The sequence below is a fragment of the Crinia signifera genome, chromosome 6 (assembly GCF_055691185.1).
Source record: "Crinia signifera chromosome 6, ASM5569118v1, whole genome shotgun sequence".
NCBI lineage: Eukaryota > Metazoa > Chordata > Amphibia > Anura > Myobatrachidae > Crinia > Crinia signifera.
This window is the reverse complement of record NC_139222.1, coordinates 283,202,357-283,346,535: the sequence shown is the minus strand read 5'-3', so window position 1 is coordinate 283,346,535 and position 144,179 is coordinate 283,202,357. Positions and strand designations below refer to the sequence as shown.

The following is a 144,179-nucleotide window of genomic DNA, read 5'->3' as shown; positions in this document are numbered from 1 at the left end:
AGGAGCAAGCTAACCCCTTGCTTCCCCCCTCCCCAAACACTGCTGTCACTGTGATTGTGGAGTAGGGTGATATAAGATTGCAGCAACAGGGGTAGGACCCCAAACACATCTGACTGTGGTGGCCGGCACCTCCTCACTGCAGCAGACAGCAAGGTAAAGATGCGCTTGCCGGGGCCCCACCTTTAGTGTCCCGTGCTTCCCACATCTGAGGCTCTGCCCGCTTCCAGCTGGAGGCTGCGGGCCGCTTGAAATTACAGCACGGGCCGCAATTGGCCCCCGGGCCTGACTTTGGACATGCCTGATGTAAGGACTATGTGCTGAATAAAGACCACCAGCGAGATTACTGTGTTACTCTGTTTGTGAGACCTCTGTTACAGGATCATCTATGGGCATTTGTACCTAGCGTGCCAAGCACTATAGTGAGTGTTTTGGGTGATTAGGATCGGGTTGGCACTACTGTACGGAAGGTTATATAATATGATGGGAAAATGGCTTCTCTCTGTATTCCCAGAGGCGCAGTCACGAGAGCTACACTTGATTAGTATGAGACGTCCTGATATCCCACCTCCCGAAATGTTGTTCCCCATTAAATCTATAAACCCAGTGCGAGTGAGGCTGCGGACAGATGCTTTCACTTACAAGCTTTAAGTGGCTGACACTGGCTGGGCTTTGCCCCAGGATGGGACGTTACAAGGCAGTTGGTGCACTTGTCATTTTTAATAGGTCTGTGCGCTGTCATTATTCCTTGGGTAAATACAAGGCTTAAGGGCTGCAGACAACAGCAGCAGCCAACATCTAAACTGGGCAGACATATATCACGGTTACATCAGAGGTCTGGCTGTTCCCCCGACACGCCCATCGTGTCATCCGTGTGGCATTACACCATTCGGAGGGAGACGTGATCTGCTGACCTTTTTAGTAACACACGGAAGTCGGCAAGTCAGACTCTGTACACACAATGTACTATTATACACACACTCTGTACACACAATATACTGTAAACACACACTCGGTACGCACAACATACTGTATACACACACTCTGTACACACAATATACTGTATGCACACACTCTGTACGCACAATATACTGTATACACACACTCGGTACGCACAATATACTGTATACACACACTCGGTACACAATATATACTGTATACACACACTCGGTACACAATATATACTGTATGCACACACTCGGTACACACAATATACTGTAAACACACACTCGGTACACACAATATACTGTATACACACACTCTGTACACACAATATACTGTATGCACACACTCGGTACGCACAATATACTGTAAACACACACTCGGTACACACAATATACTGTAAACACACACTCGGTACACACAATATACTGTAAACACACACTCAGTACACGCTAAATACTGTATACACACACTCGGTACACACAATATACTGTAAACACACACTCGGTACACACAATATACTGTAAACACACACTCAGTACACACAATATACTGTAAACACACACTCGGTACACACAATATACTGTAAACACACACTCAGTACACGCTAAATACTGTATACACACACTCGGTACACACAATATACTGTAAACACACAGTTAGCGTAGTCAGTCAGCATCTCTGTCAGTATCAGCGTTGTGTTCCCACCCGTTCGCTGCCAGCCGTAGCTTACGTAATAAACGTAGTCAGTCAGCGTTACGTAGAAAAGACAAAAAGTCCGTCTCCTTGCGCTGTGAGTGTTCCAATGTGATTTCCAAACTTTTTTTCTCTCTCAAACTCCCAAATGCAGATATGTGAAACAAGAAAAAAGTTGACAAATTTTGTAATCAAACAATATTATCAGTAATTCTTCCTCCAGAATGTGTTGGGAAATGGATGGAAAAGGTGCTCCCAGAGTTTCCAGAAGGTCCCCTAGAGATTTTTATAGGGTCACCTCACACGTGTATACGGATAGATGACGACTCCTATAAAGGTATCTTTAACCAGGTACAGACTCCAACAATAATTCTTTTCCAAATAAAAACCTTTTATTCCAATAAAAAACGTGCACTACCCACAATCCTCAACAGCAATAATGTCACACACTAGATGGAACCCGGGTAAGGTGTGGACATTTCAATGCTGTATGGCAGTGGTATGGCACCTCTAAAAATAGACACTTAGATCGACGCGTTTCTGCACACTGCGGTGCCTTTATCAAGATGTGTGTCTATAAGAAAAACATTTAACCATAAGACTGTTTAGGGTCTTAGATAAAAATAGTGACAATGACATAAGAAAAAATGCGCTAAGACAGCGCTAAAACATATCCCAATATACAGCCAGAAAACGTACCATATTGGGATATGTTTTAGCGCTGTCTTAGCGCATTTTTTATTATGTCATTGTCACTATTTTTATCTAAGACCCTAAACAGTCTTATGGTTAAATGTTAGCGTAGTCAGTCAGCGTTACGCAGTTAGCGTAGTCAGTCAGCCTTACGCAGTTAGCGCAGTCAGTCAGCGTTACGCAGTTAGCGTAGTCAGTCAGCGTTACGCAGTTAGCGTAGTCAGTCAGCATTACGCAGTTAGCGTAGTCAGTCAGTGTTACGCAGTTAGTGTAGTCAGTCAGCATTACGCAGTTAGTGTAGTCAGTCAGCGTTACGCAGTTAGCGTAGTCAGTCAGCGTTACGCAGTTAGCGTAGTCAGTCAGCGTTACGCAGTTAGCGTAGTCAGTCAGCGTTACGCAGTTAGCGTAGTCAGTCAGCGTTACGTAGTTAGCGTAGTCAGTCAGCGTTACGTAGTTAGCGTAGTCAGTCAGCGTTACGCAGTTAGCGTAGTCAGTCAGCGTTACATAGTTAGCGTAGTCAGTCAGCGTTACGTAGTTAGTGTAGTCAGTCAGCGTTACGTAGTTAGCGTAGTCAGTCAGCGTTACGTAGTTAGTGTAGTCAGTCAGCGTTACGCAGTTAGCGTAGTCAGTCAGCGTTACGCAGTTATTGTAGTCAGTCAGCGTTACGTAGTTAGTGTAGTCAGTCAGCGCTTATTACATTGTGTGGGAACCATTGACCATTTTAACCTGCCTGACATGACAGGTGTGAATGTGTTCCTGAAACACCCCCACTATCCACACCAGCCCGAAGCACAGCGAGGGGACGCAGTACGCGTCCCCCCGACCTGTTCATACCCCCACTATCCACGTAGTTAGCGTAGTCAGTCAGCGTTACGTAGTTAGTGTAGTCAGTCAGCGTTATGCAGTTAGCGTAGTCAGTCAGCGTTACGCAGTTAGCGTAGTCAGTCAGCGTTATGCAGTTAGCGTAGTCAGTCAGCGTTACGCAGTTAGTGTAGTCAGTCAGCGTTACGCAGTTAGTGTAGTCAGTCAGCGTTACGTTGTTAGCGTAGTCAGTCAGCGTTACGTAGTTAGCGTAGTCAGTCAGCGTTACGCAGTTAGCGTAGTCAGTCAGCGTTACGCAGTTAGCGTAGTCAGTCAGCGTTACGCAGTTAGCGTAGTCAGTCAGCGTTACGCAGTTAGCGTAGTCAGTCAGCGTTACGCAGTTAGCGTAGTCAGTCAGCGTTATACAGTTAGCGTAGTCAGTCAGCGTTATGCAGTTAGTGTAGTCAGTCAGCGTTACGCAGTTAGTGTAGTCAGTCAGCGTTACGCAGTTAGCGTAGTCAGTCAGCGTTACGCAGTTAGCGTAGTCAGTCAGCGTTACGCAGTTAGCGTAGTCAGTCAGCGTTACGCAGTTAGCGTAGTCAGTCAGCGTTACGTAGTTAGCGTAGTCAGTCAGCGTTACGTAGTTAGCGTAGTCAGTCAGCGTTACGCAGTCAGTCAGCGTTACGTAGTTAGCGTAGTCAGTCAGCGTTACGTAGTTAGTGTAGTCAGTCAGCGTTACGTAGTTAGCGTAGTCAGTCAGCGTTACGTAGTTAGTGTAGTCAGTCAGCGTTACGCAGTTAGCGTAGTCAGTCAGCGTTACGCAGTTATTGTAGTCAGTCAGCGTTACGTAGTTAGTGTAGTCAGTCAGCGCTTATTACATTGTGTGGGAACCATTGACCATTTTAACCTGCCTGACATGACAGGTGTGAATGTGTTCCTGAAACACCCCCACTATTCACACCAGCCCGAAGCATGGCCAGGGGACGCAGTACGCGTCCCCCCGACCTGTTCATACCCCCACTATCCACGTCAGGGTGGAGTTGATTTTATAAAGTGTGGTGAGCGCAGCGAGCAACAAACCCTGAAGCGGGGCGAGGGGACACAGAATACACGTAAAGTAATCCGCGTGCGCTCGACACACTTTATAAAATCAACTCCACCCTGACGTGGATAGTGGGGGTATGAACAAGTCGGGAGGACGCGTACCGCCGCCCCTCGCGAGGCTCGCTACGCTTCGGACTGGCGTGGATAGTGGGGGTTTGAAATGGAGGCATTTGCCAGTATGTAACATGGAGCACTGGCAAATGTGTCCTTTATTGTGCAGCAGAGACATGCACTACCGCACCCCTAACTCTGTCCGTCTCCCTGAAGCGGACACGGGCAGGGTTGCCGTACCCTGCCGCAATAATTACTGAGACGCACAAGTGTCTGAGACGCTCCTGAATCTCAGGCAGATGGAGTGCCTCTCCGTCGGTGCGCGCATGATCCCCTCTCCGCCGGCGTCCGCCAACACAGGGGATCTGGCGGTTACCGGCGCTGTGTGAGAGGCGCTCACTAGGCTTGCCAGGGACGCCGGCGACAGAGCTGCAGCTCCTGGGGACAGTACGGTGAGTAGCTGTCTGACGGGGACACAATACACTGACTACGCTGAAAATGTAGCGTAGCCTGCCGCCATGAAACTACACAAGTACCCAATATAATGTATACACACACACTATGTATACACAATATACTGTATACACACAACATACTCTATACATACACAATGTACTGTATTCACAAAGGTCCATTGTGGGGGTGGTGTTGGGGCAGATAGGGAAGGGTTATGGTCAACCCTGCTACTCAGACGCCTAAATATAGTCGTCATTAACGGAAGTTAGATGCCAGTGTTAGAGTGACGGTTACATGGTTATATTTTCACGGGTTTTTTTTTGGTACCAAATGTCACTGGGATCCTCGTGAACACTGCGAAATGTGAAAAACTCATTTCGACCATTTGATCGTCAACCGCGCTCCCGTCGCTCTAACGCTGGCATCTAACTTCCGCTGTACCATAACCCTTCCCTATACTGCCTATCCGAGATTATAGGGAAGATTAGGGTTAGGACGAGGGGTGGAGGGTTACGCACTAAAAGGGTATGGTTAGGATTAGCCTGTGGTGGGGGGGATTAGGGTTAGGCACTTGGGGGGGGGGGGGGGGGGGAATATTTACCTGGAGCAGTCACTAGAGCAGAGCCACTTGCCTGCTGCTGCCGTCTCAGGTATTGTACTGTACCAGGAACAATTATTACTGGCAGGGACGTTTCAAGGTGAAGTGTGTGTGTGTGTGTGTGTATGTGTGTGTGCGCCAGCCACAAGTCTGTGCCAAACAAATAGGTGAATTAAATTCACAGCCTGCTCTGAAGGTGAGAACAACCAAAACAAATATATTAGGCGTTGGTCCCTTCCAGTGCTGATATATAGTCCTGACTGATGCTCTCAGAAAGAAGTGAATGTAACTTCTCGTTGATATACCGTATAAAGAACGGGAAACGGTCATTGGATCTGCAGCATATTGGTCGACAAGCATTGGGTCGACACTGTTACAGTAGGTTGACATGGTTCTAGGTCAACATGGGTCTAGGTCAACAGGTCATTAGGTCGACACAAACATTAGGTCAACAGAGTCTAGGGCGACAGTCAAAAGGTCGACATGGGGTTTATCACTTTTTTTTTAGCCGAAATGTGCCGACAGCCTGTTTTTCATGCCCTACCATCCACTAGGGTGTGGTGGAAGAATAAAATAGTGTGCGCACTATTTTATTCTCCCACCACACCCTAGTGGATAGTAGGGTGTGGTGGGCGCCGGTAAGTAGCAAATGACCGCTGCTTACTGGGTGGTGTTGAATCACCCTCAATGTTTACAATGCGCGTAGCTGTAATTAATACACTGAGACAGCTTTTACCTTCTCCCCAGAGTTACCTCTCAAGGCTAGCCGAGGCTGGGCCAGGACAGAGCAACCCGGAGACTACGGCTCTGCAGCAAGATGATGTGGGGATCGTTCCCCAGTTTGAGAAGAGCAGACCTTGAAGCTAAAGATTCGCTGTCATCGTCAGTAAGGACAATACAGAACAATCCGGATTGTATAAAGGCTGGAGTCATTCTGGAACAAGAACAGGAGACCTATCGTGCTGCCCACGGTAACATGAAATACAGCATTATCCACAGAGAGAACCAGCTGAGATGCCAGAGCGATATAACCCGGGGTTATGACTCCAATGTGTACAAGCACGAGACACAACCAATATATTTTTTTTTTTTTAAACCAAACTGAAAACAACAAAGCCAAAAAAAAAAATGTTTTTTTTTTTTAAATTTTATTTGAAAAAAAAAAAAAATTCTCCCCGTCTATTGTTAGCTATGTCAAAGTGTGTCGAAACATTTAACGTAGGGAAAAGACTTTATAATCCGGTACGGATGTAAGGAGGGCGTATGCAGAATGTAAAATCAGCGTAGAGTCTGCCTGGAGTCTGGGTGCTCCGACTATTATAAAATGAGGCATATAATCTACAGGCGGATAACCAGGACTGGTTTTCTACAGATAATAATGTCAAGAAAATGTGAAAAAAAAATGTTTTAGTTTGTCACAATAGATGGCGAACAGGAGATATATATACGCAGAGCCGTGCGCCAGCATGCCAGAATGAGTCCCGCTGTGCCTTAGATTTGACATGCACACTGTGCCATGGAAGACATATATATATAGATATATATAGATATATATCTATATATATTAAATAAAATTCAGATTTCTCAGGGATTTATTAAGTGTAACTAATCTAGATTATAATGTTTTATTTATGACCAGTACCTCAGAGTGGAAGTGCACTAGAAGTGATGTAACATTAGCTGCAGTCCTGTATAACTGCAAGAAGGGTAGAACCAGCAGTATTGTGACCAGCTGATAACGGAGTCTGTGAAGAGAATATTGATGTACATTTTCGCTGTAATCTAACAAATCTGTGTATACATTTTGGTATATCTGAAATAAATATTGCAAGTGAGCAGCAGGATGCACTTGTAGCGAACCCGTCAGGCGCAACAGCATGGATGCCATGTACGGGTATTCACATGCGCACAGTCATAGTAACGTAAGACATAATATGTGCCCCTTCTTCTGAAGATTTTGGGACACTTATACCACGTGAGCAATAAAGGGCCTGGAACCCTTCTTAGAATGTGACGATGTCACAGAACGCTGCTTAGCGTTGGTGAGCGTGCTCCTGCCAGTACGTGGGAGGTCTCGCTCATTATTAGTTACACCCTGCCAAAATATGAGGAAGTTCCAGCAGACCTGTAACAAGGCGAAGACAGATTGAACGTATCGTTACAGGTTATTATTCATAGTCTCTGTACTGATGTGTGCTCAGGGGGCCCTTGTGTTGAGGACAGGTCTGCTGCAGGCCCCGGACTGCTGCAAAGGCAGTAGTACAGTATGATTGACCTGACAGCACTAGTAGTACTTAACATTGGCTGGGGGGGGCTTAATTTATTTTGCAAGTAGATATTTTTTCATTTCGAGCATTAAGTGGGATTGTCCTGACATGGGGGGACTCTTCCCCCATCCAGCGATTCTAGGACAGTTAGGGTGCGTGACCTGCATGATAGATACCACGTGAAAAGAAGGGGTGTTTTAGGGGAGGGAACAAAGCTCTTTGGGTACACTAGCCACTCCCCCTGTGGGACATAAAATGGGGGCCCCCTGCGGAACAAAGCTCGATGCCCCGATTTCGAACAATCCAAAGTTGTAGAATGCATTAGTAATAGAGCAGAGAATAATGTATTACTAAAATTGATTATTAAAAAAAGAATGTTGGGTTATCAGCTGTGCTTCTGGGTAATGGTATCGCCTGACCGTATATTTACTTTCGGGGCGACGCATAATAATTTTTTTTTTGTCGTGCACCAATAAGAAATGACAATCCTCAGGACCAAGTCCGGGTATTTGTTAAATATGCTCCTGATTAGCATTAGGGATAAGCCCATCTGGAAGGAACCATTTTGCACCTTGGCACAAGTAAGTTGTTACTCAGCAAAGGGACATATTTGAGATGCGAGGACAGATTTAGATTTGGGAGAGGGACGCTTCCTAGCTTAACTCTAAGGATGCCCGGTCTTTATAACTGCACACAAAGGCAGGCGCCATGTTCCCTGCAAGGAGAAAAAGATCTGAGGGGTAGATGTATGAAGCGGGGATAATGGAGGAGGAGTGGCCCATGGGAACCAATCAGCTGCTCTATAATTTAATATTATGCAAATTATAGATGTGACGTCAGTGCTGATTGGTTGCCGCTTCTCCTCTGGCTCACTTCTCCTCCCATATCACTGCTTCATAATTCTACCCATGAGGGACTAGGGGCCTGATTCAGTAATATCACAGCATCAATGCACGCACCATTTGTGCAATATAGTTATTATATATATATATATATATATATATATATATATATATATATATATATATATAGTAATTCTATAATTCTATATTAGTAATGCAGTACCATCAGTGTTCCGTGTGTTGTTTAATACAGAACACTCAGAGCATCATCAGGAGGTGTGCGATATTAGATTTCACCAGCGCTTCCCATGATATACGAGCCCCATCTACCCCAGACCCACAAAATGTTACAGGATTTATGTTATCTTCAGAAAATCTAACTCCGTAAAGACTGACAGCTGAGGCTAGAGAGGGGCTTTGGAATAGTCATTCTGTCGCCAAGGACGGGATCGTTACGCAGATGTTACTATAGCAACACTGACATCTGTCCAGTGTATAACTAATCGCTATACTTTTCGGGTGCCCTCTAATCTTCAAAAGGGGCCGCTCTTAACCTCAGTAATAAGTTAAATCAATGCATTTCATCAATGAATCTATCTGAAATACTGTTACATTGTTGACGCTGTCTATGTTGACAATATTATGCCGGCATCAAAATGCCGACAAGGTAAAAAATGCTGTTTTGACTGTGTCGGCGGTATAGCTGTTAACAGCATTTTTTACGTTATACCGTAGACACAGTCAAAATGCTGTTCCCATCAGTTTAACCTTGCCAACCTGCTTTTGTCGAGTGACAAACTGTGGTCATGAATGTCACTACCGACAACAACAACAACAACTGCATCCGGTTGTATGATCTTCTAACGGTCTTTTTTTTATTTTTTAAATCTTTTATTTTTTTTATTATTTTAACTGTGAGCAAAGAAATGTTTCGCTTGTTGCTTTTCCACGTACGAAGAGCAGGTCAATACTGCCCTCTGTAGATTGCTTATATTGCTGTAGCGTAGCCACAGGGGCAATATGGTGCGGCACGTTGCGGAGTCTATAGTATAGTGTTTGTATTATTGTTGTGTAAGGGCTACTGCTTACCCAATAAATCTAAATACCCATAGAGCTCGCTGTAAGAATATGTGCATGCTTGAACATCTTCCATTAATCTTACTGGTCAATATGTATATTGTAGCTGTCCAGGTCTGCTAACCTATTTATAATGTGAATTTACATTTTTTACTACTTTCATATAACTGGTTCACCAAGAATCTACATGTAAAAAAAAAACAAAGGGAGTATTTATATAATAGTTTTATATTGTTGCGCCTACATACGTTGCACTCTGACGTCTAGTTTCTCCAGAATTAGTTATAATTATGGGGGTGATTCAGGTTGGTTTGCAAATTTAGATTTTAATTTGAACAAACCGATCCCGAATCTAACTCTATCTGCACATGTTACATCTGCCCCACTTGCAGTGCAGCATGTTTTTTTTTCCATTAAAGAAGGAGTTTGCTTTTGCAAACCCACCTGAATCATCCTCCCTATACGTAGAACAGCACTGAAGTGAGCGACAAAGTTATCACTGCCTGTCCCCTGCACAGAAGGTCGGTAATGAGGTGACCTAAGGCCGTTGCTTCAGGAAGAAGTTGTTTGGGAAGGGAATTAGGGCAGCAAAATAAAGGGGATTTATTTAAAAAAATATATTGATGCAAAATGTGTATGTTAGTGGTATTTCTTGTTGGTATATTTAAAAATGTTTAAATAAAAAAAAAACCTATATTTTATAGTGAAAACCAAATGTTGATGCTGGTTTGGAAGCAGCTGAGAATTTGTCGTTTCAGTCTAGCTTCCGGCAGTGGAGTAAGACGGGCATACTCCTGCCGGGACAGGCCGGAGACAAACCGGTGCAGCCCAACGCAGCCACTTACTGTACAAGTGTCTCTCATTTCTAAACTGCACTAAAGTCACAGAATATCACTGGATTCTATGAACAACAGCTTTTCATTCTGTGGGTTCCAGATGACAAGTCGACGGTCACTAGGTAAACATGTAGTAGGTCGACATTAGGTCAAAAGGTTGACAGTGCTTAATGTTGACATGTACAGAAAGTCAACAGGTTCACACGATCATAGTTGATGCACGTATGGTGGACACAAGGGTTTTTTTTTTTAAACGTTTTAATCAGTTACCGTCCACGTGGACTACAACTGGGAATAGTAAAATTGCCTCGAAGCATAGCGAGCACTAATGACACTAATCACGTGTCAATTAAAATGACAAATAGAACCCGCCTCCAACAAGGAAACGTGTGGCGACTTTTTCTGTTAACCATTTCCATGTCAACTTGTGGACTGTGTTGACCTTTTGTCTACCTTTTCAGGTGTCTACCTTTTAAATGTCGACCTACTCACCCTTTTTAGGCTTGCGACCTAATTATGCTCGACCCAGTGATCCATACCTTTATGCTTTGTTTCCAAAAAGGCCTTTGTTTCTGGTTAGTTCTCATAAGGGGTTGGGATCATTTGGTCTACAGCATGATGGTCGACAGTCATTAGGTCGACACATAGGAAATGGTCGACATGGGTCTAGATCGACATGGTTCTAGGTCGAAAGGTCATTAGTTCGACAGGTCGTTAGTTCGACAGGTCATTAGTTCGACAATGTCTAGGTCAACGGTCAAAAGGTCGACATGGGGTTTTTCACAGTTTTTTTACCCTGATGTCAACACAGTCAAAACGTACACAGTTTAAAGTGCACCGCATCCCCTTGCATCGCTTGCGATGCATCGGGCACGGTGCCTCGCTGTGCTCGCCACACTATTTTATTCTCCCACCACGCCCTAGTGGATGGTAGGGCATGAAATACCGCCTGTCGGCACATGTTGGCTCAAAAAACAGTGAAAAACCCAATGTTGACCTTTTGACTGTCGAACTAATGACCTTTTGACCTAGAAGCATGTCGACCTAGACCCATGCTGACCTAATAGTGTCGACCTAATGACTGTTGACCACCATGCTGTAGATCAAATGACCGCATCCCCTCATACAGAATGTAGGCCAAAGAATTTACATATCAGAACATGAAAGATGGCTACCATGACGGTAATACTTTGTCTCAGTGATAGAGCCAAAGATTACATAGTCTTTACATGTTAAGGACTCCTTTGGCTTGTAGCGCTATGTACCAGTGTACTGTAGTCAGGGGCGCCAAAGAGAGGAGGAGGGGCAGGATGTAATTACCCAGGCCCAGATTTGTTGGAGGAGACAGCAGTAGCCCCACCTCCTATGATTTAGACACGCCCCCTGTACCCTGGCCCCAGTGAGGCGCCGTATCGTAGTGAGAGGAGAAATTAAAAGTTGGCAATTATTGTATGCTGGTATTATTATCAGTGAGTGATATAATGCCACAAGAGGTCCACAGCGCCTTACAAAATACATAAGCCGTTACAATACCCCAATTGATAGCAATGTTTATGCAAGTATATTTATTCCTCTTTCCCCCACTAATTAGGCTCACTGGTACATGAACAGCTTCACTGAATACTGATTAACACTTTAAAACGCTTACAGAATTGCCACAATGAAGTTGTGATGTGTACATACACTAATATGTAAAAAGTACTATAAATGGACACTAGGGGGCACTGTGCTGCTGTATTCTGTACATCAGATTGTATTATAATAATAATAGGTATTTATCTAGCGCTTGCCAGAGGTAAAGATAAGGGAACTGCAATAACAGATTTTAATATCATTCTCCGTAATTACTCATAGAAAATATGTAAGGTAGGCGGTGAAGATAACAGGCAAGTAAACCTTGTATTAGAAAGGGAATAGGTAAACCAGAGGCTTTGTCGCTACAATATGAATGTCTGCATCTAACACAATACTGTACTAGATATTGCTGCTATAGTGACAGCTCCGGATTACTACGTCTAATCTCTTTTGGGACACTGGGAGAAGCGCGACCGCTTTTGTACCTGTGTGACCGCTCCTGCCTTGTTATCGATATTCAGTCCTTGGTTTATTGAGGCGGGGACTGGCACAATGATACTTGAATTGGACCAGAGACACTATTTATTGAGGGGTTATAAAATCACGTTTATTTAAATGATGGCTTGTAAACAAATAGACAATAAAATCTGTCACGAGTGTTCTTCACTTCTGTTTCATCACAATATATTTTACATTTGTTTGATAATGATTGTTTTAATAAAGAGAATTTTCATGCATTGTGACTGTGTGGGTTATTTGTGTGTGTGTGTGTGTGTGTGTGTGTGTGTGTAGTGATAAGGCGTGCCGCAACGCAGCTGATGTCATAAAGGTAAAGTCACCAGCAACCCTGGGAAATGTGGATGGAGATGACGAGAAGTAAGGCTGGGTTATCATGCAAAGTCACAACCGGTGCAGGACCCTTTACCGTTGCCTGTGGGAAACTGGACAGATGCAGGAAGAGCCTTGTAGTAGGTCTTGCTAGGGGTGTATTTACTAAAAAGGTTTTTCTAATGCCAACCAATTACATTACACCTGTAGATCTCAAGACTGCACACAAGATATAATTGTAGGGAAACTAATCCAGGATCCCGGATTTTTTATGAATCCCCCAAATACTAAGGATTATAATGGGGCATTGAACACTAATGATTGGGCAGAAGGATAATACTTCCCGGGCGAAATGTAATAGGGTGGGATTTTTAGACTTTTGCGATATTTGGTCCAAAACGTCCAAAATCGCAATTTTTCTAAAAATCCCACATGTAATAGGGTGCGATTCGCGGGAAAAAGCGAATTTTTTCCCGTGAATTCGCACATTTAAAAGATGCCATTTTCAGTCACACTGAAAATCGCATCCAGATGTTTTCCCATAGGAAACTATAGAACTCGCATATGTAATAGGATGCGAGTTCTATAGTCGCATATGGGACATTACCAAAAAGCGCAAAAAAAATAGACCAGCTTCTTGCTGGCGATTTTTACAGAAACATGCACAGATCATTGAGATCTGTGCATGGTTCTGTTGTAAAAAAAATAGTTAAAACAAAAATTAAATAAAAAAAACGGCGTGCGGTCCCCCCCCTAAGCATAACCAGCCCCGGGCTCAAAAAGCCGGTGCTGGTATCATAAAATCAAAGGAACAATCAAGTTGGGGTTCCCTGGATTTTATAAAACCAGCACCAGGCTCAAGGTCCGGCGCTGGTTCCCAAAATACGGGGGACAAAATGACTAGGGGTCCCCCGTATTTTAAGAACCAGCACCGGACACAACCAGCCAGCAGGGTAATGCCACGCCTGGGGGAAACTTATTATATAAACTCCCGCGGCCAAAGCATTAACCCCCTGGCTGGTCAGCATGGGCAGGGGTCCTGGGGAAGTGGGGACCCCCCCAAATGAAGGGGTCCCCCCCCTCCAGGACTTACCAGCCCATGCTGATAGTCCGGGGCTGTCCCCGATGCCCCTGGGCGGTGGGCATCGGGCTGATGGCTTGTGTAAAAAAATGAATAAAAACTATTGTTTTGTACTGGCGAACTATGAGTCTCAGCAAACCTACCCCGCATGCTGGGACTTGGAGAACCACAAGTCCCAGCATGCGGGGCATTAAAGGGCCCGCTGGCACTTGTAGTTCTGCAGTACAAAAAATAGTTAACAAAAACACACTGACACACTGTAAAATAAAAGTTTAATACACACAAAACACACACACACTGATACTTACCTACCTTGAGCCCGTAGGTCGGTCCCTGGATCCGGGCTCCGGGGCTCCAGGGCAGAAGAGTCCGGTTCCGGGGCCTTGGTCCTGGTTCCGGGGCTGGTCCTGGGGTTCCGGGGCTCCTGGGCTGCAGAATCCGGGATCCGAGGTAGTCCCCAGGGGTACCTAAGGAAGGAAATCCTACTCACCTGGTCCCCGGCGACGACCTCGGCATCCTCTCCGGTGACAGCGCTGCTTCCATCTGGTACCCGGCTCGCAGGACTTTGACAGGCGCAGAGATGTTTCCTCCTCGGCGTCTCTAGTCAGAATGATTTCTGGCCAATCAGGAGCCGAGAAAGTCGGCTCCTGATTGGCCAGAAATCATTCTAACTAGAGACGCCGAGGAAGAAACATCTCTGCGCATCTAAAACAGAGATGTTACTTCCTCGGCGTCTCTAGTTAGAATGATTTCTGGCCAATCAGGAGCCGACTTTTTCAGCTCCTGATTGGCCAGAAATCATTCTGACTAGAGACGCCGAGGAGGAAACATCTCTGCGCCTGTCAAAGTCCTGCGAGCCGGGTACCAGATGGGAGCAGCGCTGTCACCGGAGAGGATGCCGAGGTCGTCGCCGGGGACAAGGTGAGTAGGATTTCCTTCCTTAGGTACCCCTGGGGACTACCTCGGATCCCGGACCCCGGATTCTGCAGCCCAGGAGCCCCGGAACCCCAGGACCAAGGCCCCGGAACCGGACTCTTCTGTCCTGGAGCCCCGGAGCCCGGACCCAGGATCCAGGGACCGACCTACAGGCTCAAGGTAGGTAAGTATCAGTGTGTGTGTGTTTTGTGTGTATTAAACTTTTATTTTACAGTGTGTCAGTGTGTTTTTGTTAACTATTTTTTGTACTGCAGAACTACAAGTGCCAGCGGGCCCTTTAATGCCCCGCATGCTGGGACTTGTGGTTCTCCAAGTCCCAGCATGCGGGGTAGGCTTGCTGTGGGACTCATAGTTCGCCAGTACAAAACAATAGTTTTTATTCTTTTTTTTACACAAGCCATCAGCCCGATGCCCACCGCCCAGGGGCATCGGGGACAGCCCCGGACTATCAGCATGGGCTGGTAAGTCCTGGAGGGGGGGACCCCTTCATTTGGGGGGGTCCCCACTTATATAATAAGTTTCCCCCGGCTGTGGCATTACCCTGCTGGCTGGTTGTGTCCGGTGCTGGTTCTTAAAATACGGGGGACCCCTAGTCATTTTGTCCCCCGTATTTTGGGAACCAGCACCGGACCTTGAGCCTGGTGCTGGTTTTATAAAATCAAGGGAACCACAACTTGATTGTTCCTTTGATTTTATGATACCAGCACCGGCTTTTTGAGCCCGGGGCTGGTTATGCTTAGGGGGGGGACCGCACGCCGTTTTTTTTATTTATTTATTTTTAAACCAAAATCGCATATATGAAAATGCGCACATTTTCAGGACTGAAAATGCGCACATTTTCAGGACTAAAAATCGACCGAAATCGCATTTTTTGCCGCTAATTCGCATCTCATTACATATGCGATTTAGCGTAAAAAAACGCGATTTTTTAAAGGTGCGATTTCTGGCGAGTTTGGAACTCGTCCAAAAATCGCACCCTATTACATTTCGCCCCCAGTGTCTGTTCTGGTTATATTATCTGGTCCGCTCAGGCTCCCCCAGCTGCCTACAGTGGCAAACACATGATTTTTAGAGGGGGGTTTCCAAATGTAATCCAAAATCTCCCACTCTGCAGCGCATTGGAATAATTACAGGAGTCTGGGGGAGTGGTAACAACCCCGATAATTGGTCTTTTTATACACTGGATACTGTATGGAATACAGTATTAATATTTAACAGTACAGATGGTCTATAGTTCAGTCTGTTTCAAACATTTAAATAAGATAATTGCTCAGGAAAAGGTTAAATATTGCATAATAAATATATAAAATTTAAATACACAATAGAACCAGTACTATACTTTCTAAGATCACAATCTCCCACTTCACGGTAAGGCTCCTGTCTCTTCCTCCTGGCAGCTGCTCTCTGGTCAAGTGCACTGATTGAGGGCTCAGATCCACACAAATAGTAATTGTGGCAGAAGAAACTGATACCACTGAGCATGTGCAGCAGCTCTGCAATGTTCCTTACACTGGATGATGTGGCGCCAGTCCTAGTAATCTCTTATATATTTGGCTACATCTGTCACTCAAAGTGTGTCTGAAGCTGTAACGCTGGGTGGAGCCTCTGACTCACACGACAGAGAACCAGCCTTCTCCATGTTACACAGCAAAGACACAGCTACTCACCAGACACACCAGGTGAGCGCCCCTCCATACCTCCCAACATGACCCTCTCCAGGAGGGACAGAATGCTCTGTTTGTGGACTTCCATCTTAATTTATGAATGTCATCACCTGTTTTAAATTGGGTAATTGATAAGAAAGGTGTTTAAGCACAGGTGATGGTAATCCATAAATTAAGAAGAAAGTCCAGAAACAGAGCAATGTGTCCCTCCCCCCCCCCCCCCCATTCACGGCAACCCCACGATTAAATGGCACATGCAAAACACTGACATGGCTATGGTCGACAATGAAAAAGGTTGACATGAGTTTTTGAAGATTTATTTTTCACTTTTTCAATGTTTTCATATTCATTCTCATGTGTCGACATGGACACCAATGAAGTGCCACCCTTATGTCAACATTTACATGTGTTGACCTTTCTGTGTTGATTTTTTCTTGTGGCGATTCGCGGCACCCCCCGGCGACCCCCCCTCCCGCGATTCACAGCACACACCCCCAATTCGCGGCGACTCCCCGTGACACACCCCCTCCTGCAATTCGTGGCACCCCGCGACCCCATCTCCCACGATTTGTGCCAACCCCCCAGGCCCCCCTTTCCTCGCGGTACCCCCCACCCCCCGCGACCCCCCTACCGCGATCCCCCCCCCTGTCATTGCGGCAACCCCCCACCCCTGCGACCCACCCTCCCACGATTCACTGCAACCCCCCGCGTCCCCCCCTCCCACGATTCGCGGCACCCACACCCCCCCGCGACCCCCCCTCCCGCAATTCACGGCATCCACCCACGACCCCTCCTCCCGTGATTCGCAGACACACCTCACCTCCTCCCACCCCCCCCCACCCCCCGCTCGCGATTGAAGATTTATTTTTCACTTTTTCAATGTTTTCATATTCATTCTCATGTGTCGACATGGACACCAATGAAGTGCCACCCTTATGTCAACATTTACATGTGTTGACCTTTCTGTGTTGATTTTTTCTTGTGGCGATTCGCGGCACCCCCCGGCGACGCCCCTCCCGCGATTCACAGCACACCCCCCCAATTCGCGGCGACTCCCCGTGACACACCCCCTCCTGCGATTCGTGGCACCCCGCGACCCCATCTCCCACGATTTGTGCCAACCCCCCAGGCCCCCCCTTCCTCGCGGTACCCCCCACCCCCCGCGACCCCCCCCCTACCGCGATCCCCCCCCTGTCATTGCGGCAACCCCCCACCCCTGCGACCCACCCTCCCACGATTCACTGCAACCCCCCGCGTCCCCCCCTCCCACGATTCGCGGCACCCACACCCCCCCGCGACCCCCCCTCCCGCAATTCACGGCATCCACCCACGACCCCTCCTCCCGTGATTCGCAGACACACCTCACCTCCTCCCACCCCCCCCCCCACCCCCCGCTCGCGATTCACGGCAAGGTGATGGTAATCCATAAATTAAGAAGAAAGTCCAGAAACAGAGCAATGTGTCCCTCCCCCCCCCCCCCATTCACGGCAACCCCAGGATTAAATGGCACATGCAAAACACTGACACGGCTATGGTCGACAATGAAAAAGGTTGACATGAGTTTTTGAAGATTTATTTTTCTTTTTTTAATGTTTTCATATTCATTCTCATGTGTCGACATGGACACCAATGAAGTGCCACACTTATGTCAACATTTACATGTGTTGACCTTTCTGTGTTAATTTTTTCTTGTAGCAATTTTTTTACAGTGACAACTATGTGCGCGTCAACCTACACATCATCAACCAATTCTTTGTATAATATATATAACACCTGTTCTGTTTTACTGTAGGTGTTTTAAGTCAGATCTTTTACTGCTACTATTACTGTTTATGTAAATGCATTCTGAATGACAGCAACATCCTACCATCCTTCTACAAGAATATATAACCAACTAGGTGATTTATCACGCCCCGTGCCCCCCCCTCCCGCAATTCACGGACCCCCCGCACACCCCCCCCCCACGATTCACGCCCCCTCCCACGATTCACGTCACCCCCGCACACCCCCCCTCCCTCAATTCGCAACCTCCCCTCCCGCAATTCACGCCCCTCCCACGCTTTGCGGACCCCCGCCCTCTCCCGCGATTCGCGGACACCTGCGCCCCCTCCCTCCCTTGATTCACGGCACCCCCCACGCCCCTCCCACAATTCACGGCACCCCTAAGCCCCTCTTTAGTCCCCCGTATACTCACACACCCCTATCACTACCCAGCTTCCTGCTCTCCTGAACCGTAATTTCCACCACTGGGGAGTCGCTGATGCTGTTTTGCCCACATGCCCCTATCATGCCTCATAGCCCAGCCTCCTGCTCTCATGCACCCAAACTCCCACCCAGTAGGAGGAGACACTGACTAAGGGCCACCATCCTGTACTCCTGTACTGCCACGCTGGACCCTCACCCACTGGCAGAAGCTGCACAGTATCTCCCACCCTCCTCTTTAGTCCTCCTTATGCCCACACACCCCTATCACTACCCAGCCTCCTGTTTTCCTGTGTCGTGACCTCCGCCAGTGGGGAGCCGCTGACCCAAAAACACCTTACTATACTATTACACACACACACCTAAACAACATGCACACACAGCCCCCCCCCACACCCACAAATGTCACTGTACCATCCACACTATCAATGTACATCTTACTCTGTAACCGCTTTTTAATTAAACAAAACAATGCACACCCCCTTCCAAATCATATGCTCTCTATTTAACACATTTCACCTATAACTCAAGTTGCAATACAGGCCATCTTTCATACAATTCTAACCATCTTTCTCATATACAAATGTTCACAAATTAAGGGGGCGCAGCCCCTTACGACGGTGTGAAGAGCGCCCGTAGGGCGCGATGAATCACCTAGTCATATTATACTTATTTTTAAGTATAGTTAAGCATTAACTTATTTAACAATATGATTAACTTATTAATCATATTGTTGCCATCATTTAAGGCACTTAATGACGCACCCCCCTGCGTTTACCTTAGGCCTGTAGAATAAATGGGAGTACAGACATTCCTCACTTAACGACCGGGTTCCGTTCCTACGACTCGGTTGTACAGAACACTTCTAAATAAAGAAAAGTCATACTCCATCTATCCTCCTATTCTCTGACATGTCGCAGAGACGCTGCAAAATGTGTGCAGCATGGGTCACTAAACAGTCTGGGCAGGTCGTAAGAATGAATGGGTAGGCAGGACGCAATGGCGAAGTCGTAAGTTTGAGCAGTCGCAGTGCGGTCGATAAAAGAAGGCCAGGTTGTAAGTCTGAGTGGTTGTTAAACAGGTAGGTTGTTAAGTGAGGAATATCTGTACCACGATGCAGCTGGTCTCAGTCACTGATAGGATGACATCATCCCTGTGCGACTCACTCCCAGCCAATCAGTGACTGAGCGGCAGCTGAGCCTCGGTGAGGATTGGACAATGTGCCTGCTGACAAGAGATCCCCTTCTGGACATGGCTGGGTTACTAAGGTAAGTGACCCTCCTTAAGGCAAGCTAGCAGGAGACTGGTACCATGCAGTGGGCACCCTCTGATCATTTGCACACTTAGGGGTCCATTAGTGGTAAAACTTGTTGTGAATTATAAAACTTATTGTCGTACGATAGACGGTGCCCCAGCCAATCAGCTCCCAACTGTCATTTTTCAATCACATGACAGTAACTGTACACACAACAGTTGGGGGCTGACTGGCTGGAGCACCATTTAACATCCACAATAAGTTTTATCATTTGATGATAAATAAGCCCCTTAGTTCTTTATTTTCCATCATGGAATCTCAATGGGCTTATTAGGCGCTTTCAAAATCCCAAATAAAACAGTATTTAACCTGATAAACCTCAGTGCAATCATTAGAAGTTGCGCCATTAAAGTTTTAGCTGTAAATTTACTAAGCTGGGAGTTCTAGAGAAGATGGGATATTGTCCATAGCAACCCATCAGCTTCTACTTATGTATGTAGCACCTTTGAGAACATCGCATTTCCACCACTGAGCCGTCGTACACTAGTGTGCCCCCAGAGCTAGAGATGTCCACACCAGTTACAGCCACCAGTTCCACTCTTATCCACTGGTCTCTTCCTGCGTCAGTCCTGTCTCTGTATCCTGGGCATATGGGACCGCCTCTTGCTGATATCAGTGGCTCCAGATCTGGCTGCAGGCCCCTCCTCCCTATCCGCTAATCATCATTGGTTGGTGGCAGCTGTTGCTGCTCCCTCCCTCATATTGCTGGGTTCAGTGTCAGTCCCGGTTTGCTTAAGAAGCTGCAGTGGACATGAATGAGATTTAGAGAAGGCGAGTCAGGTGAGGAGCTGCTCAGGGGTCCCGCTGTTATACTGTCCCCACTAGCCCCCTAGGAGAACACAATGGCAGCTAGGCATTGATTTGTATGGTGTTCACATCAGGCAGGGTTGCCTACCCTCCCGGAATGGCCGGGAGGGTCCTGAAAATCGGGTCCCCCTCCCGGCCCCCCCGGAAAGGTGGGCAACCCTCCTGGAATCCTGGGCACCCCCGCTTAGCCCCCTGATTGCCGCTACCTCCATCCTGCCCTTGGCGTTTAAATAACCCTATGGGTCCTCCTGAATTCTCCTTAACAATGTCTCGACCATATAGGGGAGATTTAGAAGGAAAGATCGTGGTTACTACTGCCCATAATACAATTCTACTATAGTAAGCACATAGAGTGTTTTTTGTAAACAAAAGAAGCGTACCCTACTTACAGTAGGCAGGGCAGCGTAAATACACGTAGCGGTTTCTTTATTCTTCCTTTCCTCCTTCTTGATTTTTTTCTTTCTTTTTTCCTATTTTCTTTCTTTCTGCGGACCAACTTTCACAATATATTCCTCAGTTGTGGTTGAAAGTGATGAATATTGTAGGGAAAATATACAATATGTATGGTTAGTGATTTGTTCACGGTGTAGCAAAAATCAAGAGGTTGCCACAGTAACATCATCTTTAAAAACGGACCTGGAAACAGGAAGTGATGCGCATGGTTGCTATGGTGACCGTTTATATTATCCAGAAGAATGGACGTCTACTAATGTTTATGGACTTTCTATATAAATTTTTGTGAACTGTATTTGGTTTCTTAATGTGTTATGATATAAAGTATATGATCCACATTGTGTACATATGGTTTGAACAATTCAGTGTAATGACAATGATCTCATTTCCTGTGTACCCTGATTGGCTGCTCTCAGTATAAAGGATGGTAGCTCACTATCCACAGATATGTCTTGAAAAAGGTGTGTAGACACCGAAACGCGTTGACAAAATTCTGTGGAAGGTGAGCAGCCATCATTTTTCCCTTGTACACCTTTGCTCTGGACTTTGTATGTATTTTTAAAAGTTTTTTAAGGATTTTTTACCATGTTTTGTATTTTTATACGTTTTTTGTAAATTTTTGGGACTTATTGTGGAAGTCCTCTTGGATAACCATTGGGATCCTTTCATTGTTGGGATGAAGGATATTTTTTGCTATTGTCTTTTATAAATAAAATAAATTTTCTGAAGAGACTATCTCCTTTCTGGAACCATCCGTTTGGAACTACCTATATCAACTACTAAGTTCCCCCAGACCCAGGATTAAAGAAACCGTTATATGTGGTGAAAACGACGTATGACTGTGAGTTTGGGTACGCCAATATAATCTCCTATTGAGACCTCCTTCCCTATCTTGCACCCCCTAATAGAAGAATTACCACTGTGGAAAAATTTCACCTCCAGATAAAGATACCTTGATAAGGGTTTAACTGCACTACCACGTGTGAGTTACGGTACGATATGAGTACCTCTTGGTTATAGTAAATTAAAACACCCCTTAATAGAAGAAATCTCTATGCCTTTATGACATAGAGACCCACATAATCAGATCTAACATATTTTTTTTATTATATTGTGTTGTTTTTGCACCATATCACTTGGAGAGGAAAACTGTCATCTCCGGGCCAAGGTTAAGCCCCCCCATATAAAGAACACGCTACGTGTGTAAAGAAATCTCCTCTGACGTGAGTTGGGGTACGCCATTATTTCTTGGGTATCTAGATGAAATAGAACTTCTCCAAGTGAAAGAAACCTTTATATGTGTACCTTACCTTTATTTCTGGTGAGTAAGGTACGATACAATTACCACCATTCCATTTCATGTGATCACCGGGTGTTCCTCTATATGATTTAGAGACCCACAAATACTAGATTTAACACATCTTTATTATATTGTTTTCGTTTTACACTACATAACTTGGAGAGGAAAATTGTTGTCTTCTGGCCGAAGTCAAGCCCCTCCTTTTAAAGAACACGCTACGTGTGTAAAGAAATCTCCACTGACGTGAGTTGGGGTACGCCATCATCTCTTGGGTTTATTAGAACTTCTCCAAAACAAAGAAACCTTTATATGTGTACCTTACCTTTACTTTGGTGAGTAAGGTACGATTCAATCATCACTACTTCATTTCATTCGATCACTGGGTGTTCCTCTTGATTTTTGCTACACCGTGAACAAATCACTAACCATACATATTGTATATTTTCCCTACAATATTCATCACTTTCAACCACAACTGAGGAATATATTGTGAAAGTTGGTCCGCAGAAAGAAAGAAAATAGGAAAAAAGAAAGAAAAAAATCAAGAAGGAGGAAAGGAAGAATAAAGAAACCGCTACGTGTATTTACGCTGCCCTGCCTACTGTAAGTAGGGTACGCTTCTTTTGTTTACAAAAAACACTCTATGTGCTTACTATAGTAGAATTGTATTATGGGCAGTAGTAACCACGATCTTTACTTCTAAATTTCCCCTATATGGTTGAGACATTGTTAAGGAGAATTCAGAAGGACCCATAAGACTACAAATTCATCTTGCGCCCGTGGTTGGAAATCCCTAATTTTTGTGTATTGTATTGTGTTTTCAGTTATTGGGTGATAACTGGGGGTCTGTACAGTCCATAGGCAGCATAGCGCCATCACAGGTCATTTTCTATATTTCTCGAGAACTGTTTAAATAACCCTATCTGAAGATCTCCACTGAGGGGGCGGGGCTAACGTGTCACAATCGTGTCATTATAGCCCCGCCCCCTCCACGGAGATAGGAACACAGGTTATTTCCCATCCTGGGGGCGGGGCTTAATGATGTCAACTGTCAGGGTTAGTGTTAGCTATAGTTATCATTAGGATTAATGTAAGTGTTAGCGTTCCAGATAGGTTTACCAGTAGTGTTAGGGTTACCATTATAGTTACTGGTAAGATGGCCATACACTATGTCAATTTATCCCATGATAGCCTCACATGCGATACCCCGGCGATTCGAACGCATGTGTTACATCATTTGCAGTAATTTTGCATACGATGCATCACAGTAGCGCACTCAGGGGGGGTTTCTGAGTACCCACCAGGAGTCTAAGAGGGTCCCCTCTTTCCAGGGGTACAAGAATTTTTAAAATCGGCCCTTGGGAACCGGAGATATCTGACTTCAAAGCAGTGGTCCCCATCCAAGCCTGTTAATTGCTCTTCCCAGTCAGATATTTCAGGTTCTTTCTGACTTAGAGTTTTTCTGAGGATATATTCCTAAACCTGGGACTTTCCCCCTTTGATGGACACTAGTAGCTTGTCTCTACAGTTCCCAGAACCAGAGATACAGTATCAGCCTTCCAGCAGCTGGTTACTGCTCCAGCTCCACACACCTGGTATGTAGTTTTATATCCTCGTTGGCAGATTGCTTTGCCTCCTGAATTCTGATCCCCTAGTGCCCAATAGCATTTGGTAGGTGGGATTCTCTAGTTTTTAATTCCATTAAAATTTAAGAAATCTATTTCTGGGAACTGGAGATATCTGCAGTCAAGCAAGCTGTCCTCCCACCAGAAAATTATGAATAATAATCCCACTCCACTATACACCCCTCCTCTGCGTATTAAACATCCTCTACCACCCTGGAAGTTATGTATCAGGGCCCCTTCATTCAGCCCAATACCCCATTCTCCCACCCCATCTCCCACCATATGTGCAGTAAAGGGGTAATTAGTGGAAATTACTGATCCAGGCCCTACATGCTGAGCGGTTGATATAATACCCCCTACCACTTGCAGATTACATTACAGTGTCTTATATAGCGCAGCAGATTCCGTTACAGTGTCTTATATAGCGCAGCAGATTCCGTTATAGCGTCTTATATAGCGCAGCAGATTCCGTTACAGTGTCTTAAATAGCACAGCAGATTCCGTTACAGCGTCTTATATAGCGCAGCAGATTACGTTACAGTGTCTTATATAGCGCAGCAGATTACGTTACAGTGTCTTATATAGCGCAGCAGATTCCGTTGCGCTTTAGACTGATAAAACAAACTGGGTAACAACAGACAGACTTGGAGGTAGGAGGGCCCTGCTGCAAGCTTACAATCTATAGGGATATAGGACGGAAACACAAGGACAGGCACCAGTAATAGCATAGCTTGTAGGTCTAGAAGGCAAGCTACATGATACAAAAGTGCCTCAGAGGGTTATGCGTGTAGAACTTAACTATGATAGGCTTGCCTGAAGAGGTGAGTTTTCAGGGAACGCTTGAAAGTCTGGAGGCTAGTGGAGAGTCTTATTGTGCGTGGAAGGGCATTCCATAGGATGGGAGCAGCCCAATGAAGGTCCTGTAATAGTGAATGGGGACTAGTGATCCGTGCAGAAGAGAGACGCAGATCTTGGGCAGAGCGGAGTGGTCGAGGTGGGAGATATTTTGTGATAAGTAAAGAGATATAGGGGCGCATTTATCAAGATCACATTTACAATGCGATCTGGGCGGAATATTACCGCCCAGGATCGCATTGTAAAATGCGATCACATCACCTGAATGTATCAAGTTTGAGGGTGCAGGGACAGGGCCCGTCCCTGCGAAGCCCTGACCCGGAAGCCGGGGGGGGGGGGGGGGGGCAGCGCATGCCCGGTTATGCGCTGACCCCCGCCGACCCCTCGTGCCGCACTGCCCTGCTCGAGCAGTGCGAAGTGTAGCCACAGGCTACAACGGGCTATCTCCACATTAGAATGGCGATAGCCCAGGGCTGCGATGCCGGGCTGCCCTATGTTGATACATCGGGCAGCTTCGATGCGGCCGGCGGCGCGGCAGGGGGGGATCGCAGCAGGGATACATTTGGGTGATACTTAGTATTTGCGGCTAAACCCCGAAAACATGTGTTTTCGGGGATATAGCCGCAAATATTGCTTGATAAATGGGCCCCATAAGCTGGTGCAGTATGGTTAATAGCTTTATATGCTAGTAGAAATGTTTTATATTGAATACAGTAAGATACCAATGGAGGGACTGGCAGAGCGAATCAGCAGACAATGAGCGTCTAGCAAGGAAGATCAGCCTAGCAGCAGCATTTAGAATGGATTGCAGTGGAGAGAGTCTGTTCTTGGGAAGACCAGTTAGGAGACTATTGCAATAATCAATGCGGGATATAATGAGTGCATGGATAAGAGATTTGGTAGTGTCTTGTGTGAGATAGGGTCGTATATTGGATATGTTTTTTAGATGCATGTAACATAATTTGGAGACAGATTGAATGTGTGGAAGAAAAGACAGTTAAGAGTCAAGGATGACCCCTAGACAACGAGCTTGTGGGGTAGGGTGGATTGTCGATTTGCCAACAGCGATGGAGATATCAGGATGGTAACTGTTCTTAGTTGGTGGGAATATAAGTAATTCAGTTTTGGAAATATTGAGTTTGAGGTGGCTAGAAGACATCCAAGATGAGATGGCAGAGAGACATTCAGAGACTCGGCCCAAAACCACTGGTGACAACTCTGGGGTTGATAGATAGAGTTGAGTATCATCCGCATATAAGTGATACTGAAATCCGAGCTGATGAGTTTGCCAAGCGATGAGGTATAGATGGAGAAAAGCAGAGGACCTAAGACTGAGCCTTGCGGAACTCTGACTGACAGAGGTAGTGAGGAGGAGGTAGAGTCAGAGAAGCGAACACTGAAAGAGCGATCAGAGAGGTAAGATGTGAACCAGGAAAGGGCTGTATCATTAAGACCTAGGGAGTGTAGTGTTTGTAAGAGAAGAGTGCGATCCACAGTGTCAAACGCATAACCAAACCTATGATGGTTAAAATTACCATTAGGGTTAGTATTCACATTAGTAGTAACTTTTGGGTTACCATTTTGGTTATTGTTGGTGTTCCTATTAGGGTGAATATGAGTGTTAGGATTACTATTATGGTTAGTGTAAGAGTTAGGGTTGTCATACGGGTTGGTATTATAGTTAGAGTTGCCGTTAGGGTTCGCAGTAAAGCTGTGTACAGTTTGTATATTCCATTTTGCAATGAGATATTCTGCAACCAATGTTTTTCATTTCTATATGAGCAATGTGTGTATAGACGCTGTGTGTTCTGCAGCCATACGCCAAATATATTTACTAGTATAAAGATGAGAATCAGCAGCTTTATAAACACAGGAATTGGCTGTACAATGGGCGGTAGTAGGTTCTCTAAGTGCTGGACATACTTTGCAGATGTGCAAGGCTGATATGTAGAGGAAGAGGAGGAGAACGCACAGGGACCCCTCTCTACCCTTTACAACATGTGCTGTACTTTTGTATTATTATGATTAATAGTTGTCGGGCGAGCATTTTATAGAGTACGCTTTTATCACGTTTCCCTTTAAACCACATTTATTTTGCAGCATATCAGAATCAGAATCATCTTTATTGGCCAGGTATACTTGCGTATGCTTGGAATTTTTTGTGGTAACAGTGCAGCATCAATCAGGGAACACAAAGGGGGTGGGAAGAGAGGCATAAACATACATCACATACATTTCACATGTATCTAGAAAAGTTCGAATTAGTATTTGGTACGTTCAATACGGTTTAGTTGGTGGACAGCTATTGGGAAGAAGCCTTTTGTAGTTCTTGTCGTCTTTGCTGGGATGGACCTAAAACGTCTGCCTGACGGAAGGGGTTCAAACAGGTTGTGGCCAGGGTGTAGCTTGTCCGCCAAGATCTTTCCTGCACGCTTATTGACCCTGGCTAGGTATAGTTCTTGGACAGTGGGGAGCTCCGCCCCAATAATCTTTTCTGCCATCCTCACCACTCTTTGCAACTTTCGTCTGTCATTCTCGTTTGCAGACGAAAGTTGCAAAGAGTGGTGAGGATGGCAGAAAAGATTATTGGGGCGGAGCTCCCCACTGTCCAAGAACTATACCTAGCCAGGGTCAATAAGCGTGCAGGAAAGATCTTGGCGGACAAGCTACACCCTGGCCACAACCTGTTTGAACCGCTTCCGTCAGGCAGACGTTTTAGGTCCATCCCAGCAAAGACGACAAGAACTACAAAAGGCTTCTTCCCAATAGCTGTCCACCAACTAAACCGTATTGAACATACCAAATACTAACTCGAACTACGAGCATCCGTCTCCTACAGAACTATGGGCCTGATTTGAACTGACTCAGTGAGCTGGAAAGCTCGCTGCTTACAGATTCCTTGTGATGCTGCCCCCCCCCTCGTCTTGCTGAATACATGTCCCCCTCCCCCGTTTCCCCTTGCAGCCACGCAAGGGGATGTATTTCGAAGACACATCCCCTCGCATGTGCCCGCCGAACATTAAATGATTTCTCCTGCCTTCACAAATATATGGTCTATACCCCCCCATTAAGCAGAGCCTAGACCAGTGCCAGGGAATTTGTGCCCTACCTAATGTCCCACAAGTATGGGGTGTGGTCACACAATAGTAACTCCAATTAAAATTACAACACACAGTACCACAATCATATACACATTACACTGTATGTAGTGCCACTGATTCATATTAAGTCACACAGTATTGCCCCTTATGCATATAATGTCCACAGTTGTGCTGCTTATACGCATCTGTCTCTGCCACTCCAGCAGCTCACTGTCCATGTCCCTCAGCAGCTCCATGCCCTGTCTCTCCAGCAGCTTCCCCCCCTCTGTGTTCCTCCAGCAGCTCCATGCCCTGTGTCCCTCCAGCAGCTTCCCCACCTCTGTTTCCCTCCAGCCCCCTCTCACAGAGCCTGCTCCTCTTCGTAGGCTCTTAACTTCAGCGGCGGTGAGGGCATGACATCACATACGTCGTGCAAGAAAAAGAAGCCGCTGGGACAGGTTTTTCTGTTGGAATTACTGTTCAGGGCTTTGGTAGAGGTGGACCTCAGTTTCCCCTACCATTAGAGATGGTGGAACTCAGTTTCCCCTACCATTAGAGATAGTGGAACTCAGTTCCACTCCATTCCTCCTGGGCTTAAGGTTCAGCTATTGAAGATATATATCAGGCTTGTCCAACCTGCGGCCCTCCAGCTGTTGCGAAACTACAAGTCCCATCATGGCTTGCCACAGTTCTGCTATTAGGTAATGCTAAAACTATGGCAAGGCATGCTGGGATCTGTAGTTTCACAACAGCTGGAGGGCCGCAGGTTGGACATGCCTGATATATATACAGCTGGATATTAAATGTGTAACCAGTGTGGATAATTGAGGAAAGTGGTAGATTACACAGAAATATAGAACCACACCCCGACATTTTCCTGAGTGACTCATCACACTGGCTGCCCAGCAAAAAGAAACAGCTTTAGTGCCTGGAGCTGGCTGAATCTTATCCAGGTCACCACTGAACGCTGATAAACACTGTGCACAGTGATCTCTAAGCAATGCGGCTGATTAAACCCTACAGCAAAAACAAGACCTGGAGTTTGTACTTATTACACTCACTCTGCCATAATATTAGGTGCAACCATCTCCAATCCACAGACATTTCAGCTATAAACCCATACCTCCCAACTGTCACGATTTTAGAGGGACAGTCCCGATTTTCGGGTCCTGTCCCGCTGTCCCACCCGCGGCAGGCATTGTCCCGCTGCGGGGGGTGGCAGTTGGGAGACCCCCAATCTAGTAGAATAGACGCTGTGCGCATGCGCACAGCGTCTATTCTCGTATGAAAATGAGGTTGCGGCTAATTAGCATAAGCCACGCCCTCATTTGCATACGCCGCGCGAGTGTCCCTATTTCATACGGACAGAAGTTGGGAGGTATGTAAACCAGTGCCCTAAACAAGGGCATAGCTACCATAGGTGCAGGGGATGCAGCTGCTATGGGGCCCAGGGCTGAGAGGGGCCACCTTCTCTGTCACAGTTACATGTGTTATGTACAGGGGTGTAACTACCATAGGTGCAGGGAGTGCAGCTGCTATGGGTCCAGAGCTGAGAGGGGCCACCTGCCCTGTCACAGTTACATGTGTTATATACAGGGGTGTAACTACCATAGGTGCAGGGGGTGCAGCTGCTATGGGACCAGAGCTGAGAGGGGCCACCTTCCCTGTCACAGTTACATGTGTTATATACAGGGTGTAGCTACCATAGGTGCAGGGAGTGCAGCTGCTATGGGGCCCAGAGCTGAGAGGGGCCACCTTCCCTGTCACAGTTACATGTGTTATATACAGGTGTGTAGCTACCATAGGTGCAGGGGGTGCAGCTGCTATGGGGCCAGAGCTGAGAGGGGCCACCTTCACTGTCACAGTTACAAACTTACATTTGTTATATACAGGGGTTTAGCTACCATAGGTGCAAGGGGTGCAGCTGCTATGGGGTGAGATCTGAGAGGGGTGTTATATACAAGGACCCATCTGAGCAATATGTTTTACTATATCACCAAGTGTGCATGGGGCTTAAGACAGCAGCCTGCAGGTGTGTACAACCCTTTACAATACTGTGATTCTCTGTACAGGAGTACACACAGTTTAATACTGTGTACAAATGGATCCAAAGTGCCCCTTACACATAATGCCAGAGTAGTAGCGCCCCTTACACATATTCCACACTGTAGTAGTAGTAGTAGTAGTTGTGCCCCTTACACATAATGCCAGATTAGTAGCGCCCCTTACACATAATGCCAGAGTAGTAGTGCCAATTACACATAATGCCAGAGTAGTAGCGCCCCTTACACATAATGCCAGATTAGTAGCGCCCCTTACACATAATGCCAGAGTAGTAGTGCCAATTACACATAATGCCAGAGTAGTAGTGCCCCTTACACATAATGCCAGAGTAGTAGTGCCCCTTACACATAATGCCAGAGTAGTAGTGCCCCTTACACACATTCCACACTGTAGTAGTAGTAGTAGTTGTGCCCCTTATACATATGCCACACTATAGTAATAGTTTATAGTGCCCCGTACACAAAGTGCAAGAGTAGTAGTAGTAGTAGTAGTAGTGTCCTTGCACACAAAAATACAAATACAATGCAATTTACAATAAATGAATAAAAAAATGTTGTTGATTAGTTCATAAAAAAAAATTAATTACATTTTTCTTTCTTTCTTTCAGTGTTGGCTACAGAGGTCAATACACAATGAGACCAAGCTAAATATTTATCATTATCCCTAATAGGTGTATCTGTGACTCCTCCCCCTCTAATTGTTATATACAGTAGTCATCATAATACGTCAAAAGAGATGCCCCCTGATTGGTGTACCTGTGACTCCTCCCCCTCTAATTGTTATATACAGTAGTCATCGTCACACTGGCAAAGGAGATGCCCCCTAATAGTGTATCTGTGACTGATCCTCGGTTGCATATTCAATGCAGGCCCCTGTTTCTGAAAATGCTGGCTACTCCTGCCCCGACCCTCCCTGTGAACGCCTCTGACTGTCTATCAGGGAGAGCAGTTTGCTGTTCTGTGCTGTGATTGCAGGACCCAAACATTGGGTCAAGATGTTTTTCAGAACCTGAATTAGCCCCAATATTAGCACACGGGATCACATTGCAATATGCAATTATACCGGACCAATGTATCAATAAGAATCCGCAGGGACAAGAACTACAGAAGGGACCTGTCACTGCGATGTGCTTATTGTGGCAGCGGGACTTCTGCTTACCGCACATGCATTCCTGGGGAGGCTTCCGGGGGAACCCTTTGCTGGCTACATAGACACCGGCTACCACTATCTTGGTGGTAGCTGTGGGGTTCACATTCTGGCGGTTGGTAAATATGGCAGCATCACGCTCCCCATAGAAACCTTTGGGGCAGATTTATTAAGCTCGGTGAAGTGATAAAGTGTCTGTTTTTTATCTGCGGCCAATCAGCTCCTAACTGTGAAGTTACAGGCTTGGTTTGAAAATCGACAGGTAGGAGCTGATTGGCCGGTGATAAAAACCAGACACTTTATCACTTCACCGAGCTTAATAAATCTAGCCCTATGTGAGATGCGGCTGCCGGCAGGAATGGAGGGATAACAGCAGGAATCAGTGGTTATCTGTACAGTACATTCAAGTTTTGATAAATGGTCTCCATAAGGTCTGGAGAGCCTCCTTATTGTGCAATGCTGGCAATCTCCGGGGTATGATGATCTGGCCAATATTTGTATTCTGCGCATGAATGAGCATTTGTGAAGGAAAACACAGACAGTGATAAGACTCATTGGAACAACATGTGAGTACACAGCCGGCTGCCTGATGATTCTGGCTGCCTTACGGCACACCGCCATTGTGCGCCCTTTGCTCTAAGCAGGCACGGGTTACTCAAACCCATCATCACTAACATAAGACAATGGATGCAGTATCCCAGAGAGATTGTGGGAAGAGTTCCAGACTCTACGCAGAATCTATTCCACGTACATATAAAGTCTTCTATTGGATTGTGGTGGGAAAATGCCTCTTACAACTTGTTATGTCAGTGTTTCTCCTAATTTAAGGTTATGATCAGTAGCAGGAGCGGAGAGTGGACCTCCTTACAAAGAAATAAGGATTGAAAAGGGTTGAGATTGTCACGACCTCCCAGACCGCGGGAGTCTCTTTCCGGGTCCGGGGGCGTGTATGGTGCGGGCGGCAGGTCCGGGGGACGGCAGGGCTTTGATCGGGAGTCCAAGGGTCGGCTGGCTGGGCAGTGTATTCCCCATCGGCGGCAGAGGTCCTCCTGCACCGCCGACGGGGACAGTGGGTGTGTGGCTTCCGGGTTGGCGGTTGCATGCTCACTAGGGGCGCGCTCGCCGCCCTAGCTAGAAATTAAAGGTACACGCAGGAAATTAGGTAGCCAGCCTGCAGGGATAAAAGGAAGTCCCTGACAGGCAAGCCTGGCCAGAGTATAGGTTCACCCTTGCCTACTCCAGCGTTTGGTGTGTGTAAAACTAGATACCATAGTTCCTGACCATTCTTACGTTTAATCCCTGTGTACTTCTTCCGTGCTTCCTGGTGTACTGACCCGGCCTGGCTCTGACTATCCGTTTGCTGCATCCTTTGGTACCGTACCTGTTCGACTGCTACCGACCAGGCCTGATTCCGACTACCCGATTGCCTCATTCCGATTGTTACCGACCCGGCTAGACGGCCACTCTCCGTATTCCACAAGCTTCTACCTTCTCATTCAAGAACCTGACCAGGGGGACGCGACCGACAAGTCAGGCGCCGCAAAAGCCCAAATCCCAATTGGATGGGTCACTGGCAGAAAACCCCCGGCACGGTTAGACTCCGTGCCCCTGTGTCAGGTCTAGCCAATTCCTGAGTTGGTAGATCTACCCTTCGGTGTTTGTGACAGAAATTACCTGAAGGGTAAAAAAAGGGGCAGACTAGATGGGCCAAATGGTTCTTATCTGCCGTCAAATTCTATGTTTCTATTGCTGCTTTCAGACCGCAAAACTGGCTTTGACCCTGTATTTGGAAAGGTTTCCAAAAACGGGTCTGCCAGGTAAAATCCCTTTCACACAGCATCTCTTAAACGGTATATTACCGTTTAAGTGCGGTTTTTTTGACACTGGCAGACCCGTTTTTGGAAACTTTCTTATAAGAAAAGTGACTTTCGGAAAATGGCTGCCCCCATACGAAAGACAGTTTTTTAAAACAGGTTTTCCTATGGGGCAGCCATTTTCTGAAAGACGCTTTTTTTTCATAAGTGCTTCCCCGACCATACTTCACTGCCGGGATCCACAACGAAGGTACCGGCTGCACGGCGGGTGTTGACACACGCGCCACGTGGGGGGGGTGTTGACACATGCGCGGGGGGCAACACGCGCGGGGGGAGGGGGGGCGGCGGGGGGCGGCTCCAGTGCTGCAAATATTTAATAAGTGCTCATTAAATATTCGCTGCTCTAAATACCGTTTCAGACCCGATTTTGATCCCAAAATACCGGGTCTGATACGGGTAGGACCCTGCATTTTAACCGGTTTGAAAAAACTGTATTTTCAAACCGGTTAATTGGATCTGCACCTTTCAGACCGCACAGATTACCGTTTTAAAACGGTAAAAAAACGGCAATATACCGTTTACAAAGTGCGGTCTGAAAGGGGCATGTTTCTCTGATTGGCAGCTGGATTATGAAGGTGATCAATTGCTTAGCCAATATCCTGTTACTTTTGTACATGCAATGATAAATCCAATGCTGGCTATATTAATGACACACAAACGGGTGCCAAGCTGCATAAAGTCCATGGCCAACCCTTGGTAGAACTCTTGGACATGGTGTCGTATTATGTCATTTTGACCTGGAATTTGTTACAGGTACAGAGGGCAAACTGGGAAAACAACGCAAAGCATATTCATAGAAAGGGACTTCTGATAATCTTACCCCAAAAAAAAACCCTACACCTGTGTTCAAGTACAATACAATTTCTGTAAAGCTTATAAAAGGCTGAACATTTACTAATATTACTAATTACAGATCATAGTATTTGTATAATTATTAAAACAAATTAGCCAAAAAAAATCAACCACTTACCTGTCTGTCAAAACAAAAGCACCGTATTCACACTAAAATAAAAATAAATAGATTAATCGATATGCGGTCAGGCATAACTAATAACTGAAAGAAAATGAATAAGGTGTTTTTACCACAAGTTTTAGCCGCTGGAGAAAGTAATCCGGAACACTGGGTCCCGACGGATTCGAAAGTGAAGTCCTCTCTGGTGATATGGCTTCGCCAACCTGTTGGTAAAGGCAGCAGGAAATGTCATGTGGAGACAAAAGTGCAAGTCCAAACAAAGTCAAGCTGTTCACTATCCCAATGAGGCTCGTGAAGGTGGCACTGAGGCGTTTCGCTGTCCAATGCTCAGCATCATTCTTAAAGGTGACTAATTGCAAAACTGGCGGTGGTATAAATACCTGAACTCATGAATATTACATTGGTTAATTAACCCCTTCAGTGGTGTTTTTTTAGGGAGCGCTCCCCACTGGGCCACTTTTTAGGGGGGAGCGTTTCCTGAAAAAAAACCTCACCACTGTGTCTCCTGGGGCTGGGCAGCACCGCTGAGCCCTACATCAGCCGCTGCCCGGTGCAGCGCAGACAGTAGCAAATTCTGAGAATTTTCCAGGTTTGCCAGTCTGGGCACTGGAGCATAGCCCGGAAAATTCTAAGGGGTGAATACAATCAATCACTTGTTTTCTCATAATAATCGGTTCATGAGCGATTAGAAAACCGTTATATTAAGTTAAAAGTAATATAGAATACATTTAATAATAATAAAATAAATAAAACAAATAAATATATCATTCTATGGGCCAGATTCTCTAAGCTTCAAAAGTGATAAAATGGAGAGTGATAAACAGCCAGCCAATCAGCTCCTACCTGCCATGTCACAGACTGTGTTTGAAAAATGTCAGGCAGGAGCTGATTGGCTGGCTGTTTATCACTTTTGAAGCTTAGAGAATCTGGCCCCAAATCTGGACCATTTTCGGTTTCTGGGTCACATGACATACAGCTTAAATGTCCAGAGTTTTCGGAGTATAAGATTAACTAAGTTTGATGTGTATCAAATATAGGTCCTCGATAGTAGACAACAATATAAGTAAGAGCCATTTAAAACAGTATTTACTTGTAATATCGCCCCAAGAACACAATTATATCCTTCGTTTTTTCACTTCACTTCCGATGGAAGTGAGTGGTATTCAATCTGTGGAACGCATCGTACGTTACTTCAGGGTGGATGTGGAATCGCTGCATCTCCGATATGATCAGGGGGTTGGCGGAAGCTATTCTAGGTGGTGCGCATTGTGACTTCCGGTGGGTGGAAGTAATTAAAGAACACCCAAGCATATTGTCTGTCAGTGTCTGTTTGATTAGGTCTAAATTAAAGTGGGCTAAAGGACCTGTTCCAGGGTTGCCTACCTTCCCGAAATGGCTGGGAGGGTCCCGGAAATCAGGTCAAATGACGCGATTGCTGCATTTTAGCCCCGCCGTGCAATGCCTGAAATACAGGCATTGCACAGTGGGTGGCAGGGCTAAAATGATTGCAATCACTATGGACACTCCCCTAATAGGGCAGCCCATCAGTGGCTCCGCCCCCGAACCGACCCGTTCCCCTCCCGGTGATGGCCACGCCCCCTGCTTTACTGAGCCCTCCCAGAGAGAGGGCAGCCAAAAAGTCGGCAACTATGACCTGTTCGCGTGACAGGGGAAGAGAGAGGGAGGAGAGAGGAGCAAGGTCGGAACAAGGGACCCAAACGGACGTTCGCCACGCTTCGGGCACTTTGACTCGTTCTGCTTCGCACGCCACCAGGTTAGGAAAGGCAACCAGTGGTGGCGTGGAAAGTGAAGGAGTAGAGCCCCAAACCTTGCTCCTCCCCTGGGCGTGAAAGGTCCATTAGCCCACTAGGACTTAGCAACTACCGTGTCTGTTTTTCCACCAACCGGAAGTTACCGGTCGGAACATTCCCACATCACACAAAGTTCTGAACATAAATCCAGTAATTGATTTTGGGTAAATAATAGGAATGTGTATATTCTACGTATTACTAAATACCCATATGATTTCTAATATAGAAAATCACCAATATTGGTAACAGCACCTAATGGGCCTGATTCTGGTTCACCTGCAAAGAACATTTGGTTTGCTAATGGCCAAAACCATGTGCACTGCAGGTGGGGCAGATGTAACATGTGCAGGGAGAGTGAGATTTGGGTGAGTTATTTTTGTTTCTGTGCAGGGTAAATACTGACTGCTTTATTTTTACACTGCAATATAGATATCAGTTTGAAGTACAAACCCCACCCAAATCTAACTCTCTATGCACGTTACCTCTGCCCACCTGCAGTGCAGCATGGTTTTGACAATTAGCAAACCAAATGTGCTTTGTGAGTGAACCAGAATCAGACCCATAGTTCCAAGAGAGAGGGAAATGGTAATTAATCATAATGTAACAGAAGATTATCAAGTATATATATATATATATATATATATATATATATATATATATACACAGTATATATATATAAATCCTGTTCATCATCAAATAACACTAAAAATTAGATATAAACACAATTTACTCAATAGAATATTTTTTATCTGATTTGATCAATGAGAAACTTTTGCCCTAGGGGTGCCGTGATAAAATGACCAAAAATAATTGATAAAACAATATTTAATTCCATTGACTCATTTAAACCATTTGGAAATAGGGAGTTATTTTTACAAGTCCAGTAAATTTCCCATCTAAACAGGGATCTAAAGCGGTCACCTCCTCTTTTGTTGACTGAATATGTTCTACACACTTGCCTACTTTTGGAAACTAGTTTCAGGGAGATTATAGTTGGTAGTAGAATTTATCAAAAGCACCTCACTGAGGGGGCGTGTCATGCTCCACCCAAAGGGCGTGTCTAGTTCCATATATGGAGAGATTGTGAAAAGAGATTGTGAACGTGGCACCTAGAAGCGTGGGTGTGTACTGCTACATCTGAGAGGAATCTTTAAAAATGACTTTAGATGTAGCCCCACAGCAGTTAGTAAGAGCTACTATACTTGGTAAAGTGCTGGGAAATGGTGCAGATGATTCTATGTAAATGTATCTATCTCTTATTCCTTTTTCCACAAAAAATTTAACAGTGTAATGTGGGCTGGGTGACATGAGGGAGATTGCTGCTATGTCAGGGAGTCTCCTGCGGAATGCAGGAGGGTAGGCAACTGTGATGTTCTAGTCCTATCGAGTGTAGCCATTTACTGTCTGCATTATGGACTTCAAGATAATGTCTCATTACGCTATGTAACAGATATTTATTAATAATATGTCTCCAGTGCTCTAAGAACCTAGATCTCTAGTAGTTTTGCCTACATATCTATGTTGACAAGTGAAGTTAAGTAAATAAATGACCAATATGGAGTCACAATTAATAAAACGTATTGACAATGGGTTCTGTTCTCCTTCTACGTTAATTGAAAGGGTTTGGTTCGGTATATAGCCACATGTTAGGTATATATATATTTCCCACACTTAAAACAACCATGTATTTTCTCAGATAACCAATTAGTCTCAGGGTTATTTCCTCTATGATGTGGAAACTGGGAGCCAGTATGTACTTAAATGACTTATTTTTACAAAAAATAAAACAAGGCTGGGAAGGTATTAAGGGCCTGATTCAGAAACGGTGATGCCGCCCTGCCAAGTAACCATTGGCTGGTGACCATTTTATGGCTTCGTAAATAAAAGTCAGGGAACTGACTTTTATTTGAGAGTGCTGGGACAAAGATGGGGCGGGCACCCTGACACACGGGATGAAGACACCCCGGATCACATCATCCCGCCGGCATAGCTATGGGAATGCTTAGCATTTTCTTGGGGACGCCCACAAAACGCTGGGTGTTTCCATGGGAGACACCGGTCTCTGCTGCCGTCTGCCCTGCTCTGATCACTACAAACGGTGCAGCGACTATGCAAGTGGATGAAGCCATTCGCAAAGAGGAGCTGCACATGCGCATAATAGACCATGCGCAGACTCCATAACATCGGAATGGGGCCGTATTCAGCTCCGCCCGAAAGAATATGAATAACCCCATAAATCCCTAAGAATATGGTCTTGTTTAAGAATAGAGTCATTTTTCTGTATGATTTTCTTGATATCTAGATATTGATTATTAAATGTAGACTTAATCATTTGCTTATTTGTCAAAAGACTGGCCATCAAACCATATTTTACTGGGGGGCCTCTGTCGAAATTTTTGGCGTGGGGGGAGATTTTATAGGGTACTTGTTTCCTAGAACGGCGCCCACTAAGCTATTTGCTTAGTGGGTTATTCTGCGTAGGGAAATTGCATCACATCGCATGGGCCGTTTTAGTGCCATGCGATGTGCGATGTTTTCAGGTAATTTATTCACTGCTCTGTGTGCCCCAGAACATCGCATCGCCCGCAAAATCGCATGCGATTTTATAGGGTATGCGATGCCATTACATTAGGTATACAATAATACGATTGTATAGGTCCTAAAAAAAGTTTTTAAGCACCCCGCCACTATCCACTCCACCCCAAAGGGTGGCGAGCGGCGGCGGAACGCGTCCTCCGACTTTTTCATTCCCCCACTATCCACGCCGGGATGGAGATAGTGTGGCGAGCGCAGCGAGCCACCGAGCCCGAAGCGTGGCGAGCACACGCGGAATACATGTAAAGTAATCCGACCAAGGTTAAAAGAAGGGTTTTATCTGGGTCGTACCCGGGTTTCTAGGCTATGTGAACGGGTAACCTGGGTCGAGCGACCTGAATCCCGTGCACACTATAGGGAGTGCAGTGACATATACACAATATATATATATTCTGTACACACACTACACGCCTGGCGCAGGACACAGCCTCTCCTCAGTGGTGTCACACATGCAGTGACATATACACAGTGTATATATACTGTACACACACTATATGCCTGGCGCAGGACACAGCCTCTCCTCAGTGGTGACACACATGCAGTGACATATACACAGTGTATATATACTGTAAACACACTATATGCCTGGCGCAGGACACAGCCTCTCCTCAGTGGTGACACACATGCAGTGACATATACACAGTGTATATATACTGTAAACACACTATATGCCTGGCGCAGGACACAGCCTCTCCTCAGTGGTGTCACACACGCAGTCTAGTGACATATACACAGTGTATATATACTGTACACAGATTACATGCCTGGTCCAGGACACACCTGCAGTGACATATACACAGTGTATATATACACTGTACACACACTACACGCCTGGTGCAAGACACAGCCTCCCCTCAGTGGTGACATATATACATAATGCATACATTCATACTGTACACACTATACGCCTGGTGCAGGACACACCTGCAGTGACATATAAACAGTGTATGCACTCACACTTCATTGTGTCAGGCCTGCAATCACACACACAGACACACAACAGTCACGCCCCCCTCCCAGGCAAACACGCGGCGTATTCCCGCCCTCGGCCTTAACGTCACTTCATAACAGCCACTGCCACGCCCACATGATATCCACTTCCCGCTATTGGCTATCGCCTACTCACACCTCTGCCAAGCAGCCAATCCGCGTAGGCCCCGCCCCCGCATGTGATGTTGTTACTGGGCAGACGCAGCACTGAGGGAGGCTCGGGAAAAAAAAAGGTTCAAAACAAAAACAGATTTGGAGAGAGCAACAACATATATCCGGACACGGTGAGTGCGAGTGCGCGCTGCATAGCCCGAGGGGACGTTAGTGCGTGCTCCAAACAGTCAGGTGACAGGAGTGTGCACTCCATACAGTGAGGGGACGTTGGTGCATGCTCCAAACAGTGAGGGGGCGTGAGTGTGCACTCCATACAGTGAGGGGGAGTGAGTGTGTACCCCATGCAGTGAGGGGAGAGTAAGTGCGCTCTCCATACCCTGAGGGGACGTTAGTGCGTGCTCCATACAGTGAGGGGGCGTGAGTGTGCACTCCATACAGTGAGGGGGCGTGAGTGTGCACTCCATACACTGAGGGGGCGTGAGTGTGCACCCCATACAGTGAGGGGAGAGTAAGTGTGCACCCCATACAGTGAGGGGGCGTGAGTGTGCACCCCATACAGTGAGGGGGCGTGAGTGTGCACCCCATACAATGAGGGGGCGTGAGTGTGCACCCCATACAGTGAGGGGGCGTGAGTGTGCACCCCATACAGTGAGGGGGCGTGAGTGTGCACCCCATACAGTGAGGGGGCGTGAGTGTGCACCCCATACAGTGAGGGGGCGTGAGTGTGCACCCCATACAGTGAGGGGGAGTGAGTGTGCACCCCATACAGTGAAGGGCCGTGTGTGTGCACCCCATACAGTGACGGGCCGTGTGTGTGCACCCCATACAGTGAGGGGGCGTGAGTGTGCACCCTATACAGTGAGGGGGCGTGAGTGTGCACCCCATACAGTGAGGGGGCGTGAGTGTGCACCCCATACAGTGAGGGGGCGTGAGTGTGCACCCCATACACTGAGGGGGCGTGAGTGTGCACCCCATACAGTGAGGGGGCGTGAGTGTGCACCCCATACAGTGAGGGGAGAGTGAGTGTGCACCCCATACAGTGAGGGGAGAGTGAGTGTGCACCCCATACAGTGAGGGGAGAGTGAGTGTGCACCCCATACAGTGAGGGGGCGTGAGTGTGCACCCCATACAGTGAGGGGGCGTGAGTGTGCACCCCATACAGTGAGGGGGCGTGAGTGTGCACCCCATACAGTGAGGGGGCGTGAGTGTGCACCCCATATAGTGAGGGGGCGTGAGTGTGCACCCCATACAGTGAGGGGGCGTGAGTGTGCACTACATACCCTGAGGGGGCGTGAGTGTGCACTACATACCCTGAGGGGGCGTGAGTGTGCACCCCATACAGTGAGGGGGCGTGAGTGTGCACCCCATACAGTGAGGGGGCGTGAGTGTGCACCCCATACAGTGAGGGGGCGTGAGTGTGCACCCCATACAGTGAGGGGATGTTAGTGGCTGCTCTGAGTGTGTTTCCATTCACTGAGGGGGCAGGAGTGTGATTTATATTGAGTGCGCACTCCATATTACACTGAGGGTATGTGTCTGTCTGTAACCTATAGTGTGTGTGCTCCATATATACAGGAGACTGTGTGTGTGTGCTCCCTCTATACAGGAGACTGTGTGTGCTCCCTATACACTGAGGGGATGTGTCTGTCTGTAACCTATACTGTGTGTGCTCCCTCTATACAGGAGACTGTGTGTGTGTGTGTATTCTCCCTATACACTGAGGGGATGTGTCTCTGTAACCTATACTGTGTGTGTGCTCCCTCTATACAGGAGACTGTGTATGTATGTATGTGTGTGTGTGTGTGCTCCCTATACACTGAGGGGATGTGTCTGTCTGTAACCTATACTGTGTGTGCTCCCTCTATACAGGAGACTGTGTGTGTGTGCTGCCTCTATACAGGAGACTGTGTGTGTGTGTGTGTGTGTGTGTTCCCACTATACAGGAGACTATGTGTGTGTGTGTGCTCTCCCTCTATACAGGAGACTATGTATGTGTGTGTGTGCTCGCCCTCTATACAGGAGACTATGTATGTATGTGTGTGTGTGTGTGTGCTCTCTCTCTATACAGGAGACTGTGTGTGTGTGTGCGCTCTCTATACAATGAGGGGATGTGTCTGTACTAGATATAGGGGGTTATTCTGGCATTCGCATGGTGGGCGCATGCGCAGGGTCGTTTTTGGTCACCGGGTGCACGCACCCAAGGCTAGGGCGTGGGGCAGTGGCGGAGAGTTGTGCCTATGGGAACGCCCAGTGTTCCCATGGTAATCAGGCCATTACGTCATTGCCGGGGGGCGGGCAGATGACATTACTAGATGTCTGCTGCCCGCCCACTTCCTACGCGGGTGCGCGCAAATCTAAGTGACCTGAGAATAACTAAAGGCCCCCTTACATTTGTCCGACTTGTCATAACGACAAGTCGGACCCGATTGTCCCAGCAGCTCCCCGGGAGGGACCACATGCGATGGCACTTCATGTGCCAAGTTTTGCATGTGATAAATCGCATACGATTTATCACATGCCACTCCCGGGGAGCTGCAGGGACAATGGGAGCGGGGGACAGCAGCAGGAATATGCCCGCAAACAGAGAGTGGGCAGGGGGGGGGGGGGGTCGGGGTGCAGGGAGCCAGGCAGGAAGCCGCTGGGCAGGGAGCCGGGGGGGCGGCGGCGCAGAGTACCAGGGAGCCGGGCAGGAGAACACGATGCAGCAGCAGCACTTCCAAAAAATAAAGAAAAACCCCATACAAACGAATAGGAAGCCATTGATTGGCTGAGACCTCACTCTCAGCCAATCAGCGATTGGCTGAGAGAGGTCTCAGCCAATCGCTGATTGACTGAGAGAGGTCTCAGCCAATGAATGGCTTCCTATGCGTTTGTATGGCCCTTTTTTTTTTTTTAAATGCTGCTGCTGCAGCGTCTTCTCCTGCCCGGCTCCCTGGTACTCTGCGCCGCTCCCGCTGATGCTGCCCGGCTCCCTGCGCCTGACTCTGGTAGGTCCCCTGTTGTGGGGGAGCACGGCTCCGGGCAGCACATAAGATTTAGCAAATCTTATGTGCAGCCCGTCCGACCTCCCATCTCCGATCCGATGCGCACGGGGCCGCGCATCGGGTCGGAGGGGATGTCACCATATGCGATTTGGGACGATTTCACGGCCCGATTCATCCGAATCGGGCAAAATCGTGCCCAAATCGCATAATGTAAGGGGGCCTTTAGAACAGCATTCACGTTCCACATAATTCGCTGGTCCGCAACCATTGAATGATTTGGGTGTTCACCCACAGGCTGCGGATGGATGTTTGTGTTAGACATCCATTTGCAGGCTCTGCATGCGAACACACACACTGCGAGTGGCATGGGAAGGGGGCGGACGGGCCAGGATTTGCCGGGTAGGGTTTGGTGGACTTATGAATCAACCAGAAAACCCCCATAGGGTGAAATGTAATAGGCTGATTCAGAAAGTGAGAGATTTGGTTAAATGATTGCCACTTTAAAAAACTGGAGATTTCTTACCAAATCTCTCACTTTCTGAATCTCTCGTCCTATTACATTTCACCCAAAGGGGTTATTCTGATTCACTCGGAAAGGCACAATCACTCTCTAATGGACAAAACCATGTGCACTGCAGGTGGGGCAGATGTAACATGTGCAGAGAGAATTAGATTTGGGTGGGGATTTACTTCAAACTAATATCTATATTGCAGTGTACAAATAAAGCAGGCAGTATTTACCCTGCACAGAAACAAAATAACTCGCCCAAATCTAACTCTCTCTGCACATGTTACATCTGCCCCACCTGCAGTGGGGATGCGGTCATCTATTAGACTGAACTTAGGTCTACAGTCATTAGGTCGACCCCACTAGGTCGACTGGCAGGAAGGTCGACCTGACTTAAGGTCGACATGGGCCAAGGTCGACATGACTTAAGGTCGAATTTGCATAAAGGTCGACATGAGGAAGGTCGACTGGTCATAAGGTCGACATGGGTTTTTCACTGTTTTTTGAGCCGACATGTGCCGACAGGCGGTATTTCATGCCCTACCATCCACTAGGGCGTGGTGGGAGAATAAAATAGTGTGCCGAGCGCAGCGAGCGATGCGAGGGTCCGATTCTCATTGCCAAATGTGTCCATGTCGACTGTGTCGACATGTCGGATCAAAACAGTGAAAAACCCATGTCGACCTTATGACCAGTCGACCTTCCTCATGTCGACCTTTATGCAAATTCGACCTTAAGTCATGTCGACCTTGGCCCATGTCGACCTTAAGTCAGGTCGACCTTCCTGCCAGTCGACCTAGTGGGGTCGACCTAATGACTGTAGACCTAAATGCAGTCTGACGAATTATCCCATTCCCTGCAGTGCACATGGTTCTGTCCATTAGAGAGTGATTGTGCCTTTCCGAGTGAATCATTAACCCCCATAGAGTGCGCTGCCTCTACAGTTAGGGGATGTGTGTGCTCCCTATACACTGTGTGTGTGTGTATGTGCTCCCTATACACTGAGGGGATGTGTGCATACCTCCCAACTGTCACGATTACAGCGGGACAGTCCCGATTTGTGGGTCCTGTCCCGCTGTCCCACCCGCGGCAGGCATTGTCCTGCTGCGGGGGGTGGCAGTTGGGAGACCCGCACAGCGTCTATTCTCGTATGAAAATGAGGTTGCGGCTAATTAGCATAAGCCACACCCTCATTTGCATACATCCCGCCCATTTTCGGGCGCTTGTGCGGCTTCGCCGCGCGAGTGTCCCTATTTCTTCAACAGAGAAGTTGGTGTGTGTGTGCTCCCTATACACTGAGGGGATGTGTGTGCTCCCTATACACTGAGGGGGTGTGTGTGTGTGCTCCCTATACACTGAGGGGATGTGTGTGTGTGTGTGCTCCCTATACACTGAGGGGATGTGTGTGTGTGTGTGCTCCCTATACACTGAGGGGATGTGTGTGTGCTCCCTATACACTGAGGGGATGTGTGTGTGTGCTCCCTATACACTGAGGGGATGTGTGTGTGTGTGTGCTCCCTATACACTGAGGGGATGTGTGTGTGTGTGTGTGCTCCCTATACACTGAGGGGATGTGTGTGTGTGCTCCCTATACACTGAGGGGATGTGTGTGTGTGCTCCCTATACACTGAGGGGATGTGTGTGTGTGTGTGTGTGTGTGTGTGTGTGTGTGCTCCCTATACACTGAGGGGATGTGTGTGTGTGTGTGTGTGTGTGTGTGTGTGCTCCCTATACACTGAGGGGATGTGTGTGTGTGCGTGCTCCCTATACACTGAGGGGATGTGTGTGTGTGTGTGCGTGCTCCCTATACACTGAGGGGATGTGTGTGTGCTTCCTATACACTGAGGGGATGTGTGTGTGCTTCCTATACACTGAGGGGATGTGTGTGTGTGTGTGTGTGTGTGTGTGTGTGTGCTCCCTATACACTGAGGGGATGTGTGTGTGCGCTACTGTAACAAATTCTGCTGCCCTATATAAGACGCTGTAACGGAATCTGCTGCTCTATATAAGACGCTGTAACGGAATCTGCTGCTCTATATAAGACACTGTAACGGAATCTGCTGCGCTATATAAGACGCTGTAACGGAATCTGCTGCGCTATATAAGACGCTGTAACGGAATCTGCTGCGCTATATAAGACGCTGTAACGGAATCTGCTGCGCTATATAAGACGCTGTAACGGAATCTGCTGCGCTATATAAGACGCTGTAACGGAATCTGCTGCGCTATATAAGACACTGTAACGGAATCTGCTGCGCTATATAAGACGCTGTAACGGAATATGCTGCGCTATATAAGACGCTGTAACGGAACCTGCTGCGCTATATAAGACGCTGTAACAGAATCTGCTGCGCTATATAAGACGCTGTAACGGAATCTGCTGCTCTATATAAGACGCTGTAACGGAATCTGCTGCGCTATATAAGACGCTGTAACGGAATCTGCTGCGCTATATAAGACACTGTAACGGAATCTGCTGCGCTATATAAGACACTGTAACGGAATCTGCTGCGCTATATAAGACACTGAAACGGAATCTGCTGCGCTATATAAGACACTGTAACGGAATCTGCTGCGCTATATAAGACACTGTAACGGAATCTGCTGCGCTATATAAGACACTGTAACGGAATCTGCTGCGCTATATAAGACGCTGTAACGGAATCTGCTGGGTTATATAATACACTGTAAATTAATAAAATAAATAAATGTCTACCATAAGCTTGTGTCAACCTTGGGTATGTCACTGTCACTGTCAACCATTAGTGGTCGACCTAGTGATTGTCAGAGCCAGAGTCTTGAGGCGCTTCAGTGTGCCTAGTTACACAGTTTGGGAACCAATGGTTTACCACCTTACACTATGGTTGCCTACCCTCCCAGAATGACCGGGAGGCCCCCGAAAATTCGGTCCAACCCCCCCTCCCCTGAAAGGTGGGCAACGCTCCTGGCTACAGGCGGCCTACCCCATGGTGATGGGTGCCGGATGACGCTCCGACTCACAGGGGCTAGTAGAATAGAACCTGTAGCAAGCCACAGAGCACGCAACATGGCGAGCGCAGGGGGCTTCTTTGAGCTCACCCCCCCTGTCGGAGCAACGGCAGTCGGGATTCCGACGTCAGGATACTGGCTGTCGGGATCCCCCCTTTTGGAGCGCCACACCACACCCACTGCATCGTTAATTTCCCGCAATTCACTGCTTTCCATTGGGAGTGGGTGGGGCTAAAGATGCACATCCTCAAAGTCCTGCGAACGGCGGGATTTGCAGTACTGGAGGCAGGGCTTGAGGAAGTCTACATGAGGCCCCCCCCCCCCCCCTTTAAAAGTAGAGCTTTAAAAGTAGGCAATCCTGCCTTACACATACTTATCCCACCTTATTTTTACATACAAAAACCGTTGTATTTTCCTGTACTGTAGTTCTGAAAGGAGAGCTGTCTATTTACATTTGTTTTTTTCCCCCCAATACTTTGGTTTGCGTTTTTTTACCTTGCTTTATTGAAGAAAGAACATATCGGCTGTTTTTAGTTATTTGTGCTGGTAAAATAATATATTCTTGCACGTATCCCAGAAGTAGGGCATCAGCTGTCTCCTGTGTACGGTACAGTCCGTCTGAATACTTCTCAGACTCCTGTGTTGGAATGTAGATTGTATCTCGTACAGTTCACCAGATGAAAACATCTGGGCCATAAACTTATCCTGAGATGTTTTATTGCTGCTTTTAATAGACCCTTGTATTTTGCCATTCCCTACCCCAGTCCCAGCGGTTCCCAAACTCTAACATCAAGCACCCTAACAGTACAGGCTTGTAACGTTTTCCATGCTTGAGCACAGATGACTTAATTAGTGCTGCATGAATTTTGATTTAACCATCTCAGCCATTGATATCCCAAAAACCTGGACTATATATCGGATGCTGGGCTTCTGTTAGCTGTCACTTCTCTGTGAGTTTGAGGTGGCCCTAGCGCTAATTGTAAAGTCAGTCGCTGTTAGGGGGCCTTAGAGGCGGAGTTGGGGAGCCGCTGGCCCAGACCCTGATGCAGTTATTTCCTTTGTGGGCTCTGGGAATGGCCGGTAACCGTCCAGCACCTGTTATTTGGAAGGGAGCGCTCCTATATCTGTATTCTGCCACTTTGCAGCATTGTCCTCTGGATCGTTGCCACATATCTGCTGCCATCTGTTTGTCTTACTGGCTGAGGTATGAGAAAGCCAAGCGTCCGTCCTGTGGGCAGGAGCTGTGAGAGCCTGTGTTTGTGCCTTTATACAGTGATATGTAAACATTGTGCAATTCACGCATCGTCCGTGCAGAACCTGTGTGCTGCCAGATCCGCCTGAAGCATGCTCCTGGCCTCTATCTGTGTGATAATGTTTCCCCTCCTTTCCAAAATCTTGTTAGGGCTGGTGTCAGATGGGCGCTTTAAATGCTGCAAAATTCACAGCTCCTAGTGCTCGGATAGCCGTTATACTGAGTGACCAGAGCAAATTGGGGGAAGTATCCTCCTGGCAGATGGGGGCGATGCTGCTTGTTAAAGGTTCCCTTCAGCTCATTCTGGCTCCACTGGGCCTGATTCACGTTAGCTTGCAATGAGCCGAATTTGCAATGGGGTCCGATGTTGCAGGTCTGAGCATGCGTATCGGCGAAAATACGCATGTGCAGACCCTTTGCAACTCCTTCGCACACATCGGTGCGGACAGGGGGCTGGAGGATGGGGGTGCCCAGCGTTTCCTGGGCTTTCCCACAAAAACGGTGGGTGCTCCCAGAAAAACGCTGGGCGTATCCATGTGAACGCAGGTGTGCTGAAGCCTTCTCGGGGTTGGCGGCTGACTTCACGGGACATCAGCTGTCCACCCCGTCTGCGCCCAGGTGCTCACAAATAAGTCAGTCTAGGCTGACTTTTCTTTGCAAACGGGTGGCACAATCATTCCATGTTCCGCGACCATCGAATGATTATTCAGCCACGCACACGAGTGTGAGTGTATACACCCAATCGCATGTAAATGCAGCCGTACGTTTGGCTAAGGCGTGTGGCCATTCGCAGTTCGTGCAGCAAAAAATTGGTACTTGTTTAGTTTCACGGCGCCCGATATATCGGATGTGATATCTGTCGATCCGATGCGATTTTTTTTTTTTACCTGTTCATAACCCCACTATCCACTACGCATGGAGTAGATTTTTATATAGTGTTGCGAGCGCAGCGGGCCACCGAGCCTAAAGCGTGGCGAGCGGACGCGGATTACTGCGCTCGCCACACTATATAAAATCAACTTCATGCGTAGTGGATAGTGGGGTTATGAACAGGTAAAAAAATCACATCACATCGGATCGTGCGATATATTGGCCGATATTGCATCCAATATATTGTGTGCCTTGAAACTAAACAAGTACCCAAATTTTACCGCTATAAATACTAGTCCTAATTTCTAACTTTTGCACCTTGTGTGCCGTGGGCCACAAATCAACTTAATTTAATTTGCAATTAAGCAGCAATGCGTGGATCGTTAAATAGCACTGATGAATGACTGCAGCACACAACAGGGTGACCATGCTGCACACCAGCAGCTGGACTCCTCTGTAGCACAGCGATGCCACACGTCCTATGAGGCAGAGTGAAGTGATGACCCTACTGCCTACTGTGGCTGGGGGATAAAGGACTTGTGACTCTGCTAATAATGGCGCTCTGTGATTACCAGCTCAGTCTGACTCAGCACAGTACAGAGAGAGCTGCTCTGGTAGCTATTCAGCATTGCAGTAATAACCAAGCACGACTGATGTCATGGTTCCATGTTCTGTAATTACATATTCCTCTTACATGTCCTCATTTTTCAGGTCTCGCTGGTAATATCGAAGTAAGAAAGAGTAACTATGGAAATAGAGATTCCAAGTGAAATAAATGCCAATATACTAGGTACGTGTTTCTCGGTCATGTAAATGCTATTGTTGTATATGCTTTGTAATACTGTGTAATAGTCGTTTGCATATATTATCATTCGTTGTCCATTGCATCAGAGCGCTAGGTGCGAGGTCACTGAACTGTTGGTATACAGACATTCTGCATGGAGAGAGTTATGGGCCCTACACACACAGCAATGTGGTCAGCATGATCGCTCAGCACGCCGCGCTGTGTGCTGAGCGATCTGTCAGGGCCAGTGTTCTTCGGGGAGAACGCTGGCCCAACTGATTAATAACCCGTAGACACTGGAGCAATGTTGGTGAAGGATAGCGCGATCCACGGTCCGTCCTTCATTAACATGCATGGTGCCGCTAGGTTTGATGTGCAGCAAAACAATAGCAGGAGCGCCCATCTTGCTCATACAAACTGTGATATGCCAGTCTGGCCGGGCGGCATATCACCCAGTGTGTACCCGGCAGAGTTCAGTATCTCTCTACCTTGTGGCTTATTACAGATACCACAATTTATTTTATTTTGCTGTTGAATATATTTTATTCAAATAAACTTTATAATGACTTTAATCTAAATCTATACATGTCAAGAAGGAAGCACTAGTGACAGGATGACGTGTAATGGAAGCGATATCTGTAAACCATTACTGCTGGTGGTGGTGGTGGTGATGATGATATTAAATAAGAGTCTACATTAGTATAATTGAGTGTGTTTGTGTCTGTATGGATGTTCTACAACACGGGTGTCAAACACAAGGCCCGCGGGCCATATCCGGCCCGCCAGACCTCGTCATTTGGCCCGCGCAGCCGCCGCCACCCACCCCCGCCTGGCGCCGATTACATTACTGTGGGAAGCCCTCATAGTGTGAGTGTCACATCACATTCAGTGACACTCACATGACGACTCGAGACTGAGAGACATACCTAACAACGTGAGGAAGCCGGGTGACACAGTCACTCTGCCGTGGCGCTCGCTGGGAGGAGGAGGAGGGAGGCAGGACAGTGGACACAGACTTGTTAGTGTCACTGTGTGACGTGCCCGGCTCCTCCTGCGGGCAGCGGCTACGGCGCTGCCATGTGTGACACACGCCCGCCTGACAGCAGTGCCAGTGACACCGTGACGTGCATGCTGCTGCGGCTGCCTGTCGGACTTGGACGCCGGCCCGGCGGTGAGCTGCCTCCTGCCTGTGGTGCCGCGCTGCGCAGCAGTGACATCAGTTGGTTCAGTATATTTACTGTAAGTTCGGCAGTGGGGTGGGCACAGTTGTGTTGTCTCTTGTTGTCCAGTCCAGAGTCAGTGGCCGGGCAGGCAGAGAGCCAGGCCAGCAGCACACCGCCGCAGCCTGAGCCCACAAATCTGCAGTGCGGCTGCCTGTGTCCAGGGTCATTATCTGTCCCACTGTCACCACCAGTCCAGAACTCTGCGAACCCAGAGGCCCAGGTCACCTGCTGGGCGATCTGACGTCACGTCACTGTGCCCTGTCCCAGGCCCCCAGCCAATCTCCCTGCTAGTTATTACTTACATTATTACAAAAAACAGTAATAATTGAATGCAGTGACAATAATTTATGATAATAAAGAGTGGACACATAGTCCTACAGATACAACTGGCCCTTTGAGGGTGACCAAACTGCTGATGCGGCCCCCGATGAATTTGAGTTGACACCCCTGTTCTACAATAACTCTCAATGCTTTAACTAATTGAGGGGAGAAGGAAAGACTAGGCTTGCCGTTATTGTGGTGCACCGTAAGGAGGTATTTTATATAAAATATAACTTTTATTCAATTATTCACTTAAAAAGCGACATATAAAACCAAAGACATACAAAATGGACAATTAACACAAAAGTTTTAAAACTGAGGAAAAGATTCCTCACATAGTGAGACCCCAATGTCACAGTATCCTGTGGTTTTTGTTTGTCACAGCAGTGCGTCTTACTATATAGGGAGTAGTCTGCAGACCTGAACAGATCAGTAAATTCTACCCATGTGATAGTGTTATATCTGAGTAGCCTTTAAGTTACAATGATGAGTACTAATCCTCTAATTGCTAGGGTACTCCAACACTAGTTGTTTTAAATATGGTTATAGTGGGGAGATATAGTGATCTGATAGGTCTAGGTCTGCCGAGTTTTTAGAGGCAGTATTACATGTGTGCTAGATGGCAGTATAACTGTCTGGAGGGTAATCAGCTGGTGTGGTGAATATATCACCTTTTCAATTCACAGGTGCCACCCAGCTGACCTTCCAACTGACTGAGTTATAGATAAATCAAGAGATCCAAATTTGTAGCATATTCATGGTGCACATAGAATGAATTGGCATCAGAGGGGTTAAATGCTAATGGTCTCTCTGTTTGGGTAATAGGTAGTTTTAGGTGATGATATAACTGTCTGGAGGGTAATCAGCTGGTGTGGTGAATATATCACCTTATCAATTCATAGGTGCCACCCAGCTGACCTTCTAACAAACTGAGTTATAGATAAATCAGAGATCCCAATTTTATAGCATATTCATGATGCACATAGAATGAATTAGCATCACCGGGGTTAAATGCTTGCGGTCTCTCTATATAAGTGAACACTTGTAATACCCTAAACAATACTAGAATACTAGCCCTGTCACCCCCTGATCTGGTCCTGATGAAGCGAGCAGCGACACGCGCGTTGACCATGTCCACCTAGTGACTGCACCCCATTGTCCTCCTTTATGATTTGTCATTGAACATTGTTTTGTCACAACAGTGTGCGCAGCCCTCCGGCACTGTCCAGTGGGCGGTGAAGGCACATTGTTAAACTGTGCCTCCCCTCCCCCATTCCACCTATGTCCAGATACAAATGGTGAATACTTACCTAGTTCTGCAGATTAGGGACAGTTACACCCGCCGTCAGACCGAAGGCGTTACCCCGCTGGTGCCAGGACATCTGTCAGCATCAAGGGTGCGCTGTAATCCGGATCTGTCGGGGGTGACAGGGCTAGTATTCTAGTATTGTTTAGGGTATTACAAGTGTTCACTTATATAGAGAGACCGCAAGCATTTAACCCTGGTGATGCTAATTCATTCTATGTGCATCATGAATATGCTATAAAATTGGGATCTCTGATATTTCCTTCATGCCATTGGTGGCCACTGGGACAGTGGGAAGGGGGCGGAGCCGTGGCGACAGGCACCAAGTAGCTAACACTTTAGTGGTGCAGCCCAGGCCCCTCCTTCCCCACACTCCATCCTAGGTCAGTTTTTTTCTTGGTGCCTAGGAGCACAGGCACATTTTTAAGTAGCTGCTGCAGTTTTCTGCAGCGTTTTTTAAAGAACATTTTTTTTTTTTTTTTTTTTTTTTTAACTCTTGCGGTGAGCAAGCCGGGTGGACCACCCAGGCTGCTCACCTGCTCCGGAGCCAGCTCGTCGTGAACTGCCACGGACCTGCAGGCTGGGTCCCAGCACAGAGGGACCATGCGCCACGGAGCAGGTAAGCCGCACTTCCCCCCTCCCTCCCCACAGCACGCAGCGGTATCGCGGCTGGGGGAGATGCGAGGCAGAGAGGCTTCCCGATGGAAGCTTGACTCTGTCCCGCAACGGTGACCGCAGCGAGACGCGAGGCAGAGAGGCTTCCCCAGGGAAGCTTGACTCTGTCTCGCAACGGTGACCGCTACTAGGCGTCTAGATGTAGATGCCGGAGGGAGGGAGCCCAGCGCACCTAGCCGCCGGGGGTTGGTGCGCTCCCGGCGGTTTCCTGGCAGTGACACTCGGTCCCCACAGGGGAAACCGAGGCCACTAGACCACTAGGGCTGTTTTTGTAGTGGTGGGGGCCGCCATTTTTTTTTCTCAGCCCTGGCAAGGTTCCAGGAGGGGGGGGGGGGAGGTCCCTCACTTCCTCCCCGTCCAATCCCCGGCAGGGAGCCTCTATATGAGTTCCCGCCGGGGACTGCCAGCGTCCCGTCCTGTTGGAAGCTTGACTCTGTCCCGCATCGGTGCAGCAGAGAGCAGCAGGAAGCAGCTTTTGTGTGGACACTGTGGCACCCTTCCTTCCCCGGTCTCCAGACGGGTCAGGTTGTACTGCATTGACACTGCACCCTTGAGGTGTTCAGTGCTGTGTTTTCACACCCCTCTTTATATAGGGGTTTTCTGTGCAAATCTCTCTATTCACTCTGTCTCTTGTATTGAAGTGTGATAGAGCATAGCCATGACTTCTAAGTCAGGCTCAAAGTCCACAAGACCCTCGCGGTCAGGGGACGCTCCTGCCCTGAGGGCCTTTAAGTGTGTTAGGTGCAAGGAGAATTTTTCTTCCACCTCGGCAGACCATGGGGGTGTGTGTACACGCTGTAATGGTGGGGACTCTGTGGATTCGGCCCCGTCCCAGGCATCCCATTCCGTGGAACCGGGTTGGGCGCAGGCCTTGACGGCAGCCATGAGGGACCTTGCGGGACAGCTAGCTTCCCGTTCACACCCTCAGCCCCCACCAGTGTTGAGTCAGCCTTCACAAGCGACTCCTTCACCAGCTCAACCGGCTCCGCTCACGCAGTCCCAGCCTCAGTTGCTGACGCTTGCGCCTGAGCCAGCTTGGGTACAGGGCCTTTCTTCCTCAGTGCAGGGACTGGTTCAGGTTTCTTCTTCTCTACAGAACCTGCTGGGTGCCGCTAGCAAGCGCAAGAACCCCAGAGCCGGCACCCAGAGAGCTGACTCTACGGGGACGGATACTTCAGGGGACGACCAGGCTGACACAGATGACCCTGTTGACCCTGACGAGGAGGCTACATCCCAGGACGAGGTTATGACTCAATCCAGGGTAGATGCGCTGGTGAAGGCGGTCCGCTCTTGCTTAAACATACAAGAGCCAGACCAGCCCCCTGCGGAGGAGACACCCTCTTTTAAGCGCAAGAAGAGGGATCCGGCTGTTTTCCCATCTTCGACGCAGCTGGAGGGAGACCTGGCAAAGGCCTGGTCTTCTCCTAATAAGAAATTTACGATTTCTAAAAGGATGGTTTCTTCTTATCCCTTTCCGGCGGACGGGAGCACGAAATGGGAACGCCCGCCTCAGGTGGATTCCCACATAGCCCGGCTGGTAAAGGCTACTACCTTGCCTATTCCCACTGTGGCGGCTCTAAAGGACCCCACTGATAGAAAGATGGAACATGTCTTTAAGTCTATCTTTACTCATGCGGGTACGCTTACTAGGCCAGCTTTGGCCTCGGCCTGGGTGACTAGGGCGGTAGGCAAATGGGCAGATATGCTGACGGAGAACATTACGTCAGGCATACGCAGGTCGGAGCTGCTTTCTCTGGTGGACCATATCAGAGAAGCCTCCATGTATTTGGGCGAGGCGGCCCTGGACACGGCTACGTTAGCCTCTAGGATCTCGGCGTCTTCGGTTGCAGCCAGAAGAGCCTTGTGGCTCTGCACTTGGAATGCGGATGCAGAGTCCAAAAAGGCCCTGGAGGCCCTTCCTTTTGTGGGCGATATGCTTTTCGGTCCGGAGCTGGACAAGATTGTGACTACGGTAGCCACTTCCAAGACAGCCTTCCTCCCGTCGGCACCCTCTAAGCCGAAGCAGTCCTTTCGTTCCTTTCGGCCGCAGGGAAAGCCGAGGGGACAATCTTCAACAAGAAGCCGTCCTCCCAGGAGGGAGTCGTTTGGTAAGAACAGACAGTCCCAGTCTGGCAAACGTCAGCCTCCTAAGGCCCCTGAGAAGGCCTCCCAATGACTTGGGGACCCCTCAGGTCGACTCCCTGCCGGTAGGGGCTCGCCTCCTCCATTTTGCCAACAGGTGGAGGGAGACGACATCGGACAATTGGATTTTAAGTATAGTGTCGGAAGGATACTATCTCTCCTTCGACAGCGCCTCTGTTCAGACTCTTCTCCAGTCTCAGGTGATAGAAGTGGTTCCTCCTCAGCAGAGGGGCCGCGGCTATTACTCCAATTTATTCCTGATCGGGAAGCCGGATGGTTCATTACGACCAATCCTGAATCTCAAGGACCTCAATGGTTACTTGAACATTCCGCGGTTTCGCATGGAGTCCCTCCGGTCCATTCTACAAGCAATGGAGCCGGGGGATTTCATGGTATCTCTGGACATCAGAGATACATACCTGCATGTTCCGATAAATCCGGATCACCGCAAGTACCTCCGGTTTGCAACCAAGGATCTCCATGTCCAATTTCGGGCTCTACCCTTCGGAATCTCTACAGCACCAAGAGTCTTTACGAAGGTGATGGGAGTTATGGCAGCCTTCCTTCGCCTCCAAGGAGTGCGGATTCTGCCTTATCTGGACGACCTTCTGATTCTGGGACAGTCCAGGGAACTACTGCTGCAACACCTAGGCCTTACGCTGGACCTGCTCCAGGCTCACGGTTGGCTAGTGAACTGGCGCAAGTCCAGCCTGGAACCCTCCCAGGAGATGATACATCTGGGAGCGCGTCTGGATTCCCAGGCCCAGAGGGTCTATCTTCCAGACAAGAAGCGGCTGGCTTTGCAGGCCCTCTTACGAGGGTTTCTCAAGCACAGGAGAGTCTCTCTTCATCTGTGTATAAAGATTTTGGGCAAGATGGTCTTGTGCTTCGAGATGGTGGAATTTGCCCAATTTCACTCTCGACCGTTGCAGCACCAGATCCTCAAGTATTGGAACCGTTCACCACAGGCTCTGAAGAGGCAGGAGGTAGTACTCTCTCAAGAGGTTCGACTATCGTTACTCTGGTGGCTCAAGCCATGTCACCTGTCCATGGGACGGCCCTTCCTAGTCTCCGACTGGGTACTCTTGACGACAGATGCCAGCCTCAGGGGCTGGGGAGCGGTGGTGGAGGACCGATCCTACCAGGGAGTTTGGTCCCACCAGGAGTCGCGGTTGCCGATCAATATTCTAGAGCTCAGGGCGATCTACTTAGCCCTTCTCCAGGCGGCCCCCCTGATTTGCTCTCGTGCAGTCAAGGTACAGACAGACAACGCCACGGCGGTGGCGTACATCAATCACCAGGGGGGAACTCGGAGCAGAGCAGCCTTTCTGGAGGTACAGCCAATTCTTCGATGGGCAGAACGTCACCTCTTGGCATTGTCGGCAGGGTACATTCCCGGCGTCGAAAACTGGGAAGCAGACTTTCTGAGCCGCCAAGAGATCCACTCCGGAGAATGGTCTCTTCATCCGGAGGTGTTTCACTCTCTAACCCTTCGTTGGGGAAGGCCTCAGATAGACCTCCTGGCATCCCGGTGGAATCACAAGTTGCCTTGCTACGGGTCCAGGACTCGGGATCCAGGCGCATTTCTGGTCGACGCTCTGTCGGCACCTTGGCCGTTCGATCTGGCGTACGCCTTCCCGCCTGTGGCTCTTCTTCCTCGGTTCCTAAGAAGACTCAAGCGGGAACGGGTAAGGGTAATCCTGGTGGCCCCAAACTGGCCACGCAGGGCCTGGTATGCCGATCTCCTGCTCATGGCGAGGAACCTCAGTGGCGGTTACCTCTCCGGCCAGACCTTCTGTCTCAGGGACCCTGTCAAAATCCCAACCTAGCTCGTCTCGGTTTGACGGCTTGGCTCTTGAGAGGGAGCTCTTAAGAGACAGGGGGTTCTCAGATTCTGTGATAAGAACCATGATAGCGGCCAGGAAGCCGTCTTCAGCAAGAGTCTACTACAGGATCTGGAGTTCTTTCTTTCGCTGGTGTGAAAAGCACGAGAAGAATCCAAGGAGGTTCTCGTTGCCCAAGGTTTTGGCCTTCTTGCAGTCGGTAGTGGATTTGGGTCTACATTCCACTTTGAAGGTTCAGGTCTCGGCGCTCTCGGTTCTGTTTCAGAGGCGCATTGCGACAAGACCGGAGGTTCGCACTTTCCTCCAGGGGGTCATGCACGTGACTCCTCCCTTTCGGAGTCCCTTAGTTCCGTGGGATCTACCTTTGGTTCTGAAAGCTCTTCAGGTGGCTCCGTTTGAGCCTCTGGAGTCAGTGGAGTTGCGTTGGCTTTCATGGAAGGTGTGTTTCCTTCTGGCAATTGCGTCAGCTAGGCGGGTCTCTGATTTGACCGCTCTATCTTGTAAGCCACCGTTGTTGGTTTTCCACCAAGATCGGGCAGTTCTCCGTACCAGGTTGGGTTACCTGCCAAAGGTGGTATCCAGGTTTCACGTAAACCAGGAAATCGTGGTTCCTTCTTTCCAGGATTCAAGAGGTGGAGAGGCTCTTGATGTGGTTCGGGCCCTTCGCATCTATGTGGATAGGACCAGGGAGATTAGAAGAACAGAAGCTTTGTTTGTTCTTTATGATCATCAGAAGCGGGGTTGGCCCGCATCCAAACAGTCCATTGCCAGGTGGTTGCGGCTTACGGTTCAGCAGGCATACCTCCTGGCGAATAGGCCGGCGCCAGCAAGGCTCACGGCCCATTCCACTCGCTCGGTAGGATCATCGTGGGCTGCGGCTTCCGGAGTCTCCGCAGAGCAGCTGTGCCGCGCAGCCACATGGTCTTCCATGCACACTTTTATACGCCACTACAGGTTTGATACTTTCACCGAGGTCGACTCTGCGTTCGGCCGTGGCGTTCTTTCTGCAGCTCAGGAGCGTTCCCTTCCGTGAGGGGACAGCGGTGGGACGTCCCACTGTCCCAGTGGCCACCAATGGCATGAAGGAAATAAGGGGATTTTTGTCCTTACCTGGAAAATCCTTATTTCTGAATCCTTTGGTGGACACTGGGCGCCCGCCCAGACGCCCCTGATCGGCTGATGGGTTGGTTTTAGGGAAAGCTCTTGTTCATGGTAATACAAGATTTCTCTTTTTCTTTTCTTTCATTCTCTCCTTTCCTGTGCTCCTAAGTCCGGTGGTAGTCTAAACTGACCTAGGATGGAGTGTGGGGAAGGAGGGGCCTGGGCTGCACCACTAAAGTGTTAGCTACTTGGTGCCTGTCGCCATGGCTCCGCCCCCTTCCCACTGTCCCAGTGTCCACCAAAGGATTCAGAAATAAGGATTTTCCAGGTAAGGACAAAAATCCCCTTTTATCTATAACTCAGTCTGTTAGAAGGTCAGCTGGGTGGCACCTATGAATTGATAAGGTGATATATTCACCACACCAGCTGATTACCCTCCAGACAGTTATATCATCACCTAAAACTACCTATTACCCAAACAGAGAGACCATTAGCATTTAACCCCTCTGATGCCAATTCATTCTATGTGCACCATGAATATGCTACAAATTTGGATCTCTTGATTTATCTATAACTCAGTCAGTTGGAAGGTCAGCTGGGTAGCACCTGTGAATTGAAAAGGTGATATATTCACCACACCAGCTGATTACCCTCCAGACAGTTATACTGCCATCTAGCACACATGTAATACTGCCTCTAAAAACTCAGCAGAACTAGACCTAACAGATCACTATACCTCCCCACTATAACCATATTTAAAACAACTAGTGTTGGAGTACCCTAGCAATTAGAGGATTAGTACTCATCATTGTAACTTAAAGGCTACTCAGATATAACACTATCACATGGGTAGAATTTACTGATCTGTTCAGGTCTGCAGACTACTCCCTATATAGTAAGACGCACTGCTGTGACAAACAAAAACCACAGGATACTGTGACATTGGGGTCTCACTACGTGAGGAATCTTTTCCTCAATTTTAAAACTTTTGTGTTAATTGTCCATTTTGTATGTCTTTGGTTTTATATGTCGCTTTTTAAGTGAATAATTGAATAAAAGTTATATTTTATATAAAATACCTCCTTACGGTGCACCACAATAACGGCAAGCCTAGTCTTTCCTTCTCCCCTTGATGTATTCAAATTTCTTGTCAAAAGGTAGCACACCCCGCCAATATCAATGATTTAAGTGTAATAAATACTGGGGGCCTCTTCCGATATTTACATTATCAGTACCTAGTGCGACGAGCCCAACTTTGTCTTTTTGCTTTAACTAATTGTCATCAGACTTTGCACACTACTTTATCATCTTAAGTGACAATGTAAGTTGGAAGCTGGTTTTAATCTGACGACCCCTTAAGGGTGCGGTCATAAGGGTCCATGCTATTTTCATGCATTGTGATATGTCGTTCGAAAACGTATGACTTTCTGAATACAACCAGGGCCGCAGAAAACACCACAGGGCCATGGTAAAAAGGGTGCATGGTCAATGGAGGGGCATGGCCACTCCCCTGTAAAATAAGATACATTTGCATGTGGTGCAGGCTGATGCTGCAGCTGCCCCTCTCCTCTTCTCAGCAGCCTCTGCTCTCTATACCCACTGCCCAGTCTCTGCAGCGGGGGAGAGGAGCATGGGACCTGGGGCCCTCAATCAGACTCTGGCCTAGGTAAAAAGTACCCCCCCCCCCTTTCGACAGCATTGAATACAACACAATAAACAGATTCCCTTAAGTGGACCCTTAACCCCTTGAGTGGTCCTGGGGCAGGACAAACCTTACCAGGGCAGGTTTGTCCTACCCCAGAAATACTCCCCTGGGGCTGCTGCTGGCTTCCGCTGTTTGCAGCTGCTTGGAGAAGTTAGGGGCCCCTTGGGTGTTATGATGTGTACACATGGTGAGATTCCCTTGTTATTCGACTGCACATTTTCCATCTGCCCCCCTGAAGTGCACATGGTTTTGTCCATCTAAGGCATTTGTCAGAAGGAGTGAACCAGAATAACCCCCCAAGTGTCCCAAGTAAATTATGAAAACGTAGCTTTTATTAAATACTGGCTAAAATCCGTGAAATAATAAAAATATTATTGTGAAAAAGTTCTGAAGTGTTATAATGTGTATTAAAGTGAATTTATTAAAATTAGTATTAATTATAAAAAAAATTAATATCCCATAACAACAATAAACACACATATAGCAGACACTAGACCATCCACCTAGTGCAGGCATGTCCAACATGCGGCCCTCCAAGTCCTATCATACCTTGCCACAGTTTTGTTATTAGGGAATGCTAAAACTATGGCAAGGCATGCTGGGATGTGTAGTTTCACAACAGCTGGAGGGCCACAGGTTGAACATGCCTGATCTAGTGTATGGCCAGCAGAAGTCTCTCTGACTAGTGGACGGTGTTTGTATGTTCTTGTAAAGGTCTCTGCTTTATGGCTTGTACTTCAGATGCTGATGGTCATAATGATTCCCTCTTCTACGGGGATGAAGAGTACAGCGGAACAGAGCAAATTAGGAATGAGGTGAATGGAAACTGGCCCGCTTCCACCATCAATGAGGCCAGAGTGGATGCCAAAGCCAAGAGACGCCTGCGCAAAACCTCCTCACGGGACTCCGGAAGAGGCGATTCTGTCGGTGATAATGGGGAAGCTGCTCGTGGGGTTCTCCCCACCAGTCCAAAGCCGAAGCTTATGGACCGCAAATCCAGAACTGGGAAAGGAAGGGGGCTGCCAAAGAAAGGTTGGTGAAGTATTGTGCATGTAATATCTGCTGCCTGGGCGTGCCAGGTACCTGTAGTGTGTAAGAGATCCGCTGTGACGTCTGTGATACTTACACCAGAACTCCATGTATGTATGTACAGCAGAAGCGAGGCCATTATTATATTCTCAGACATTCATCATAAGAACACTCCCCTAACCCTCCATCTCTCTCCTCTGCCCCCACCCACCTGCTCTCTTACTGTCCTATCATCCGTTCCTCATAAATCATAATCCCCTTATCTGCATGTCCTCTTCTCCTCTTCCCCATTCTAGTCCTCACTAATGCCTGTATACTCTGTTATCACTCTCCTATCCCCATCCACCTGCTCCTGCACATGTAATGACATACCTCCCAACTGTCACGATTACAGCGGGACAGTCCCGATTTTCGGGTCCTGTGCCGCTGTCCCACCCGCGGCAGGCATTGTCCCGCTGCGGGGGGTGGCAGTTGGGAGACCCCCCAATCTAATAGAATAGACGCTGTGCGCATACACACAGCATCTATTCTCGTATGAAAATGAGGTTGCGGCTAATTAGCATAAGACGCGCCCTCATTTGCATACACCCCGCCCCCTTTTCGGGCACTAGTGTCCCTATTTCCCCAACACAGAAGTTGGGAGGTATGTAATGAGAGTGGAACCGGTCCTGAGTCAATACTTCTGTGCCACCCCCAAGCCCAGCATATGCTCTGGCTGATTCCCCTCTCCGCATGGGTAATTGCAGAGGCTGGCCCGCAGCATTCTAGGGCATCAGGCAGATGCTGGAGAGAGATAAAGTGATGAAGTTGCCTGAAGCAACCATTGGGCTTCTGTGATTTACCAGACTGTGGTAGTTAAATGATAGTTGGCTGCTGATTTGGTTGCTTTCTGTACAACTTGTATCTCTGCGTGGTTTGCATCTCCCCTCCTCGCCATTGAGTGTTGGTTATTCTGTAATAAGGGAAATTGTGTTACACACTGCAGCACTATTTAGTAGACTGTGCCTTATGATCTGTTCCTCTAGACCACAAATACCACAGGCCTGGCCAACCTGTGGCTCTCCAGATGTTGTCAAACTACAAATCCCATCATGCCTTGCCACAGTTGTGCTATAAGGGAGTGTTAAAACGGTGGCAAGTTTGTGGCGATCGCCTGCAGTGCGGGATGCTGGTGATTTTTAAAGGGGCTATCACTTCCAAGGCATGGTTTTGTCTTGTAAGTGATTGCCCCTTTAAAAAAAATGTCAGATTTCGGCCAGCATCCCTCAGCATCCCGCACTGCCCCAAACTTGGGAAGCATTACATTCCACCCTATATATGGGCACCTAATATATATCATGTGGCTAGGCCAAGACCTTTGAGAAGAAAGTTGTGGCTTTAAAGGGACAATATCTATGCGCATGATGGTAACTGTTTCTGTTTTTCTGTTGTATTTAGGCGGAGCCGGTGGTAAGGGAGTATGGGGACCGCCTGGCCAAGTATACGATGTAGAAGAAGTCGATATCAAAGATCCAAATTATGATGAGGCTCAAGTAGGTCCCAGTATCTCCGAGTTGTCGGCAGATGTAACCAACTGTGTGTTTACAATATTGGCCGCCAAAGAGTCGCAGAGAAACTGGTTCTGTTGCAGCGTGTAAATGTGACGCTTGAGTGTCGGGAACGATGGCGCGTTTAATCTGTACACAGCTGAGAAATGGGGCAGATGTACTAAGCCTGCGAGAGAGAGACAAAGTATCAACCAATCCATTCTGAACTGTCATTTTTCAAACACAGGGGCAGATGTATTAAGCCTTAACAAGAGATAAAGGGATGAGTCCTAAAGAGAGATAAACGTCCAGCCAATCAGCTCCTAACTGACTTTTTTCAAACACATCCTGTAACATGGCAGTTAGGAGGTGATTGGCTGGACATTTATCTCTCCTTATCACCCTTGCATTTATCTCTTAAGGCTTAATACATCTGCCCCATAGCCTGTAACATGACAGTAAGGAGCTGATCGACTAATAAGTTTTCAACTTGTACTTTAACTCTCTCCAAGGCTTGGTACATTTCCCCCATAACGTTTATACTTTGGAGATTTTGCCATTTGTTGCAATGAAGGCTGACATTTTCTAGAACTATGGGCAGGATGTAATGTGGTGCGGGATGTCGGCTGAATCCGGAAGCATGATTGCCTTTTTCAACAAAGCCCCAGAGTTTGTCTGGCATCCCGTACGGCCCACCGGACCCGCACAGATGTACATCTGGCCCTATAAATCTGATGCTTAATGTTGGTTTTATTTTGTTTTGTGTCTTCGGAAGTGTCGCTCATTGCAAGTGACTTTCACCATATCAGGTGCAAATTCAATGGCCTGCAACTATGCTGTGCAAGCCTGTATGTAACTGTAAAGCATACCTCCCTTCTTGGCCAGGTGGGGAAGCAGGACCTGCCGCTCCGGAAGTGTGACCGTGTCCGAAAAGGGGTAGATAAGTGGCCAATTAGCGGATAGTATTTCACCATCATCTGCAGGGACAAGCGGCTTCTGTTTCCTTCTCACGTTTGCTTATCGAGCACTTTTTCCCTTGTTATAGGACAACTGTGTTTATGAGACGACTGTCCTTCCTCTGGACAACAACGCATTTGAGAAGTCAGTCACACCTATTGTGCAAGAGTATTTTGAACACGGAGACACCAATGAAGTTGCGGTAGGTTTTTCCACTTCTCACGTTTGCTTGTCTTATTGATTAGCTCTTTCCTTTTTTTTAATTGATCATCTATTCTAGTGATATTGGCATGCATGTAAAAAAGCTGCCCTGAACAAGGAGTGTGTGTTAGAATCTGCTCCAAATTGTCAGTTATGGCCTAATTCAGGGGCACGTCTTTAGCCACAGCCTCGTCCATGTATCTATGCTAATGCCCGCACAGATGCCTACTTGCAGTGCCATGTGGCTGTGTAGATCTATCTCTATGCATATTTTAATACACCACCAACTACAGATGCGTCCCTCATATATCCAGTCTCAATACATCACACAGTGCGAGATGCCGGGTGGGAGTGAGCCGCCGGTTCCTGTGCAGGGGTCACAGCGGGGAACTGGTGAAATGGGGGAGTGGCCAATATAGGAGACCGGATGCGGACTCCTCCATCAAACACGGGGCCAGGTAGAAAGTACCACACACACACACACATCCTCTCGGTGCCACTATGTGTGACGCACTGTGCTTTATACCATGCAATAGAGCAAAAACAGGATATCAACCCAAATGTTTACTCTGATCAGGTAATGATGGGAAATATCTGATCAGTTGCTGCAGAACATGGATCTGTTTGCTCTAATATAAGCCGTAGCAACCAGTGATGTAGATCTGCGTTACAAGTAATAATACAAGGTGCAGCCTGGGATTCCTCACAGCAAGGACCTCAATGTACTAAATCTATTCCTACCCCAGGTGTCCTATAGGATAGGGACTAGCAGTTCCAACGTCTGAGGAGAGGTGTTCCCCTTCTGCTAATGGAGATAACAACTGTCACATAGGACAGAACCGTGCAGTGGGCTGTAGATAATAAGCTGGAACCATAACTCTGATCCCCTGGCCAATGAGGCGAATGTGTATCAGACAACAGAAGAACGTATCCCTGACGTTCCCAGATCAGCTGGGAGGACACCACTAATAACACAATGGCCACGCTTCTCATTATAATCCAACCTCTTGTTCTCTGTGGTACATTGATATCCTCCTGCAGAGCTCTCTTCATGCTGGGACTCGTAGCATTACACATACAATCATTTTGATTAATCATGTTTTTTGTTAATTGCTTAACATTTGATTACAGCTTTTCAAAACTCACAATTAGGGACTTGGTACTTGTAAAGCTATTAATAGGTTTTATATGGAGCATCTGGTCTTGTGTGGTTAGAAGCCTTATACCCAAACAGGACAGGACGCTCCATTAGTGCTGTGCAGTGGACTGTCCTGTTTGGTGCAAGGCACGCCCCGGGGTTGCACTGTACTGTCCTTACATAGTATAAAGCAAAGTCCCTGAAGTCTGTCTGAACGCCATCATTTTGGAAACCGCTGGGTGAATATTTGTGCAGTTCTCAATATTGGGTAGCGCAGTTCTTACAGAAGGTTTACGTATATCGCCCTATCCCATATGGGGGCGGAGCACAATGAGTTTATCATAATCAACCAATCAGCATGCACTGTGTAAATGTGGTGAATGGAAACCTCACAGCTGGGCTGCACAGCCAGTTACATAGTAGGTAAGGCTGAAAAAAGACTTGCGTCCATCTAGTTCAACCTGGTATAGATATCCATTGCTGATTTGGTAGGTTCTGGTATTTTACAGACAGATTATATTTCTTATTTGTACCCATGGATGTTTTTCTCCAGTAAATGTTTGTCCAACTTTGCCTTGAACGCATTTAATGAGCCAGCCGTTACCACCTCTCTGGGAAGAGAGTTCCAGAGTTTGACTGTTCTGACCGTAAAGAAATTCTTTCTACTAGCTGAATGAAATCTTTTTTCTTCTAATCTATACTCATGCCCTCGTGTCCTAGATTCCTTTCTAGTACAAAAGAGGGTGTGTGACAGTTCCTTATATTGGCCCTTGATATACTTGTACATGTTGAGCATGTCCCCCCTTAAACGTCTCTTCTCTAGTGTAAATAGTCCCAGCTTGCTTAATCTCTCCTCGTAGCTTAAAGTCTCCATTCCCCTAATAAGCTTTGTTGTTCGCCTTTGGACTTTTTCTAATTCTATGATGTCCTTTTTATAGTGTGGGGCCCAGAACTGCACTCCGTACACAGCAAGCAGTGCTGCTGGGAGGCTGGCCGGGGCCTGGGAACATTTTTGGGGCGTGGCCTAATCGCGGGAGGCATGTCTACATTCCCCTTAGTGAATAATTGAGTTTAAAAAAGTTTTGGAGCAGGGAGAGTCCGGACTCAGCAGCAGCAGCCTCTCCAGTACAGCACACTCCAGCGTGGGGAATGGGTGTGGCAGACCAGTTAGAACCTGCCCCCCCTCTCTCCTCTCCGCAACCATGACAGCAAGTGGCAGCAAACACAGGGCCACAGAGATGTCCAGAGCAGCGAGTGCTCTCCTATCACTCCCTGCTCAGGGGCAACAGCCAGGCGGCTGCAACAATTACAGCAAATATGGGCACCGCACAGAGGGCCAAATGCCCTATCCACGTACAGATTATCAAACGATTAATGTATTGTTGCGTATTACATAAAGTCACAGATTTTCTATTTTTTATTTACAAACCTCACTGTTTAGAAAAAATGTACCCATGCGAAGCGGGGCGAGTCGCTAGTTTGGTATAAGGCCTGTTTGGTGCAAGGCACGCTCTGGGGGGAGAACTGTCCTGTTTGGCATCAGGCACAGTCTGGGGGGTGGGGAAGGCACCATGGGCCAGCCAGCCAGCCAGCCAATCAGCTCCTACCTGACATATTTCAAACCACAGCCTGTGACATGACAGCTAGGAGCTGATTGGCTGGTGGTTTATCACTCTCCAATATATCACTTTTGAAGCTTAGTGCATCTGGCCCTTTATTTGAGCAGGTGGCATGCCCTGAGAGGTAAGGATGTCCTATTTGGGCACGATGGAGGTGTGTCTCAGAAACCATCAGAAAGCCACAAGGCTCATTTAGTGGAGAGGAGCTTCCAGTTACAATAGCAGGAAGTGCTCCTCATTATCCCCAGTTCTCCATACAGATTTCCGCTGCATTGTACTTGATGGCAGCATCAGAAGCTCTGCAGGAGGGTGCATTTCGGCTCAGTGTGTGTGACCTGCTGCATACTGTCACTGGGGTTGGGCGCTGGGACTGTGGAATCTGACCGCTCAGCGTTATGTTGGTACATATTTGGTTAGCTGCTGATTTATGGTTTGCAGTAATTACACTCTCGCCTTGTATTGTGAATATGCCGTGGACCCGCTCCTACTGTGCACCACATTACGAATAGGACGGGTGCTGTCTTCTGACCTTACCCCACCATTATGTTTTTAAAACCATGTGCTGTTTATAATTCATTGTGACATAAATCCCAAGCAATAACGTGTAGCCCTAGTGCCATAGGCTGGGATGATAAAAGTGGGATCTATCAGTGCACGTGGTCCTCCAGCACCGGCGGGGGGGAGGGGAGAACATCTCCCGGTGGGGTAGCCTTGTGTTCCAGAGCACACTACTTACTCTGTGCGATCTGCCAGCTGCTGTCCTTCACATACGTGGTGACACCCAACACAAACTAGATGATGTAATCCAGTCCCACAGCAGGGGATCCCGCATGCCGTACAAATTGACTGATCTGATTACAAAGCAAATATTTGAGGGTCACAGGTGTTTTGGGGGGGGTTTTCCCATATATTTTTTAACCCGGTCTTGAACTGATCTGTAAATAACCTGAAATGCTCTGTGAGGATTGTACGCGGCGCTCTCATTGTTCTGGTCTATTGGTCTTTCTTTGCCGGTATTTCCACGCTAGGCCGCAAGTTCATGATGATCCTAAAAGCAATCATTTTGTAAATCAATTTATGGATGTGTCCATACCCCTGGTATAGAGATAATGTACTGTGAGGGCATTGGCAGAGATGATTTTAGCCCTCAGACTGACAGAATGACCGGGAAAACGCGTAGTTCTTGCTGTGACTGATACAGGCTCAATCAGTCGGGACCAAATTCGGCCGTTTCCGATTGTGCGGGTCTGCACCTGTGCGAATATGCGCATATGCAGACCTCCTGTACAAACGCCTTCGGTGAGTATTACGCTTGATAAGTTCACACGGGCAGGGAAGAGAATGCCCAGGGTTTTACAGGCATCACCATGAAAATGCTGGGCGTTCCCCTGGGAATGCAGGTAGGTCGATGTCTGCCTGGGGGGGGGGGGGGCTCTGACATCACATGATGTGAGCACCCGCCCCCTTTTCGGCCATCTGCATCGGAAATGAAGTTCAGTCTAGAGTAAGTTTTTTTTGTGAATGGGGGAAAAAACCCATCAAATTATTTTTCACTTGTGCTGCCGCATGCGAGGGGATGTGTAAGCATACGGCTTTTACCTGCTCGCAAGGCTGGTCTGAATCAGGCCCCTGGTTTTCCAAACCGTGCAGTAAAGTTCTTTCTGGATGGAGCAAATATCTGGTAATGTTTGGGAGGATATCACAGTCGACCGTTTGCTCCTAAAAAACGGAAAATGGGCAAAAATAGTTCCATTTGGTTCCAATTTATCTGAACATCCATTTTTATCTGTTTTTCAGTGTTTGGGAGCAAATGGTTAATTGTCATGTGTTCCCATACATTACCAGACTATCTGTCCAATCTGTCTGGTTAGAACGAAAATCTTAAGGTCTGCACACACTGAATGATATGCAGCACCGCCGATATCGATCACGGTGCTGCGAAAACAGACGACCCGCGGGTGAACACTGAACAATACCGTTAACGATCTCATTCAGTGCTGTCAGTGGGACCCCCGCTGAGCATGCAGTCACTGATGATATCGTCGGATTGGACTGCATGTTTAAACGGTCGTGTATATCATTAACGATCCGTGGGAACGAGCATCGTTAATGATATACTAGGTACACACTGAGATGTATGAAGCAATGATCAGGGAGAAGTGAGCCAGAGGAGAAGTGGTCCATGGCAACCAATCGGCTGCTCTGTATAATTTTATATTATGCAAATATAGATGTTAGTTCAGTGCTGATTGGTTGCCATGGGCCACTCCTCCTCTGGCTCACATCTCCTTTATCACTACTTCATTGAATTTTGAGCACCTTGCAAAAGAAAATATATATGGTTTTAGATGCTTTTAATGTATATTTAATGTATATAATTTGCTTTGTCTGCAGGAAATGTTAAAGGATTTAAACCTTGGGGAGATGAAGAGTGGCCTGCCCATGCTGGCAGTGTCTCTAGCACTGGAAGGAAAAGCCAGCCACCGGGAGATGACGTCTAAGCTGCTCCATGATCTGTGCGGGACTCTCCTCAGCACACAAGACGTGGAAAAGTCCTTTGACAAACTGCTGCAAGAGCTGCCTGAACTTGTCCTGGACACACCCCGGGCACCGCAGGTCTGTGTGCACCCGGCCTGGCTTTCTGTGTTGGGGAAGGGACTAAGATAACTCTCCGCGCTCAGTGTAGGATATAGTGGGGCAGATTTATGAGCCAGCGTTAAGTGCGGAAATGCACTTAACGCTGGATAACTGGGGGATTACGATTTCCCTAATGTGCGCTAGTGACAGCCCGCCGAGTTATGCTCAGCAGGACTGTCCCCTGCAATCCCCCCCCCCATGTTTAGCGGCCGGGGCGATGTATCAACAGCCGCCCAGGCAGCTCAGGGCTATCCCCACTGCGGGGACAATGCTAGCCCTGCTTCTGGCTCGGGCTGCGCTGGAGTGTGCCCATTAGAGTGAGCCGAGGGAGGGTGCGCAGGGGGAGCTGATAAGCTGAACATAACGGCTCTCCTTATCGTCTGGGGGGGGGGGGGTTAATACATCTCCCCATAACGGGTACCCACTTCTCCTTGTTATGCAGGAGAAGCGGGACCCGTTAGTTGAGAGGCGCTAAGGGGGGGGGTTAGTACATCTGCCCCATTGTATTTTACTTTGAACAACTGTTTTTAGTATTTGGTGCTATTAGTGGAAGGGATTAGATTGCAAAGTAAGAGAGTTAGAGTGCGGTCCTCCCTGTGCTGCACTACCTACTTGTAGGCTTTATACCCCATATTATTGTTTTCTTCTAAAACGGGCAATTCATCTGTTTCTTACAACGTTGATTGGTTCCTGGGCCGAGCAGAAACCCAGAATGCTAGCTTTAAGGCCCATACACACTGGGCGATTTTGTGCTGAAAGCAGTTTCACCATTTGAGCTGCGGCCACCGTTCATCTGCCGGTAATACCAGCTGACTGAATGGCTTTCCGTAGGGAAAATCGCTAAGTGTGTGTGCGCACCTTTACACCTTCTATGTGTGAGGGGCTTGGCTTACCCAGGACACCTGTGTGATTAGATGTATATTTCCATCCACCTGACCAGCTGCCTCCCTGCAGTCATGGCACTACACATACTGTATGTGCAGAATTGCTGAGGCGCTGCTTATTGGCCCGGATCACTGATTATGTGACCCTTTATTATAGGATTATTACTAATGGTCGTACTAGTATGGAGCAGCCAGTGCACTAGGAAGATGAATGGAACATGTACATGGTGGACACTCAAAAGGTTGTCACAGTCTTTTCTATGCTGACATATATTGACACGGACACCATATGAATGTTCTCTCCGCGCTCGCCAAGCTTCGGGCACTTTAATATTCCCACTTGGATAGTAAAGTATGATCCAAGTCGGTCTAAATAAAACCCCCCAAAACATGAAAACTTGTCGAACTTCTGTTGCTGTCAGACCTTCTTAGGTGTCGACCTAGTCACTGTCGACCAACAGTGGACAACTCATTGACTGTCCACCTAGACATTGTCGACCCAGGGACCAGATACCATGGGAAATAACCTGCAGAAGCCGTTACAGGTCTGTTACCACAGAGGTTCTCAGTCGTTCTGGTTTTCTGAAATGACAAATCTTTGCCACCAGATCAACAGTTTCTCTGGAAGGGATAAAAGTACTAATAAGATTAGTGTGTGTGTGTGTGTGTGTGTGTGTGTGTGTGTGTGTGTAATATTCCTATTTGTGTCTCCGCAGTTGTTGGGCCAGTTCATTGCCAGAGCGGTTGGAGATGGGATCCTGAACAAGACTTACATAGAAAGCTATAAAGGCACAGTGGATGGTGAACATGAGCGGTACGGTCTATGTTGCTATACCTTCATGTAAAACCTGGCAGCCCCGTTCTTGTTGTGTTCTGACTTATGCAGCCCATACACTTGTGAGATCTTGGCTACAATCATGCGATTTGCTAAATCTCAGCAAAACCTCGCATGAATCACACGCCAATCTTACGTGTCACCCAATGCGATGTGATTTATCACAATGCGATGTGCGATCTGCCAGTTTACATACCCCCAGATAGCCCAGCCCTCATTCCATCACCTGCTGTCAGGTCGCAAGGGACATGCAATTTATTGCATGATTGTATGCACATCGAATGCAAAAAAAAAAGCACAAGAGATGCGATGTATCACACAGGAAGCTTCAAGGGAAATCTCAGCGCGATATCGCATTGCACCATTACTATTTTTCACTATAGCCGTGACCGGCTTCTTCTGAACTGTCATCATACTATTAATAACCATCTCTGTAACTCTTGTCGCTAAACCTTTGCTAGTCACTTTTCGCGCTGGTCACATTCCAACATTATTTTGTGGTTCTTACTTTGGCATTAGTTAACTTTTCCCAAACCGCAAAAATACAGTTTCTGCTCATAGGTTTTCATAATAAAGGGGTGCCTCAGGCTGGAGGACCAAAACCCAAGTCCAATTATTTATGGTCAATGTAACGAGCAAATCCAGAGCTTGTGGCTTCCAATCATAAAATGTGTGGACAACCAGAAGTGAATTCTGTGCCTCACCGCTTAACTGGACTATTGTTCAATAAATGTTGGATAGCCCCAGAAAAACGCCCTTTTTTAAGTTCCCCCAAATAGTAATGATCCCCGTGTATTATCCGGGAGGGATCTGCCACAGCCCCCCTCCATCTCTGACTGCAAAGCAGTCTCCTTTAAATTTCTTTGCAGTTGTATTTCCCAAGCATTCCTGAGCTTGGCCCTGATGGGTAATGCAGTCTTAGCCTATGGGCCGCTGTGTCTGGGATGTGGTCAGAGATGGATCCCTCACTGATGTATGCACTGGCTAGCGGCAGCGGCATGTGATCAGTCTGCACCAAGGACCCAATGCAGGAAGCAGAGGGATAGTGTAAGCCAGTGGTGTCAAACTCATGGCCCTCTGGCTGTTGTGGAACTACACATCCCAGCATTCCCTGCCACAGATTTTATATAATGGATGGCTGAAACTGTGGCACAGCATCCTGGGACATGTAGTTCCACAACAGCTGGAGGGCCATGAGTTTCACACCACTGGTGTGAGTGGACGGGTTCTTATCAAAGCCCATCTGGGAAAGTCGACTCTTAAAAGGTCAACAGGCATTTTTCACGTTTTTTTTTTTTATTATTTTTTTGAGCCGACGTGTGCCGACAGGCGGTATTTCATACCCTACCATCCACTAGGGCGCGGTGGGAAAATAAAATAGTGTGCTGAGCGCAGCGAGCCATGCAAGGGGACGCGGAACACTGATGTGTGTCCATGTCGACTTGTGACGAAATTTGTATAAAAAAAAGTGAAAACTCATTTAGACCTTCCCATTGTCCACAAATGATTGTGTAGACCTTCCAACCCTGTGGGCCTTAGCTATGTCGACTTATTTAAAGTGTCTACATAATGTATGTTGAGCTTCGTTGTGTCGACCTTATTACCCATAACCCTGGGATCTACATGATCTGAGACGGGGACTTTCTATGTACCGTTTGCCCATTGGCTAAAGTGTTTCCGCTCCACATGTTAAAGCCATTAGATGCCCCTTATGGATTCTGGGACTGGCAAAGTAAGTTACATTTACTTCAGTTGCTTTCCTAGATGAGGTCTGTCCTGTGGAATATAATGCTCTGGCTCTTCTGCCTATACAAGCCGGTAATCCGGGTATGCACTAACGGTTCCCATGCGGCATGTCTGAGGAAGGAAACCGACCAGACCACAACATTTAGGTGGTTGGTTAGATCACTGCTGATGTGTTTGGTTTTATTTACAGGGACGCCCTGAATCGGGCAGCGGTTCTGCTCAGCATGACCAGGGTTGGCAGGAAAATTGATAGCGTGTGGGGTTCCGGTGGTGGGCAGCAGCCGGTGAAGAAGCTGGTGAAAGAGGTAAAAGCGACATCCGCCCTGCAGTGTAATACTGATGGGAAACACATAATCTGTGCAGATTTCAGCAATGTGAGTACAGATGTTCTACATACAGCTAGCCTCGTTTATTTGTAGCAAGGACACACAATCAGCTTCAGCTGATTAAAATGATATGCAGCACTCCTATATTCTGTGTGTGAATGCCGCTGTATATGCATAAGAGACTATATGTTACACTGTTTTCCAGGAAAACACTGTATTATACAGCGGCAGTCACACACTGAATATAGACATGCCGCATATCATTGTAATCAGCTGAAGCGTCCTTTGTGCGTCCTTTGCAAATAAGATGCTATTTAATAGAAAAGTCACAAAGAAGACGGGAGATACTGCAGTCACATGGTACTCATGTCTTCTGTATAACGCAACTTGTGTGCACACGTACACCTATCTTCCATGCAATACATCTGTATATACCCTAATAGTACAAAAAGGGGAAAATCCAGGAAATCTCAAGCGCTCCTATCCCTCTGCTGCTGCTGTTCTCAAAGGTGGTTCAATCTTAAACCACCCAAAGATATATACAAATAGTTATAGAAGGTTATGAGAACAGTTCCGCAGCTCTGGACAATATGCTTTAACTTTTTTGGAAGAAAATCCACCTCACTGTTCCGTAGTTCAAAAAAATACAGTTACTTTATTTATAAAGTTAATGGAAAAGGGCAAAACTTCTTCATAAAAAATTACATGATGCACAAACAGTCTAAAAATATTAAAAAGTTAGTATTCCTTGTATGGGAGAATTTTCAAAGGTAGCTCACCAGATTCTTGGAGACAAACGCTGCCTGATGTATATACAGACCGTACTATAGACCTTTGTGCTAAAAAAACCTCAAAAGGATGTCCAGGGTACTTCAGGGTTAGGAGACCGCTCTGCCACTGCGGTTATCGCCTTTCACCCTTACAACTTCCCCTAATATGAGTTACTATCCACCAAAGTCCTTGGGTCGGTACTTCAGGGTGTGGAACTGCACCCTGAAAGTACCCATCCAGAAGTTCTGTATGTTATTTAACAACGGGGGAGTCTAAAGGAAAGGTGTTTTTTTAACCTCAGTGGCAGTGCAGTTCCACACCCTGAAGTACCCTGGACATCCTTTTGAGTTTTTTTTAGCACAAAGGTCTATGGTACGGTCTGGATATACACCAGGCAGCGTTTGTCTCCAAGAATCTGGTGAGCTTCCTTTGAAAATTCTCCCATACAAGGAATACTAACTTTTTAATATTTTTAGACTGTTTGTGCATCATGGAATTTTTTATGAAGAAGTTTTTCCCTTTTCCATTGACTTTTTATAAATAAAGTAACTACGGAACAGTGAGGTGGATTTTCTTCCAAAAAAGTTAAAGCATATTGTCCAGAGCTGCGGAACTGTTCTCATAACCTTCTATAACCCTTATAGTACAAGCTGCTGTCCTAGGTCCATAACCAGAACTAGCCCCTTAATGCATGGGTTCTCAAACTCTGTACTTGGGATTTCCAGACCACTTATCTGCTGCACAGGTTTATGTGTTCCCAATATAGTCACACCATACAAGTGTTCTGGAAACCCTGCACTGTTAGGGGTACTGAGAACAGAGTTAGAGAAACACTACCTCTGAGGAAAGGGCACGCAGACACATATATTGTCCATTTTCTAGATTTAGAAATGATCTAAGTTGCGCCGCAGACCCTGACATTATCTTTGCTGCTATCTTTAAGGGAACGTGCCAATGTGCCACCCTTGTTGTATTGATTTGGGGCAGCTGTCATTGCCCCTCCATTACTGCAGTGACATCCCTGGCTACTGAGCTGCATGGAAGATCTCGTTACTCTAGTCAGACCTCGCGCATGCCCAGATGAGCCGCCTGGGCAGTGGGACACTAGGCTCTGGCGGGGATTCCTGGAAGGGAGGGTGTGCCCAACTTTTATAGACCACTCTGTACCCAGTGGCATCAGTGTGTGCACCCCAAAGTACAAAAATCCTGTTACCTCACTGAGGTCTACCAGCACGTTATGGATTAGAGGTGGTAGTAACGCTGGGTACACATTGTCCAATCCTCCAGGGATCCAACTCCCGACCAGACCGGTCACTGATATATCGGCCAATCTATGCGCGCACACCGGTGTAATCTTGGTGCAGGTATCCAATCTGCGTCTGATGAAAGGAATTTGGCAGACCGGGGATGCGTACGCGCTGCTATATCGGTCAGGTGATTGGCGATCGGGGTTCCTGAGTTTTCATCAGTCTACAGACACGTCAATTGGACAAGTCTGTACCCAGCTTATGGTTCTGGTTCCCGGCTGCTCATACCTTGTGGCATTTGCCTTATGTGGATGAGGAAGGGTCTGATCTCCATAGATTGCTCTACGTAACCTGTGATTGTTACCACTAATAATACAGGGCTTATTACCCACAATGCTCCGGTGTAATAATGTGATCTACTTCTGTCTAACAGATCCCTGTACATAAAGGTGCTTGTTACTGTGTCTTCCTCCTGCCAGATTGATATGCTGCTAAAGGAGTACGTGCTCTCTGGGGATGTATCCGAAGCGGAGCGCTGCCTCCAGGAGCTGGAAGTGCCTCATTTCCACCATGAGCTCGTGTATGAAGTAAGCCTCCATTTACGGCCTGTGCGATTTCTCCTGTCACCCAGCCACAGAACGCATTATTTACTTTTCTAATATGACCGTTTCTAGGCAATACTGATGGTGCTGGAAGCAAGCGGGGAGAACACCTATAAGATGATGCTGAGCTTGTTGGAATGCCTCTGGAAGTCAGCTGTTATCACCTTAGATCAAATGAAAAGGGTAAGTGCGCCCTCTTCTGGCAGGAAATGGAATGTGCAACATTTGTGATGGTTCTGTAATGACTTGATCAGACTCTGACTGTTCGGTTCTTGTGGGTTTCTCCAGGGCTATGACCGAATTTACCTGGAGATTCCAGACATCAATTTGGATGTACCCCACGCATACTCTGTTCTGGAGCGCTTTGTGGAAGACTGCTTCAAACTTGGGGTCATTTCCAAACAAATTCGGGACCAGTGTCCCTCAAGGTGACTATCTCTCTACATTTTGTGGCATTTTCATATATAAATATACTGTAAATATCTATATTCTGTATTAGAGTCTCTTTAGACCTGAATGTTTATGAGCATTGGTGACTGGAGTAGGTTATCTGACCGTATAGCGCACTACAGAGCGCACATAGGTGCTGATGGGTCCTTGGCCAGATTCAGTTTCCCGATGGAAATGGGAAAGTTTTCTAACCTATCACATAGAACAGGGAATATTTCCTCCAATGCTTTTGGGTTGGGGTAGAGAAGGTGGCACAAAATTATATTTTTTGCACCTGGGCCCGCCACTCACAAGTTCCACTGCTGCTATGTACTTACTCACCACGCACAGAGTGCATGGAACATCCACAGCAGCTGAGAGCCACCTGCGTCATGTCCTATCCCTGGGCCGGGGTGCCAAGAGGAAAGGGTAGGTGGTACTAATTACCCGGGCCCAGGTCTGATGGAGGAGCCCAGTGGAATCAGGACCGGCAGCGACTCTTCTCCTCAACACAGCGCAAGCTGCTGTGTGCTAGACTGCAATATGGCAAGCGAAGCGCTTACAGTACTAGTTCTTCTGTATTTTATTTTATAGGTCCATGGTCACAACACCCATGGTTAGGTCACGCCATCAGAGAAATACCTGGCCAGGCTCTGGGTGGGATTCTATACACTTACTCACCATGTGCAGGTTACTGCAGAGCTCTCACCAGTTAGAGATCCATGGCCAGCGTGGCATTATACAGAGGGCACACGTAATGTAGTGGGTTATCAGTAAGCAGATTCTGTGGCCAGTGTGGCATTATACAGAGGGCACACGTAATGTAGTGGGTTATCAGTAAGCAGATTCCGTGGCCAGAGTGACATTATACAGAGGGCACATGTAATGTAGTGGGTTATCAGTAAGCACATTCCGTGGCCAGAGTGACATTATACTGAGGGCACATGTAATGTAGTGGGTTATCAGTATGCAGATTCCGTGGCCAGAGTAGCATTATACAGAGGGCACATGGAATGTAGTGGGTTATCAGTAAGCAGATTCCATGGCCAGCGTGGCATTATACAGAGGGCACATGTAATGAAGTGGGTTATCAGTAAGCAGATTCTGTGGCCAGTGTGGTATTATACAGAGGGCACATGTAATGTAGTGGGTTATCAGTAAGCAGATTCTGTGGCCAGTGTGGTATTATACAGAGGGCACATGTAATGTAGTGGGTTATCAGTAAGCAGATTCCGTGGCCAGCGTGGCATTATACAGAGGGCACATGTAATGTAGTGGGTTATCAGTAAGCAGATTCCATGGCCAGCGTGGCATTATACAGAGGGCACATGTAATGTAGTGGGTTATCAGTAAGCAGATTCCGTGGCCAGCGTGGCATTATACAGAGGGCACATGTAATGTAATGTAGTGGGTTATCAGTAAGCAGATTCGTGGCCAGCGTGGCATTATACAGAGGGCACATGTAATGTAGTGGGTTATCAGTAAGCAGATTCCGTGGCCAGCGTGGCATTATACAGAGGGCACATGTAATGTAGTGGGTTATCAGTAAGCAGATTCTGTGGCCAGCGTGGCATTATACAGAGGGCACATGTAATGTAGTGGGTTATCAGTAAGCAGATTCTGTGGCCAGGGTGGCATTATACAGAGGGCACATGTAATGTAGTGGGTTATCAGTAAGCAGATTCCGTGGCCAGGGTGGCATTATACAGAGGGCACATGTAATGTAGTGGGTTATCAGTAAGCAGATTCTGTGGCCAGGGTGGCATTATACAGAGGGCACATGTAATGTAGTGGGTTATCAGTAAGCACATTCCGTGGCCAGCGTGGCATTATACTGAGGGCACATGTAATGAAGTGGGTTATCAGTAAGCAGATTCTGTGGCCAGAGTGGCATTATACAGAGGGCACATGTAATGTAGTGGGTTATCAGTAAGCAGATTCTGTGGCCAGGGTGGCATTATACAGAGGGCACATGTAATGTAGTGCGTTATCAGTAAGTAGATTCCGTGGCCAGAGTGGCATTATAGGGAGGGCGCATGTAATGTAGTGGGTTATCAGTAAGCACATTCCGTGGCCAGCGTGGCATTATACAGAGGGCACATGTAATGTAGTGAGTTATCAGTAAGCAGATTCCGTGGCCAGAGTGGCATTATACAGAGGGCACATGTAATGTAGTGGGTTATCAGTAAGCAGATTCTGTGGCCAGAGTGGCATTATAGGGAGGGCGCATGTAATGTAGTGGGTTATCAGTAAGCAGATTCTGTGGCCAGAGTGGCATTATACAGAGGGCACATGTAATGTAGTGGGTTATCAGTAAGCAGATTCCGTGGCCAGAGTGGCATTATAGGGAGGGCGCATGTAATGTAGTGGGTTATCAGTAAGCAGATTCTGTGGCCAGAGTGGCATTATACAGAGGGCACATGTAATGTAGTGGGTTATCAGTAAGCAGATTCTGTGGCCAGAGTGGCATTATACAGAGGGCACATGTAATGTAGTGGGTTATCAGTAAGCAGATTCTGTGGCCAGGGTGGCATTATACAGAGGGCACATGGAATGTAGTGGGTTATCAGTAAGCAGATTCCGTGGCCAGGGTGGCATTATACAGAGGGCACATGTAATGTAGTGGGTTATCAGTAAGCAGATTCTGTGGCCAGCGTGGCATTATACAGAGGGAACATGTAATGTAGTGGGTTATCAGTAAGCAGATTCTGTGGCCAGAGTGGCATTATAGGGAGGGCGCATGTAATGTAGTGAGTTATCAGTAAGCAGATTCTGTGGCCAGAGTGGCATTATACAGAGGGCACATGTAATGTAGTGGGTTATCAGTAAGCAGATTCTGTGGCCAGTGTGACATTATACAGAGGGCACATGGAATGTAATGGGTTATCAGTAAGCAGATTCCGTGGCCAGAGTGGCATTATACAGAGGGCACATGTAATGTAGTGGGTTATCAGTAAGCAGATTCTGTGGCCAGAGTGGCATTATACAGAGGGCACATGTAATGTAGTGGGTTATCAGTAAGCAGATTCTGTGGCCAGTGTGGTATTATACAGAGGGCACATGTAATGTAGTGGGTTATCAGTAAGCAGATTCCGTGGCCAGTGTGGTATTATACAGAGGGCACATGTAATGTAGTGGGTTATCAGTAAGCAGATTCTGTGGCCAGGGTGGCATTATACAGAGGGCACATGTAATGTAGTGGGTTATCAGTAAGCAGATTCTGTGGCCAGGGTGGCATTATACAGAGGGCACATGTAATGTAGTGGGTTATCAGTAAGCAGATTCTGTGGCCAGGGTGGCATTATACAGAGGGCACATGTAATGTAGTGGGTTATCAGTAAGCAGATTCTGTGGCCAGAGTGGCATTATACAGAGGGCACATGTAATGTAGTGGGTTATCAGTAAGCAGATTCTGTGGCCAGGGTGGCATTATACAGAGGGCACATGTAATGTAGTGAGTTATCAGTAAGCAGATTCTGTGGCCAGAGTGACATTATACAGAGGGCACATGTAATGTAGTGGGTTATCAGTAAGTAGATTCTGTGGCCAGTGTGGCATTATACAGGGGGCACATGTAATGTAGTGGGTTATCAGTAAGCAGATTCTGTGGCCAGTGTGGTATTATACAGAGGGCACATGTAATGTAGTGGGTTATCAGTAAGCAGATTCTGTGGCCAGAGTGACATTATACAGAGGGCACATGTAATGTAGTGGGTTATCAGTAAGTAGATTCTGTGGCCAGTGTGGTATTATACAGAGGGCACATGTAATGTAGTGGGTTATCAGTAAGCAGATTCTGTGGCCAGGGTGGCATTATACAGAGGGCACATGTAATGTAGTGGGTTATCAGTAAGCAGATTCTGTGGCCAGGGTGGCATTATACAGAGGGCACATGTAATGTAGTGAGTTATCAGTAAGCAGATTCTGTGGCCAGGGTGGCATTATACAGAGGGCACATGTAATGTAGTGGCTTAGTAAGCAGATTCCGTGGCCAGAGTGGCATTATACAGAGGGCACATGTAATGTAGTGGGTTATCAGTATGCAGATTCTGTGGCCAGAGTGACATTATACAGAGGGCACATGTAATGTAGTGGGTTATCAGTAAGCAGATTCTGTGGCCAGGGTGGCATTATACAGAGGGCACATGTAATGTAGTGGCTTAGTAAGCAGATTCCGTGGCCAGAGTGGCATTATACAGAGGGCACATGTAATGTAGTGGGTTATCAGTAAGCAGATTCCGTGGCCAGAGTGGTATTATACAGAGGGCACATGTAATGTAGTGCGTTATCAGTAAGTAGATTCTGTGGCCAGGGTGGCATTATACAGAGGGCACATGTAATGTAGTGGGTTATCAGTAAGCAGATTCCGTGGCCAGCGTGGCATTATACAGAGGGCACATGTAATGTAGTGGCTTATCAGTAAGCAGATTCCGTGGCCAGAGTGGCATTATAGGGAGGGCGCATGTAATGTAGTGGGTTATCAGTAAGCAGATTCTGTGGCCAGAGTGGCATTATACAGAGGGGACATGTAATGTAGTGGGTTATCAGTAAGCAGATTCCGTGGCCAGCGTGGCATTATACAGAGGGCACATGTAATGTAGTGGCTTATCAGTAAGCAGATTCCGTGGCCAGAGTGGCATTATAGGGAGGGCGCATGTAATGTAGTGGGTTATCAGTAAGCAGATTCTGTGGCCAGAGTGGCATTATACAGAGGGGACATGTAATGTAGTGGGTTATCAGTAAGCAGATTCTGTGGCCAGAGTGGCATTATACAGAGGGCACATGTAATGTAGTGGGTTATCAGTAAGCAGATTCCGTGGCCAGAGTGGCATTATAGGGAGGGCGCATGTAATGTAGTGGGTTATCAGTAAGCAGATTCTGTGGCCAGAGTGGCATTATACAGAGGGCACATGTAATGTAGTGGGTTATCAGTAAGCAGATTCCGTGGCCAGCGTGGCATTATACAGAGGGCACATGTAATGTAGTGGGTTATCAGTAAGCAGATTCCGTGGCCAGCGTGGCATTATACTGAGGGCACATGTAATGTAGTGGGTTATCAGTAAGCAGATTCTGTGGCCAGGGTGGCATTATACAGAGGGCACATGTAATGTAGTGAGTTGTCAGTAAGTAGATTCTGTGGCCAGAGTGACATTATACAGAGGGCACATGTAATGTAGTGGGTTATCAGTAAGCAGATTCCGTGGCCAGCGTGGTATTATACAGATGGCACATGTAATGTAGTGCGTTATCAGTAAGTAGATTCTGTGGCCAGAGTGGCATTATACAGAGGGCACATGTAATGTAGTGAGTTGTCAGTAAGTAGATTATGTGGCCAGAGTGGCATTATACAGAGGGCACATGTAATGTAGTGGGTTATCAGTAAGCAGATTCCGTGGCCAGAGTGGTGTTATACAGAGGGCACATGGAATGTAGTGAGTTATCAGTAAGCAGATTCCGTGGCCAGCGTGGCATTATACAGAGGGCACACGTAATGTAGTGGGTTATCAGTAAGTAGATTCCATGGCCAGCGTGGCATTATACAGAGGGCACACGTAATGTAGTGGGTTATCAGTAAGTAGATTTTGTGGCCAGTGTGGCATTATACAGAGGGCACATGTAATGTAGTGCGTTATCAGTAAGCACATTCCGTGGCCAGTGTGGCATTATACAGAGGGCACATGTAATGTAGTGGGTTATCAGTATGCAGATCTGTGGCCAGAGTGGCATTATACAGAGGGCACATGTAATGTAGTGAGTTATCAGTAAGCAGATTCTGTGGCCAGTGTGGCATTATACAGAGGGCACATGTAATGTAGTGGGTTATCAGTAAGCAGATTCTGTGGCCAGTGTGGCATTATACAGAGGGCACATGTAATGTAGGGAGTTCTCAGTAATCAGATTCTGTGGCCAGAGTGACATTATACAGAGGGAACATGTAATGTAGTGGGTTATCAGTAAGCAGATTCTGTGGCCAGTGTGGCATTATACAGAGGGCACATGTAATGTAGTGGGTTATCAGTAAGCAGATTCTGTGGCCAGTGTGGTATTATACAGAGGGAACATGTAATGTAGTGGGTTATCAGTAAGCAGATTCTGTGGCCAGTGTGGCATTATACAGAGGGCACATGTAATGTAGTGGGTTATCAGTAAGCAGATTCTGTGGCCAGTGTGGCATTATACAGAGGGCACATGTAATGTAGCGAGTTATCAGTAAGCACATTCCGTGGTCAGTGTGGCATTATACAGAGGGCACATGTAATGTAGTGCGCTATCAGTAAGCACATTCCGTGGCCAGCGTGGCATTATACAGAGGGCACATGTAATGTAGTGGGTTATCAGTAAGCAGATTCCATGGCCAGCGTGGCATTATACAGAGGGCACATGTAATGTAGTGCGCTATCAGTAAGCACATTCCGTGGCCAGCGTGGCATTATACAGAGGGCACATGTAATGTAGTGGGTTATCAGTAAGCAGATTCCGTGGCCAGTGTGGCATTATACAGAGGGCACATGTAATGTAGTGGGTTATCAGTAAGCACATTCCGTGGCCAGCGTGGCATTATACAGAGGGCACATGTAATGTAGCGAGTTATCAGTAAACAGTAGAGCAGAGTGTTTCTGGGTATGTTATCGTAGTGCACCCAGTAACTGTCCAGCATGAAGCTAGTCGGAATGATATTAGAAGTGACCGATCTATCCTACAGCTCCGAGCGGTGCCCCAAACCCACCCCCCTCTCATGCAGTTCATAAAGTATTCCAGAAATGCAATTTTCCTTGTTGAAAGAATGCTTAGAGCGGGTCCTATAAAGTGATATTGAGAGATAATGAAAAGAAAACAAGTCTGGTCTTCCAGAGAGAGTCCCTGGTTCCTCCGACAGACACTGCACACGTTAGGGGCTCCTGATTATTCCATTACGCTCTTGTCCAGCAGGGGTATGCTCGCTAGGTTGACATGTGAGGGGACGCGGTACACTGATGAGGTGTCCATGTCACCCTACGTCGAAAGTTGGGACTAATAAAAATGTGAAAAACTCTGTTCGACTTTCCCGTTGTTAACCTAATGCTTGCGTCGACCCTCTGGCCCAGCCTGTTACTGTAGTGTGCATGGGGCCTGTCTTCTCCCTGCACAGAGGAAATGTCACATCATCAGACCAATTCGGATTTGGACACCTCGCAGCGACATTTTTGTGAAGCCGCAGTTGCCATATTTACTGCACTACCTTATGCCAATTCCGGCTTCCATAGTGCTACTTTTGAAGCCGACTTTCGGCATTACGTCAGGATTCCGATGCGATCACGCTGTACCTGAAACTGTGGCTGACAAGTTTAGTGTATGGGGGAGAATTCAATAAGTTGTTCAATAAGATATCTCATTACATATGATGGAATCCTACCTTATATTTGCCGAGGTCCTTTCCTGTGTGATGGGAAAAGCTGGTAAATGACTTAGAGGCAGAGCAGTAAATCAAGGTCTGTCAGATCAAAAGAATATTCCCTGCGCCACTTTATACATCTGCTCCAGCATCACTGGGCGCAGGGGCTTTAAATGTTTAAAAGCTTAAAGCTTTTAAACATTTAATCAAGCACTTATCCATGCAAGCAGGGGCATGTGTGTGCTGCTGTGTCATTTCTATGAAAGCACCACAGATTTATGGTATAACTTCAGCTTGTGGCTGTCCTGCTGCTGCTGCTGCATTGTACCTGGATGCAGAGAGAGAAGCGGATGAAGCACACACGCAGCCATTGGTAGCTGCGCAGAGCACATGGTACACAAAGACCGTGCACACCGCCGCACCATGTAAGGTATAATTACATCAGGTCCTACGATCAGATTCTGAGATCAAATGTGCTGCATGTCCGACCTCCGGTCCGGACAGCCTCCACTGCAGCGGTGAATGGGAACGCACACGATATATCGGATGCGACTCGCATTGCAAATACTGCCTGGAATTATTAGTGAAAGTGTCACTTGTAATACAGACAAATCTAGTAACTTTGTAGATAGGTGTGTGTGTGTGTGTGTGTGTGTGGCACATTCTTTGTTCTACGGTAGAATGACTTTTCATCTGAATACATCAGTAATCTTACAGTACATTCAGTGACCTGCAGTGTTACTGACAGATATTATAGTCTTCTGTTTCTTAAATATTAGGTTGCCTATTGAAGAAAGCAAGGCTACTTTTCCTTAGGTGTGTAGTACAGAAGTGAGGTAAGATGGGAATAGTTACAGAGGTAGTTAGCGACCGATGGTCATTAGAGGACATTTTTATTGGCTGAATATGGACCAGTAATCGTACAAAAACGTGTGATCCTGGATATGCTCCTGATCCCATGGTGGCTCTGGCAGCTACTTATCGAGGATAACACTTTGGGCCTGATTCACTAGCACTCGGAACGGGGTGAATATGGCCCCATTCCGATGTTTGGGGGTCTGCACATGTGCAAGCGCGTATTTGCACATCGGACCTCAGCAACAAATGGCTTTGGAGAGTTACACACTGCAGGGAGGGAGGGTCGGGGCAGAGACATCGCTGGACTATGGGAATGCCTAGTGTTTTAAGGGCGTTCCCATGGGTACGCAGGCGGAACGATGCCCGCCCTCGTGTTTTGCTCGTAAATAAATGTCAGTTTTCACTGACTTCTATTTGGAGAAATCATTAGAGGAGGCAGACGAGGGGATGTGTTCTCGTACATCTCCCCTTGCATGGTACCGAGTGGATTCGGCAGGGCGGCGTCTCAGGTGCTTTGTAAGCTGCGATGTTCTCAGTTTACCGAGCAACCCTGAATCGGAGCCTTTGTATGCCCGGTAGACCCGAAACATAATGTCCGATATGTGCCGGTATCGGGGAGATAAGGACTATTGGGATCGCAACCCTAATTTATATATTACACATAAAGTCACACATGCTATACCATGTATGAAGCCATTGTCTGACCTTGATGGTGATCCCTTCTTAGAGCTTTATTGTTGAAAATACAATATCTTTAATTTAATTGAAAAAAATAAACTAAATCCTTTTCCAAAACCCCATGCTAACAGGCTTACCTGATTGTTACACTGGGCACCAGTCATCACAGTGCCAGAGTAGCCAGAGACTTACTCAGCGGTGCAAAGGAATAAGACCTATCAGACCTGCAGATTACATAACGCACCTGCCCCTAATACACTCAGGCAGGCCTGCGTTACCCCGGACACTCCCCGCGGTTTCCTAGGCACGCCTGCGTTATCCCGGACACTCCCCGCGGTTTCCTAGGCACGCCTGCGTTATCCCGGACACTCCCCGCGGTTTCCTAGGCACGCCTGCGTTACCCCGGGCGCTCCCAGCGGTTTCCTAGGCACGCCTGCGTTACCCCGGACACTCCCAGCGGTTTCCTAGGCACGCCTGCGTTACCCCGGACACTCCCAGCGGTTTCCTAGGCACGCCTGCGTTACCCCGGACACTCCCAGCGGTTTCCTAGGCACCCCTGCGTTATCCCGGACACTCCCAGCGGTTTCCTAGGCACGCCTGCGTTATCCCGGACACTCCCCGCGGTTTCCTAGGCACGCCTGCGTTATCCCGGACACTCCCAGCGGTTTCCTAGGCGCGCCTGCGTTATCCCGGACACTCCCAGCGGTTTCCTAGGCACGCCTGCGTTACCCCGGACACTCCCAGCGGTTTCCTAGGCGCGCCTGCGTTATCCCGGACACTCCCAGCGGTTTCCTAGGCACGCCTGCGTTACCCCGGACACTCCCAGCGTTTTCCTTGGCACGCCTGCGTTACCCCGGACACTCCCAGCGTTTTCCTTGGCACGCCTGCGTTACCCCGGACACTCCCAGCGGTTTCCTAGGCGCGCCTGCGTTATCCCGGACACTCCCAGCGGTTTCCTAGGCACGCCTGCGTTACCCCGGACACTCCCAGTGTTTTCCTTGGCACGCCTGCGTTACCCCGGACACTCCCAGTGTTTTCCTAGGCACGCCTGCGTTACCCCGGACACTCCCAGCGGTTTCCTAGGCACGCCTGCGTTACCCCGGACACTCCCAGCGGTTTCCTAGGCATGCCTGCGTTTTTCTTAGCACCACTAAATGGCCGGTTCCCACCCCCAGACGCCTAAATCCTGTAATCACTTTGGGAACGGCGTGTGCTTAGTATTATTTGCGGGATTTCATCGCAGGACAGCCTCGCACATGTACTGCGAACCATACGTATGCGCAGTCTATTGATAAATGGCCGCCATGCGAATAAGCAGCCATGGGATCAGGTCTGAATTTGGGGGGTAATGCGTTGCCAGTCCAGCGGCCCTGCGGGATCCTGCCCAAACTTTCAGGTTTATTTAAAGAAGCGATCGTTTACAAAGGCTTTGCCTTGCTTAGGACTGCCGCGTTCGTCCGGCATCCCGCACAGCCGCTGGACTGGCAACGCATTAGATGCTGCCATTAAAGTGAGCCTACAGCACCATTTATTCTTTCTGGGATTCTCGTTGGCTTGCTCTCTGTCGGGTTCAGTCCGGCAGCTGGCAGCCTTCCGCCAGGCCTAACTCCTCTCACCTGGATGGAATATGCCAGGTTATTACCAAGACAGCAATAGGACAGCCGGTGTATTTCCCATTCCCTTGTTCTGTCACATGTCAGCGCCCGCCCCCTTATTCAGCCATCGCCAAAATAAATAAGCGCGTTTCCGTAGGGGCGAAAAATCATTCCATGGTCGGCGACCCCCTGCACATCCCCATTCATCCGCTAAGGAGGGGAGGGGGTGCGGGCGCTTGGTGGGGTGGCGCTGACCTGCGAGTATACGCAGTCTAGTGAGCCGGTCTGAATCAAGCCCCTGGTTTCTTCCAGAAGCAATTTGCTCTTACATTCTAGATAAGGCTCAGGTGCTCAATCTGTACATCGCAAGGAATGTAGCAGGTTTCAGTCTCTGTTGCTGAGCAATGTCAATGTAATATACATCAAACTATATCTATATATACATCTATTGAAATCAATGTGGTACAAATACATATTTTCTCTCTAATGGACAAAACCATATGCACTGCAGGTGGGGCAGATGTAACATGTGCAGAGAGAGTTAGATTTGGGTGGGATTTGTACTTCAAACTGATATCTATATTGCAGTGTAAAAATGAAGCAGCCAGTATTTACCCTGCACAGAAACAAAATAACTCACCCAAATCTAACTCTCTCTGCACATGTTACATCTGCCCCACCTGCAGTGCACATGGTTTTGTCCATTAAAGAAAATTTGCTTTTGCGAATGAACCAGTATCAGGCCCCAGATGTTTCAGGAACTGTTAGTATTATTCGGTGTAAATTGACTTTGCTGTTTCCTTTTTCCCCATTGCAGAGGAAGAAAACGGTTTGTGAGTGAAGGGGACGGTGGTCGGCTGAAATGCGAGAGCTACTGAACACAACCGAGGGAAAGGATTTGCTGGCTGAGCACAATTAATGTTTTATAAATCCTTGTGTACAGAACCTTTCTAAAATAGTTTTCTAAATAAACCGTTTCTGATGCCATTGTTTGGGTTAGGTGGGGGGGCTGTGTGTAAGGTGCGTTTGCTTGGAATCATTGTGTCCCGCGTTCACGTCTAACTGTGTCTCTCCATCTATGAAGTCAGTGTCTGGTGGTAAATCCCTACCGAAGCTGTTATTAGTGGCAGGGAGGGTGTATCCGCGTGACCCCTTGTTGGCTGCTGCTGCTGCTGTTCACACACATTTACTTTGGGAGTGGAGAGCAAGAAGTGACTTGTTCTGGGTAATTTATCCACTTGTGCTGGTTGTACAAATAGTTTTTTTTTTTTTTTTTAAGCCAAAATGTTGGGTAACGTGGAAACAAAACGTTTTTCTTCATCTTTTCAAAGGAGAAACAGACCTAGAAGTACGGTATACAGTATATATGGTGGCTGGAACATCTATTTTTCTACACAGAAATTAACTAGAAATATAAGATAAGTTCTAAAACAAAAATAAATTTGTTTAGTGAAGCAAAGCTGGTGTGCTGGGATTTATTTACCCTGTTGTTGAGCCCGTTCTCATCATTGTTTAATACAAGGCACCACGAAGCTGCACAGCTGGGTCAGTTGGTAGTATTGGGCATGGGTAAGGTCAACATGGCTGGAAGGATGACTGGTAAGGTTGACATGAGGTTTTCAACCCATGCGAGGGCATGCGGTACATTTAGACGTGTCCATGTCGACTGTCAGGTAGAATGTTATCGGAGGGAGACTACAGGGATTGTTGGGAGAAGGGGAACGGATCTTGGGCATGCTGAGCTGTATATAGGGCTGGGATAAGTAAAGAAGGAGAGGGGCACAGATTTGGGTGTTGTGTAGACTAATATTAGAGAAGTCTGGAGAAGCCTATGGACTCATCCACAGACAAGGTAGGATGACAGAAATACGTATGCCAAGACAGAGCCTTGAGCGAACATGAGATCATGTGAGTGACCAGGGAACCGGCATAGCGCGGTGACACACAGCTCGCAGAACGGTTGTCTGAATCCTAAGCCGCAGAAAGGGGGCAATGAGAAGTGACTTTCCCACTAAGGCTCCCATACTTCTGTGGCCTGGTTTCCCCTGTTTCGCTGACCAGTGATCCTTTTGGGGAAATAAAACATAAAAAATGCCAGATTTGCTGATCATCGGGGATTTGCAATTTTTAAACTTCTTCTTCCCTATTCCCCAATCTGACTGGGATATGAACTCAATGTATGGGGATACTTTACCTCTGAGCAACATACTGGTCACTTTAGTGAGAGCGGTTTCTGGGGCGTGTGGAAGCCCAATTGGAGGGCACAACACAGTTGGAGCAGTTGTAGATAAGGCTCACGCAGTTTCATGCAATTAGGAGGGGAAACAAAACCCGTACAAGGTGAGAATAAGTCCCAGTGGAGAGGGCCAGGCTGAAGAGCGGAGCTAGGTATGGGCATGACAGAGGTGTTAGGAGAGGGTCAAAGAATGTCCGAATTAGGCTCAGTTTTGTGGAGAGGGACAGGATTTGCTTCTGTTTGTGTCAGCAACCAGCACTGGTTATGTCTATTACACGGACCGTAAATGATTTTAATTGATTGTGGACCACCAATCTGTGGCACGCCAGCAAGTGTCCCGAGGCACCCCCCAGGGAGCCATGGAACACAGTTTTAGGAAGCATTGGGCTAGGGGGAGTGTAACCATCTCACCCTCCCTAACTGGAGACCTGGAAGTGGGTGTGAGGGGTAGCTGGCAATCTGCAAGCAGCGGTAGGACATATTGGCACACTTGTAGTGAAGGACGTTTCTCCACTTGGCAGCACATTAAAACCTGATCAGGTAGAGGCTCCGTTAGGAATCTCAGGGTTAGTAGTGTTTGGTGCTGCCACCCCTACGGCTGTAGTGCAGGTAGTGTAATATAAGGGAACTGCTGTATCAGAGCAGCACGTGGGAAGTCCCTGTGCTAGACTGCACACATAAGCAAAGTTACTTTATTCATTATTTATTTTGAAGCGGCATACAGAAAGAAGGAACCAGCAACGCACAACCCTCATGAGGCAGCTGAGCGCTAAGTTACACTATGCACAGGGGAAAGGATGACACCGTATGAGCCTCCGTGGCTGCACCTATAGGTGCTGGGGAGGGGGGCAGTCAGGGCTGGGGGGGAATCGGGTCACTCTCGCCCATTTCCTGCTTTCGGATGGTCTCCTGGGCGTCGCGCTGCATCTTTTCCAGCTTGGTGAGAGTCACCGACTTCAGGGGTAATAACTTTGGTTTGCACAACACCATGGTTGGAACGTCTTCAACACACAGCTGTCCTGGAATGACAAATGTAGAACCTCTTTGTATTACTTGCCCCTGTCGCCCGTACTCAGATACACAACTTACAATAGATAATTATGGGCCAGATGTATCAAGCTTCAAACAGCGATATAGTGGAAAATGATGAACAATCAGCTCCTACCTGTCATGGTACAGGCTGGGTTTGAAAAATGACAGGTAGGACCTGATTGGCTGGTAGTTTATCACTTTCCACCCCATCAATTTATCACAACGTTTCCAATACCATCCTCCATGATCACAACAGCGCCTTTGTGCATACTCTGTGTAACACCAGTGCGATCGTTTTCAATTTGTTCTGTACACGCACAGTTTAAAAAACCACAGCATTACGCAAAAATGCAGACACGTGAAATCGGTCACCATGAGGTTTATATGGGATTATTGTGTCAATTTGTACATTCCATCACATGGACCCCAATGAGTGTTCCGCTTTGTGCCAGGGGACTCCGTCTGGGCACTGGACTATTCCCAATCACAATCCATGTGTTGACCTATTGACTGTCTGTCTGTCTATCTACCACATACACTTCATACCCCAAGGTCTTAATTTTCCAGGTTACTCAGGAGGACAGACGTGAGAACAACAGGAGAAATCTCAACGTAGAAATATTACATGGTGATGGGTGACCCCATAATACAACTAACGGCCCCATACACTACGCAATTTGGGCCAGATTTCACCCAATTCCGGTGGATCGGGCCAAGAAATTGGGTGAAATTGGCCCCATCGCATGTGTATGACATCCAATCCAATGGGTGGTCCCGTGCGCATCGTGCTGGAGTCTGGATGGGCTGCGCGTAAGATAAAGCGGCACACTATATATATCGCATCCGATATGGTCCTGGTAGGTGCAGCGCTGGCACACACCTATCTAGAGAGCGGGGAAGCATTGGGAAGGAGAAGTGCTCCCCCACTCTGCATCCCCTGGACAGAACACATTTTTAATCCTCCTGTCCCTTACCTGCAGCTCCCCGGGAGGTATATGTGATAAGTTGCATATGATTTATCCCATGTAAAAATAGCACATCAAGTGCTAAATCAGTGGTGGCCAACCCGTGGCTCTTGAGCCTCATGCGGCTCTCCCCCTTGTAAAGTGTGGCTCCTGCTGCCCGCCGCCCACCGTCCGTCCCAGTACCCCCTGCTGCCGGTTCCCTGAATCCCTTCTCCTTCTGAGGGGAGGAGAGTGCGCATCGCGCATCTCTCCTACCCCTTACTGTGCATCCTTGTGACTGGGCCATCCGCCAATTAGAGCTCGCAGGCCAGCAGCCAATCAGGAGCCGGCCAGCGAGCTTTGACTGGTGGACGGCCCAGTCACAGGGAAGTGAGGGGGAAGGAGACGCGCAGTGTCCTGTGCTGTGCTCTCCTCCCCTCAGTGACATGACAGGACTGCAGGGGGATGCCAGACTGTCCTCTCCCCGCCTGGCAGCAGCAGCAACAACGGTGAGTGCTGCTGCTGGGAAATTTGCACTGTGGGGGCATACCAGCTTTTTGGCCCTGTGGGGGCATACCAGCTTTTTGGCCCTGTGGGGGCATACCAGCTTTCTGGCACCGTGTGGGGGGCATATGTATATATGGCACTGCACTATTGGAGGCATATTTGTATCACACCCACCCAAGGGGTCAAAATAGACTACTCCCCTTTTTTTGGCGCTTTCGCCTTCGGCGCGCGCATGATGTCGGCTCTTTAGCTTGACTACCGATATTTTTCAGGCTCTTTACCTCTGACCGGTTGGCCACCCCTGTGCTTAATAGACAGTGAGCTCAGGGGAAACTGGGTTTGACTTGTCCTTAGTGTAAGTCAGACTAGTGTATAGGGGCCTGGAGATCAAAATGTTGTCTAATAATAGGATCTAAAGAATTTACAATGGGCGCTGAACCCTAAGACAGAGGAAGATGTCCTGTGGCTAAAACCCTGGACACATGGGGTGACTTCAGTCCCGTGCTGAGCGAGGTGCACACATGCTATGTACCTGCGCTGTGGGCTGAGCGGGGTGCGCCTATGCTTAAGCAGGATAAACGATATATTTTAAATGGATCACGTGCTATTTATTGGATAGAGCAAGCAAGCTTCTTCAGATAATTTAGCCAGGTCGCAGTGATTACACATATTTGTTCAGATATACACAGTGGTCGAATGGGCAGGTATGCGGCTGTCTGGCATACCGGCAGTTGGATTTCCACTGTCCCGGAAGTTTTTTGCGGCTGTACAGTGGGGGTCGGAAGAGTCAGGGTCGCTGACATTTACTGTGTGACCCCGGCTCCTACTTGTGTATAATAAAGATATCACTCCGGCCAAAGGCAGGGTAGGCGAAAAGGGGCGGAGCATTTTTAAATGGGGCGTGGCCTTGATGGAGTTAGGCCACCCCCATTTTTGCATGGTATCGGCTCTTTGTCTTACCATAAAATAACTGTCTCATAGCCTCTGATTGGTTGGCTACCCCTGGTCTAGTGTGTACCAATAATTACTGGAAGGATGGGGGGCCCTTCAGCATCCACTCACCCACCTTGCTTAGGCAGTACCTCCCGAAACATGGACTTCACTTCTGGCATTGTGGAGACCTACAAATACAAAGCAGACTTATTGGAGGATGGTTGCTAGGGGGTTTCCCTAAAATGTCTGCATGTCTTAACTCTGCAGCCAGGCTTATCTTCCTCTCCCGCCGCTCTAATTCTGCCATTCCCCTTCAACAAAATCTGCACTGGCTCCCATTCCCCTACAGCAGTGGTTCCCAAACCTGGTCCTCAAGTACCCCCAAGAGTGCATGTTTTGCAGGTTTCCACACAGAATCATCTTTTCAAATGTGCCTGAATAATGAGTACCTTGAAAAAGCTGCTCCCAGCAGCGAAACGCGTTGGCCCAGGCACTCAGCCCCATTTTACCCACCACGCTGCATTTCCAGCCATCACCCAAGACCACCTGAAAGCTTGTTTTGGAGATCCAGATCCATATTGACCACCAGGACCCTGACCAGAGTGAGGTGCAAACCTTCTGAAGGCAAGCCGCCTATCTAACTACCCACCCTGGGTCACCCTACTGACCACCCATCTACTCTCCTTACAGTCCAACTGGGAGGATCGCTACCCCCATCATATATTTGGAGGAAGTAGTACTTGGTTTCTGCTACGGTCTAATCTGGAGGACAATTACCAATTCAAATCTCCTGGCTACACGTCCAACCGTGGACTCTTTAAGGTGATACCATAATAACTGGCTGCAGCTATCAACTTCTGTCACACCCCTTCCCATTGATCCGCACAACGTTGTGCTACATTTTATATCCTTATTGCATTTTATTTGTGTCTATTTTAGAGTGTTATTGTATAATTAAAGTGCTTTATATTTTACCTTAATCTGTCATCAATTTAAGCGCAATCTCACCCTTTGTATACATTTTTCTATTTGATAGGGATTGACAACCCATTTTTTTTGATTGCTGCTGGCAAAGGCAACTTACACAGGCGCCCCACGGTTACTCCGGTAACTGTCCTTTCCACTGAATAATGAGTGCACCTGCTGGGTGACCTGGAAAACGTGCACTGTTGGGGGTACTTGAGGACCAGGGTTGGGAACCACTGCCCTACAGAATCTTCTTCAAACACCTCACACTCACATACAGGGCCATCTCAATTCCATTGCTCCATATATCTCTAACCTCATCTCCATTCATACACCCTCCCGCCCTCTACGGTCGGCCGACGACTGTTGTCTCTCCTCAACCCTGATCACTGCTTTCCATGCTAGAGTCCAGGACTTTGTCCGTGCTGCACCTCTTCAGTGGAACGCACTCCCTCGCTCCATTAGACTCTCCCCGACCTTGCAAAGCTTCAAACGTGCACTGAAATCTCACCTATCCAGAATCAGCTGTATTGGCCAGGTATACTAGCGTATAGTATACTAGGAATTAGATTTGTATTGCTGTGCAACAGCCAGGAAGGTAACAGTACAGATATGTGCCCTGGGGAGGGATCGAACATGGAGAACATAGATTTGCTGAGCTGTGCAGCACCTAGGCAGCCATTTGCAGCACCACTTGGTCCCTGCAACAGCTACTGTAGATAGGTAACAAACAAGTAAAGCAGTACACATAAAGAATACAATATACAGTATTTGCGGAGCTGTGCAGCACCTTGGCAGCCATCTGCGGCGCCACCTGGTCGCTGCAACAGCCAGACAGGAAAAAAACAAAACAGGACAGCTAAGGACACAACAGCTTCTGCCTGGGGATCCTGCTGGCAGGGATGTCCCCTGTATCCTCAGGCCGATGGTGTCCCCTCCTCTGGGGGGCAGCAGCAGTGGGGCCGCCTATACCCGGCCGAGGTTGCGGCATCCTGCGCCGCCATCCTCCGCACTCGGCACTCTCCGTCTCCCCCCTCCTTCCTCCAACGTCCTCCTCCTGTCCTCCCACGCCAAAGCACACCTCCGGGGGCCAAGAATAGAGTATCGGAGTTCACGTGGATGCGACCATCCCCGGCCCCCATCGGAAGTTCTATTCATCAAAGTGTATCTTCCAACTGCATAACTTAGGGGGTTATTCTCGTTCACTCCTTCCGGCAAATTCCTTCTTAGATGGACAAAACCATGTGCACTGCAGGTGGGGCAGAGGTAACATGTGCAGAGAGAATTAGATTTGGTTGGGATTTTACTTCAAAGTGAGATCTATATTGCAGTGCAAAAATAAAGCAGTTAGTATTTACCCTGCACAGAAACAAAATAACTCACCCAAATCAAATTTTCTCTGCACCTGTTACATCTGCCCCACCTGCAGTGCACATGGTTTTGTCCATCTAAGAAGGAATTTGCCAGGAGTGAAGGAGAATAACCCCCTTAGTCCTGAGGCTGCTCCTCTGACCCCCCTGCCTCGTGCCTTGACCATCTCTGCCTGCATACATCATGCTATCAAGCCACCATCCCACCTGACTGCACCTCATGTAATCTGTCTCCCCTTGTATTGTAAGCTCCTCAGAGCAGGGCCCTCTTCCCTCCTGTTGTCAAAGCCCTCTTCTCTTCACATGTCACTCACAGCATTCTCATACTAAAACACTCAGCGACCAACCTCGTCCACATACTCATCTCTTTGGCCACCAGACCTTAGTAGCACATTGATCAAGACTGCGCTGAGTGATATGATATGTGACACCTGTATACTGTGTGACTGAGGCTGTATATGGAGCAGACTGCGCTGATCGATGTGATATGTGACACCTGTATACTGCGTGACTGAGGCTGTATACGGAGCAGACTGCACTGAGTGATGTGATATGTGATACCTGTATACTGCGTGTGACTGAGGCTGTATACGGAGCAGACTGCGCTGAGTGATGTGATATGTGACACCTGTATACTGCATGTGACTGAGGCTGTATACGGAGCAGACTGCGCTGAGTGATATGATATGTGACACCTGTATACTGCATGTGACTGAGGCTGTATACGGAGCAGACTGCGCTGAGTGATGTGATATGTGACACCTGTATACTGCATGTGACTGAGGCTGTATACGGAGCAGACTGCGCTGAGTAATGTGATATGTGACACCTGTATACTGTGTGTGACTGAGGCTGTATACGGAGCAGACTGCGCTGAGTGATGTGATATATAATACCTGTATAGTGCGTGTGACTGAGGCTGTATATGGAGCAGACTGCGCTGAGTGATGGGATATGTGACACCTGTATACTGTGTGTGACTGAGGCTGTATCTGGAGCAGACTGAGCTGAGTGATGTGATACGTGACACCTGTATATTGCGTGTAACTGAGGCTGTATACGGAGCAGACTGCGCTGAGTAATGTGATATGTGACACCTGTATACTGCGTGTGACTGAGGCTGTATACAGAGCAGACTGCGCTGAGTAATGTGATATGTGACACCTGTATACTGCGTGTGACTGAGGCTGTATACGTAGCAGACTGCACTGAGTGATGGGATATGTGACACCTGTATACTGCGTGTGACTGAGGCTGTATACGGAGCAGACTGCGCTGAGTGATGTGATATATAATACCTGTACACTGCGTGTGACTGAGGCTGTATACGGAGCAGACTGCGCTGAGTAATGTGATATGTGACACACACAGTCTGCCCCACCCCACCCCTGTACACATACACACCCCAACCCAGTATAGTCCCCCTTCCTCTGCACTCATAAAAAAACAGTCCCCACACATACACAAAACCCCCCCGTAGAAACATACACAATCCACCGCTGTACACACACACAGCCCCCCCCCCCCCAGTACACATACAGCCGCCGTCCTCTACACATGTAGTCTCCCCCTCCTCTGCTCACATGCACTGTACCCCCTGCACACACGCAGCCCCCCCCCCAGTACACATGTAGTCTCCCCATCCTCTGCTCACATGCACTGTACCCCCTGCACACACGCAGCCCCCCCAGTACACATGTAGTCTCCCCATCCTCTGCTCACATGCACTTTACCCCCTGCACACACGCAGCCCCCCCCAGTACACATGTAGTCTCCCCATCCTCTGCTCGCATGCACTGTACCCCCTGCACACACGCAGCCCCCCCAGTACACATGTAGTCTCCCCATCCTCTGCTCACATGCACTGTACCCCCTGCACACACGCAGCCCCCCCAGTACACATGTAGTCTCCTCATCCTCTGCTCACATGCACTGTACCCCCTGCACACACGCAGCCCCCCCCAGTACACATGTAGTCTCCTCATCCTCTGCTCACATGCACTGTAGTGTACCCCCTGCACACACGCAGCCCCCCCCCCCCAGTACACATGTAGTCTCCTCATCCTCTGCTCACATGCACTGTACCCCCTGCACACACGCATCCCCCCCCAGTACACATGTAGTCTCCCCATCCTCTGCTCACATGCACTGTACCCCCTGCACACACGCAGCCCCACCCAGTACACATGTAGTTTCCCCATCCTCTGCTCACATGCACTGTACCCCCTGCACACACGCAGCCCCCCCAGTACACATGTAGTTTCCCCCCTCCTCTGCACACATACACAGTCCCCCCAGCCCTGTACACACACACATACAGCCCCCGTCCTCTACACATGTAGTCTCCCCCTCCTCTGCACACATGCCCAGTACCCCCTGCACACACACACACACATCCCCCCCCCCCGTACACATGCAGTCTCCCCTCCTCTGCACACATACACAGTCCCCCCAGCCCTGTACACACACAGTCCCGTCCCCGTCCCCCAACCCTACACACACATTCGCCCCATCCCTGTCCACATACAGGCCTCTCTAGTAGATGCTCACAGTCAGGAATCTCGTCCTCTGTTACTAGGCAACAATATAGCTTACCACGTGGGCAGGTAAACTGCCCGCACTGCATGCCGGGACGTGTATTGCTGTCACCACACCGGTGCCCGGGTATGTCAGACCCAGGAGGCGGCACACACGCCCGCTACCTAACACCCGCTGCCAGGTGCGCAGAGCTCAATCTCCAGTCCGGCAGTGGTGGTCACACACGGCGACCGCTAAGAGATTGTCCTTCTGTCACGTAGAAATAAAGATTGTTGAAAACAACAAGAAATACGTCACTCAAAACATCACGTGACGACTAAAGAGGTGTGTCTCCTCAGCAGTAGCGTCACGTGAGGCAGAGGGCATGCGGCGTGCTGACGTCATGCGTGGAAACGCTGAGGAGGAGGCGGAGCGGCGGCGGCGGAGGAGGCGGCGGTGGTGGAGGAGGAGGATGGCGGCGGAGAGCAGAGCGGGGAGACGGGAGGAGGAATAACAGCAGCGGCACGGTGCGTGTACCCTGGGCCTGCGCCCCACGAGTGTCTGTGTATCATGTCCACGCCATTGGGGGGCCTACGGCAGCTGCATCCTCCCCTTTGGGCCGGCACCCCTGAGCCTGGGCCGGAGCCTCCATCCTCCTGTCTGTCTGTGGCAGGGGTATATGCTGCACTGTGTGTGTGACAGGAGTGTACACTGTTCTGTGTGTGTGTGTGTGACAGGAGTGTACACTGTTCTGTGTGTGTGTGACAGGAGTGTACACTGTTCTGTGTGTGTGTGACAGGAGTGTACACTGTTCTGTGTGTGTGTGACAGGAGTGTACACTGTTCTGTGTGTGTGTGACAGGAGTGTACACTGTTCTGTGTGTGTGTGACAGGAGTGTACACTGTTCTGTGTGTGTGTGACAGGAGTGTGCACTGTTCTGTGTGTGTGTGACAGGAGTGTACACTGTTCTGTGTGTGTGTGACAGGAGTGTGCACTGTTCTGTGTGTGACAGGAGTGTGCACTGTTCTGTGTGTGACAGGAGTGTGCACTGTTCTGTGTGTGACAGGAGTGTGCACTGTTCTGTGTGTGTGACAGGAGTGTGCACTGTTCTGTGTGTGTGACAGGAGTGTGCACTGTTCTGTGTGTGTGACAGGAGTGCACTGTTCTGTGTGTGTGACAGGAGTGTGCACTGTTCTGTGTGTGTGACAGGAGTGTGCACTGTTCTGTGTGTGTGACAGGAGTGTGCACTGTTCTGTGTGTGTGACAGGAGTGTGCACTGTTCTGTGTGTGTGACAGGAGTGTGCACTGTTCTGTGTGTGTGACAGGAGTGTGCACTGTTCTGTGTGTGTGACAGGAGTGTGCACTGTTCTGTGTGTGTGACAGGAGTGTGCACTGCTCTGTGTGTGTGACAGGAGTGTGCACTGCTCTGTGTGTGTGACAGGAGTGTGCACTGCTCTGTGTGTGTGACAGGAGTGTGCACTGCTCTGTGTGTGTGACAGGAGTGTGCACTGCTCTGTGTGACAGGAGTGTGCACTGCTCTGTGTGACAGGAGTGTGCGCTGTTCTGTGTGTGTGACAGGAGTGTGCGCTGTTCTGTGTGTGTGACAGGAGGGCGCGCTGTTCTCTGTGTGTGACAGGAGGGCGCGCTGTTCTCTGTGTGTGACAGGAGGGCGCGCTGTTCTCTGTGTGTGTGTGACAGGAGGGCGCGCTGTTCTCTGTGTGTGTGTGACAGGAGGGCGCGCTGTTCTCTGTGTGTGTGTGACAGGAGGGCGCGCTGTTCTCTGTGTGTGTGTGACAGGAGGGCGCGCTGTTCTCTGTGTGTGTGTGACAGGAGGGCGCGCTGTTCTCTGTGTGTGTGTGACAGGAGGGCGCGCTGTTCTCTGTGTGTGTGTGTGACCGGAGGGCGCGCTGTTCTGGGCCTGTGACCAGAACATACACTGCTCTCATCCTTCCTATGTCTGCTGCCTTCTCCCCCAGGCGTGTACACTAATGAGTCTTACAATGTGCCTCTGCATGCCAGTAGTGCACCAACGCCATCATGGGCATCTGAGTCTCTTACCTGCATGGTGTTGTGTATCACCATACTAGGGGCAGGTTGCTGACAATAAGACGTAAGGGCAAAACATCAGAGGAAATGTCAGGTGAGAGAGGTCAGAGTGCCCGGCCTGTTGCATTGTTAGTAACTACTGAAGGAGTAGGATGGTATAGTCCTAGTAGAGAGTAACACTGTACAGTATATGCCAGCACCTCCTCTGGCTATGATCACAGAGTATATTTGACCTTTTTTTCATTGCAGGAGCCTTTTCTCCTGTGATTGTGCCCTGTGGATTGGATTTGTGGCTCAGACACCTCGGTCACTCCCACCTTGTTGATCCTGCTGGGGCTGCCTGGCTGTGGTTGCATTGGCACATGGTGGTGATGAGTGCATGTGGGAAGCTGGCTTGGTGGTCAGAGGTGTGTGACAGGCTGGATGTGTAACCAGTCGTCATGGTTTCACACTTTAAAACATTACTTCCATTGGCAAGGGATGTGTCCTGCACCCTCCCATTCCTGTTCAGACTGCCAGGGTGACTCCTGAAGCCTGGTCCTCTCTACCCCCTGGAACTACAAAGTCTAAGGGCGGCTGTGCAGGATGCCCACTGAACTTGGGACATATTTTTTTTTAAAGGGGAGATCATTTACAAGGCATGATTTTGCTCTGTAAGTAATTGCCCCTTTAAAAAACACCCAGGAACACACTGCTGAGGAACTCTGTGGCATTTCAACCCGCCCTAGAAGTGAAATTTAGAAGTGGATGTGGAAGCTGTTGCCCCTGGTAACCAACCTAGCTATCATTGTTTTGTAATGTGCTTGAAGCTGGTTGCTACTGGAAACCAAGTATAGCGATTATTTTATTTTGTTAAAGAAGTTTTGGCAAATCTACCAAGATCTCTAACCTTGTTGGTGCTGAATATTTTTCTCCTCTGCTGCACCAAACATTATTTGTGTCCATTCTAGCACCCTGCGTCTTTCAAAACCTTTTATTATGTTACAATAGGTTAATAGCCCACATTGCTGCTGCTCCACTCCCGTGCAGCAGTGGCGCTGGTCCTTGCCCCTTTACCCCTTTCTAGTGTGGGGGTGGGGGGTTCACTGCCTGGCTGCAATAATCGAATTGACATTTTCATTAAAACTGTCACTGTTAAATGTTTATGTGGGAGAAGGTGAGAGAGGATCACAGTGGGGGTTATTTTAGTTCACTCTTTCTGACAAAACCCTACTTAGATGGACAAAACCATGGCCCTTATTCTGGTTGGTGCGGTAATGTCCGCGTGCGTTCATGCCGCCGATGTTTTGTGTCTGCACATGTGCGAACGGAACGCACGTCCAAATTCTGCATGAAATGTGTACACTATGGAGAGGGGAGTGAAGAGCTGTTTGGGCTCATTACCATATGTTTACACCCCGCGTTTCATGGGCGTTCCCATGAAAACGCTGGGCGTACGTATGGTAATGCGGTCGTGACGCACGTGTAGGGGGCAGACATATGACATTGCCGGATGTCAGCTGCCCGCCCAGATCCCTGCTTTTGCACAGAGAAATGTCCGTGTGGTCTGAGGTTGCGGGAGCTGGCGGACCACTCGGTCCTGCATTCGATGGTCTGCGACCATCGAATGATGGGGGAGGTTCCAAGAGATGGAGGAGGTGTATCCGTGAGAAATCCACTCGTGCTCCGTGCGGTCAGCGGCTTACCGCGTTCGGACGGAGTGAGCGATCCGTACGAAAGGCGGGGTTTAGGACGCACGGTCCTGCCCGCATATTCGGCTCCGTCCGCACCGACCAGAATAAGGCCCATGTGCACTGCAGGTGGGGCAGATGTTACTTGTGCAGAGAGAGTTAGATTTAGGTGGGGTTTAACTTCAAAGCAAGATCTATATTGCCATGTAAAAATAAAGCAGTTCGTATTTACCCTGCACAGAAACAAAATAACTCACCCAAATCTAATTATCTCTGCACATGTTTCATCTGCCCCACCTGCAGTGCACATGGTTTTGTCCATCTAAGAAGGAATTTGCATCCAAGTGTGAACTAGAATACGTCACAAAACAAGGCAGTCTCATACACAGAGGAATCCCCCTCATTTACTCAAATAATCAGTGAGTATAATTCATCCTCAGCCTATAAACCAAAGGCGGAAGAGAAGTGGAGGTGCATTTTTCGGACTTTGGTCTCATTCTGGAGTTTTTTCATTTACCCCTTTGATTAGCATAATTTGGGACTTTGTGCCAACACCAGCATCTGTAATTACTAGTTGTGAGGATCACACAGAAGTTATGTATTTCGTTTATATTTTGTGTCATCTCCCTCCACAGTTTGTGAACTTCCCACTGCAAAGATCGTCTCCTGCATCTAGCGTGTTTATTGATGGCAGCATGTGCTAGTTCTGGATGTGTAATCCCAGTCTGGGTTTATTTCTGTAGCATAGACTGCTATAGTCTGGCAACTATGGTGAGGGGAACATTACCTAGACTTCATAATGATTTCTGCGGTTTGGGGGGGCTCTGTGATCATCACCAGTGAATAACTACTTGGGGGTCACATTATTTGGAAGGGGGAAATTTACTCTTTCAAATAAGGGTATCCCTTAGTATGTCAGTGCCAGGATTGGGGGAGATGGGGAGGGGGGGGGGTGTGGTATTTTTATAATTCACATCACGGTTTATTTAAAAGAAGAAAAAAAGTTACTTAATGGGGTATTCAATCCAGGCCAAATTTTTTCACCAGGCGAAAAACCATCTCTTTTTTTGCCTGTTTTTAGGGCAAGTTCGACTACAGTATTCAATCCCGCACTGATTTTTCGCCTACATCCTCGAAAACTGTGCAAATCGGCGTAATTGCCGCAAATTCATGTGGTTTTGGTGAATTTGCAGCCATTTGTGCCCATACCGATTCACCCCCAAACAAAAGCGAAATGGCAAGGGGCAAAAATGTACTAAAAAAACCCCCATTGCATACTGATTGGCAAATTTTAGCGTTTTATTTTCTTTTCGCTTTGCTAAAAATTTGGCCGAGATTGAATACCCCCCTTAATTGTAATGCAGTACCCACAAAAATGATGTTATTTCTTGTAATAATACTTTGTTTGCTTATACCTTGTGATACAGGTTACTTGTCCTTAGCCCTGCAGGAGTTTGAAAAGGATTAGAAACCTTGCCTAAAATTCCTCCTTATAGTTCTCATTTGGACCATGGGCGGGGCTAGATGATGTCATTACTATGTCATCATGTTGAAGTCATTAACACCCTATACCAGTGGTTCTCAAACTGTTTGCTGTGGCTCCCTGGGGTGCCTTGAAACACTTGCAGGGGTGCCCTGGGCTGGTGGTTCCGGACCAATTCAAATTAATTATGGTTAATTATTTATGTGCAAAACCAGTGCTGGTGGCTGCCAATAATAAAATATGTACAAACAGAAGCAAACTCCTGTCTTTAACACATAACTGACCTTGGAATTGCATATAAACCCAATCTAATAAATTTATGTGTGGTCTAGGAGTGCCGTGAAAAAATGTTGATACCCTTAGGGCGCCGTGTTTCAAAAAAGATTGGGAACCACTGCCCTATACTACACATGCTAAGAAGTACTGAGATAGTGGTTATTCTAATGTCCACATCTCCCTCCCCAGAACATCAGTGAACAGATTGGCTCTCCCTCCCTGTATTTACGGCCCCAGTTTGCATCATTATACAGTGAAGAGCCATTTATCATACCTACGGGCCACCTGCTTAACATTGAAGTAGGCAGCACCCGTGGGACTTGGCCAATGATTAGTGAATATGACAGAGGACCACCCCTTCCACCTCCCCACACCGAAATGCAAGACTCATTCCTGTCTTTGTGGCAGTTAGGAAAAATGTTTGAGTTTTTTTTGCAATTTTACTTCGTATACACACTTGTGTGACCATTGTGGTTGTGTTATGGGGTTAATATGCAAACTAATATTATTCTTCGGAAACTCTGAGAAAATAATACAGGTCTAATTTGTGAGGGTTCTACATAGGCAATTGCTGATATTTTTGTAGGAACATGGATGGCTGTTAAAGGGGTTAAAATGTAAATAAAACCTTAAGCGATTCTTTGTGGAATACACACACTAGCTGTAGTCTGCGTTCTCGCGTATGCCCAGCCGTCGCAATACGGCAAGCTGCGTTCATACGGCAGCCAATCATATCCATAGGACCCTGGTTCTCATACATTTTTTTTTTTTTTAAGGAAGCGGTGGCTTATACTGACTGTAAGTACCGCTTCAAGTCGCTGGGAAGCGGTGGCTTACGTTGGTGGCGTACAAAAGCTGCCAGTTTGTAAATAAAGCCATTTCTTTAGAAAATGACATTGGGTCCCGTTTTGAATTTAAGAAGATATGATATTGACATAACAAATGAATAAATGTGACGAGAATGAAATTTTCCCTTTGTTCGAGCCAATTGTTCAGCAGTAGTTGAAGTGATCTGTCCCTTCAGTGCCTTGCTTTATTGGTGAAATATGGGTGAAACAGTATGGAGACTCTTGATTTGATCTTTGCACCAGTTACATAGATGTACAGAGGTAGTTTAATGATATAGGGCAAGCCTGGCCAACCTATGGCTTCTCCAGCTGTTCTGAAACTTTAAATCCCAGTATATCCCGTCACAGTTTTGCTATTACGGAATGCTACACTGTGGCAAGGCATGCTGGGATGTGTAGTTTCACAACAGCTGAAAAAGCAGGATGGCCAGGGCCTGATCTATTTTCTTTCTGCTTCACTGCCCTTCTGTAGCATTGTATTAATGTTTACCTCCAGTGGTAAATGTCTCTGTACATAGGGTAGTACCTGCCGTCTATTGTTACAGGAGTAAATTGGGTACTTGTGAGTTATCTGGGCGCCCAATTTTTTGATTGTATGCCTTAATACCCCTTTCCCACTGCAGGCTTTACACGTGTAAATGCCGTTTTTTTAGCCTTTTTAAATGGCTAGAGCTGCAGTGGGAAAGCTCCAGGTTGCTTTACACGGGTAACAAATACCGGTTTTTGTTACCCGTGTAAAAAGCAGTGTTTTTAACGTGTAATAGCTGTTTTTTCGGCAGTGGGAAAGGGGTAGCCCTTTACCCGTTAAAAAAAAAACCGGCATGGGGTCCCCCCCCCACTGCCGAAACCAGCACCAGGCTGAAGGAGCCGGGGCTGGTAATAAAAAATCAGGAAACCCGACAAATAGGGGTTCCCTGATTTTTTACAACCAGCCCCAGGCTCCAGGTCCGGGGCTGGTTCCCAAAATACGGGGGACAAAATGACTAGGGGTCCCCCGTATTTTAAGAACCAGCCCCAGGCACAACCAGCCAGCAGGGTAATGCCACAGCCGGGGGACACTTATGATATAAGTTCCCGCGGCCAAAGCATTAACCCTACCGACCAGTCAGCCTGGCCAGGGGCCCTGGGGGAGTGGGGACCCCCCCAATAAAGGGGTCCCCCCCCTCCAGGACTTACCTGACCAGGCTGAAGCCTGGTGCTGTCCTCGATGCCCCTGGGCGGTGGGCATCGAGCTGATGGTATTGTGTAAAAAATAGAATAAAAACCATTGTCTTTTACTGGTGAACTATGAGTCCCAGCAAGCCTCCCCCGCAAGCTGGGACTTGGAGAACCACAAGTCCCAGCCTGCGGGGCATTAAAGGGCCCGCTGGGTCTTGTAGTTCCACAGTAAAAGAAAGAGTTAAATAAACACACTGACACACGTGAAAAATAAAAGTTTAATACATACATAACACATACATACTGATACTTACCTATCTTGAGCCCGTAGGTAGCCCTGGTCCTGATGTCCTGGTCCGTGTCGGCGTCTGTATCCAGTCGGCATCCCTGTCGGCGACGGCGTCGGCGGTCCGGAGTCCGAAGAAATCCATTTGGGAAGCTGTGGAAGGAAACCATACTCACCTGTCCCAGCGCGACGTAGTCCAGGTAAGGTCTTTGCAAAAAAAACAAACCGACACCCGAACCAGACCGGACTGACGGAGACGCACGTGTGTTTGTTTACATCGTGCGGCTCCGCCTCCCGAATGCCGCTATTGGCCGCCTTGCGGCCTAGCGGCTCCTGATTGGCCGCTAGGCCGCAAGGCGGCCAATAGCGGCATTCGGGGGCGGAGCCGCACGATGTAAACACACCGTGCGGCTCTCTGCCTGTTCGCTTGGTTCGGGTGTCGGTTTGTTTTTTTTGCAAAGACCTTACCTGGACTACGTCGCGCTGGGACAGGTGAGTATGGTTTCCTTCCACAGCTTCCCAAATGGATTTCTTCGGACTCCGGACCGCCGACGCCGTCGCCGACAGGGATGCCGACTGGATACAGACGCCGACACGGATCAGGACCAGGGCTACCTACGGGCTCAAGATAGGTAAGTATCAGTATGTATGTGTTATGTATGTATTAAACTTTTATTTTTCACGTGTGTCAGTGTGTTTATTTAACTCTTTCTTTTACTGTGGAACTACAAGACCCAGCGGGCCCTTTAATGCCCCGCAGGCTGGGACTTGTGGTTCTCCAAGTCCCAGCTTGCGGGGGAGGCTTGCTGGGACTCATAGTTCACCAGTAAAAGACAATGGTTTTTATTCTATTTTTTACACAATACCATCAGCTCGATGCCCACCGCCCAGGGGCATCGAGGACAGCACCAGGCTTCAGCCTGGTCAGGTAAGTCCTGGAGGGGGGGGACCCCTGGCCAGGCTGACTGGTCGGTAGGGTTAATGCTTTGGCCGCGGGAACTTATATCATAAGTGTCCCCCGGCTGTGGCATTACCCTGCTGGCTGGTTGTGCCTGGGGCTGGTTCTTAAAATACGGGGGACCCCTAGTCATTTTGTCCCCCGTATTTTGGGAACCAGCCCCGGACCTGGAGCCTGGGGCTGGTTGTAAAAAATCAGGGAACCCCTATTTGTCGGGTTTCCTGATTTTTTATTACCAGCCCCGGCTCTTTCAGCCTGGTGCTGGTTACGGCAGTGGGGGGGACCCCACGCCATTTTTTTTTTTTTAAATTCTCCCCCCCCCCCCTATCTTTACACTGCTTAAACGGGGTTTTAAACGGGTAAGTGTGAATGTGACAAAAACAGCTTTTAAACAGTAATTTACCGTTTAAAAGCTGCAGTGGGAAAGAGTCTTTATGGCTCTTACCCGTTTAAAGACCCGTTTAAAAAAAACGGGTCTTTACCCGTGTAGGCAGTGGGAAAGCAGCATTAGTTAAGGCATACAATCAGATGCGATGCGATATCGCATCGCATCGCATGCGACCATCGGATGCGATGACCCGATTTTTCCATAGGAATCAATGTTAAAATGATTCCTATGGAAAAAGGGGTCCTTTTCATACCCCTACTATCCAAGTGGGCATGGAGTTGGATATAAACCTGTGGCGAGCGTAGCGAGCCCCGCGAGGGGACGGTATTCTGTGTCCCCTCGCGGGGCTCGCTACGCTCGCCACGCTTCGGGCTCGGTGGCTCGCTACGCTCGCCACAGGTTTATATCCAACTCCATGCCCACTTGGATAGTAGGGGTATGAAAAGAACCCCTTTTTCCCATTGAATTCCATGTTAAAATGGACTCAGTCCATTTTAACATTGATTCCTATGGAAAAATCGGGTCATCGCATCGCATCGCATCCGATGGTCGCATGCGATGCGATGTCCCGATCCGACCCGATTTCGAAATCGGGCGCCCAGATAACTCACAAGTACCGTAAATTGTAAAGTGTGTCTGCTGCATGCATGTTGTAACTGGGTCTCTGAGGATCCCTGCACAGTGGTCTGGTCTCTCCTGTTGGTTTCTTCTGCTACATTCATTTCATTTCATGACTTCAGGTAGCTTATCCCATAGGTGTCACTATTCGTGAATGAAGTGTTGACAGTGTATTAGATAGGAGATAATTGCGGCTCTTCTACCTACATTTGATACTGGTTACCGTCCTTCATGCGCACTTGGGTTAGCCCAGTATTATGTGAAAAGGATCAATCTTCTAACAAGAATAGTTCTACAAACTGGCCACTGCTACAGTTACTCTCCTACCATAATACATAAATTCGCAACCCTTCAGTTGCAAGTCGAGATGTGACTGAACTATGTACAACTAAAGGTTCCCATACACTTATCCGATCTGGGCCGATTTCACCCGATCCCGATGGATCGGGCCGAGAAATTTTCCCAAATCGGTTGTCTTTTACATCCCCTCCGACCCAATGTGTGGTCCTGTGCGTATCGGGTTGGACCCTACATATTGAACCTGCTGCATGGTCAACGGCCAGCCTGTCTTTTTAAAAAAAAAAAATCAATGCTGCTGGCCACAGGTCCGCTTGGTACTTCCCAGACACTGCGGACTGCTTGTCCCACCCTGACGCTGCACACCGGTCACCCACACCCCCAATCCTGATTGGCTGTTTTTTTTTGTCGCTCTCCATTGTATCACTTTTTGAAGCTTGATACATTTGACCGTTGTTACAGTGACTTGACTTATTATTTGGCAGGATTCGGCATGAAAAGCCGGCGGTCGGGATCCAGGCGTTCAAAATCCCGCAGCCGAAATCCCGACAAGAGGGGATGTGGATCGCCCCCCCTTGTGGGCTCGCTGCGCTTGCCATGCAGCGGGCCCGGTGCATCGCTACGCTCGGCACACTAATTTATTCTCCCTCCGAGGGTGTCATGGACACCCACGGGGGGAGAAAGTGTTGGGATTCCGGCGTCGGGATTTTGAACGCCGGGATTTAAACGGCATCCCATATTGCATTCATCATTTGTTGCAGGCTTGGTGGGTCAGCCTCTTGCCAGATGAGAGGTACGGGCGGTGCAACGGTTAGCGTTCTGGCCTTACAGCACTGAGGTAGTGGGTTAGATTCCTTCAACGGACCTAACAGGGTTGAGTTTGTATAGTTTTACTGTGCCTGTGCAGGATTCCTCAGGGTTCTCCGGTTCCTCCCACAATCCCAAAAACATGATGATAGGTTATCTGGCTCCTCATATATATGAACCCCAGTGTGTGTGTATACACGCGCGCGTGCATGCATTTAGGATAGACTAGATGTTTATCTGCCGTCACATTCTATGTTTCTAGGTAGCAGGCTAGAAAGCTTCTGCAGACTTAGAGCCGTCTGTGCATTCACGCCACACACACCCTGCTTGTATAAAGCTGTAAAGATATGTTAGGAAGGCTGAGGCTTCATTTTATAAGCATTTGCATTGTTTTGTGTGTTTCTTAGAACCCAGACAGATAAATACAATGTAACCTCTGCTTCCCGGGTCTCACCGGGCATGGGCACAACGTCTGTTTCCCTGATACTTGGGCAGAGAACTTTCTCTACATCTGGCATATATACTGCAAGAAGTGCTGTGCGCAATGAGTTTGTGGGTAACCTGGGTACGCCTTCCTAGGAATTCCCTTCTCACGGCAGAAACAGTCAAGTTAGACAGGCACTAAAGTTAGACAGGCACTAAAGTTAGACAGGCACTAGTAAGACATGCCAACATGCTCAATATCCAGACAGCCTACTGTTTTTTTAAATTATTTTTTATTTTTTTAAATCGACTCGATTGTTGATCTAGACGTCGATCCCCTATACCAGGACCATTTGCTCTGTGTGTGCTCTGTTATTCCCATCGTGGTCCCCGTTGCTGTCTCTTGGCTGCTGTTTCTTAGCTGCCAGGTTACCAGCTTGTCTGACCGCTAGGGACACCTACAATATGATGCCAGCACTGATACTATATTGATTGGTGAAGTAGATATCGCTGCACCTGCAAACTCTGTAAGGCTGGGGAGATGGCGCGGACTACAGGAGTAATGACTTACCCTAGGGACACAACAGGAGAAAGTGTTACAGAAAATGATGGTTTTTCTCCCTTTTAATACTCCGTGATCATTATTAATTTGGAGAAACTTGACCCAACGTTCAGGTTTGTCCAGTTTTCAGATGTCTCTTTCCCCCCTGGCCTGGTGATACGGTCGAATTATGACCACACTTAGGTCGACAGTCATTAGGTCAACACCGTTGGGTCGACAGGGGGGAAGGTCAACAGGTGTCTAGGTCGACATAGGTGTAGGTCGACAGGTGTCTAGGTCGACACAGGACAAGGTGTACATGGGTTTAGGTCGACGTAGCGTTAGGTCAACATGGGTTATGTCAACAGGTCGAAAGGTCGACATGTTTTTTTTTACTGTTTTTTGAGCCGACATGTCCCGACAGGGGGTATTTCAGGCCCTGCCATCCACTAGGGCATGGTGGGAGAATAAAATAGTGTGCCGAGCGCAGCGAGGGGCTGCGGTTGCCTTCCAACTGTGTCCATGTCGACTGTGTCGACATCCGGGTAAAAAAACCATGTTGACCTTCTGACCTGTCGACATAACGATATGTCGACCTAGACACCTGTCTACCTAGACACATGTCGACCTAATAACTGTCGACCTAAGTGTGTGATAAAATATCCACACCCCTGGCCTGGGCTTTAATGCGGAGGGAAGTCTCCCTCATTGTTGTGCAATTCTCCTGCCTGGGTATATGATGGGCGATTGTCCATTTATAGTGAATCGTCTGCTATTGGTCGGTCAGTGTGCCTGTCACCTGGCTGTACAGGACCGTGCTCAGAGTCCTTGGATCAGGAGGGGACAGAGACTGTTTTCCTATTTAATGTTGCGTGTCCGTATTGGTACGGAAGCACCTGCACCAGGTACAGGTACACCCAGGTACACCTGCACTCAAAACTGCATTCACTAAAAAGTATTTCTTTTGTGTTTTGTAGATTTGCATGTTTTGTAAAATAGTTGTGTGTCTGGCACAACTAGCAGTGAAATGTCTGGACGCACAACATCGATAGACGTTGTTCATGTGGGTTGTGAGTCTACTATGCTGTAAGTGTGATGCACAAAGACATTGTGTTACACAAGCATCATTCCAGCCCGTTCCCTTCCTTACAGTGTCTGTACCTCTGTCTGCCATCAACTCCATGCAAACAGGATGGCCGTTTAAAGATAGTGTTATATGATTGGATAGGAGGAGAGAGGTTCTTCCTTAGTATTGGATGAGTTTGGCTGGAGTCTGTCGCGTGCAAGAAAAGCTGTTTCTTAGCAAATCCGTTGCCAAAGTTCAGAATCATTGCATCTTGGCAGCCACCTCTCAGTATGGTCACGGTATCGATAGTTGAGGATTTCTTATATTAAAAAGGATACTGTATCTGATTACACGAAGCCAAAGAGATGTTTTGTTCAAATGTTAGCACTGTGCTGCTGCCTTCCCCACTCCCAGCTGATCATCCCAGGTTCTTCTGTATTTCGCCCAGCCTCATTAGATAGCCAAAGACAAATTAGAGGCCGCACTTAACAAAGATCAATTTAAAAGGTTTCATTGTACGTGACCTACGCCATAAAAATCTTAATGAGCATATTTCCCTAACTGAGTTTGATTATCCATCATTTATATTTTATAGAACATTCCATATGCAATAAAAACTTTTTGTTAATTTGCGTTCTGTGCCGGTTATTCCTTTAGCCGTCACCCGGGAAAGTGTTGGACGCAATCTGTAAACTACTGACGGCCTTCCATGCCCTAAGCTTAAAGAAATGTAGCCTGTTCTGTGTATCTATGTGTAGTACGTTGCATTGCGTTACAGCTTCTTCTTTGTGTTTTACAGATGGTCTAACCTGCGAGCCTTCTCATCGTCCTCCATCCTCTTCGGCTTGTTGACCCGCGGATCTTCTCTAGGATACAATATGTAGCTGGGTGATATTTTTAATTCCGCATCTACTCTTAATTTTTCGAGACAAGGGATTGTTCATGCTCTGTGCTCACGTGGAGTTCATGAGGTTCTTGGTTTGCAATCCATCACCATGAGCGGCAACATAGGAAAAGAGAAGGACCCCAAGGATAAAGAGCACAAAGCGCCCACCACAGCGAAGGACCGTGAAAAGGAGCCCAAGGCCTCGGGGGGTCCTGTAAAAGAGAGCAAAGACAAGGACCTGAAGACCAAAGTGAAAGATGCCAAAGAAGGGAAGAAAGACGCCAGTGCGGCGCAGCCCGGCGTGGCTTTTTCTGTGGACAACACGATAAAACGTCCGAACCCGGCGCCGGGGATGCGTAAAAAGGCCAGCAACGCCGAGGTGATTAAGGAACTGAACAAGTGTCGGGAAGAGAATTCCACGCGCCTGGATTTGGCCAAAAAGTCCATTCACCAACTTCCGGTCTCTATCAAAGAGCTGACGCAACTAACGGAACTTTATTTATATGGTAACAAGCTACCGTCGTTGCCAGCGGAGGTGGGCAGCCTGGTCAACTTGGTGACGTTGGCTCTTAGTGAGAACTCTTTAACCAGCCTGCCGGACTCTCTGGACAGCTTGAAGAAGCTGCGCATGCTGGACTTACGGCATAATAAGCTACGAGAGATACCGGCTGTGGTGTACAGGCTGAGCTCTCTCACCACGCTCTTCTTACGCTTTAATCGGCTCACTACTGTGGAGAAGGACATCAAAATCTTGACGAAGCTGACGATGCTGAGCATCCGGGAGAACAAGATCAAACAGCTGCCAGCAGAGATCGGTAAGGGGATGTTTAATGTCTCTGAGATTTGAAGCCAGTCACCTTCCTACTAGCAACTGTGCTATTATATAGGTAGTGATCCCACCAGGATGTGTGTAGGGCACTGGGGAGCGGGGTGGCCCAGGCGGCTTCACCATTGGGGGCTGGCTATTTCAGTGTCAATAACGAGGGCATGCTTGGCGCCTATAGAGGGGATGGGCTTGCCACAAGATTTCCATGTCCTGTGAATAGTCGGCACGCATCTATACAGCAGGGTGCTGGTGAAAGGTCAAGGCGCTGCGCCTGATAATACAGCCCAGCCCACACCCGAACTACTGTACATGTAGTGAGAGGTGCTACTACCTTCCTGGGACTAGTAGTGCCACACACAAAGAAAGAGAGCGCAGATGCACTGTTAATAAATCACTAATTATTACATTTGCAGTTAATCCTGGGGTTCAATCTAGGGCGACCCCCAAACCGGCTTAACCAAACCACACCAAGGCTCTGTACTAGTGAGAAATAGCAAGAGAAGTATTAGATAAGTGAGCTCAGCTACTATATATTACAGTGTTACAGAGGTGACGGTGGGCCGAGTGTAGTAGGTTTTAATAAGTGATACAGTATCAGCCAATCAGCTCCTACAGTAACTGCTATCTTACCATCTGTGCTTGAGAAATGATAGGTGCTGATTGGCTGGTACTTTATCGCCCTACTTGAACACTTGTTTAGGCTTAATACATTTAAATAAAAGGTGTTCTAAAGTGCTTCTCCTTTGTATATTCTATATCGTATTGATCTGCACACTTGAAGGTTGCAGGCTATGAAACACGTAAAAATGTATTAGATTTAGCATTTGTAACGGTTGAATAGCTCACCTGCATTATTTCTCTTTGCACTGAAGAGAATCCCATCAATATACACCAAGGCTCGGGGACAAAATGTAGCCATATATAGAGCGAGTATATACCATGCCCTTGTATGTGCTGGACCAGCGCTACTATGGATGCCTGCTACAATGCAACTCCCCATTCCTGCCTGGGGTGTCACTCACTGCTGTGGTGATTGTACCACAGTTTGGTCTGTATTTCGTTGGAAATACAGACCAGACTTTGGTAGAAGTACCACAGCAGAGATTGACACCCCAGGCAGGACAGAGGAAGTACATGGGGTTTTTAAAGGTTCAGGGTGCTAGGATGAACACTAACTATCCACATATAGGGGATTGTACTTTCCCAAGTTTACATGCGCTAGAGCAGACTTTAGTGTAATTGGCACCCCATGCTAGGCACTGGAATCCGGCTACACGCTCCCCAGGTGGCTTTCCTGCGTGCATTCACGTTTTGCTTGTGCTTAGTTACGACCCATAAACTTCCTTTTGCTGTGATGTCGGAGAAATGCCTGAGCAGGGCACGGTTCTGAATTGGGCCTGGTGCGCAAATATGTGCATGCAGCCCGCAACCCCTCCATAGCATGCGACCATTCTCTAAATGCATCTGCAAAAAACATTGCTGCAACTCTCAAACAAGCCCACACTGTGCAGGGCCACATTTATACTTTAGGTGATGTGCAGTTTAGCCTAACGTAATGCGTTGCAATCTAAAGTCAAATATCCTTTGCTCAACCCCCTCCGAAAGCCATAAATACTGTGTTCTGTGTCCATTAACCACTACAACTTCATTGGCTGTTCTGTTGTCCGTCAATATGCCTTCTGTACAGAACATGCGTTACCTAGGATACCGCAAGGCCTTTTTTTCTTGGGCTTCTGAACCTAGAAGAAATGGCTGGATTCGGATGACATAAGTTAGGTGACTGAGCAGCCCTGATTAGTTCCAGGTCTGTGTAATGTGGGTTTGGACATGTTCCTAATGGCTGCGCTGTGGTATAGTCAATGCCCCGGAAGTATTGAGTGTATTATGTGGTCTAATCAATAACCACAAGACGTTCTGCCCAAGAACCGTTCCCATCGTTCTCTCATCCCTGTGCAAGACAGCAGTGCCTATGGAATGACCGATGTGTGGGGTGTATTGCCACAAGGTGATGGAACCGCATTTATATTTCCCTGCCTTAAGTGCAGGTTGGTCCAGTATTCGGTGCAGAATTCCTATTGGCCATCTGACATGGGACAGTCTGCGGCTTGATACCACTATGACCATAGGACGTTTGGCCTGCCTGTGTTTACGGGATGTGTCGACCCTATTAAGGGTTGGCCACTGAAGGTCAACAGTCCTTAGGTCGACACCTGAAATGGTTTTCAATGAAGAGGTTAACAACTATTGGTCAATGGGCAATAGGTGGACACGTGAAAAAGGTAGACATTGTCTAGGTCGACACATAGCGATGTGTGTAGATGAGTGATTCTAGATTGTTCAGCTCACAGCACTGTACAGCGATCTGTCAGGGCCTGTGTTCTCCATGAGAACACAGGCCCTGACACCCGGCGATTTATAGATTTATCCAGCACGCTGGATATGAATCGCCGGGCGATCGCACTTCGCGGTCCCGCACATTGCTTTCGCTGTGCCCCTACACACACAGCGATGTTGGGGCATTTTCTGAACGATGGCGTTAAATGAAGTAACATTGCTGAGAAACAGCCCGGGAGTCGCTACGTGTGTGGGCCCCATTATAGAACAGATAAACCTTGGCACTTATCGGCTGGTCACAGGATGCAGCAGATGGACGCTGGAAGCAGGTCAGTATTTCAGCTCCAAAAAAATGTCCTAAAAAGTACCGTATTCTCAAATGAAGGTGTGGATACACCGCATGTAACAGGTTCTTTAGAAGTTCAGGTGTTCTTGATGGATACTTTCAATGCAGCAGGGGCAACCCACCCAATGGGGAAGATTTATCAATAACTGTCATTTCACTGACAGCTCTAAATAAATGTTAGATAAATTGTTAGAAGATGAGTTGTTTTCATAGTGTCTTCATTTTATCTCTCTCCGCAATGTCATACACCCCCCCCCCTCCTATAATCGAGACATAGGTTCCTGATACATTGAAAATCAATCCACCAACAATTCAATGAACATCCTCTGTTACCGCTGCAGATTTATGTAGACCACATAACCCAGGAGGCAGGCGTATACGGTGTAATTCCCATAATTTGTTCTGCGGCATAGAACCGGCTCCAGCATCCCTGTGAGGAGTGAGGAATATTTGGAGATTGGCATATCATGACCATTTCTCTCTGTTCAAATCTGCTGCATACACCCCCCCCCCCCCCCCCAGACCTCTCATGAATTCTTACACCTTCTGTAATCTGTGATTTCTAGAACACTAGAGTACCAGAGACCCCACGGCAGGATCACAACCTAAAGCTCACGCTGGTTCGTGGGCTACCAGATTCCCATCCTCCGGAACCGGAGCAATTGACGATCACCAGTGTATAAGTTTTTTATTTAAATGCGTTATTTACATTTATTTTAATGTATACATTTAAGCGCATTTCTTAGCACTCACCGCAGCTGCGGGACATCGGTCAGGAACTGAGGCACAACACTTTTAAAATACCTTTTTTATATAAACAGATTAGTGTTGCTGGGACATCAGTTTATTTATTAATTACTTATACAGTGCAGCAGTTCTGATTCGCTTTACAATTGTAAATAGGGATAAAACAATCGGGTTAGGAGGGCCCTGCTCGCAAGCATACGATCTATAGTCACTGTCTGTGGATACTGGATACCTGTGGTGGGCTGCAGTACAGGGAAATACAAATAATTCTTAAGAAATTGCTCCTATAATTACTCTCCTGTTTAACCATTTCCCACCTCCCCGTTTGGCATTTACACCCCAGTTTTGCATTGAGTGATGTTGGGCTGATTGCACATTAAGTAGGGCCAGATTACCAGCCGTCTGTTGTGGCTATCGGTGCTACTGTTTGGATGTGAATAATGTGGCTGATCTAATGTGAGCATATATTGACCTCTCCGGACCAGTGTCGCCCTGTATCGGTGCACTAGTCGCTGTAACACAGAGAAAGGCATCTGGGAATAGGCACGATGAAGGCGATAGGTGACGAACGTGCAAAATTCTTGAAAAGAAGGAAACTCTTTATGTGCACAGTAAGAGGAAGTAAGGACAATATTTCCCCGCTGCAGTTACACCATTCCTCCGTGGATACGTGTGTGTGTGATGTAAATGCTCTTCTGCATTTCCCCTTTTAAGCTGTCCGGTGTGATTTACCATCGCTTCCCTGCCAGCGCTGTGTAATACTCTGATCCTGGCGTTGTCCCTGGCCTAGATTACAAGTGCATAATAGTATATTAGACACGGCCTCCTAATATAGCTGTGCTTCCAAGGCTCTCTGCTACTGGAACCGCTGCAATAGCTACAAATATATTTACAAGTCTGAAGTTCTTGAGCTGACCTGCCGACAGTTGGTATTTCAGGCCCTATCATCCACTAGGGCATGGGTGGGCAAACTACGGCCCGCGACCCGATCCGGACTGGATCGCTGCCCTCCATAGTCCTCCTCCTGGCTCCAGAGGCTTTCAGTGGTGCCCGTTCTCCTCCTGGCTCCAGCCTGTGTCAGTGGTGCGCTCCCCGGGCCAAGCGCCCGTTCCCAAGGGTGCATTGCAAGCCAGCGGCCCATGCCTCATAATGTCACGCGCCGGCACCGCGGACCCGGCACACTCAGTCTCGGGACAGGACTGTGGCGGTTTAGCCCTCTCTCGCATGCGCACTGGCGATTTGTGGACTCCAAGCGCAGCAGAGAGAGCCCAGTGTGGGGGTGCAGCGGCTGTATGTCTGAGCAGCAGCCTGGGGTGAGCGCATTCAGAAAAGAAGGTGGTTACAGTGCACTTCTTTACTTTGACATGTCGACTATGTCAACGTTCGGAACATAAAGATGATTCGTTTCGGCCCAGTACCCCACAGAACGCCTACTTAGTTGCGGGTGCTGTACTGGAACTTTCTGATGGCCTCAGGCTACTAGCTTACAGAACTTCTACAGAAAAAGTTACAAGGGGCTTTGAAATGGCAGAATATCACGGAGGGATCCTCTTCTGTATATTGTTATTTTGGATCCGTGCTGAGCGGCGCGCTCTGTCGTCCTTATTGATGTCTCGTCAGTGAATCACATCCAGCGAAATGAAGACCTTCTACTCGCCGTCAGTATCTGTGGAGAGGTGAGAGAGACAAATCCGTACTGTACGCGCAGCCTCGGGGCCCTTCCAGCGCATTGCCGTCTGATCTAGGAATAAGCTGCAGATTTAATCTCTCTGATCTGGGGCATGAATTGTGTTGCACGCCAGAGGGGCGATGCGGGAGGGAGCCTACTCCTACTGTACCCTGCGTCTGTTTAGTAGCCAGGAATTCAGCTGCGGAGGGTTAATCTCTGAACTCTTGTGTAATCTTCCTGAGCAGTGACCTCCCAATGAAGTCTCCAGTGCATTCCTTTTCCTTTACGTAAAATAGTTTCCCAGTGCCAGGATATCAGGATGGCTTCATCGCGCTTTCCAGGGGCCTCTGCTCTGGTAGTCAGCAGGTTGAAGGAGCAGAACGCGGGTCTTGGGGTCACCTCCGCACAGAACTGGGTGTTCACCGCTGTACTCAGAAAATCCTCCATGCAATGATTTAATTGTTATACACGAGGGGTATGGGAACAACACTGTACACACGACACCTGAAACTCGGATACAGCATCTTTGTATTGCACATTAGAGGCTTACAGATGTGAGACTGTGCCAAACGGCCTCTCAGTGCCCATGTCCTGGGCAACTCGGCAGAACCCAGCTTCTTTATATGTTAAAATGTCAGAATTACAGCAACTGGAAGAAAACCAAAACTTCATATCATCCCACTGGCGCAGTCTGTACATCTGTGTGACGCTGTCAGAATCCGATGCAGCCGCGGCTCCTCCTGTTGCCAAGGTCCGTCGGCACATGTGTAAAACCAGTTACTGTAGTCGCCTAGCGTCTTGCACCCTGGGAGCAGCGTTTTAGTACATCCGCAGTGAGGCTAAGGTCTAAAATATAAAGAGACATACGGCATGCCCCTCCTCCCAGAACATCAGCACCTTACCCCGTATTGCATGAAGATGCATCTGTACCTAACCGTAATTCATAGCGCTGACTGCCCTCGGCATGTGTCCGCACATACAGCTGTGGCACTGACATCTGTTGGCTGTGTTACTAAGGGCCAGATGTATCCAGCTTCAAAGAGCGACAGTGGCCAGCCCCCAACTGTCATTTTCAACCCCGTCTGTAACAGGAGTTATGAGCCAATTGGCAGGTTGTTTATCGCTCTCCGATTTATCACTTTTTGAAGCTTGATACATCTGGCCCTATGTGCCATAAACCCAGATACATAGAATTGCACACAGATGTGGATGTATTGGAAACCGGGTTATCTGGTGCATGGGCAGGCAACCTGTGGAACTACATGTCCCAGCATGTCATGCCAATCCGAGGAGACTTGCAACCTGATATAACGAGGTCCATCTCTGCATTGAGTGTTGGGGTAAACCACCCCAGTCGTTACGATTACTGTTGCCTTAATTGGGGATGATGGTACAGAAGCAGAGAACACAAGTCTGAGTTGCAGTAGGGGAACATGTGGGTGCAGTGACTTGTGTATCATCTCCCTCCCGCCCCTTTGTTCTGCACATCTGGCCGGTCATCCCTATAAGTCAGCTAGCAGGAGCACACGGCGGCCGTGTTCTCAGTGTGTTGGGTCGGTGTCGTTGTACTCCCCTGGTGTAATGCCACCAGTCAGGTCTGGCCTGATGAGAGGGCAGGGACTTTTCTGGCCTCCTCAGTAGCTGCTTGAGAGCCGTGCACAGAGGCACAATGCACGGGATGTGCTTCCTGCAGTTACACAGAGATTTAATGGGTGGGAACGTCTCCCGCTGACCTCGGACTGCACAGCTGGGGAACCACAGCCTCTGCTTCACATCAGATGTCCAGCACAGAATCCCACACTCCCCTCCGCTGCTTATCCTCTCCGCTCATCCTCCTATTATCCGTCTCATATGACCTGTTCGGAGTTTTTGAAAATTTATGGCAAACAGAAATCCAATATTGTGATACCCTCTTGCCTGCGCGCTGTTACACCCCGTCTCACACAGTGCAGGCTGCCTCCCATTTACAGGATTTGGGCAACACCTTTCACCTTCCAGGTTTTACCCAAACTCATTACACTTCTAAGGATAGCCAGGCATGGTCCTCTGCCGCCTAGGTCACATGACCCCTGCAAGAACAGGGAGACTATACAAACTCTACACGGTTAGGGCCATGGTGGGGGTCACAACCCATGACCTCAGCGCTGTGATGCAGTAATACTAACCATTACACCATCCGTACTGCCCGTATATATATAACACATGGTGGGGATAGAACCCATGACCTCAGCGCTGTGAGGCAGTAATGCTAACCATTACACCATCCGTACTGCCCCGTATATATAACACATGGTGGGGATAGAACCCATGACCTCAGTGCTGTGAGGCAGTAATGTAACCATTACACCATCCGTACTGCCCCGTATATATAACACATGGTGGGGATAGAACCCATGACCTCAGTGCTGTGACGCAGTAATGTAACCATTACACCAGAGATCTACCAACGGTCCATGTTTTCCAGATCACCTAGCAGGTGCACAGCTGTAGTCATTACTAACTGTCACATTTTCAAACCAGCTGCATTCATTCCTACTATAGATCCACAGGTTGCCTTGAAAACATGCACCGTTGGTAGATCTTGAGGACAGGTTTGGCCACCCCTGCATTACACCGTCCGTACTGCCCCGTATATATAACACATGGTGGGAATAGAACCCATGACCTCAGTGCTGTGAGGCAGTAATGCTATAACCATTACACCGTCCGTACTGCCCCGTATATATAACACATGGTGGGGATAGAACCCATGACCTCAGTGCTGTGAGGCAGTAATGCTAACCATTACACCATCCGTACTGCCCCGTATATATAACACATGGTGGGGATAGAACCCATGACCTCAGTGCTGTGAGGCAGTAATGCTAACCATTACACCGTCCGTGCTGCCCCGTATATATAACACATGGTGGGGATAGAACCCATGACCTCAGAGCTGTGAGGCAGTAATGCTAACCATTACACCATCCGTACTGCCCGTATATATATAACACATGGTGGTGATAGAACACATGACCTCAGCACTGTGAGGCAGTAATGCTAACCATTACACCGTCCGTACTGCCCTGTATATATAACACATGGTGGGGATAGAACCCATGACCTCAGCGCTGTGAGGCGGTAATGCTAACCATTACACCATCCGTACTGCCCCGTGTATATATAACACATGGTGGGGATAGAACCCATGACCTCAGTGCTGTGAGACAGTAATGTTAACCATTACACCGTCCGTACTGCCCCGTATATATAACACATGGTGGAGATAGAACCCATGACCTCAGCGGCGTGAGGCAGTAATATAACCATTACACCATCCGTACTGCCCCGTATATATAACACATGGTGGGGATAGAACCCATGACCTCAGCGCTGTCCGGCAGTAATGTAACCATTACACCATCCGTACTGCCCCGTATATATATAACACATGGTGGGGATAGAACCCATGACCTCAGCGCTGTGATGCAGTAATACTAACCATTACACCATCCGTACTGCCCGTATATATATATATATAACACATGGTGGGGATAGAACCCATGACCTCAGTGCTGTGAGGCAGTAATGCTAACCATTACACCATCCGTACTGACCCTAATAGTAGTCACCACTCTCTATTAATGAGCTAGAGAAAAGAAAATCCCTGACCTTATTGCTTATCCTAGGTACGAGGTATTGTATTGGTTAACAAAGCAATTTAATTTGTTTAATTACTTTATTTAGATTTTCTTGTGAAAGGTCAAAATAAAATCAGGGTACTTGTTTCCTAGCAGGGGCCCACTAAGCAAATAGTGTGCTATTCTGCGTAGGAAAATCTCATCGCATTGTGTACCGTCTATTGCGATGCGGTGCGATATTTCATTGTACAAGCACCCATGCCATGAGATGTGATGGGTGCTTACAATGAGATGTGATGCTATGTGATGTGTGCATAGTATGTGATGTGTGCATAGTATGTGATGTGATGTGATGGGTGCTTACAATTGTAAGCACCTGAACCTACGCCATTGTTTAGCATCAACCCCAGTATCCACGACACCCCGAAGCACGGCGAGTGGCAGCGTAAGGCGTCCTCCAACCTTTTCAAACCACCACTATCCACGTCAGCGTGGAGTTGATTTTAGATAGTGTGGTGAGCCCGAAACATGGTGAGCGGACGCAGAATACATGTAAAGTAATCCGCGGGGCTCGCTGCGCTTGCCACATTATCTAAAATCAACTCCACGCCGACGTGGATAGTGGGGCTATGAAAATGTCGGAGGACGCCTTATGCCGCCGCTCGTCACGCTTTGGGGTGGCGTGGATACTAGGGTTGACGCTAAACAATGGTGTCGGTGCAGGTGCTTACAATTGTAAGCACCCATCACATCACATACTATGCACACATCACATCTCATTGTAAGCACCCAGCACATCTCATTGTAAGCATCCATCACATCTCATGGCATGGGTGCTTGTACAATGAAATATCACATTGCACAAATTGCACGGTTAAAACGTACCATGCAATGCGATGAGATGCGATTTCACTACGTTTGCGTACGTAAGAAACCTGCTAGGAAACAAGTACCGAAATCAGCGATCGCATCTCTGTGGAGGCCATGCATCGCCTGAGCTGTATTTATCTCACCCGCACAAAGGTTTCATCACTCACCGTGAGGTCTGCTGACTGTTACTGTATTGTTAATACTATACCAGCCACTCTGCCGCAGCTTTATTGGTCTGCAGCCGAATGCTTTATGCAAAATGTCCTGTGCAATGCAGTAAATCACACGCACAACAGACATATAGGGAGGTGAGTCGGAAAAGAGAGGTGCTAAGTCTGCCTAGCATCGAGCGGCTCCTCCAACATTCATTAATCCTAACGTATTTCCTTCGGACTGCTCCATCATCTTCAGCTAGTGCAAAAATACTATCTTCTTTGAGTTTAGTTCACTCAAAGCTTCGAAACAGATCGGGAACAGAAAAGGCGGCTAAACTAGTGTTTTATTCAGACTGTTTCATGCCCGTGACACATTTGCTCATGCTTAATTCCTTCGTGTTTTGTGCGTTCCTCTGAAAATTGCTTTTGTCTGATTTAATTATGTTTAGTCTAAAATTTGGTTTTATTGAAAGATTTCCAATTCTAATAAATTGTATCAAAGCCCAATAACGTTGGATTGTTAGAGGAAAATGTGCTAAGATGGCAGTTCTGCTGCAGAGGGGATGTTTCCCTTAGCAACCAGTCAGATTCTACTTATTTATTTAGCTCCTTTTCGAACGGTGGTTCTCAAACTCGGTCCTCCGGACCCCACACAGTTCACGTTTTCCAGGTCACCCGACAGGTGCGCAGGTGCAGTCATTACTCCCTGCAGTTTTTTTTTATAGGAGAGCCACAGGTGGTGCTAATTACTTCTGTGAGGAGACCTGGAAAACATGAACCGTGTGAGTTTGGGAACCTGTGTTCTAGAAGATGCTAAATCAAATCTGGTTGCTACGGGCAACATCCCATCTTCAATAGAACTTCTATCTTAGTAAATGTTCCCCTTTAATGTTAGAAAGCATTAACCCCTTGAGTGCAGTGTTCCCTCTAAGCTGTGCGCACGTGCGCGCGCACACAACTCGACGAGCGTGCGCACAGACATTACAACTGAGCGCACAAAGCAGCAGTGGACCCTTTTTTGCATTTGTGGACTCAATTAATGTGTGTTTCACCCATTAACTACATTGTGTGCTGTGTTTTGAATGTTTAAATGTTTAATATCATTTTGAAGTAAAGTTAACACAAATGCTGGACGTCATTTTCCAGTTATATATAATTGACGCACAAAAATGTAAATTTCCTTCCAAAGTTGCACAGCTAAAATCTTTTGCCGCACACAGCCTTCGTAAAATTAGAGGGAACATTGCTTGAGTGCCAAGTAAATTTGTCAAAATTGCTGTCAAAAATTGCAAAGCAAACCGTTTTATTCCTCATAATCACCTGTAATGTTTCCCTTTTATATGGGAAATCTTTTTTTTTTTTTTTTTTTTTTCACACAATGTTTTTTTTATTTGAATTGATATAACAAATGTGAGGGACGCTGGAATTTTTAGTGGATATTTTGAACATCTCACAGATGTTGGTGCTCAAATGGTTAAATAGTGGTTGATCAAGGTTTCAAATACATAGCAATGTTTCACAGTATTATAACAAACGGAATGCAAAAAATATATATATTTTTTTAACAGTCCCACCCCCCCCCCCCCCCCAACCAACCCTATAATGGCCAGAGATGACGGCACTGCTGTATCTAAATTGCAGAATGTATCAGAAGTTTTAATTTTTTTTTGCCAGTTTGACCTCTTTGATCATCGTTGTGTATAATCCCCAGATCTGCTTTTACCCCAGATTGGAGTTATAGGTCACCAGCAAACAGCTGTCGTAGCGACTGACTGTACAGCGTGCATTATAACTCCCATTGTCTCATGTACAATCATAATACCACAGCTATGTCCCTGCCCTGGGTGTGGTCAGCCACCATCCTGCACTCAGTCTCTGCTGTGTCTCTCTCTCTCTCTGTAGGGGAGCTGTGTAACCTAATCACGCTGGACGTCGCTCACAATCAGCTGGAGCATCTTCCCAAGGAGATTGGGAACTGTACCCAGATCACCAACCTGGATCTGCAGCACAACGAGCTCCTGGACCTGCCTGATACAATAGGTGAATAACGCCTGGTCTGCCCTATTGTTATAATGCTGTTGCAGGTATAAACTCCTGCAGGTTCTGTCCAGGTAGTCAACTCGCTCGTCATGGCCACACTTCCTGATAAGCCACGCCCATGCCAGTACTCTAACCACGCCCATTCCAGTACACTACACCGCTTCTCCGAGTTCTCTGTAACACTAGTTACTGGATGTATCAAGGATATAGAGATCTATATAGATATATCTGTCTATCACAACCACCATGCAAATACACATGGATGGAATTTTCTCATTTACAATTTGAAAGCCTGCGGCACTCCAGCTGCTGTAGAACTACACATCCCAGCATGCCACAATTTCAGCATTCCCTAAAGGTGCCCACACACTAGAACGATTTTTTGGCCGATTGTCTGTTTTTTGATAAATCGGCCGATATAACGTACGATATTTACCGATAATCGGTTGAAAATCGGCCGATATCGGTCCGATGCGCGCTCCCGTGGATCTTTAGCTGAATCTTCTGATCTTACGTGCTGCACAAAATATCAGAAGATTTAACAAAAGATCCATAGGAACGCACAGGGGATCTTAAGAAAAATCTTTGGTAAAGATGTGCACTTGCCTGAAATCTTTGGTACAGGGCGGACAAAAGATTTCAAGGCTAATTTATGTGCACATCTTAAGATCGCAGATCTTTCTAGTGTGTGGGCACCTTAAGAGCAGAAGCGTTGCAGATTACCGACCCTGTCCTATACAGTAACGATAAACATATCTTAGGCAGACCATACATCCATTCCCTGCTGATTCCAGTCTGATCCGCTGACACACGATCCATCGGGGAATCCACCAAATACATCATGTTAAAAGTCCCCGACTCCCCAATCCAAATAGATTTCCAGCGGCAATCTGTGAATTGAGAATTTGCAACATGTTGGATTTTACCAGTGACTTGACCCAGTCATCAGGAAAATTGGGCATCGCCTCAATTCACTGCAGAATGAGTTGGAGCAATTCAATTGTTTAGAGGGGTTTAGCCATGTAACGCTGTCTACATGGACACGATCAGAGTGATAATGCAATGGTCGCCCAGGCTGGGAACATATTCCATAATAATGCCAGTATTCCGCTCAGCATTAGCCTTGTTTGCCCATACAGCGATACTTCCTGTTGGATATATAAAATACTGCATCGTTTACCTGGTGCTCATCGCATTGTGCATCACTTTGTTCTCGTGTGCATCTTAGCATCATATTACCTCTTAGCGTGCACAGAACTCCAACAGTAGTTATGTGCATGTACGTATAAGCCCACCACACGACATTGGGTGGGGATTTATAGGTGAACACATTTGTGTCTATATAAAAAAAATCCAACACCGGCCTAAAAATTGCGGTAAAGGCTGCTTCTGTTTAAATTCCAGGGAAGAGAGTCATTTTCTCCTTGCAATTTTAGGCAAATTCTCATCACAACCACATTTAATTCATTACCCAGAATTTGATCAGACTTCATATAGAATTATGTTGCTATGCTCAAGTGGCGGTAAGTGAGCGAGTGAAAGCTGTTGCCGTGTTTCCCTGTGGAGCAGGAATTGGTTACCAGCCACCTAATACAGCTGTTGTCTCCACTGCATTCTTCATTATTGGCTCCGCCTCCAACTGTATATGATTGGTCAACTTCCATCATTTAAACTCCCATAATTAGAGTGTGTGTGTGAAGCCTGCACACAATGTCCGCACAGATGTATGTTCTAGTGTGTGTATATTATGTATACATCTGTGGTTGTGTGGGAATGTTTGGAGTCTGAGGATGTTCCTGGTAAGTGTCAGGCTGATGTGGAATCTGCTTTATCTGGGATAAAGTGACTGTGAAGCAGGTAATCAATGGTTTCCTTTCACATTAATGGAAAACACTAATTTAACAGATCATTTTATGGAGGCCTCTCAGTATTTCCCTGGAGGGTCTTTACCGCAGCGCACTTGTATAATCTGTATCGGGGAGTAACACATACTGGAATTGCTCTTTCAGCCCAGTGTATTATCCTATAATGTACGGTATAAATCTCTCTGCATGCTTATCACCAGTTCTGAGATTCGTTAATGGCCGTCTGTATTACATAGGAACATTACCCTGATGCGAGGGGAGGGTGGGGGTCATTAGACACGTCCCGGTGGGAGATTGGACGCCTGCTGTGTTCTATACATGATCTGTGTGATTAACGTGTAGCGGTATCTCCAGCTTCCTCTTGTGACCTGTAGTGACACCACAGTTGCGGTTTTAGCATGATAACACAGCAATGTCACAACACTGTATTGTGTTAGTCCGTGCCTGCAACTTTATCTACTGATTACAACGGTTTAGTGTTTCCAGCTATTAGTATAGTTATTTTACATTTCCTTTGAGTGGTCTGCACTATAGAGGGCCCCGAGAGGCATAAAGGACCAGCAGTGTCTGGCGGCGCACCAGTAGGTACTGTGTGGTGGGTTAGGCTGCTGTTCTTTGTACAGAGATGTTGGCTTACAAAGTACCCGGGAACACAATATCTCGTCACTTGGTGCAGTGTAAAGTGCAGAGCTCAGAACTCTGCATCTTGCAAAAGCCGTGCAGTTCCTCTTCCCTGACTGGGGTGGCACTCTCTAGCACAGACCTGGTCTGTGTATCAGTGCTGAAGTACAGACCACACTGTGCTAGAAGCACCACAGCTGTAGACTGTGTGTATGCGTGCTATAATTACTGTGTACAAGGAGGCCACATTCGGTGAGCCGGGTGTCCCTGCTATAGGAGAACGCTGGTACGGCGGGAGGTGGGCGTGGCTAAGATGCTCCGTTACCCGCCTTTGCCAGATCTTGTTGTTTTTAGTGTTCATGCAAATTCTGTTGTCATATAAAATAAAAGCTTTCCTGCGTGTTGGAGGCAGACTGGCCGTGTAACGAGCGCCTCTCACCATAAATCATCTTCCCTGTTACATATTTAATAAGCGCTGAGTGTCTTGTCTGTCTCCACCGGCCACCTCTGGGCAGATGCACCACCCTGAACGCTGGTAAGGGTTGTGTTTGGCAGGCGGAGTTGACGTTCTCTGCCGTTGACCTGTTACGGTGCAGATTTATGTGTGCCTTTTGCTAGCTGTGCCGCTAATTCCCTGTCATTATTTACTCTGGGGATGTTCAGTACGGTGACATGTGATTTGCTGATTGGTGTCTGCGAAGCACAGAAGATGCCTAGTGTGTGTGTGTGTGTGTGTGTGTGTGGTGTAATAAAGGAGTAACAGGCAGTAATTATGTCCCTGGTTTCTAAAGAGCATTGGTCATAGTACAGTGGTTCGGTCAGCTGACAGAAATGGCAGTTGGTTTGGTCAGCTGACAGAAATGGCAGTTGGTTTGGTCAGCTGACAGAAATGGCAGTTGGTTCGGTCAGCTGACAGAAATGGCAGTTGGTTTGGTCAGCTGACAGAAATGGCAGTTGGTTTGGTCAGCTGACAGAAATGGCAGTTGGAACCATAGATTGTAATCTGGACTGGTTTTGTGTTGGAAACTTTATCTATGCTAAAGGAACATTCTAACCCGTGTCTGTAATTCCGTGTTTGTAATCTGCCCCCCCTCGCAGGAAACCTTTCCAGTCTGAATCGCTTGGGACTACGGTACAACAGGCTGTCTGCGATACCCCGCTCCCTGGCGAAATGCTGTGAGCTGGACGAGCTGAATCTGGAGAATAACAATATATCCACTCTCCCGGAGGTAAGAGGCGGAGGGAAACGCACCATACAGTAGGGAGAGTGCGCTTCTAGAAGTAACATAGACCGCAACAGAAGGTGCGAGGACGTAGTGCTTTAGCGCTACCACCCAGGGCCGGCACCACCACTAGGCAGCTTTAGGCATTTGGCTGGGGCGTCGGCCACTGGAGGGCAGCATTTGGGAGCAGCTCCGCCCCCGTGGAGCCAGATGAGCAGCAGGTCTGACTCGGTGGCTGCATCAACCCCCTCCCCCCCCCAACTCGGCGGCCACATCAACAACCCCCCCCCCCCCAAGGCAGGTGAGCGGTGCCTCACACCAGCCCTGCTACCACCTAGATGTGCGTGGGGAATAATAGGAATCTTGTACAGTATAGACTGACTGTACACCGTCTTCCAGACCGTTATGGTATAAGGGATAGACCTGGTCTAGGGCGACCACTATGCTCAACAATGACTAAGAAAACACCTGCAAATGGTCGACATAAAGCAGGTCTTAGTGTATGAAGTATGAACCAAGTTGGTCTACACCAAAGTGAAAACGTGCCCTTTTGAGTTTCAGCCATGTCCATGTTGACCTTAAGCTTGAGTCAACCTTCTGTCAATGCCGGCTTATGGTATGTCGACTGTTTCCAGGTGTCAACCATTAGTTGTCGACCCATGGATCACCTGCCTTCCAGACATGTATAGGTGCTACATCAGGGATCCTACTTTCTGGACAGGTAGAAGCGGCAGAACCGGGTTATGGCGGCCCCCTTACATTCCCAGTCTCTTCCATCTGATTGTGACATGACCACACAGGGCCTGACTGCTGTGTCTTATGTGGTCCTGGTGACCGTCCGGCATTCAGTGTGACTGATTCTATCATATTATTCCCTACACACTCTCTCGCCGGAGACCAGAATACACACAGCTACTGACAACGTGGTGAGCAAAACATTCTGCAAATTGCCTCATAAATTAGTCAGGATTGCAGCAATTGCCAATCATTTCTCTCTTCTGTAAACTTGCTTGTAAACACACCCTAATCCTGGATTTGCTGGTACCAAACCGAAGCTCAGGTTTTCTCGTCTGATCCTCCCCCTCTCTCAAACTAAAAAGCCCGAGCTTCTCGATAAAAGGTTTCAGCATCCTTACGGACTTAACCTTTTCCCTGTTAGAGGCGATGCCCATGGTAGTCTGCACACCACTTGCATTATGCACCTTCCAGCGGTGATGATGGGGTTAAGCAAGAGCCTTGCCGCATTCCACTTACAGGAGAGGCAGCGTGGGAAGGGGGGGTGTCGGTGGGTGGAAACCTACCAGGGTCACACGGCAGGCTTCCAGAGACGGTGCTGATACAGAATGCCTGTCTGGGTTAGAGGGTTCAACAAGCCTGGTAGACCTCACCTGGCGATAAGAGTTCATGTGTGATACAGGAGGTAGCAGAGGGGGGGGGGGATTTAACAATTTTTCCGAAATCTAATTTATTTTAAAATGTGGGTTAGTGGCATCTAGTCCTTCCACTTCCTGCATGTCTCCCTTCTTCAGGAGGTGACGGGACTTCCAAACCTGATGTTCTCAGTCCTTGTGTCCTCCTTACTGTAGGACCTCCTACATGACCCCAGTGCGGTGATACATTGCTCCTGCCTTAATGCTGTCACTGGTGATTGGAGCTGGAGATCCAGGTAGTCTGAAGGAAAGGTGCTAGGAGCGCACTAAAGAAGCTACAGTAGTTGTGGGAGTAATTTCCAGGCAATCTGCCACCTACCGCCCCTCCTTCTAAACCTCCACCCTCTGTTCTCTCCCCTCTCAATGCCAGTATACGGTCGTTAGATTGACAGATATTGGGTCGACCACAGAAGGTCGACACATAAAATAGGTTCGATGTGGCTAATGTCGACTGGGTTGGAATGTCGACTAAAAGCATTAGCATGACAATGGCTAGGTCGGCAGTTAAAAGGCCGCCATGAGTTTTTCACTTTATTTTAGCTGAAGCGGAGACGGATCGCCTCCGCTGAGTGACTGGGACGTGCGAGAACAGAAGAACGTACATCCTCTTTTCTTTCATCCAGTACAAACTGCATTTTACAATATGTTAGAACACTGATAATATGACATTATTGGTACTGATGGGGACGGTTCAGATTTCACATGGGGAAATTACCTATTCACGGCTTCCCATGCAGCGCATACTTTCTGTACTGTGCGATGTGATGCCTGCGGGACCGCGCATCGCATTGCACTCTGCTGTCGCATTGCACGCTGCTATGGCCACCTTTAGACATGTCGACTTATTTTATGTGTCGACCTAAGCATGTCAACCTTCGGTGGTCCACCCAATGCATTTCGACCCAATGACCCATACCTGCTGACACTTGGATAATCTGTTTTTTACTGTAGCACAAAACTTAGGAAGTGAATTTTGCATGTTAAAGAACCACTTCTTGCATTCTCTTCTCCAGGCGTGCCCCGATATCTAAATCCACATCCACATGTAAATCCTAAAGTATTGTTAGATGTGAAATCCTCCTCTTTGTTTTCCCCCAATAAAACTTTCCTCAGATGAGAGAGAAGATCCTCCTCTGTAATTCCTCTTCAGCCTTTGTAGTCCATCATAGCTGCTCTCCCCAACGGCTGTTGTCCTGACATGGTGCCCGGGTAGTGTCTAGATCCCCTTCAGTTTTGACAATTTTCCCATCATGCCCTGGGTCCACGTATACCTGGAGGGGGAATATAAATCTGTGGCGAGAGAAGCAAACCACCGTGCCTGAAGCGTGCGAGCGTAGCGAGCCCGCAAGGGTACAGTGCAGCTAAAATAAAACAAACTAACCGACACCTACGTGAATTACAGATAAAATAAAAAACGTTGTGAGGGCATCTAACAACTTCTGCCCTCACTGAACGTCACATCCTGTAATCAAAATCTAGTCTCTACCATGGTGCCAGGGTTCGCTCTGCGGATCATCGCTGTCCGTGCAGCCAGACGAGGGCGGTATGGTGGGGGGATTGTTTGGTCTACAGTTTGTTGGTCGACATGGGTCATTAGGTCAAAAGGTCGATATGGGGGTTTTCACTGTTTTTTGACCCGACAGTCAACATGGACACAGTTTGAAATGTTGTCCCGACATGGTACTAGGGTGCCCTCTGCTGATCATCGCTGTCCGTGCAGCCAGGCGAGGGCGGTATTGTACGTCCATTGATCTCTAGTGTGTACAAGTTACGTTCTTTCCTTCCTCCTTCACCTCTAACTACTATAATCAGCTGCTGAAATATCTGTTGCATCCGAATAAGGTTCCTGCTAGCAGATTCGGTATACAGTATGTAACAGGAACGTGTTAAGCCAGGTACACACTCTGATATTGCTTGAATTCCTGTGCGAACGATATAGCGCTAAAACAACGATATCACTGAGCGGCGTCACCCCGATCCCCTTTGAACATGTAAGCGCTAAGGATGTAGTCAAATTTGATACATGTTCAGATGACCGGGAATCGTTAACAACCCTCGGCAGTGCAAGACCCATGACAGTAGCAGTCTCTGAGGACAGAGATCACCTTTAAGGTAACCACAACGTCTTACCCCTGTGTGTTCCTTTCCTTAGGGGCTCCTGTCCAGCCTAGTTAAAGTGACCAGTTTGACCCTGGCCAGGAACTGTTTCCAGTCTTACCCTGTGGGCGGACCCTCCCAGTTCTCCACCATCTACTCTCTCAACATGGAGCATAATCGTATTAATAAAATCCCGTTTGGCATTTTCTCCAGAGCTAAAGTTCTAAGCAAGCTGAATATGAAGGTGAGTCCGGTTCTAACCATCCCTAGCTTGTACCGTAATTGTGTTCTGTTACGGGGTGGGGGTGTGCGCGCTGTGGTTTATAAAGAAGCATAACATTGCTGGAATTTTATACACCCTTATCCGTTGCATGGCCCTTTCGTCCATCCTGCATTGCACTGTGTGTACATTTCTAACCCCAAAACATTTTCTCCTGGTTATACCTCAGTTGAACCTTAGTTTTACGTTTCCTAGTGTTCATTATAGCACTGCTGCACTTTCCTTTCCTAGCACAGTTTGGTCTGTATCTCTGCTTTAATTACAGATTAGACTGTGCTAGAACCACCACAGCAGAGAGCAATACCCCAGGCAGGAAAGAAGAACTGCTTTGGAAAGGGGCTGGGAGCTAGAATGAACACTGCGTTTTCCGAATTTACAGTTTCTTTTTTTATTGGCCCCATTGCCTGGTTTCTGCCAGATAGAGCATTTTGTACTGTGACAGATTGTAGTTCTATAGATCTTAATGTAGTAGTTTTATTAATGTCAACAAAACCAAAATACAGTGTTCTGTGTTTGGATGTAATCACTCAGGCTGAGGATACGTTTTGATTTCTTCTCCAGTTAAACTTTTTTATTTTGTGGTGTTTAATGGAGTCTGAGAGATGCTGCAGCAAATCCATTGTCCTTTTTGCAAGTGTTTGTTTCATTGGTGTGTTCCAATGGCAGAAGCAGCTGGATACACATTGTTCCCATGCCTGCTGTAGGGGACCTTTGTCTGCCCCCGTATCCCATGGTTGGTCTCAGTGGTGGGTCACTGCCATTATGCCCTCCTAGATCCAGGGATCATGTGAACTGCTTGCTGCGCCTTCAACTGGTATTGTTCTGCGTCAGCTGTTTTCTTTTTAATAAAGCCGGACGTGCGTTAGTTTGTTTGGGAATCCTCACTGCAATTGACGACCCCTTAAGTCGCTGTCCTGTCTCCTTACTCTAGCGATAAACACTGCGTGGCGGCTGTTGTGCGGTCACTGTATATTCAACGTCTTTATCACCCTGTATTAGGACAATCAGCTGACTTCTCTACCGCTGGATTTCGGCACATGGACCAGTATGGTAGAATTGAATCTAGCCACCAATCAGTTGACGAAAATCCCAGAGGACGTGTCTGGTTTAGTGTCCATCGAGGTAACTATTAGAGCAACGCGTTTGTTTGGTTTCCCAACGAGATGAGCGTTTGTTCTAGTCCGTGGCTACATGATTGACACCGAACCATCGTATTAAATCCCTGTTTTTTATCTTGTTTTAGGTCTTAATTTTGTCAAACAATCTCTTAAAGAAGCTTCCTCACGGTATCGGTAATCTGCGCAAATTGCGGGAGTTGGATCTGGAAGAAAACAAGTTGGAATCCCTGCCGAACGAGATTGCTTACCTGAAAGACCTGCAGGTATTGCCGGGCAACGCAAATCCTCTTCAGGTTATGCTGTTTGTATGGTAGTTGCTGTGAGTTTTATTTTAGGGTTATTAAGATAACCGGACAATTATAAGGATATTACAAATCCCAAAAGAGCTGTCCCGTTTAAGAGAGAAGAACTTTTAATTCTCCTTCTAACTTTCCACACCCTGGTATGGATGAGGCAGTGTCTTGTAGTGTAACCTGCTGTGTTTCATGGCTAATGGTAACTTAGTGACAGAGATACTTGTATTCACGCGTTTTGCAATGATGTGAGCCATACCTGTTCTGATTGAATTGCTGTAGAGGTCTTTCTGGGGATATGGTTTTCGCCAGTGTCTAGGCAGAACTGACCAGATATAATTGACGCAGTCAAGTCTTAATACAGGAAATAAAAATTTCCTTTTCATTTTTGATAATTCAATTAAATGGCTTTTTCCTGTATGTATGCGTTATGAGGCGGAACGCGTAAGCTTCAAGGACATGCCACGGCCCGGGCAGGTCCACGTAGTCACCAACCCTGCCACGATTTCGGTTGTGGAGGATCTCATTCGACTGAATCTTCGAATCACCACATGTGAGACTGCAGCTGTGCTGTCAATAATCAAGGGAACCGTGCATCACATAAGGCCCCCCTACACTACGCGATTTGGGCCCGATTTCACCCAATTCTGGAGGATCAGGCCGAGAAATCATGTGAAATAGCCCAAATTGCATAGTGTATGACCTCCGATCCAATGCGCGATCCCGTGCGGCAGGGAGCGAGGTCCAGGGGAGCTGGGCCCCGGTGTGGCGAGCAGGGTCCGGGGGAGCTGCAGGTGGGGACCGGAGAGCAGGGTCTGGAGTAGCAGTGGGTGGCAGAACAGAAAAAATCCTATTCAAAAGGCTGGGCGGCCGCTGATTTGCTGAGAGCTCGGTCAATCAGCGGCTGCCCAGTCTTCTGAATAGGGTTTTTTTCTATTCTCCCACAGTTTGCCGCTACCTTGGACCCTGCTCTTCTGCCGCTACCCCGCCTGTCGCTACCACTGACCCTGCCGCTTCCCCGCCTGCAACTCCCCCCGGGACCTGTGATAAATCGAATCTGATTTATCACATGTAAAAAATGGCACATCAAGTGCCAAATCTTATCAAGATCTGCCGGGGGAGCTCAGGGGAAGTTGGGGCCAAATGTATGGGGCCTATAATCCACAACAACCGTGGAACACTGGATCCATCAGCAACCCTGGAGTTTCTACACTGAAGCCACCCACCCCCTTCCTACGTGCTGGGATCAGTGCAATGGCAATTATGTGTTGTATGTAATGTTACTGTAATTAAATATTCTTTAATTAAATTATTCTTTACATACAATCCTAGTCTTTTTCTTTTAGGCACACCTTATATATACTTTAATTATAATAATATTAACAAATTGACTCCAGCATATTTTTGCTTTTATTTTTTGTTATTTTGTTAAAACTTGAGTTACATAGAAGTTGTCTTCCCCCCTCAGAAACTGGTGCTGACTAATAACCAGCTGACGACCTTGCCCAGAGGAATCGGCCACCTGACGAACCTAACACACCTGGGTCTAGGGGAGAACCTCCTGACACACCTACCAGAGGAAATAGGTGAGTGATTGGTGGCTGAGGTGTCTCTACAGTGTCCCAGGTTCCCGCCCCCCTAACGCCTCATGTCTCCTCCTCTTACAGGTACACTGGAGAACCTGGAGGAGCTGTATCTGAATGATAACCCCAATTTACACGGCCTGCCCTTCGAGCTGGCTCTGTGCAGCAAATTGTCCATTATGAGCATTGAGAACTGTCCTCTCAGCCATCTCCCACCGCAGATTGTAGCCGGGGGACCTTCCTTTATTATTCAGTTCCTCAAAATGCAAGGCCCTTACCGTGCCATGGTCTAATGCAAGTCCCACACACTGTACAAACTGCATTCATGTCGTGTTCATGTATATATCTAGAACAAGGATGTGGAATATATATATATATATTCTATATATATATATTTTACACTCACACACAAGTTTCTTGAAACTGCATTATGTGTTTTTGCTAATAGAGGAATCATAGCCATTTAGATTTTTTTTTTTATTATTATTATTACGTAAAAAATATCAATTGCTTGTTGGAGCTGTTTCTTTGCTGATTTTGGTGTACTTTTTGTTTTTATTGTCTCCTTACCTTTTTTTTGGTCATTGTAATCTCTATTGCCACCACGGTTCTAATCAGTTGCCAACAGTATCTGGTAGTGATCACAGTTGACGAAAGCTTGTTACTGTGTTGTTTGTTTCTTTTTTTATGCCCATTATATCATGTGATGACAAAACAAAATGGCTTCTGTGTGCGTCCAGATTCCATGCACCACCCCCCCCCCCCCCCCCCCCCCCCCCCCCCCCCCCCACCCCCACACAACACGTCACACTGATCTGTAACAGCCCGGGTCATGATATCGTCTTTAACTTATTATATAAATGTGTTTTTCTTCTTTATTTTTTTATTTTTTTTCTATATTGTTTACAGTCGGGGTGAATCACTGTATTGTTGACCATGATATGCTCTGTTATATCCGCGTGGAGGTTTAATGCTTACAGTGGAATCGATTCAATCTTGTCAGTCTGTCTGTGGTTTTACGTGTATCCGTATTTAATTGTCCAATGGAAGTGACACGATCCGGATGAGAGAACTCTTCCACATCTAACCAAATTATCCCCCCCCCCCCCCCAAATAAGCAGTGGTCGGGAATGTACTCGTATAACACGGACAACATATCAAACAACAGAACGTGACTGTATGACTGTACCAAATTCTTTGTGTGTATATGGATATACCTGTGGTAAATGTATCCTCCGGTTGTCCTGTTGGGCTTGCTGAAGTCGAGTTATGAATTATGACACCAAATCCATATTGGTCTCTGAGTTACAGCGAACTGTCGCTTTGCTTTGGAGGAGAACCCGTAAGACTTCCTTATGGAGCGATGCAGTTGTGGCGGTATATGTTTGTTGGCCAGTGGCTTTCCTGGTGTTTGTACGGTTGGTAAGTTGGGCAGGTTAGAGGCAAGCCTGGCACAGTTATGTTGCTTGTTCGGGGAAAAGTTTTTTATTCTTTTTCAAGTCTGTATTGATATGATGCAATGTGCTGCAGATTAATTTCCGTTCTTATGTTGTCTAGGCTGGATGACTGGTATCCATTGTGACAAGGATACGTAGCTGGTGACCATTTTCAACTTGGCTATTGGGCAGGTAGTCACTGCTGCAGGGTGACTAGTGTCCATTGTGACCAGGCAAATGTCTGGGTGACTGGTGTCCTACATGACCTGTTAATACAGGCAGTGTTTAACACTACTTGGTCTTTGTTCATGCGTGTAATGATGTTTAAATCAACCATAGGTCCTATTGATAATTATAATTACCTTGTAGGGTGGTCAGTCTGGACATATTCGGTCATGTCCAGCATCCTCTAGCCCAGTGTTAGCCAACCCTAGCCCTCGAGAGCTACCAACAGTTCACATTTTCCAGACAACCTAGCTGCTGCACTCATTAATCACTGACACGTTTTAAAAGCTACACAGATGGAGCTAATTAGCTCACTTGTGATTCTGTGAAGAGACCTGCAAAACATGCACTGTTGGTAGCTCTCGGGGACTAGGGTTGGCTACCCCAGGTCTAGCCCGTGAGCTCATAGATCTGGGTTACAGCTTTTACCGCCTGTCCTCACGGTTCCTGTCCAATCTTATCTGTGATTCGTTAGGTGGTGCCGTTTTATCTTACAGGATTGTAAGCCGCTAAGTATGTGAAATTTGATTGGCCAGCTTGCCGTTTGGTATTGAAGCTGCTGTGGGAGTTAATTTCTGTTTACAGTCCTTTTAGATCAGTCGTATGCAATTGGCTTCCCTCTGTAATAGAGATTTACTGCAGCTGCTGTGGCTTTCAGTTGCCAAGTAGCTCGTAGTGGAGCCCACCATCCGACAGTCTATGCAATAGAAATAAAATGATTTAATGGAAATGGTTTTGGCGTTGATGTTCGAGCGTTTCAGGGAGTAGGTGCAGACCATGACGGGGGATTGTGAAAAGCAAATTATGTTGTTGTTGTTGTGTTGTTTTTTATATGCCAATTTATCCCTCATTTCTCATTAGGATCCATTAAATATTGAAAGCATTAGTAAGTGTGAGGCTAAGTGCTCATTAGCGGTGGGTAGAGAGGTTTTACACGCATTTACCAGTACTGTTACATCTACATCCGTGGTCCTCGGGCCTGTCCGATATTAACACCTGATTCTAGACTTCCCGACTCCCTGCTACAGGGGGGGTGGCTGACCTGTGGCTGGCTTGTCATTGGTCAGGAACATGTGATGTCACACAATGTAGCGCCGTTTGGATGAATTCTTATACTTTTGCCAATAGGGTTAGAACCTTTGTTTTATATTTTTCCTTTTGCCAAAATATGCCTGCCTTCTCCTACGTGAGTAATGTAATAGTACAGTCATGTTTCACGTTCCGCACTGTACCCGCAATGTGCCATATCTTTTCTTATGCCAAACACAAGCATGTCAGTATCTGCCACAGCCTGGGCCGAAGTATTTCCACTAGAAAGGGGCGTTCAGTCTGCACTGAGAGGGATCGGTGATCGTCTGTCTGGTCTGCTCTTCTGTTGCAACACCGCACCGGGAGTATGCAGTTACCTTCCACTTTTCTAGAGCCCCTCCTCTTATGTCCTGAGTTCCCTGTGTGTCCGCAGCAGAATGCTTTGTACTGCTCTGGCCCTTGATGAATTGTCAGTATTCCCGTTACTGTCCTGGTAACTAGAACGGGTTTTGCTATAATAAGAGATAATAGTATTACTCCTACTGCAGTTATCTAGCACAACAGAAGGAGCTGTCGAAAAAATCGGAGCGCTCCATGGGCAAATCGGACTCTGGCATGACCTCTCCGGTCATCGCCCATTCCCCACCAGTAGCTCCCAGCACTAATATGTTGTTGTATTGTTAGTAATCCATTACTTTAGATTGAAGGATGGATCGGGGGTGTTGGGTAGAGAGAGAGAGTATGACGTAACCTCTTTACTTCACATAAGTAGCCAGGACTGGCAATAATCCAACACAAAACTGCCCTTTTCACCTTCTTCCCCACAGATCTATACAATGTTCTATACTTGGTAATGTATACTTTACCATCTTCATACCTCCTGTTTTACAATCGTTAGAGACTAACGCGTTTCACCATTCACATAACGCAACGCCCAGACATTTCTCTGTAGCCGGTTCCTCGCTCTGTCCCATACTGTTGTAAGTTTTAGGTCTCCTCTACTTTTAAGAAAACCCACAGTCTAATAAACTGGTCTACGCACCCCATGGGCTGTCTGTCCATTCACAAGGAAGCGAAACGCGTCTGTCACAGCACTAGTACCTAATTAATGGGTAGTCTGCATTCTAGTTACTCCAGCAACGGACACCTCTGTGTGTGGGCGACCAGTGTATACTCTTATCTGGTCAGCTTGCACAGACTTTGGCCACTGAAAAATCTGCAGTTTTCTATAAATTGCAGCTTGTGATGCCCTTCGCTGTACAGATGTTGGGATCCTTGTATATCCTGGATATGTATGATGGGGTGGGGATATGACTATACCGTGTGAATGTTGTACATTGAGCTTACACTGATTTGTAAAGTACCCGCTCCACTTTCCGGCTTGCTCTCTTTAACCCTTTACTTCCTCTCCGACCACAGACTCATTACATTACTGTTACAATAGCACATTGCTGCTTCTTCACGTGTACGTGTCTCATCCAGTGGGGTCGTATGTTCAGCCAGAGCTACCCAGGAATTCAGTCCAAGCAAAGGTGCCTTTCCTGCAGGTGAGGGGGAGCTGAAAATGGCCCTCTTTTTATAGGTGCCACAAGTGTCTGGTGGAGATAGTGTCTGTGTCTAGATTGTCATTTTAAGGGGTTGCACAAATATGTGAAGTCAGCAATTGGCACATTGTTTGCTTGACGGGTGAGATGGATTAGATCATGAACAAATTACAAATAGAAGACACATTTATAGACCGTCCCTGGTAACTGACCAGCAAAGGAAAATAGATTGTTTTTTTTTTCAATTGAAAGCTGTGCTTAGTGTTACCCTTTGAATGCCACAGTATGTGACCTAAACCTTAAGCTGGATACACAGTAGAGCACAGTTTCTCAAACTCGGTCCTCAGGACCCCACACGTTTTCCAAGTCTCCTCACAGAATAGTGGAATAATTAGCTACTCCTGTGGACCTTTTTTTAAAACGTGTCAGTGAGTAATCTGTGCACCTGCCGGGTGACTTGGAAAACAGCAACTGTGCGGGGTCCTGAGGACCGAGTTTGAGAACCCCTGCATTAGACTATGGGTACCCAGCACCCAGAACCGTCGGGGTGCATACACACGCGCGGAGGGAGGAGGGTTAGTGGGGACCATTCTGCAGCAAGTCTCTCGCTAGCGATATCCTCTGTCATCCAGCGTGTACAGACGCCACAACTTTGTTAACCACATACTGTAGTCAGTACACACTAGAGGATAAGGCGGAGATTATCGTTGTTAACAGTCGTTATTCTGCGTATCGCTTAATATATCATCTAGTGTGTGGACACAATCCATTCTTCTAATAAGTAAACCTGAAGCCGTAATTCTCTACACCTTGCCAAAATCCACATCTTATATCCTAAAAGGCGAACACTGCCCCTCATCTCATTGGGGGGAATTCAAGTGTTTGCGCGCCGGTGGCCTCTAGGTGGTGCCACTAGATTTTGACTGTCTGATAACCAGTCCCATCCTATGAGCCTCTCCGGATGTGCGATCCGTTCTGTTGTGTCTTTTTACATCATGCCTTCCTGTTTTTTTTTTCGGTAGTGCGATTCCTGAAACTTGTACATACATATTGAGTGTTGGTTCCTGAATGGCAGATACATGGCATATCACACCTGCTCCATTTTCCAACTTTTTCCCCTCATTTAAGCCAATTTTAACCACAAAGGTGCATGTGTGCCAGGCTCAGTGATCCCCCTGGCTGCTCTATTTTGAGTACAGTCCAGAAAAAACCCCAATGAAGCAAGTTCTAGATCAAGAACCAGATGGGTTCCTATGGGCAGATCAGAGAAACGCAGAACGCTTAGTTTGATATATCCTCCCCATTATAAGGAGATTTTACTGCTCCCTGATGAATGATATTTTAAGAAGTATTTTTGTCCCCCTTTGGCACTGTAAGCGAGGGGTGCCAGTGTTATTTTGCTCCTTTGTGGCTTTGATGCGGGCACTGCATGTGGTTTTTACTCCTCTGCTGATGTTGCGGAGATGCCTGCCGGCTTTAATGCATTTTAAGAAAAAATAGAATAAAAAGTCAGACCACACAGGAACAGCAGCGTTTGGTGGCTCTGGGTGCAGCCTTTGACCCTGGGCCACGGAATCTGGCGTCAGAAAGTGCTTCTCCCTCCCTGGTCAGTGGGACATTACATGTAATCTGTGGTAAGACGAGGCACAGACCCTGGGGAGAGTCCCAGGACTTCTCCCCCTCTTCTAGGGGCAGACGTTTGCACTTTTTCTGGTTTGCCTCCCTCTTAATCATTGTAAATATAAATGTCAGCAAGTATCAAATTAAACAAATGTTCAAACTGTGTATTGTGTCTTTTCTTTGGTCATTCAGTGTTGTGTGTTACACACTTGTGGAGAGCGGGGCAGATGTACTAACCTTTGAAGAGTGAGAAACGACCAACCCATCACCTCCTAACTGACATTTTTCGAGCCAAATGTAATGGGGTGTGAGAATCAAAGTGAGAGTTTTTCCCCATATTTTTAAAGCGGCAATCATTTACACGAACTTCATTGCCGCTTTAAAAGAAAATGGGAAAACGCTCCCAAAAATTCTCACTTTCTTATTGTCGCACCCAATTACATTTGGACCCAAGACCTAAGGAAGGCCCCCATACACTGTGCGATTTGGGCCTGATTTCACCCGATCCAATGGGTAGGGCCTTGAAATCGTCCTAAATCTCATGTGTATGACATCCAATGCGCGGTCCGGAGTCGGACGGGCTGCATATAAGATAAATTTTATGTGCAGCCCGGAGCCGGGCGAGGGAATGCTGGGAGCCGACAGGGGGATGGCGCAAGCCGGTGCAGAGGCAGGCAGGCAAATAAAAAAAAGACCCCCATACAAATGATTGGGCAGAGCTCTCAGCCAATCAGTGGCTGCCCATTCATTTGTATGGGTTTTTTTTTTTTTTGCTGCTCGGCTCCTGTCTCCCCGGGAGTTGCATGTGATAGGTAGCATCAGCCTAATGTATGGGGACCATTAGTACATCTCCCCAGCTGTCACTCTGATCACTCTGCTGCAGGAACTAGGTCACAGTGACCCTCACTGATCCGGGGCTACAAAGTTTCTCAGAACTGGAGCCAGTTACAGCATCAATGAGGCTAGATCTACCTCTCCCCATCTGCCATTGTGAATAGATTATTTGTTACTAGGAGGCGTTCTCCTGACATCTATTATTGTAAATGCAGTTAGTGTAACATTGTGAGACGGGATGTCCGTGAGGCATTCAGAGACCTTGGACAGGAGTGATGGGGATAGGTCGGGGGAGGAGAGATAGATTAGGGTATCATCAGCATAAAGGTGGTAATGGAAACCATAGGAGCTGATGAGGGTGCCCAGAGAGGTGGTGTAGAGGGAGAAGAGGAGAGGGCCAAGGACTGACCCTTGGGGAACACCGACTGGCTGCGGGGTAGTAGGAGAGAAGGACTCGGAGTGGAGACAGAGAAGGAGCCATCGGAGAGGTATGAGGTGAACCAGGAGACGACAGTGCCAGTGATGCCAAAGGAGCGGAGGGTGTTGAGCAGGAGAGGGTGGTCAACAGTGTCAAAGGCAGCCGACAGATCAAGCTGGATGAGGATAGAGAAGAGGCCTTTGGATTTAGCCGATAGTAGATCGTTGGTGACTTTGGTCAGGGCAGTTAAAGGGCGGAACCCGGATTGGAGGGGGTCTAGAATGGAGTTAGCAGGAAGTTGGCTTAGGAGACGATTATAGGCCAGACATTCTAGGAGCTTGGAGGCAAAAGGGAGGAGGGAGATGGGCCTGTAGTTGGATGGAGAGTTGGGGTCCAGATTTGTTTTTTTGAGAATTGGGGAGACCAGACGTGTTTGAAGGAGGGGGGAAAGGAGGGTTATTAATTAAATAATGAGATACTAATTTTAAAAATTAAACCAAACTGAGTGAGTTAAAAGGGAGTGGGAGCGACGCTGACCTCCGCCTATACTAAAACGGGTTAGCAAGTGTTAGCCTTCTTGCACAGGCTGCGGAACAGATGGTGCAAAAGGGCATCAACTATACTACAAAAATGCCAGAAAGAATCAGAAGAAAGGGCCGGAATTGTGTAAAAATGGCTTCATCCTCCACCAGGATAACGCGCCAGCCCACACAACTCTCTCTCTGCAGCAGCTCTTGGCCGACAAACAGATTGCAGTGCTAGAACGGTCTTCCTTCTTTCTTTTCCCTTAGTTAAATTTGTTCTCAAGGTAACTTGTTTTGCATCAGTTACAGTGTGGATGCTGAAGGGAAGCCCATAGGAGGGGAAAGAAGTCACAATGTACTTGATATAATTTAAACATGGTATCCTCACCTGACTAAGGCCTCCCCTGCTTGCCCAATAAACAGCCCTGTTTTGTGTGCCCTAGTAGCCAATGCCCAACTCTTTGCCGTAAGAATGCCTTTTCGCCTTGGTACGTATCCTCCAATGTTTTACTGCATGTACGGTTGCAAATCGCTTAATTATGTGAGCATTGTCTGCAGCTTTGAATTGGGCAGTGTGTGTGTGTGTGTGTGTGTGTGTGTTAGATGAACCATAAAAATGCTTAGGAGTCACAAGTGACTAAATTGTGTTTAAATCCCAATAGATTAATCCTTCATCCCTTAATCACTGATTTGAAAAGCGTTGTACTATGTCTTGTAAGTCCGGTGGTTTAGGTCTTAATGTAGCGGTAATACCCCTTCCCGTACGGTCTCCCACCTATGGGCACACTATTGCAAGGTTTGTTTGATTTTATGGCAGCGGAGCTGGATTTTGGTTCCACATACAGAGCAGAAGTTGCAGTGTTTGAAGTGTATCTCAGCAGCCATACAGGAATGTGTCAAGGCCCCCGTCCGCTAGTACAATATGGCCTGTCTTCATGCGATTCACATACATTGCTGTGATGGGATGCAGTTACAATCCCGGCGGTCGGGATCCCGGCGTTCAGAATCCCGACCGCCGAAATGCCGACACATTCTCCATGACACCCCTGGAGGGAGAATAAATTAGTGTGCCGAGCGTAGCGGGGCACCGGGCCCGCTGCGTGGCGAGCGCAGCGAGCCCGCAAGGGGGGGGGGGGGGGCGATCCACGTCCCCCCCTTGTCGGCATTTCGGCTGTCGGGATTCCGGCGTCGGGATTCTGAACGCCGGGATCCCGACCGCCGGGATTCAATACTGAATCCGCTGTGATGGATTGCATGATAACTGGCACATTGCATGTCCTTTTCCTGCAATTGTCTCACAACTATTAATGCATGTTACATGTGACCCCATAACGGTCAGGTCAGAGATTTACAGACCACCTGAAGCAGGAAATGTTGGTGGTGAACAAGCCTCTCTTCTCTCTCCCGGCATATAAGCGTGTTCCTGGTATGACGCTGCTCTCGTACATCATACGTGAAGGGGGCGGGGTAAATGCTCAGTTTCATTATCTGTCTTTGCAATTTGATTAATGTTTTAGCTGAAAGCCCCTTCTCTGCCGACCTCCAACCTCATTTCATCGTTGTGATAATTCAGGCCTGGGCCACCAGCTGTTCTGAAAGTACAAGTCCCAGCATACCCTGCCACAGTTTTGCTATTAGGGAATGCTACAACTGGCAGGGCATGCTGGGATGTGTAGTTTCTCAACAGCTGGGAGCTGCAGGTTGGCCAGCCCTGTGATAAATGAACAATGAAGCTGAAAGCATACCTCCCAACTGTCACGATTACAGCGGGACAGTCCCGATTTTCGGGTCCTGTCCCGCTGTCCCACCCGCGGCAGGCATTGTCCCGCTGCGGTGGGTGGCAGTTGGGAGACCCCCCAATCTAGTAGAATAGACGCTGTGCGCATGCGCACAGCGTCTATTCTCGTATGAAAATGAGGTTGTGGTTAATTAGCATAAGCCGCGTCCTCATTTGCATACGCCCCGCCCCCTTTTCGGACGCTCGCGCGGCTTCATCAGGACAGAAGTTGGGAGGTATGTGAAAGTCTCCTCGCTGTCTTCTATGAGGCCACCTCGTTGCTAGCACTTCCTGTTGGGAATGCCGAACTGTCCCCCAATCCCACTGGAGTGGTTCTTCCCGAAACCTTTTTCCTGTTCTTGCTTCTTATCCTACCCCATACACAGAGCAGGATTACTGGTGGTTAATGAGTCTGGCAGCGGAGGAAGGATTATTTGTTTATTACAACAACAGATGATAAATTACCCCCCCCCAAATAAAAAAATAAAATAATCTTCTATTTTCCTAATGATTTCTCCTCTAGGGGGCAGTGTGTACGCTACTGTACATATCTTTACCTTGGCATAGCTAACAACGACCAGGACAGAGAACAGTATGGATATGATGAGTATTGGTCTGGCAGTGACTCAGGTTGGGGTGTAAAAGCAAACTCCTTCTTTAATGGACAAAACCATGTGCACTGCAGGTGGGGCAGATGTAACGTGCAGAGTGTTAGATTTGGGTGTTCTTTTGTTTCTGTGCAGGGTAAATACAGGCTGCTTTATTTTTACACTGCACTATAGATATCATTTTGTAGTACAAACCCCACCCAAATGTAACACTCTGCACCTGTTACATCTGCCCCACCTGCATTACACATGGTTTTGCCCATTAGAGAGAGAATTTGCTTTTGCAAGCCAACCTAAATTAGGCCCTTTGTACCACATTATTACAACACTTACATGTAAACGAAGTGCTAGATCACCTATGCAGATGTGCCACCTAGTGGTTGCTGCTATAATCCTAATGTGAGACACGTTGGTGTAATCCCTATGTGCATACTTGAGCAGCCTTCGAATAGCACAAGAAAAGGGTTAACCTCTATTATCCCCCCCCCCCCCCCCCCCAATAAAACCAAGAAATCTACAGTATATAGCAAAACATCTGCAACACTTCCCTTTAGGTTTTTATGGTAACCCTCAGCACAGATGCATACCTCCCAACTGTCACGATTTTAGAGGGACAGTCCCGATTTTCGGCGCCTGTCCCGCTGTCCCACCCACGGCAGGCATTGTCCCGCTGCGGGGGGTGGCAGTTGGGAGACCCCCCACAGCGTCTATTCTCGTATGAAAATGAGGCCGCGGCTAATTAGCATAAGCCGCGCCCTCATTTGCATACCCCCCCCCCCCCTTTTCGGAGTGTCCCTATTTCTTCAGGTCAAAAGTTGGGAGGTATGCAGATGGAAGATGCAAATGTAGGGAGATACCAGATACATAAACAGGTCTTTGTATAGTATTACACACTGCGCATCACACATGACTACTGTACCTCTGGGAATGTTAATCAGGGCCTGATTCCAGGTACCCCAGGCTAATGCACGTGTAGAGCCCCTTGTAATG

The 144,179-nt window shown here is 47.6% G+C and overlaps 4 protein-coding genes across 6 annotated transcripts in view; 3 read left to right on the top strand and 1 right to left on the bottom strand.

The window, feature by feature from the left end:
- Positions 1-8,576, top strand: part of RBM20 (RNA binding motif protein 20) — a 216,305-nt gene extending 207,729 nt beyond the window's left edge. For both annotated transcript variants that reach the window (XM_083149840.1, XM_083149841.1), the window contains exon 14: positions 6,086-8,576. In XM_083149840.1, coding sequence (XP_083005966.1) covers positions 6,086-6,199 — 114 coding nt within the window. In that variant the 3' untranslated portion in view covers positions 6,200-8,576. The remainder of the gene's footprint in view (positions 1-6,085) is intronic.
- Positions 8,577-39,680: 31,104 nt separating this feature from the next.
- PDCD4 (programmed cell death 4) lies at positions 39,681-86,773 on the top strand. Of its 2 annotated transcripts, XM_083149838.1 has the most exons (12): positions 39,681-39,818; positions 48,962-49,040; positions 60,093-60,383; positions 61,818-61,912; positions 62,952-63,065; positions 68,216-68,437; positions 70,059-70,156; positions 72,114-72,228; positions 74,747-74,854; positions 74,942-75,052; positions 75,158-75,297; positions 86,619-86,773. In XM_083149838.1, the coding sequence occupies exons 2-12, from the start codon at positions 48,998-49,000 to the stop codon at positions 86,677-86,679; spliced, it is 1,398 nt and encodes a 465-aa protein (XP_083005964.1). In that variant the 5' UTR covers positions 39,681-39,818; positions 48,962-48,997; the 3' UTR covers positions 86,680-86,773. The 2 variants fall into 2 exon arrangements, with proteins under 2 accessions (XP_083005964.1, XP_083005965.1); XM_083149839.1 differs by lacking the exon at positions 86,619-86,773 and having other exon boundaries at positions 75,158-75,301.
- Positions 86,774-88,724: 1,951 nt separating this feature from the next.
- On the bottom strand, positions 88,725-96,619 carry BBIP1 (BBSome interacting protein 1). The gene is made up of 3 exons (XM_083149837.1): positions 96,317-96,619; positions 91,587-91,641; positions 88,725-89,056 (listed from the first exon to the last, which is right to left on the bottom strand). The coding sequence occupies exons 1-3, from the start codon at positions 96,413-96,415 to the stop codon at positions 88,890-88,892; spliced, it is 321 nt and encodes a 106-aa protein (XP_083005963.1). The 5' UTR covers positions 96,416-96,619; the 3' UTR covers positions 88,725-88,889.
- Positions 96,620-96,752: 133 nt separating this feature from the next.
- On the top strand, positions 96,753-133,922 carry SHOC2 (SHOC2 leucine rich repeat scaffold protein). The gene is made up of 9 exons (XM_083149836.1): positions 96,753-96,833; positions 109,971-110,872; positions 122,527-122,664; positions 126,249-126,379; positions 129,956-130,144; positions 131,180-131,302; positions 131,424-131,561; positions 133,060-133,177; positions 133,259-133,922. Exons 2-9 carry the CDS (start codon positions 110,167-110,169, stop codon positions 133,465-133,467), a joined length of 1,752 nt encoding a protein of 583 aa, XP_083005962.1. The 5' UTR covers positions 96,753-96,833; positions 109,971-110,166; the 3' UTR covers positions 133,468-133,922.
- Positions 133,923-144,179: the final 10,257 nt, after the last annotated feature.

What these genes read in the sequence shown, in the direction of transcription:
- BBIP1 (XM_083149837.1), bottom strand. Translation starts at nt 96,415, where the DNA reads ATGCAGTGCGGGCAGTTTACCTGCCCACGTGGTAAGCTATATTGTTGC. An exon ending in AGCATCTACTAGAGAGGCCT is followed by an intron (nt 91,642 to 96,316) that starts GTATGTGGACAG and finishes TTGTATTTGTAG; the next exon opens with GTCTCCACAATGCCAGAAGT. An exon ending in GGAGGTACTGCCTAAGCAAG is followed by an intron (nt 89,057 to 91,586) that starts GTGGGTGAGTGG and finishes TTGTCATTCCAG; the next exon opens with GACAGCTGTGTGTTGAAGAC.
- SHOC2 (XM_083149836.1), top strand. Translation starts at nt 110,167, where the DNA reads ATGAGCGGCAACATAGGAAAAGAGAAGGACCCCAAGGATAAAGAGCAC. An exon ending in CTTACCTGAAAGACCTGCAG is followed by an intron (nt 131,562 to 133,059) that starts GTATTGCCGGGC and finishes TTCCCCCCTCAG; the next exon opens with AAACTGGTGCTGACTAATAA. An exon ending in ACACCTACCAGAGGAAATAG is followed by an intron (nt 133,178 to 133,258) that starts GTGAGTGATTGG and finishes CTCCTCTTACAG; the next exon opens with GTACACTGGAGAACCTGGAG.
- PDCD4 (XM_083149838.1), top strand. Translation starts at nt 48,998, where the DNA reads ATGGAAATAGAGATTCCAAGTGAAATAAATGCCAATATACTAG. An exon ending in TGAAGAAGCTGGTGAAAGAG is followed by an intron (nt 72,229 to 74,746) that starts GTAAAAGCGACA and finishes TCCTCCTGCCAG; the next exon opens with ATTGATATGCTGCTAAAGGA. An exon ending in CCTTAGATCAAATGAAAAGG is followed by an intron (nt 75,053 to 75,157) that starts GTAAGTGCGCCC and finishes GGGTTTCTCCAG; the next exon opens with GGCTATGACCGAATTTACCT.